Source organism: Saccopteryx bilineata, chromosome 6 (genome assembly GCF_036850765.1).
Source record: "Saccopteryx bilineata isolate mSacBil1 chromosome 6, mSacBil1_pri_phased_curated, whole genome shotgun sequence".
NCBI classification, from domain to species: Eukaryota; Metazoa; Chordata; class Mammalia; order Chiroptera; family Emballonuridae; genus Saccopteryx; species Saccopteryx bilineata.
Window position 1 is genome coordinate 161,829,713 of NC_089495.1, and position 116,734 is coordinate 161,946,446.

General features: G+C 53.5%; 4 protein-coding genes across 12 annotated transcripts; 3 read left to right on the forward strand and 1 right to left on the reverse strand.

Moving 5' to 3' along the window:
- The first annotated feature begins 6,114 nt into the window (after nucleotides 1-6,114).
- Nucleotides 6,115-32,618, forward strand: KIF19 (kinesin family member 19). 2 transcript variants are annotated; one of them, XM_066237120.1, is made up of 20 exons: nucleotides 6,115-6,401; nucleotides 8,593-8,673; nucleotides 18,857-18,967; nucleotides 19,543-19,630; nucleotides 19,955-20,091; nucleotides 21,045-21,170; nucleotides 21,668-21,862; nucleotides 23,139-23,285; nucleotides 24,066-24,188; nucleotides 26,396-26,561; nucleotides 27,203-27,377; nucleotides 27,518-27,716; nucleotides 28,897-29,167; nucleotides 29,253-29,377; nucleotides 29,835-29,968; nucleotides 30,184-30,289; nucleotides 30,482-30,578; nucleotides 31,143-31,540; nucleotides 31,748-31,907; nucleotides 32,145-32,618. In XM_066237120.1, exons 1-20 carry the CDS (start codon nucleotides 6,363-6,365, stop codon nucleotides 32,273-32,275), a joined length of 3,009 nt encoding a protein of 1,002 aa, XP_066093217.1. In that variant the 5' UTR covers nucleotides 6,115-6,362; the 3' UTR covers nucleotides 32,276-32,618. The 2 variants fall into 2 exon arrangements, with proteins under 2 accessions (XP_066093217.1, XP_066093218.1); XM_066237121.1 differs by having other exon boundaries at nucleotides 6,116-6,401; nucleotides 29,256-29,377.
- Nucleotides 32,619-33,509: 891 nt separating this feature from the next.
- On the reverse strand, nucleotides 33,510-92,003 carry BTBD17 (BTB domain containing 17). 7 transcript variants are annotated; one of them, XM_066237123.1, is made up of 4 exons: nucleotides 91,869-92,003; nucleotides 91,000-91,103; nucleotides 36,062-36,338; nucleotides 33,510-34,647 (listed from the first exon to the last, which is right to left on the reverse strand). In XM_066237123.1, exons 3-4 carry the CDS (start codon nucleotides 36,280-36,282, stop codon nucleotides 33,573-33,575), a joined length of 1,296 nt encoding a protein of 431 aa, XP_066093220.1. In that variant the 5' UTR covers nucleotides 36,283-36,338; nucleotides 91,000-91,103; nucleotides 91,869-92,003; the 3' UTR covers nucleotides 33,510-33,572. The 7 variants fall into 7 exon arrangements, 2 of the variants coding, with proteins under 2 accessions (XP_066093220.1, XP_066093219.1); XM_066237122.1 differs by lacking the exons at nucleotides 91,000-91,103; nucleotides 91,869-92,003 and adding an exon at nucleotides 37,834-37,974; XR_010726220.1 differs by lacking the exons at nucleotides 33,510-34,647; nucleotides 36,062-36,338 and adding an exon at nucleotides 48,966-54,762.
- On the forward strand, nucleotides 42,374-48,720 carry GPR142 (G protein-coupled receptor 142). The gene is given in 4 exon segments (XM_066237127.1): nucleotides 42,374-42,415; nucleotides 42,417-42,468; nucleotides 43,905-44,063; nucleotides 44,725-48,720. Coding segments are annotated over 4 exon segments (1,104 nt in total). The 3' UTR covers nucleotides 45,576-48,720.
- Nucleotides 91,543-103,894, forward strand: GPRC5C (G protein-coupled receptor class C group 5 member C). 2 transcript variants are annotated; one of them, XM_066237126.1, is made up of 4 exons: nucleotides 91,543-91,809; nucleotides 98,002-99,090; nucleotides 101,378-101,472; nucleotides 103,279-103,894. In XM_066237126.1, exons 2-4 carry the CDS (start codon nucleotides 98,034-98,036, stop codon nucleotides 103,456-103,458), a joined length of 1,332 nt encoding a protein of 443 aa, XP_066093223.1. In that variant the 5' UTR covers nucleotides 91,543-91,809; nucleotides 98,002-98,033; the 3' UTR covers nucleotides 103,459-103,894. The 2 variants fall into 2 exon arrangements, with proteins under 2 accessions (XP_066093223.1, XP_066093222.1); XM_066237125.1 differs by lacking the exon at nucleotides 91,543-91,809 and adding an exon at nucleotides 91,950-92,193.
- The last annotated feature ends 12,840 nt before the right edge of the window (nucleotides 103,895-116,734 follow it).

The following is a 116,734-nucleotide window of genomic DNA, read 5'->3' on the forward strand; positions in this document are numbered from 1 at the left end:
AGCGCACAGGACAGACCCCACGACAAAGAACGATCTGGCCTGAATGTCAGTAAAGTCAAGGTGTAGAAACCCTGGCTTAGCCAGAAAAATCTATCCAAATGAAACATCCCAGGAGATGGCCCCAGCTCCCTGTTAGCCCAGGCACACCAATGGAGCCTTCCGTGAGCTGCCAGGATGGTGAGCTCCAGGGGAGAACATTCTTTTATTGCAGAACCAGTTTGGCTTTTGCTTGTGTTGCTAAAGGTGGGTCACCTGCTGGGGTCAGAGAACCCTTCACTGTGGATCCAGAGAGCGACACTGTGCCGGAATGGCCTTTGAGAAATGGGTGTGGGGGAGGAGCCAAGGGCCTCACAGACATCACTGAGCAAGGGGCGTGTGAGTTCTGGAAATGCAACACCCATCACTGCTCATCCTCATGACCCTGACCTTCACCTTCTCCTTCACCAGCCTCACCCAGAACCTGCTGCTTAGTTTCTCCCAAGGGCAGTGGAAGAAAACCATGACGCTTTGTTGGAGAACCAGAGGCTGCTGGAGCACCCACCCCTGTGGGCGTGGAATGTGGCTGATGGCCTGGGTGTGGGGACACATCCAAGCAAGGTTGGAAAATGGCAGAAGCAGTGGTCGCACCCAAGAGCCCACAGCCCCATTAGGTCCCTTCTTTCATGTACACCTGGGGAGAGGTGCTCCCCTCCTGGGCCTGTTCCACTCAGCTGACTTGATAAATATGCACATACTGATGGTGCTTCAACTTGCAGTCTTGGCAGCCCAGAGGGCTATGAGGGAATCTCTGTCCCACACTCCCTTCTGGATGACCACTGGGCACTATGAGCCCCAAGGCAAGACCCTGCAGAAGGACCCCCTTGCCCTTGTTAGAAACAAAATAAAATGCCCCCGGGGTCCAGAAGCCCCTGGGATGACATTGACACAGGAGGAGGCAAAGGTGGCAGCTGGTAACCCACAGGGTCAGTTCGACCCCTCCTGGCTTTTCCCTGGCTCCCAGAACCAGAGACCCAGAGTCTAGCACAGGGGTCCCCAAACTTTTTACACAGGGGGCCAGTTCACTGTCCCTCAGACCGTTGGAGGGCCGGACTATAAAAAAAAAACTATGAACAAATCCCTATGCACACTGCACATATCTTATTTTAAAGTAAAAAAAAAAACAGGAACAAATACAATATTTAAAATAAAGAACAAGTAAATTTAAATCAACAAGCTGACCAGTATTTCAATGGGAACTATGGGCCTGCTTTTGGCTAATGAGATGGTCAATATCCGATTCCATATTTGTCACTGCTAGCCATAACAAGTGATGTGTGCTCCTCTCACTGACCACCAATGAAAGAGGTGCCCCTTCCGGAAGTGCAGCGGGGGCCGGGTAAATGGCCTCAGGGGGCCGCATGTGGCCCACAGGCCGTAGTTTGGGGACCCATGGTCTAGCACCTCTGTGTGCCAAGGGCCTTAGAGACAGAAGTGGGAATGGTGGATGCGTGGTGGTTTATGGAGTTTGTAGGCAGGCGGAGTGTCTGGCTTTGAAGGTGCCAGTTGTCTGGGGCATGCGCCCTCACTCAGCACTGTGCCAGGCACCAGGCACAGAGCAGCAATTAATTCACACAGATCTGCTCTCCCAGAGCTTGTACATTAGTGGGAGCGATGAAGACCTAACAAACAGATAAATAAAGAATGGTGGTTGTGCAGTGACCTTTTAAGGGGAAGTGGAGGGTGCTATGGGAGGGATAATAGGAGGGACTAACATCAACTCTGGGGGGAAGGAGCTGTCAGGCCTGTGTGAGAAAGTGACAATGAAGCTGAGACCCAGAACGAGTGTGCAGCAACCAGATGTCGCGTGTGCAGGTGTGTGCACCTGCATGCACACGAGTGATTATGAGAATGCACAGTGGAGGAGTGTTGCAGGCAGAGGAGAGAAGACAGCTGGTGCTGCTGCTCCCTTGGCTGACAGGGAGCAGCCAGTGTGGCCGAAGGGCAGCCACCAAGGGCTGGAATGCGCCTGGAGAACATGCGAGGGCCAGGCGGGCGGCCTGGAAAGTCCGTTAAGGATTTCTGCCTTTCTCCTAAGATCACTGAGAAGCAGAGGACAGGTGTGGTCAGAGTTGCATTTAAAAAATTTTTTTTACAAAATTCCTGGGCTGGTCATGGACGACAGCCTGGACGGAGGCGGCCCCGAGGCCGGTTGTGGACGACAGCCTGGACGGAGGGGCCCCGAGGCCGGTTGTGGAGGGCAGCCTGGACGGAGGGGCCCCGAGGCTGGTTGAGAGGACAGGACATGGGTGTCTGGTGAAAGAAGATGGCGGCTTAGAGAAGACAATGGCTAGAATCACTTACCTGTATGCACCTCTGTTACCTACACTGGGGTTTATTTGGGGGGATAAAATGAAATTACACATGCCAACAGCACCAGAACGAGGTCAAAGTGAAGGCTCAGTCAGCTTCTGTTACCTCCCTCACGGGAAGCTCCTGGTATCCATCAAAAACAGCCTCCCAGGGGCGCCAAGCTCTAGGTTAGCAGGAGCTGATGCTAAGACAGCACGTGTCTGGTTTTTTGGGCCCCCTTCAGCGTCAGAACTTGAACTTGGAGGGTGCTGGCTTCTTAAGACAGAAAATCTCAGTGGATATTCGTTCCTCTTTCACTTCACCTCTCAAACTCTGAGTAGCCACATGCGGCACACAAGCAGGGGGACGTCGGTTCCTTGGGCCTCAGGCCAGTGGTCGGCAAACTCACTAGTCAACAGAGCCAAATATCAATAGTACAACGATTGAAATTTCTTTTGAGAGCCAAAATTTTTAAACTTAAACTATAGGTAGGTACATTGTTATTAACTTAATTAGGGTACTCCTAAGCTGGCCTTTGCTAAAAACTCAAGGGGCCAAAGAGTCGCATGTGACTTGTGAGCCATGGTTTGCTGACCACTGCGAGGGTGTCAGGGCTTTAGGAGGTGCTCAGAGCTCATAGAAACCAGTGAATTTCACCTGCAGGCCTCTTCAGCAGGTGAGGGAGCTTTCATCCCCTGGAAACTTCAGGGACATGAATGAGCTCAGAGAAGCCAGATAACAAGGAGGGGATGTTAAGCCAGACAAATAAATGAAAGATGGACCTCTAAGACCGAGAGGCAGGAGAAAACCCAGGGGTGACTGAAGAGAGCAGCCCACCTGGAACGGATGAGCCCGGCCAGAGCAAGGGCAAGAGGAGGGGACAGACCAAAGTGAGGGGGAGAGACCGGACTCCAGGCTGAGGTCGCAGTCCGTGTGGAAGGCAGTGGGGAGCCGTGGCAGGGTCTCAGCAAGGTAACAACAGTGACCTTTTATAATGATGGGTCTGACCTGTGGTGGCGCAGTGGATAAAGCGTCGACCTTGAAATGCTGAGGTCACCGGTTCAAAATCCTGGGCTTGCCTGGTCAGGGCACATATGGGAGTTGATGCTCCCAGCTCCTCCCCCCTTCTCTCTCTCTGTCTCTCCTCTCTCTCTCTCTCTCTGTTTCTCCTCTCTAAAATGAATAAATAAAAATAAATAAATAAAATCATCACTGGCAGTGTCACTCTGTAGTAACCAAGGAGATTGGAGATTCTCATTATAAAAGAAAAATAGAATAATGATGGGTGGCAGAAGATTGGAATGCAGAGAGACCGTGCAGGCTGCCCTGGCCATCCAGATGGAGCACAGTGAAGTCCCGACCTGTGGGCAGTGGCAGCAGGCCTGCTGACAAGGGACAGAAGCAAAGGGATTGGATGAGTGCCAGATCCCAGGGCAGTTCCTGTATGCGCAGGGTATGTATTGACCATTCACCCAGAGTCTGGGTCCCTGCCCTTGTGGAACTTACCCTAATTGATACTTAAGGGCATAAGTAAGAGTCTGGTGGGAAAAGAGAAGAGGGGTCCTGACGTGGAGAACACAACAATTTTACAGAAGCTGGAAGGGGTATAGCAGGCAGAGGCACCAACATGAGCCAAGCCCAAGAGCAGGGCCCAGCAACAGCGAGTGTGTGGGAACCTGCACGGTCAAGGGGGGATGGACCTAAATCCCTGGAACGGCGGGAAGGAAAGGAGGCTGGGTAGGAGGCTGGAAGTGTGGAGAGCACAGTACCTGCTTTCACGCTTGTGTTACAGCTGCACCTTTTGAAAGTGGGGAAGACCACCAACAGGGAGCACAGCAAGAGCCGGCCATGACATTGCCCAGGTGACAAGAGGTAAAAGCTGGAGCCTGGGGGTATGGCCAGGGATGATGAAGAGAAAACCTGCAGAGGTAGAACCTCCAGAATCTGAATGTAGAGGAAGGAAAGGGGAGATCAAAAATGGCTCAGAAACCTGGGGCTAGAAAGAACAGGGTGTCACTGACCAAGCACAGAGGTCAAATAGAGCAGTGGTCCCCAACCCCCAGGCCGTGGACCGGTACCAGTCGTGGGCCATTTGGTACCAGTCCGCAGAGAAAGAACAAATAACATATTATTTTCGTTTTATTTATATTTAAGTCTGAACGATGTTTTATTTTTTAAAATGACCAGATTCCCTCTGTTACATCCGTCTAAGACTCACTCTTGACACTTGTCTCGGTCACGTAATACATTTACCGTCCCACCCTAAAGGCCGGTCTGTGAAAATATTTTCTGACATTAAACCAGTCAGTGGCCCAAAAAAGGCTGGGGACCACTGAAGTACAGGAAAGAGGACTTTGTGATGAGTTTCCATGTAAGATTGGCTGGGACCTCCTACTCAGAAGCTTGTCTTATTCTTTCCACCCTGGGCCATCCTGGGTAGAGTTTATGCACACGAACAGAAAAGAAAGAGAAAAATAACTCTAATGCATTTGACCAGGGGCCTCTGTGGCTGACTGGACTAGATTAGATTTGGGGCCTGAAGGTGAGTTGGGAGGGTGTTTTCTACCCAAATGACACATCTTCAGACTTGCCTGACGCTCGTTGCAGCATATCCATTTGCACACCAGCCAGCCTCGGTGGGCAGCAGGACAGAACATTGGGACCCCTGCAGGACTGTTTGGTTTCCACTCAGCTGTACTTATTTTATCTATTTACCAAATCCAAGGCCATGGGTGGCTTTCTTTGTTGCTTATTAATAACTATAATACACAAGCTCCTCAGGGCAGCCGGGGAAGCCAGTCCCAGGACACAAGCTGACATCATCTCTGCCTCTGGCTGTGTGCCAGGCCGTCTGAGACAACCCCCAGAGGAGGAGCTCGCCCTCACCCAGCTCCTTCCGTGGGAAGTGAACTCCGCTGACTCCCCTTGCCGACTGTGGGGTGGGGGGCAGGAGAAGACAAGATGGACCATCAGAAGCAAGAGGAGCTCAACCATCACCTCAGAAACTAAGGCCTGGAGGGGGCAGGAAACTGGCTCCAGGTAGTTCAGCAAGTTGAATGCAGAACTGGGACTAGAATGCTGTCTAACCAGCAGCCTCCAGGGGCCAGGAGTCTTTCCACTGTGTTCCCTGACTGTGTAATTGTTGTTATTTTCACCAGAAATGGAGACTGCAGCGTTTGACCTGCGCTTTCTTGCACAGTGCGGCTCTTCCAGCAGGCAGGGAGCCAGAGGGCACAGACCCAACCATTTTGACCTAGATTCTGGGTTTCCCATAGGGTCTCGTTTGCCAGTGGGGTACACTGAGGCAGGCTCTTATGTAGCACATCTCTAGTAATATAGGTGCTCCCCTCCGACACTCAGGTAGGCAGCCTGGGCAAAGGGACAACTGTTTAGCCCCTCTGTCATCGGATACAGAGACTAGACACGCAAGAGACACCTGCTACAGCCACGATGCACACAGTGCCTTTGGAAACACGAGGCAGCCTGTTGCCGTCCTGGAGACGTCAAGAGACAGACAGACAGAGGCAGGCAGGCAGGCAAGGCAGATAGGCAGACAGGCAGGCAGGCAGGCAGCAGGTGCGCGAGGGGCACGGAGCGCGCTGTCCAGCGAGCGGCGTGGCCGCAGGGCGCCCCCTGGAGGGCAGTGGGGAGGGGCCCGCGCCGCGAGCGAGGGGGCTCGGGGAGGAGCCGAGAGCTACCAAACCGACACGGCGGCGCCGGGCAGACGCAGGGCCGGAGGGACACACGGGCGGGCACTCGCCAGGAAAATGGCTCAGGCTCAAGAGCCTCCCGGGCGGAGGCGGCCTCCTCTCGGCCGCAGCGCGGGAGGGGCAGGGGCGCAGGAGGCGGGACGCGCCGTCGAAGCCCTCCCCTCGCCCCGCCTCCCGGTCAGCGCCCTTGGCCGCGGGCGCGTTGTTGGTTTCGGGTTGTCAGGCAGCAGCAGCGCAGGCCAGGCTGCGGGGGACCCGGTGGCGGTGGGGGTGCGGCTCAGTCATGCCCGCTGCCACGGCCTGAGCCTCTCCATCCCTGCAAGCATGAAGGACAGTGGGGACTCCAAGGACCAGCAGCTCATGGTGAGACTCTCATCCACCTCCTCGACTCCACCTGTGGCCCGGGCTCCCTGTCAGCCTCTGACAGAGCCGTCCTTCCCCTCACCTGCCACTAAAAGGACACTTAGGTTCGGGGAATGAGACCGTCCAGAGTAAGTTGCCCCAAGTCCTGGATGTTAGGAAGGAAGACATCATTCATGGTCATGCCGCTGAGGCCTGAAAAGTTCGCCCAGCTTCACCACACTCACCCTTACACCTTCCCCGCAGGGAACCGCATCCCCAAAGCCTGTGCAGATGGGTCTCTGAGGCAAGACTGCTGCCCCATCCAGAAACACCGGGGCAGGCTTGACCAACCAGGAGGAAGGGGGAGATTCCGGGTGAACTCAGGGGTACCCTAACCCAGTGGAGTCAGGGGTTTAAATGGACAGGTGGTCACAGATAGGCAGACGAGAGCCTCCAGGTACCAGAGGAGCTGGTGTGGGGTTGGGAGTGGCTGCTTATTGGGTTGCAGCAAAGGTGTTGTTCAAGTCAGGACTCTAAATATTTCAGCGAAGTGCCGGAAGCGACTGAGATGGCCCCCCAGAGCCCTGGGGCCTGGGGCACGTGAAGAGGTATGTGTGGGAGATGGGGCTCAGGTAAAGACTGAAGACAGATTCCTGATTATCCGTGGTGCCCGGGTCAGACTGATGAGGGGAAGGCTCAGTCACCCCAAGGCCATGACCCCTCCCTAACTTCTGAGATCTGGGAAGGGGCCTTTGTCACCAGCAGGTGGGTGGTGATATGACTGGAGGCTAACGCTGCCCCCAGACACCTCACCACCGTAGGGCGAGCTTGCTGCTCCGAAGACAAGCCTGGGCCCCTGCCCTTAGCAAGCCCCAGGCTCTAACAGGGGTCTCCAAACTTTTTACACAGGGGGCCAGTTCACTGTCCCTCAGGCCATTGGAGGGCTGCCAAATACAGTGGTCCTCTCACTGACCACCAATGAAAGAGGTGCCCCTTCCAGAAGTGGGGGCTGGATAAATGGCCTCAGGGGGCTGCATTGCGCAGGCCGTAGTTTGGGGATTCCTGCAAACATCTTCTCTGGCTGTATGGAATGTGTGCCTTTGAAAACAGCTTGATAGGCATGTGTGGTGTGTCCCCCACAGCAGGGAGGGAGGGTCCTCCCCCCCTACCAGAGCTGTTTGGCTGAGGAGTCCGGTCCAGAGGATCTGACAGACAGTGTCAGTCCTTCTGAGAGTGAAATTATATCCACACGCCCAGCGGGTATTTCGCCTTGTTCAGCAGAAGTACACATGCCCCTATTTTTGTGGAGAGGCCCACGCAGAGGGAAGACCCACCATCTGGCAGTGGGTGGAGAGCAGAGGGAGTTGGGGGCCTATGGAACTGCCCTAGAATGTGGGCACCGGTTTAGGATGTGAGGGAAGCGCCCCGGGTCCCAGTCCCATCCTGATATGGTCAGTGCTGTACGTTCGGTTGCAGTTCCTCATTCATGATGCGCAGGCTCCTCCAAGAGCTGCTCACAGTGCCAAGGGCTCCAAGTTCAAAGCCCAAGGGAGCTGCAGTTGCTTAATTTGGGTCTATGATTGATGCTGCCGAGAGGAACAGGCAGCTCTCTCCTATGGGGATCACCCTGAGCCACAGGCTCCTGGAGAAATTCATAGATTCAGACATAGCCCACAGTCTCTGAACCTCCTGCCCTTGACCCACGTGGTTACCCTGAACCACTGAGTTTTTCTTAAGATGAAGAAGGCCTGGGACCTGACCAGGCAGTGGCGCAGTGGATAGAGCGTCGGACTGGGACGCAGAGGATCCAGGTTCGAAACCCCAAGGTTACTGGCTTGAGCGTGGGCTTATCTGGTTTGAGCAAGGCTCACCAGCTTGAACCCAAGGTTGCTGGCTCAAGCAAGGGGTCACTCGATCTGCTGTAGCCCCCCAGTCAAGGCACAATCAATGAACAACTAAGGTGCCGCATCGAAGAGTTGATGCTTCTCATCTCTCTCCCTTCCTGTCTATCTGTCCCTATCTGTCCCTCTCTCTGTCACACACACACACACACACACACACACACACACACACACACGGAAGGCCTGGGATAGCTGGACAGAGGAGAACCTGGGGGTTGCCCCAGGGGAATCATGAGGTCCTCTCATCCTTTTCTCAGTGGCCCAGCACAGCCCTCTTTGTCTAATCTCAGGGCTCTGCCCTTCCCTCCCAGGTGGCACTCAGGGTTCGGCCCATCAGCGTAGCAGAACTGGAGGAAGGAGCCACCCTCATCGCCCATAAAGTGGATGAACAGGTACGCAGGGCTGTGGCTGGGAGCTGCAGGCCAGGGCAGGGGTCTGCTCACCTGGTAGGGACAGAAGGATCCCCATGGCTTAGGGCACCATCCTTCCCCTACCCACTGAACTCTTGGCTAACACTGAATTGGTGATATTGTCAAGGAAACCACTGTTGTTCTCCCGGGAAGTCTTCCTAAATTAATCCAAGGAGAGCTGAAAACTTCCCTAGCCTGGGTGGGCCCTGATCCCCAGTCCCTAAACATTTCACACACCTTCTATGTGCCCATGACATGATTTTCCCACTTTAACATATCTGCTATACACAGAGCATGCATTTATATGGTCTAACACTCACCTCCAGAGTATTCCTAGTTTTCAAAGTCCTAGGATGTATGTTTGCTCTCTTGACCATTATATCACCCTGATGAGGTGAGCAGGGCAAGTCACACCTCTGTTTACACAGAAAGCAATAAATATTAAGTACCCACAACATGCTGGTGACCGTGCTAGGAGCCAGACACTATTGTGAACAGAAAAGACCGTGTTCTCCCTTCATTACCTTAGAGTCCAGTGTGGGCAGGTGAGGCATCAATCAAAGCGTTGACTCACAAACAGATGTGGGTTTGCAGCCAACAAGTCCCACAAAGGAAGGCGTAGGGCTGTCGTAGCAAGTAAGAGGGGGACGTGACCTAGTCCTGCAGGGCAGGGAGAAATGGTGCTTAAGCTGAAACAGGACTGTGTTGGGAGGGAGAAATTTCAACCAGATGGACTTGCGTGTACAAAGACCCAGTGGTGAGAGGAAGTGGGATGCACTTGGGTAACTAAAAGCAAATTCATGTGGCACAAGCAGGAGAGAGATGCAGAGAATGGGCTAGAGGTGTGAGATGAGCCTGGAGACACGGGCAGGGGCGAGCCCACACCCTGTGGATCATGGGTAGGAGTTGAGGGCTCAGGTGCTGGAGTGGGCATGGGCATGGCGGCAGGTTTGGTGCCCAGGTAGGAGCATCACAGGGGCGTGGCCTATGGGCAGCCCGAGAGTGGTCGCTTGCCTCTTCTCGGTGGCTGTTGCGCGTTCTTCTCCCGAGTGCCAGTGCTCATCAAGGCAGCAGGATGTGCTGGTGGGTCAGGGAAGTGGGGGTGGCACTCTGCCATGCAGAGAAAGGCACAAGTGGACACCTGCTGGCCCTAGGTCTGGCAGGCTGGACTCGGGAAGACTGAGGGCCATGGGAAGCCAAACCAAGGTAGACAGCAGGGCCTGCGGTGCCTGCCTGCCTCTGGGCTCCCTGAGGGGCAGTGCCCACTCCAGCCTGCAGCCTCAGCAGTAGAGCTGTGGGCATGGCCGAGCTGGGGGGTACCAGCCTCCTGACTTCTCCTCCATTCCCTCTTTCAAAGAGTAGCCTTCTGCCTGACCAGGCGGTGGTGCAGTGGATAGAGCATCAGGCTGGAATGCGGAGGACCCAGGTTCGAGACCACGAGGTCGTCAGCTTGAGCGCAGGCTCATCTGGTTTGAGCAAGGCTCACCAGCTTGAGCCCAAGGTTGCTGGTTTGAGCAAGGGGTCACTCAGTCTGCTGTAGCCCCCTGGTCAAGGCACATATGAGAAATCAATCAATGAACAACTAAGGAACTGCAACGAAGAAGTGATGTTTCTCATCTCTCTCCCTTCCTGTCTGTCTGTCCCTCTCTCTGACTCTATCTCTGCCACACACACACACACACACACACACACACACAAGAATAGCCTTCCTCAAAGAAGGCTCTGGGAAAGCAGGGGGTGACTGGGAAGATCCCATCTAAACTGCTTGGGTCAGCAGCAGCAGAAGGAATGCGCGTAGGGTGCAGGAGGAAGTCACGTAGGCTGGCTTCTGCCAGTTGCCAGCTGTCTGGCCTTGGGCAGGCTGCTTTGAAGACCCTCAGTTGCCTCCTCTGCAAGTGGGGGCAGTAATCATGATGCCTCCTCCATAGGGCCTCTGTGGGCTAATGTGTGCTTCCCCAGTGCCTGGTACACAGTTGGAGTCTAATAGATGTGTTTTCATCATCTATTAAAGACTGCGAGTCCCCAGGGCTGCATAGAGGGGCCAGCGGGCAGAGCTGGAGAACACAAGAGGAGAAACTTCCTTCCAAGCAAGGCCACTCCCTCTTTGTCCAACTTGTCCCCAAGGATATCAGGTCCTCAGGGTTGGGACAATGATGGCTCTTTCTCCCAGCTGCTCCTGGCTTCTGGCCAGAATGGGGGCTGATAGATATTAACTGATGCTGATGGAAATGCTCTGGTCTGGGGACAGCCCATTGTGTGCCCACACACGGCAAACACTGGCTCCTTTCTGTCCCTGCCAAGGAAGAGGGGGTCGGGCCTGGTCGGGCCGAGCTGCCCCTCTGAGAAGGCCCTGGGCTGGGCAGTCCCAACAGGGCTGCTCCTTTGTCAGCTGAGGGATGCTGGAGGGTTGTCTGAGCAGCGTGGGCTCAGGGCTCCCAACACAGATGCTGAACCCTGAGGGACAGTGCGAGGCTTCTGGTCCCGAGCTCCTTCTGTCCCCGCTGAATTCAAAGATGCACTTGCCTGGCTTGCAGTTGGATGTTAGCCACAGCGAATGGCAGGCTGGGAGCCTCCAAAACACCCCGCTGTCAGCCAGTAGCTTCATCACTCTGACCAGTAAGACCCTCGCAAACAGGAGGTGAAGACACAGGAGTCCAAGAAGCAAAATGGACAAGTGGACAACTGACTGCCCTTGCCACCACTCTGAATAGTCTCCACCCTGGACCTCTGTTCCTTTCCAGTGATCCCCCAGCTTGTCTGTGGCCCTGGCCCAAGGGAGGCTGAGGTGCAGGTTGGGCAGCCTCAATGATGGGCCAGAGGGCCGGTTGTGGCTCTGCCCCTACCTCCTTAGGTCTTGGGCCTGGCAGGCTGGTGGATGAATTTAGGAGCATTTTCAGGACAGCGTGGTGGTAGAGTCTATTTCCAGTGAAGGTGCAGCTGGGCCCAAGCGCCTACATGGCGCCCCAGTTCCTCTGAAGAGATATTGGTTGAGATGCAGAATTACCCATCTGCGTTCCGTTGTCCCCTTGGTTGTGGCTCTCAGCCATGTGGCCCCGCCCCGCAGAGAGGCTCCTCCACCCAGCTTCTTCTGACCTGGGCCTCTGAGTTCCGCCTCTTGCCCCCACCTCCCTGCTCTGAGGGGAGGGTTCCCTTGCCTCTGCTGGTGCCATCCGGACCTGGAGTTGGAAGCTGCTGGGTGGGCACTATGAAGGGCTCGGCACCTTGGTGGCCAGCAGGGAGGTGGGTGCTGCCAAAGCCCCCTGCACAGGGAAAGGTGAAACAACGACCCTGTCACACACTGGCTTGGGCCACCAGGAGGGGTCCTAGGAAAGCATCCCCTAGAGTTTGGCATTGTTCTCCTGGAGACATGGGAGACTGCAGCGACAAGGCTATGCAGAGGACACTTTCATGGGACAAGTGTCCTTTGGGGACAAGGGGCTGGTATGGCCAGTTTCTGGGAAAGCTAGAGTTAGGGTTTGGGTTTGTAGAAGGGGTCCAGCTGCCTTGGCAAGCCTGTGGTACTAGGGCCTCCATTCAATTCAGGACAGGAATCATCATGCCTTCTTCAGAGATCTGTGGCCTAGTGCGCCGTAGTGCTTACCTCGTGCCGTAGGGCTCTAACAGGTGTTAGTCTATTTTAAGTGCTGAAATGTGCAATGGTTTGGGGCCCCAGAGGTAAGTGAAACCAGGCCCATCTCTCACCATCCTACTGCCTGTGCTAGAGCTCTCAGGCCCGGGGTCCCTAAATGGTCACCTCCATGCATCCTGCTCCTGGACAAGTGCGGTGGGAGCTTGGTCTCCTATCAGCATCAGGGATGGCACTCGACCCTGCCCCCAGACCCCACAAGGATGCTATCGCTGACCACAAAGGGGGACATGCAACCTGGGAGGTCTGGGGGGCCCAGGCTTCCAGGGTGGAGGCAGAAATACCGGATCAGCCTCCTATCCCTCCCTCTCTCCCCCCATGGAGCCTACAGCCTGCTGACCCGCCCCCAGCTTCCCAGACGGTGTTTATCTATAGGATTTGAGCCACCTGACAATACATATAATCCCATAATTAGCCTGTATCTGCTCCAAGCCCACCTGTCACCCCCTGGGCTTCTGGAGTCCTGTTGGAGGAGGCATGTAAAGGCCCTCCAAGTCCTGGCTGGGCCTCCGTTTCCTCATCAGGAGACAGGATATTAACCTGCTCCACCCAGCCCAAGAGCCGTTGAGAGGATTATAGGAGATCCTGTACAAGGGAACTGCAGCCACACAATTGGGAGGCTATTGTGAAAGATAAATAAAGTATAAGGTGACAGATGCCAAGTGTCGGAGACAGTGAGTTCGGGGGTGGGGGCAGCCAGGCATTAGCCCACTTTTCTGCTTGGGTGGGGTGCTCCCTCCACACCACACCCACCATCTGGATGCTTCTTGCTCCTATTACCCCCAAGAGCTGAGCCTGGTGGTGAGTGACTGGAGGAGGACTGGAGGATTCTTCACCTCCTGCCCCCTAGCCATCACTCTGCCGATCTCCCCAGCCCCCTCCCAGCCCAGCCAACTGCTAACCTACTTCCATTTCTATAGATTCACCCTGTTCTGGGCATCTCACATACATGGAAGCATGCAACGTGTTGTTTCTGTATCTGGTGTCTTCACTGAGTGTAATGTCTGTGAGGTTCATCCAGGTTGTAGCGCGTGTCAAGATTTCATTCCTGTTTGTGGCTGTATAGTATTCCACGCTGTGGGTACACCATATTCTGTTTATCTACTCATCAATTGATGGGCATTTGGGTTGTTTCCTACTGTTTGGCTATGGTGAACGGTGCTGCCGGATGCAAAGATTCTGATACTTAGCATCTGTGGCGAAGGAGGCAACAGTGCTGGCTTAAAAGACAGATCTGTGGGCCGGCTTTTCCAGTTGGATTCAGTTTGAACAGTGGCTGGGGATCTGCATCTCACAAGCTCCCTGGGGGTCTCTGGTGAAGGCGTGTGTGGGCCCATGAGAGACACAGCCCTAGACTATCTTGTAGGTCACACGTCTTCTCATCCCGGGCCTCCAGGTCTTCAGGGTCCCACAGGCAGGTGCGGACCTGGCCAGGACGTCGGCATCATGTGGCTTCGTCCGAAGCAGCCAGCGGGGCCTTGATAGTGGGGTGAGCTCAGCAGGCTCCTTTCTGATCTTTTCTGTGTAGCCTCAGGCTGCTGACAGGGCCCAGGGACACCCTCGCAGGATCAGTCTCTTTCCTGAGCACTCACAGGAGGCCACACTATAACTAGAAGTATGACCAGCCACAAATTCTTCTTCATAAAGAAAAAAAAAAACACACTCCAGAAATAGCCTTCCAGGGTGAGGTCCACCTGGAATCAGGCTTTTGTTCGGCTCTGTCTTGCTTTTTCCCTGAGAATTCAGGGGCTGTGAGCCTGGCCCCTTGACCTGCACGTGCTGTCTCCCAGGCCGGGCCTTCCCAGGTTCTGACTCTGCCGGGCCTGGGGCCTAGGGGGCAGGCGTGGGTGTGAGTGTGACTTCCTCAGTGCTCTCTTGGTCCTCCCCGATGTCCAGCCTGGAAGAACTTGATACTCAGAGAGGTCATGTAGTTTTCTCAGGGTCACATAGCAGTGCTGAGCCTGAGCCCCATTGGTGGCATCTCCTCCCTTGGGCATCTTTGCTGCCAGTCTTGGAGACTTGAGGAGGAATAGTCTAAGTCAGAGGTTTTCAAGTGGAGGCACTTTTGCTCTTTAGGGGACAATTAGCAATGTCACAACTGGGGAGGGGGAGGTTTTGCTGCTGACATCTAGTGTGTAGACACAGCTAACCATCCTGGGTGCACAAGACAGCCCTGATCGCAGCGCTCCAGCCCAGAGTGTTGAGTGCCCAGACTGAGAAACCCTAGCCTAGGCTTAGCCATTCACAGGCCAGAGAGAAGCCGGTTCAAACTCGTACAAAGCTGCTCAGAGCACCACAGCTCAGTGGAGTTCAAAAGGCAGGACTCCTGCCGGCTTCGTTCATGGTTCTTCTCGCCTAGGTGATGTTGGGGACCAGTCTGTCCCTAATGGGGACATAGTTTACAGATTAGCCACCTTCCTGTGGGACCTAGCGGATCTTGGGTTTCTGAGCTCTAAGTCTGGTATTGTAGAAAGGTAAAAATCTGCGGCGAACTAAGAGCAGGTCTGGAAGTGAAGGCGGTGGGGGCAGGGAGAGGTCACTCTGGGGCCTCCGCCAAGTGAGGAGGCCTGGGACTGTGGACTAGAGCCTCCCCCCACTGAAGCTGCCCACCTATCCTGCTCCTGGCCCTGCCCCACCCTCTCACCAGCATTGGGAGGCTCCTGTGAGTCCTGTGTGAGTAACGTCCCCACTGAAACCTCCCAGAGACAGGTGCCCAGCGTGCTCGGGCATGAAAATTGGGAAGGAGAATGGCCACCAGCTTAGGGCTGAGGGTGGGGCTGGCTGCGGCCCCCTGGGGCTGTGGCCGCCCACACCCCGTCCCCTGCAGCAGGGGAGCCTGCCTTGGGAGGTGCATGGCTTTACAAAGTTGCCATAACAAATGCACAGACTGGGCGTCTTCAACAACAGAAATCTATTTTTTCATGATTCCGGAGGTCAGAAGTCCAAAGGGCTGGTTCCTCCTCAGGGCTGTGGGAACGAGTCGGCGCTGGGCCCCTCTCCTTGGCTTTCAGGTGGCTGTCTTCCACTGTGTCTCCATACAGTCCTCCCTTGGTGTGTCTCCATGTCTGAACTTTCCACCCTACTCCTACGTGACCACATTCTAACTTAACTACACCTGCAGAGACCCTATTTCCGAAGAAGGTTGCGTTCTGAAGCACCGGAGGTTCGGACTTTGACCTTTGGATTTGGGGGAAAACATACATCAACCTGTAAAAGGGGGGCATTCACCCAGCCAGGTGGTTGTCAGCCCGCATGTTCACTTGAGAGGCAGGGCAGGCCTCTGGTGGTCAGCAGCCTGGGGCCTGGAACCAGACGGCTCCGAGTCAGAATGGCTCTGCACGAGGCAGGGCAGCTCTGGGTGTGTTACCAATCAGACTCCACATCACAACCAGCGCTAATGTGAGTGCCTTCTCTGCATCGTCAGAGAAAATGAATCCACTGCGCCTGACTCACTCCAGACTCCCCCAAAGGAAACTCTATTCAGCGAACACCCTTTTGGCCTATGCTGGGTGCCAGCCAGGGTGACATTTAGGGGGAGCCTTGCAGAAGGTACAGGCACGTCCCAGAGTGGAGGCAAGCATATGCTCACAGGGGCCCAGACATCTCGCCTCTGTGGCCATCTGGGGTCTGCCTATGCGGACAGGAGAGAAAATTCCTCAGCTCTCTTCCCAGCTCTGGGTCTCTCACAAGAACCCCTAGTGATTATGAGCTGAGACCTGCTGCCCACAGCCTGCCTTTTACCTCAAGGCCTTGTAAATGCTTTCCTTGCCTCACATCTCCTGGCCATCTCCTGCTCATCCTTTAAGATGCAGTGCTGGGGCCACCTCTTCCAGGAAGCCTTCCTGTAGTGGTAAGGCTGGATCAGGTGCCTCTCCTCTGTGTTCCCATTGCCTCCTGTAGCCCAGCACTTGTCATTAAAACAATCTGTTCCCACTGGACTGAGTGTCAGAGGCAGGAAACCACCCTCTCTCTCCAGGACCTAGCTTAATGCCTGGCCCATAGGAGGTACCCAGAAAAAGTCTTTACCTGGCCCAACCTCCTGCGCTCTCTGTGGCAGCTCAGCACCACTGCCCAGCCCTCTGTGGCTTGGCTCCAGTTCACCTGGCCACGGGCACAAGGGCTCCATTGTATGCCAGAGTGGACAGGGAAGGGGTTGATGCTCTGGAGGGTGGGGTGCGGGCTGAGACCCAGACAGATGGAGACCCAGACAGACAAAGCCTTCTTTAAGAGGAGATCATGGCAGCCCTGCTGACAATGCACTGATTCAGGAGCCTGGATATCAAAGGAATCAAATGCCCAGGGACCATGAACTTGGCAGTGCCAGGAGGTCGTTTGGAGGTGATCGGTGGGCTATGGGCATCGGTGAATGCCTCTCTGCCATCCCTCCACTGAAGGCCTCCCACCTGAGGGTGCCCCTTAGGCCCTGCCTCTGTCCACACTGGCACTGGAGAGGTGAGAACTGGTACAGCTGGTCAGGTTCCCATTGCGTCCCACAGGGACTTATGCGGGGAATTTAGTTGCTGGGTTTATCTTCAGTTGGGTCTGAAATTTGATCAGAGCTCATGCTGCTGGCTTTAGGGCCTGAGACAGGAACTGGATCCTGGAAAAGGCTTACAGGGAGTAGGGCTGGAGTCCTGAGGCAATGGCTGGGGACAGGTGGCCACCCCAGGTAGCAGGGCAGGCCCAGATGACATGACCCGACCCGTGCTCAGTTTACTTTGTCCACCCAGCTTTGGGCAAGCTGCGAGGGTGCCTAAGTCAGTGACTTCATTCTGTCCCTGCACAAAACCCCAGCCCAGCCTGTCTGGAGCCATCCCCTCTAACTGGCTTATCTGAATACCATCTGATTGGATGAGACTCCTCCTCCCTCCCTCCTCCTCCCTCCTCCCTCCTCCCTCCTTCCTCTTTCCTTTTTCCTCCCACCTCCTCCCTCCCTCCTCCTTTCTCCTTGGAGAATCCCAGAAGACTGTGCTGGGCTCCTGGGGGTGGGGGTCTCAGGCCAGTTTAGATGTAGTGAACCCAAGTGTGTACCTACTGCAGGAGGCCAGGTGGTGAAGGAGTGGGCAATATCAGGGTGTAGGTGGAGTGCTGAGGAGAGCCTGGTGGCAGTCCCAGGGTGTGGCCCTCCCAGGCCCAGGGCTCTTGCTTCCTCACCCTTGTCACCAAGCCACCAGTGGCTCTTTGCCCCACACCTGGGTCTGCCCACTGGCTGAGCAGGGCTTTGGGAGTGAGAGAGAGGTGTAGGGATGAGGCAGGGTGGAGGGGAGGCAGCGGGGCAGGGGTGAAGCAGGGTGGAGGGGAGGCAATGGGGCAGGGGTGAAGTGGGATGGAGGGGGGTCAGCGGGGCAGGGGTGAAGCAGGGTGGAGGGGAGGCAGCGGGGCAGGGGTGAAGCAGGGTGGAGGGGAGGCAGCGGGGTAGGGGTGAAGTGGGGTGGAAGGGAGGCAGCGGGGCAGGGATGAGGCAGGGTGGAGGGGAGGCAGCAGGGCAGGGGTGAAGCAGGGTGGAGGGGAGGCAATGGGGCAGGGGTGAAGTGGGGTGGAGGGGGGTCAGCGGGGCAGGGGTGAAGCAGGGTGGAGGGGAGGCAGGGGCAGGGGTGAAGCAGGGTGGAAGTGAGGCAGTGGGGCAGAGGTGAAGTGGGGTGGAGGGGAGTCAGTGGGGCAGGGGTGAAGCAGGGTGGAAGGAGGCAGGGGTGAAGCAGGGTGGAGGGGAGGCAGGGGCAGGGGTGAAATGAGGTGGAGGGGAGGCACAGGGGCAGGGGTGAAGCAAGGTGGAGGGGAGGTGACGGGGCAGGGGTGAAGCAGGGAGGGTGGAAGTGAGGCAGGGGGGCAGGGGTGAAGCAGGGTGGAGGGGAGGCCACTGGCCGGGGTAAGGCAGCTGGACAGGGGTGAAGCTGGGCAGGCAGTGCAGGGTCCTAGTGCCTCCTGGCTGCAGTGAGGTGAAGGGTCTGCAGACTTTGAACCCAGATTCCGGTTTCAAGTTTTGTTCCTTCACTTGCTAGGCTGTGAGCATGGGCAAGTCACTAGTGTGGGCCCCATCTCCCTCTGTAAAGCGGGGATAGCCATGGGCCTCACCACGTGACCAGTGCAGGGCCTAACAGAGTCTGTATACGTAAAGTGTTCAAAGTAAGTCCTGACACAAAGAAATGCCAAATGAGTGCCAGCCTGTATCACTGTAACTCCTCCTGTGGGAAGGTGCATGGAGCATGGTGTTGCAGTTTAGAAGAGGACCTGAATCATGGTGGCCTAGGGCAACATGCCACTCTCGGCTCCTTTCGGCATCTAGTGCCAAGCACCCAGATGGGGCACACAGGAGCTGATGGGGGCAGGGCTGGGCCCAGGACTCAGGGGCCTTGGGCTACCCAGCTCTGTGACTCCCTGTGGGCCTGGACTGGAGTGCTCTGGCTTCTAGTCCTTCCCACTCCTTGCCTACATCCTGAGTGAGGAGGGGCGAGGTCAGTGTTGATGGTGTGGACCTGGAGCTCCTGGATGACTACTGGGCTGCCTTGGGGACCTTTGCAGATGGTGGTTCTCATGGACCCAATGGAGGACCCCGATGACATCCTGAGGGCACATAGGTCCCGGGAGAGGTCCTACCTGTTTGACGTGGCCTTTGACTTCACTGCCACACAGGTGAGAGAGCTTGGCCCTTGGAACACTCTGCCCCAGCTGTGAAGGAGCCCTCGAGGGACCTGCCACTGTCCCTCAGCCTTCCTTCCACTTGCTCCCCGGTGTCCACCTTACTGTAGCCTCATGAATGCAAGTGTGCCCTTTCCTCTTGCATGGACACACTTGGGTTGGCAGGCAGACACCACCCTGCACGGGCACCCACACGGCACACCCAGCAAGTGGCCCCTGTGGGAGTTGGAGGGTGCTTGAAGCCCATCTGGTATGAAGAAGGAAGTCTCGGGGAAGCTGACACCCTCCCAAGGACCCCCACTGTGCCATCTGTGGGGTGTTCCCTGGAGCAGGTGTAAGGCATGCTCAAGGCTGGGGGCCGGCAGCCAGCTGTGGGGGGAGGCAGCTCAGGTGTCCTGAGCTCCCTTTCAGGCTGGCGTCCCCCCCATGGGGTGAAAGCAGAGACACCCATCCTGCACTCCCACCCCCACTTCTCTGGGGCTGACGACAGAAACCGCTCCTGTTGGGAGCAGTGGGAGTGGTGCCCTGACCATGTCCCCAGCCCCTGACGGGCCTCTTCTTCCCTGCAGGAGATGGTGTATCAGGCCACCACCAAGAGCCTCATCAAAGGTGTCATCTCGGGCTACAATGCCACTGTCTTTGCCTACGGTCCCACTGGTGAGGAGGGGCCCATACAGTGGGGAGGACTGTGTACTTGTTGTTCTCCTTAAAAAGCAAACCCCCTGGGCCACCCTCCTTCAGAGAGCCAGTCTGACCCCAGCTGGGGCAGGAATGGAGGATGTGGCTGACCCAACCCCCCTACCAGTGCTCTTAGTCCCCAGAAGGCCCATCCTCAGACAAGATGCCATCTCCCTGATCTCCACACCCCTGCCGCCGGAGTCCTAGCTTTGAGGACACACCCAAGTTAGCCAGGAAACTTGCCCAGCAAGGTTGCGCTCCTGACCCATCCTGCTCCCCCACCACCTTGCTATGCCCGCCCAGGCTGTGGGAAAACCTACACCATGCTGGGCACAGACCACGAGCCAGGCATCTATGTTCGGACCCTCAACGACCTCTTCCGCGCCATTGAGGAGACCAGCAATGACATGGAGTATGAGGTGTCCATGTCCTATCTGGAGGTGAGCTCTCCTCCCACACCAGCTTAGACAGGGGGCCTAGAAAACGGGGCTGGCCCGCCTCCCTCGGGCCACCACCGGGCTGTTTCCTGGGCTGCTCCTTACGGCTGCTCCCCCCCACACACTGTGGACCCCACTTTAAAAAAATCCGAGGCTCAGAGGAGTTAGGCAACTAGGTCAACATCACACAATCAAGTGAGGAAGCAAAGATTCTAACTCAGGAGCCCTGCTCACTGTCCCACACTCCAGAACAGCCCTGTCACTGAGCACAGGCTCAGATGCCCGCCATCCTCACAGGTCTGTTCTGACCCAGTTCGCTCTGCCAGGCACCTCCAGGTGCTTTGTGTATGTGGGGGCAGGTGAGAACTGCACGTACACGGGCAGGCTTGACCCTGCTGGCCTTTGCTACCTAGTCACAGCCCCCAGCCCCCCCCTGGGGGAGTGCTCCCACCAGGCTACGATGGGGCAGTGCAGGGTGGGAGCCCGCAAGAGGCCAGAAGAGGGGGGAGAGCCGGTAGCTGGGCTCCATCTGGCTCCTAGCGTCCCGGCTCCCTTCAGGAGCTGATAATCTCCTGGGTGACAGCTCAGGAGGAGCAGCAATGTGTTACTGCCCCAGCTGCTTTGACCACACCAGGGTGGTGTTCACTCCACCAGCAAGTGGCGTGAGGGTTACCTAGCAACGAGCCAGGCTGGCCACCAGTCAGGTCCTCGTCCTCTGCCCAGCGCCCAGCCTGCCTGCAAAGGGAGTCCGACTTGGTTTTGACGTCTTCTGTCCTTGGCTCCGGCAGCTTGACGTTTCCCTGTGGGTGCTGAAGCCGCTACCCCCACTTCATAGAAAGGAAGGGCCTGTGAGCTCCTCTTCGCTTCTCACTCGAGAGGGACAGGGAACCTGGCCCCTGCCTGGATCTTCTGCCCTTCGCCTCCCATTACCACCTGTCACCCTCCTGTCCTACCAGATCTACAATGAGATGATCCGGGATCTACTAAACCCTGCCCTGGGGTACCTGGAGCTGAGGGAGGACTCCAAAGGGGTGATCCAGGTGGCTGGGATCACTGAGGTCTCCACCATCAATGCCAAAGAGGCAAGTCTTGTGCAGCCAACCTGGGCAAGGGGCAGGAGGGGGCAGAGGATTGACCAGACAACTGTACTGCTCACAAAAATTGGGGGATGGCCTGACCTGTGGTGGCACAGTGGATAAAGCGTTGACCTGGAAATGCTGAGGTCGCTGGTTCGAAACCCTGGGCTTGCCTGGTCAAGGCACATATGGGAGTTGATGCTTCCTGCTCCTCCCCCCTTCTTTCTCTCTGTTTCTCTCTCTCCCTCTCTCTCTCCTCTCTAAAATGAATAAATAAAAATAAATTTAAAAAAACAAAAATTGGGGGATATTTCAACATGAAGATGAAGCGATAAAATATCCCTAATTATTTGAGCAGTTTTGCTTCCTTGTGTACACACAGCCCCTGCCCTCCCCAAACCCCTCCACACACAGAGGCCGGCCCACCACCACCTGGGCTTTTCCCCAGCCTGTGGGAGCATCCCCACCGGTTCCCAAGAGTGGCCTTCCTCCTGCCCACCCAGATCATGCAACTGCTGATGAAGGGGAACCGGCAGAGGACCCAGGAGCCCACGGCGGCCAACCGGACGTCCTCCCGCTCCCACGCTGTGCTCCAGGTGTCCGTGCGCCAGCGCAGCCGGGTCAAGAACATCCTGCAGGAGGTGCGGCAGGGCCGCCTGTTCATGATTGACCTGGCCGGCTCTGAGCGTGCGTCTCAGGTGAGGCGAACACCACCAGGGGCTGGGGAGAATGGGGTTTTGGGGGGGGGAGCAGAGGGCAAGGATGCCAGCCTCCCAGCTCCTCGGGGAATGGGGGGCCCAAGGAAAAGGACTGAGGGAGCATAGGTGCAGGAAGGGGAGGTGGAGGGGCGCCCTGGGGGGGCAGCCAGGGGCTGTTTGTGGGAAGGGACATGGAGGATGGGGGTTTCTCCAGGGAAGGAGACTGGCTGCCCTGGAGGAGGGGTGACACGCAAGATTATGAATGAGCTTGTATTAGGAACTGGGGTGGGGATGGGGGACCAACGTCCCTGACTGGGGGACCCTGGGCAGAGCCTGGGAGAAGGCCTTGTCAGTCACATCAAAGGAGCAAAGGTCTGTCACCATTTCTCACAGCATTTGTGTATTCGCCCCGCTCCCCATCACCGAGCCCAGCTGGCCTGGCTCTGTGGCCTCAGGCTGGCAGCATCCCCCAGCAGGTGTGGGCCGAGGACCCCATCTGGTGGGCACATGGAGGTTTCCTGGTCACCTACACGATGAGGCTGGGTGACGTCACTGTTAGCACTAAAGCCAATGCAAGGGACAGGACAGTGACCAGGGAGAATTGACAGGGATAATTGAACACGTGGGATTGGGTTTGAACAGGGTGGGTTGGAAAAACACACCCCTCCCTTCTAGGAATGCCCAAGGGCTTCCTGGAGGAGCACAGGGAGAGGGCATGCCCTGCAGCCACTAGAGTAAGTAGGTTCCAACTTTGGAAGGCTGGGCAGAGACTCATCCTGAGTCTCCGTGGGCAGCTGTGGGCAGAGCTTCCTCAGCCTTCGCACCATATTGCAGACCAAAGAAAAGGAGAGAAACCCACCCTCTAACACGCTCGCATGCACGCACGCTTTCCCCTGCCCCCCTGAAGAGCCTGGGGTGCCCTATAGAGCCCTGTGCCTGTGGCCCGGCTGCCTCTGAGCTGCCTAGGAAGCCACCGCCTCACTCCATCTCATTCTCATCGCTGGACACTAAGCCTGGGGGAGACAAAGTGGGGAGCAGAGAAGCAAGCTCTCAGCCCTCCCCAGAGCCCTCAGCCTGTCACTGTCATTCACAGGCCTTCTCCTTCTCATACTTTGGAGAATGCCCATGGGAGGAGCAGGGGACATGTCCCTCAGTCATCTCTCCATTTCAGAGCCCCGAGGGAGGGAGAGGGTTTTATAACCCAGGATCCCCAGGTTGTAGTGACGGCCCTCCCCTGCCCCATATGGCCATAGTTATGCCCCCTGCTCGCCCCCAGACACAGAACCGTGGGCAGCGCATGAAAGAAGGAGCCCACATCAACCGCTCCCTGCTGGCTCTGGGCAACTGCATTAATGCGCTGAGCGACAAGAACGGGAACAAGTACATTAACTATCGCGACAGCAAGCTCACCCGGCTCCTGAAGGTACCTTCTGTACTGTCAGCCACCCTATGAGTTTAGAGCATTAGTATTTCCATTTGCAGATGGGGAAACTGAGGCACAGAGAGGCTCTCACTAGCGAGTGCTGGAGGTAGGATCCCACACGGACCTGGTGGGGCTAACGTCCGAGCGGCAGTGTACCTCAGGCCCGCCATTGGCCTGCCGTCGTTACTGCAACTCTGGTCCAGGAGGGAGGGGCGGTTGCACAATTACTGCCATTTTAAAATGCAAGGAAGTGGAAGAATAAAGCCACAAGGGGCCTGCATGAGGTCACTCAGCTGCATCGCGCTCCAGGGCATGGTCAAACCCAGGGTAAAGGAGGGATGGCCACAGGCCAGACCATTCCTCCCACAGAGGTCTCCATTCCTCCCTCCTGCCAAAACAACAGTGCCATCCGCCATCCATCCATTTCTGGGAGGCCAGAAATGGTGGGAGGGAGGGGGGAAGGGCCCTCTCTGGCTCCTGGCCAGCCAGGGCTTCCCTCATTCCTCTGTGTGAGGGGAGAAGAAGGACAGCCAGGAGACCCTGCCTGGGATGCTCACAATTTCCAGATGAGAACTTTGGAGAAGGAAGTGGAAGTGCGAAGGGGGGGAGGGGAATCTGGACTCAGGTTGTCCTTGTATTGCTCAGCACCAGGAACAGAGAGAGAGAGAGAGAGAGAGAGAGAGAATGTACCACAGGGCAACCTAAACCGCCCGGCTGGTGCAGGGGTGTGGGTGGAGGGCAGTTCCTGCCTGACCACAGGCCCGCCCTCCTCCCATCCAGGATTCCCTGGGGGGGAATAGCCGCACAGTGATGATCGCCCACATCAGCCCAGCGAGCACTGCCTTTGAGGAGTCCCGGAACACCCTGACCTACGCCGGCCGGGCCAAGAACATCAAGACCAGGGTGAGGGCCCCTGGCCTGTCCCCTCAGAGCACGCCTTCCTGGGCCAAGACTGAAGCTCTGGACTGCTTCCAGAACCTGCCCCTCCTGCCTGCTCTCTCTGGACCCAGCCGCATTGCACTGGCCTCATTCCCCTGTCGACCCCATGCGCTCTCCCTGCTTGCCTGCCAGGAAGCCCACACCTTCCAAGGGTCCCCTCCTCCTTGTTCAAGGTCTGTGCTCCCCCAGTCCAGCCCCCTCCACGTCCCCTTTTTCATCTTCAGATGCTCATTCAGTCGGTGACATTTTCTTTTTTATTAAAAGATTTTATTTATTCATTGGGGGGGGGAGAGAGAGAGAAGGGGGGAGGAGCAGGAAATGTCAACTCCCATATGTGCCTTGACCAGGCGAGCCCAGGGTTTCGAACTGGCGACCTCAGCATTCCAGGTCAGTGCTTTATCCACTGCGCCACCACAGGTCAGGCAGTCAGTGACATTTTCAAAGCACCTCATCGTAATAGTCATAGACGCTCAGCCCTTTAACATATCGTCTCATAGGATCCCCAAGTGAGTCGAGAGTTTCCACTCTCACCTTGTACAGTGTAGGAAAATGAGGCTGAAGGAAGTAAAGTGACTTCCCCACTGGGCAGTGATGGTGCTGAGACTGTCCTTGCTGTGTATTAGGGAGTCTCTTTCGATCTGTGTGTGAAGGGGCAGATGGATAAATAAATATAAGATGAGAATGCTGCAAACCAGCACGGCTAGTAATTCCAGGTCCTGAGTAGGAACAGTGTGTAATTTAAAAAATAGGCTTAGAGTAAAAGGATGGGCTCTGCAATGCTGATGGCAAGAACAGAGCACTCTCAACACTGGCTTCCCGCTTTATTTATAAGGCAAAGTGGGCTATTAGCAAATCAAAGAGATCTGTGATCACATTTCCAAGGCAACCCAAGAATTCTACCAAGTGCAGAAAACCCCCACCATAAATAACATCTCAACTTCACTAAACAAAGAATAAAAGAAAGTTGCCTCCAGTTTTTTTTTTTGGGGGGGGGGTTATGGGGGGTAGGATGAGTATAAACAATCCAGCACCATAGCAAAATAGCCTTTAGCAACTTCACAGAACAAGTGAGATAGGGGGTTGGGCAGACTGTCAGCTTACTGCCAGTTCCCCACACCTCTGTCCCCCCAAAATCTAAACTGCAAAGACCCTGTTGGCCTTCAGTCCCCAACATGAGAACATGGTCCCAACACTACAATTTTCTACCCAACCTTCAAGGAACTTAATGGTGAATGAGACATGTCCTTGAAACAGTTGATAGTTCAGAATATTATTAATAGCAGGTAAATAATGCCAACAGTTGATGGGCTAGAGGGCTTCCATGGAGCTCTTTGGAGACTGAGTGGGACTCTGAAGGATGGAAAGAACATTCCAGAGTGGAGGAGCAGCAAGAGTAGAGGTTACAAAAGCAGGAAGGAGTGTCTGGTGGGGGTGGGGAGAGCAGGGGGTTCCTAGGCTATCACAGAATGTTCACAATGGAACAGTGAGTCAAAAGAAAATGCGAACTGAGGCCCTGGCCGGTTGGCTCAGTGGTAGAGCGTCGGCCTGGCGTGTAGGAGTCCCGGGTTCGATTCCCGGCCAGGGCACACGGAGAAGCGTCTGTCTGCTTCTCCACCTCTCCCCCTCTCTTTCCTCTCTGTCTCTCTCTTCCCCTCCCGCAGCCAAGGCTCCATTGGAGCAAAGTTGGCCCGGGCGCTGAGGATGGCTCTAGGGCCTCTGCCTCAGCGATAGAATGGCTCTGGTTGCAACAGAGCATCGCCCCAGATGGGCAGAGCATCGCCCCCTGGTGGGCGTGCCGGGTGGATCCCAGTCGGGCGCATGCGGGAGTCTGTCTGACTGCCTCCCCGTTTTCAACTTCAGAAAGATACCAAAAAAAAAAAAAAATGCGGACTGACTGTGGTGGACCTTCAACACCAGGTCAAGGAATTAGGTCATTCCCTCAAGCAGTAGGGAGCCACTGAAGGTTTAGCAGTGGAAGCAGTGTTTTAGGAGCATGGTGCTATCAGAGGCATGGAATGGGAGAGGTTGTGGGGCTGGAAGCAAGAAAGCCATTAATGTTATCCTGAAAGGCAGGGAGAGGTGGAGGGAGAATGAGGAAAGAAGACCCTGCAGGCAGGCCCTGGCACCTGGGCTGACTGTACCCACTCTGCCCCCTCCCGTGTGCCCTGCAGGTGAAGCAGAACCTGCTGAGCGTCTCCTACCACATCGCCCAGTACACCAGCATCATCGCAGACCTGCGGGGCGAGATCCAGCAGCTCAAGTGCAAGATGGATGAGCAGGCTGGGCGAGGCCTGGCCCAGGGACGGCTGGAGCAGGGGGACATTCGCCACATTCAAGGTGTGTGCGTGGGTCCATGTTAGTGGGAGCCCATCGCCCACAGCCCTTCCAGAAGCCTGTCTCTAATTGTTCTGGGGTCAGGCAGTGCTGGGTTCATATCCAAACTCTGGCTGGGAGGCCTTGACCTAGTCACTCAACTGCTCTGAGCCTTTGATCGTAAAATGGAATCACACTCTCTGGAGATTGGGTGGGACCCCATGAATGAAAGAGACACGAGCTTTAGCTGTGTAGGACTTCACCCCCAGGGCTGCAGTGTAGGGCTGTTGGCCATGCCCCACATCACCCGTAGGGTACCTTCTACATTCTCTTGTAGACTTGTGGATTTGCAATGATGGTTTTCTCACTAATGGCACTACAGTGTCTAAGGGGCATCTTTACAGCTGACACAAAGTGTGGCAAAGGTCAGCAGAAGCCTGGTTCATACAGAGGGGCTGGGGACCACTTTTGGGCCACAGCCTGAAGACTCCATGTGGAAGTGTAGTGTGGGAGGAGGTAGTAATCTAGAAGGTCTATCCAGAGGAGGTGGTTGGACAGAAAGTGATTTGGGAAGAAAGGGAGGGAGGGCCCCAGATGAGCCCAGACTTTCCTGGCCCAAAGCCTCCCTCTTTACTGAGCTCCCCCACACCCCGTCTGCTGGGCAGCTGAGGTCCGACAGCACAGCAGGCAGGACGAGCAGGCCGACATGGGACAGCTGCGGGAGCAGCTCATCGGCGCCTTCCAGGAGCAGATCGCTGTGCGGAGACGCCTGCTGGAGCTGGAGAACCAGGCCATGGAGGTCCAGATCGCCACCTCCCGCCACCTGCTCACCATCGCTGGGTAAGCAGCCCCTGTCCCAGGCCCCTCCTGGCCGCACCCCTAGGCTTGGGACAGAGGGGCTGGGAGCTGTAGCTGCTCATTGCGCCCTGTTCCCCGTGGCCTGGATCCCACATCTCCGCTTGGGGATGGGGCTGCGGCAGCTGGGAGCAAGAGAAGTCACGCAGGGCGCTCAAGTGGAAGGAGGAGCAGCGGAAGGAATCCTACACCAAGGAGGATAGTGAGAAGGACTCGGACACCGGTGATGACCAGCCAGACATCCTCGAGCCACTGGAGGTGGCCTCAGCCCGGGACAGCATTGCCACCCTAGTGAACGAGCAGAAGAAGCTACACAAGCAGAAGGTGCCCGGGGTTTGGGGGAAGGGAGAGTGGGTTTGGGAAGCAGGAGGCAAAAGGGGTGAAGACCTGACCTGAGGTGGTGCAGTGGATAAAGCATCGACCAGGAATGCTGAGGTCGCCAGTTCGAAACCCCTGGCTTGCCTGGTCAAGGCACATATGGGAGTTGATGCTTCCTGCTCCTCCCCCTTCTTTCTCTCCCCCCCCCCCCGCCCTCCCTAAAATGAATTAAAAACATTTTTTTTTAATTTTTATTTTTTTTTTTATTTTTGGCAGAGACAGAGAGAGGGACAGATAGGGACAGACAGACAGGAAGGGAGAGAGATGAGAAACATCAATTCTTCGTTGTGGTTCCTTAGTTGTTCATTGACTGATTTCTCATATGTGCCTTGACCACTGACTGATTTCTCATATGTGCCTTGACCACTTACTGATTTCTCACATGTGCCTTGACCACGGGGGCTACAACAGACCGAGTGACCCCTTGCTCGAGCCAGCGACCTTGGGTCCAAGCTGGTGAGCCTTGCTCAAACCAGATGAGCCCGCGTTCAAGCTGGCGACCTCGGGGTCTCGAACCTGGGTCCTCCACATCCCAGTCCGACGCTCTATCCACTGCGCCACTGCCTGGTCAGGCAAAAAAAAAAATTTTTTTTTTTAAGCGAGGGTTAAGCACAGAGTTAGGGAGGAGTGAGACCTGGGATCTCAGGCCACAAATCCTGTGTGAACTTGTTGTTAGTAACCTCTTTCCACCTCAAGTTCCTCAGCTGTTAAATGAAAAGAGTCATAATATAGCCCTACTGGGGTTGTTGGGGAAGATTAAATAAATGCCTTTCATATATCACGGACTCAATAAATGGTAACCAGTATTATAATCAGGGTTTTCCTGATGTTGGACCTTTGCCATCTGTTTTGGAGCATACCCACACTGGGAGCCCTCAGGGTACCATGAGCCCTGAGGGCATCAGATAGGCTGGGTTGAGAGGTAGGTTGTAGTCAGAGTAGCCAGAGGGTGGGCACAGAGCGTCCATGTGGGAGCAGACCCTGTTTGCAAGGCCATGATGCAGCCTGGAAGGTGGGCCTCGGAAGGGCTCTTCAGCCCAGAGTCTGGGACAGGAGGGACGAGGACAGGCTGGGCGGAAGGGAGCGGCCCCTTGCCCGCTTGGCGCTGACCCCGCGCCGCCCCCAGCTGGCACTGGAACAGCGCTGCCGCGAGCTGAGCACGCGGGGTCGCCGCCTGGAGGAGGCGCTGCCAGGGCGCATCGGCTCGGAGGAGCAGCGCGAGGTGCTCAGCCTGCTGCGCCGCGTGCACGAGCTCGAGGTGGAGAACGCCGAGATGCAGTCGCACGCGCTGCTCCGCGAAGGAGCGCTCCGCCACCGACGTGAGGCGGTGCGCCGCCTGGAGCAGCACCGCACCCTCTGCGATGAGATCATTCAGGGCCAGCGGCAGATCATCGAAGGTAGGTCCCGTGCCTCTGAGCCACCCACAGCCTCCTCCACGTGCAAAGGGCCCGGAGGCACGCCCGAACCCTGCCCCTCCTCCAGCAGACTACAACCTGGCCGTCCCCCAGCATCTGGAGGAGCTTTACGAAGTGTACCTGCGGGAGCTGGAGGAGGGCAGCCTGGAGAGGGCCACCATCATGGACCGGGTGGCCTCCAGGGCCCTGCAGGTGGGCACCTGGGCATGCTTTGCGGGAGGGGCTGATCCCAAGGCAATGCCTACAGGGAGCTGGGAGGGCCATGGGACCAGGCGGGCCGACACCTCAGGAAGCTGCCTCCCTTTCCTTCTCCCCTGCCCAAAGCTTTGCCAAGCTGAGGAAACATGCTCTCTCAGGGCATTTCTCTGGGAATTGTCTCCACCCAGGGTCAGAGGGTCAGGGCTGGCACCTGAGATATCAAGAATGGCCCCAAACGCCCTTCCGGCAGACCAGGCCATCAGGCAGTCAATGCCAATGGGGATACCTAACAGCCACAGCTTACCCCTTGGAACCCAGAACACGGCCCTCTAGGGCCCGCCCCCCGCCCACATCACAGCCTTGGTCTTCCTGTGTGCCTTTGCCACCCTGTGCTGTTATCTGGTCCAGGACCGACTCTTCTGACTGTCCTCCCCTGCCATCCCCTCCTCAGGACAGCGCCTTGCCCAGAATTACCCCGGCAGGAGCCATGCTGACCCCGGAGTCTGACTTGGAGAGCGTGAGGACGCTGAACTCTGAAGCCCAGTGCGTGCACCACAGCGCCCTCCCTCCCCTCAGCACAGAGAGGTGAGGCCAGGGCCTGCCCTCACCAGCCCCGCCCGCCTGAGCCACCCCAGGTTAGGGCTTCCTGGGGAAGATGGAGCAGGAACAAAGGGGAGGTCCAGGACTCCTGGGTTCTCTCTCCCTTCACACAAATAGCTCTCCCCTGGCTTGGGGCTGGGGTGGGACCTCTGTGGGACCTGCTTGGTCACCAGATGCCCATCCTCCTCTGCCAACCTCAGCGAGGCCAACCATGTGTTCAAAGCCAGTCCCCGGGCGTGGCAGGTGAAAAGCTCTTCTGTGCCCACCCCACCCCCCATCCACATTGGCAGCCTGGTGACCCAGGAGGTGAGTGCTGAACACCTGCTGGCCCCAGGGGCTCCTCTGCTGAGGGTGGGAGCACAAGGGTGGACACCCAGCTGTTGAGAAGGAGCCTTTTCAAAGCAGCTACCACCCTCGAGGCTTTCTGTCTGCACTGAGTGGGGCATGGGGGCTCTGCCGCGTTCCCTGCTCTTCCCTCCTGACCACTCCACCCCACAGGCCCCCACTCAGGCCAGCCTGGTCAGCCTGAGCAGCCGAGTCAACTCTTCTCCTGAAAGCTGCGAGAATCTGTCAGCGGTCCCCTTGTCCCACAAAGGTGTGCCCCCTGCCTGCCCTGTCAACCTGAGCCTGGCATCATCTAAACTGCTCAGATCACCCACCTTAAAGCCCTTTCCTGCCCTCTCTGCACAGCTGAACGTATCCGTGCTTCAGGTGCTACCTATTCTATGCAGGAGGTACCAGTGGCCAGAGAGGGTTACCCGTCAAGACCACACAGAGCTGGGGGCACAATCAGAAATCAGAAAGGGGAACATACGGCTCTTAGGGTCATGGTCCCCCTTCCCACTCAGTAGTAACAACTGCAATAGCAAATATAGATTGAATCCATGTCCCTTGCCATAGGCTGAGCCCATTATCTCAGTTAATGCTCACAGTAACCCTGTAGGGCTAGTTTGACTACCCCCAGATTACAGAGGAAAGTGAGGCTCAGAAATTTGACCTAGCTTTCTTAAATGGCAAACAAGTGGTGCTGGAATTGAAACCCAGACGTTCTGGCTCCTACCCATTTCTGCCTTGGTACAGGAGGGGTGTTGAAGGTGCAGGAGGGAGAGGAATACAAAGCCTTGATCCCAGGTTGGGTGCTCCCTCTGTCCCACTGCAGAGAAGAAGGAGATCCTGACCAACACCAAGTGCATCTCCATGAAGGCTGCCCGGAGGCGCTCAAGGGTCCTGGGAACCGAGGGACGCCACCTGCTGGCAACTGCGATGGAGCGCAGCAGCCTGTCCCTTCACTCGCTAAGTGAGGCTGACGATTCTCGGCCACTGGGCCCAGTGGCCTGCAAGCGGCCGCCCAGTCCCACGCTGCAGCATGCTGCCAGCGAGGACAACCTATCCAGCAGCACAGGCGAGGCCCCATCCCAGGTGGTCAGGCATCATGATGACAGTCCTGGGCCCTGGCTGCGTGGCCAGAAGAAAAGTCTGGGCAAGAAACGGGAGGAGTCACTGGAAGCAAAGAGGAGGAAGCGGAGGTCCCGATCTTTCGAGGTCACGGGGCAAGGGGTGAGGCCACTGGTGGGGTGTCTGGGCCCTTACCTCGTGAGTGGGCACCTGAGGGCTGTATTCCTCCAGAGGCTCCGAGGCATCTGCACTAGCCCTGCCCTGCCCCCATGCCTGTGTCCCCTAGTCTGGCCCAGTAGCTAGGGGCAGATCCCTGTCGCACATCCCCATGCAGTTCCTGCCTACCTCACTGTTCTTCAACCGACACAGCTCGTGCGCCCCAAGACACACCTCTTGGGGCCCCGTCCCCTGGAGAACATCTTGGACCATAGGATGCCAGTGTGTGGGCATCCATCCCCTGGTATCCGGCATCTGGGAAAGGTCACGCTGCCTTTGACCAAAGTCAAACTTCCTCCAAGCCAAAACACAGGTCAGTCAATACCAGCAAGAGGGGATAGGGAAGGGGAGCCCTTGGCCTTCCCGGGGAGGAGGTATGTTGAACTGTTTGCCTTTATAGATGCTCCTGGCTAGAAACAGGGTTCTTGCAAAATATCATGAGACCGGCATTTTAAGATTGTGCCCCAAGGGAGTTCAAGACCGCTGGGTGATCGGAGAGGGGAGGCTGAGGCATTCCTAACCTCTGCTTCTGGCCCTTCCCCTATTTCAGGCCCTGGCATTTCCTCCCCCCTTGCTGTTCCCTCCAATCCAGCTGGTGTTTCCCGACGGGCTACCCGTGGGCCCTGCCTGTCCCACGGCACAAGCACCCATGGCAAAGATGGACGCTTCCGGCGTAACTGAGGGGCCCTACCTGCTTCCAAGACTGAATGGGGTATAGCAGGAAATGGGAGATGGATGGTAGGCAGATGAGGGTGACCTGGAAGCAAGAGCTTAGGACCTAAGAAGGCCAGGCTCCTGAGACCCAGGACTTATGAGGGTGCCTGCCCAACCTTTCCATGTGTGCAGTGCCACTGGGGAAGGGAGATACGCCCAGGAGGCACAGCTAGGATGACAGGGCTCCTTGGCCTCCCAGCCCTGGACAGAACCCTGTTGCCAAAACTCTGCACAGACCTGTAGCCAGGCTTGGCCTTGAAAATGGTGAGAGGGAGTTGTTAGTGGGACAAGGCTCCTGGGGCAAGGGCGTCCTGGGCGGTGGAAAAAGGGCCAACAATTCCTTCTCATCATATGGGTGGGATGGGAGAGGGAAGGGATCTGGTTTGCTTACTTGACAGCGGCTTCCTTTTTAACAGTAAAATCCTGTTTGGGTTGTAACAGTGTGTTGGAAACTAGACCTTGTCTGGAACAGGGTGACCATGACTGGTTAAGATTCAACCCAACAGTCTTGCCCCTCTTTCCCCCGCACCCCATCTCACTCTGGCTGGTAGCATAGCCACAACCCGTGAGGAAACATCTGTGGGAAAAGGGTGTTTCTCTAGACCCTGAGGCCCCTCCCCAGGAAGGGTGGGGCTAGGAAGGTCCATTCAAGCCCCATCACACCTGTACAACTCCCTCCCCGGAGAGGTCAGAGATCTGCAGTGGCCAGAACCACATAAAGCCTCACAACCCAAATGAAGTGGTTACCCCCAAGGTCCAGGCTCAGAAATTGTCCCGTCATCTCCAAGGTGAGATAACTCCTGGGACTGGAGTTGTCCAGGCTTCCCAGGCTGGCCCTTAGCCCTGAACATTCATTTCCTGTTATCTGCTCTGGTCCATGTGGGGGTGGGAGCCTGGAGTAAAGCTAATGGGACACAAGGAACCCCTAAATCCCTTAGGCTGATTTCTGCCGGGGTTTGGGTGGTTCAATCACCCACTGGCTTCTCTGAGTATCGGTTTATTCAAACAAAAGCCCTGTTCTCAAGTCAGTTGTGAAATCAGCTTCTGAAATCAGGCATCTGGTCTACCAGCCCTCACCCGGACTCTATCTGACGTCACTAGCCCCGGGCCACTGGGGGCGGGGACAATGTGGGCACCACCACTTGCGGTGCCCCTCCCAGTCCCTCAAGGCCATCTATGATAGGCCTTTATTTCTCAATCCCAAAACGCCTGGGACGCCATGTTCCCAGCCCCCCCCCCCCCCCCCCCCCCCCGCTCTGCTTGACTACTTGGGGGTCCGGATGAGGGTGTGGTAGACAGGCTTGACGATTAGGTGGAGATGTAGGGCGTTCTCCACTAGGTACTCGGAGTTGCGTCGCTGCAGGTCGGCGTGCGCCAGGAAGTCGCCCGCCTCCTCGCTGCTCTGGTGGAAGCTGTAAGCGTGGCGGACCAACAGGCGGCCGTGCTGGCGTGCCCCGACCAACACCGTCTTCTGGAAGCTCACGCCCGCCGTGTCACCGCTGCTGCTGGCCGGCGTGACCACGAGCCGCGGCCGGCCGTCCTCCGGGCGCGCGGCGGGCAACGCGGTGCCTGGGGCGTCGGCGTAGACCGGCCGCAGGCTGACGGGCAGCCAGCGTGGCGAGAAGAGCACGTTCCACGTGACGCGGCGGCCAGAGTCATGGCCGCTCGGGCCCAGTTGCGTCTGGAAGCTGGTGCTGCGGTCGTCGCGGGCTGGGTTGTTGATGACCCACGGGGCGCCCCAGGCGGGCGCGAGGTAGTTTCGAGGCAGGAAGGCGCTACCGTTGACGTCGAAGAACTTGGCGTAGTGCAGCGGCGAGGCAGCGTGGAACTGGTAGGCCTGCAGCAGCAGGTCGGCCACCGCCTGGCCGTGGCGCGCCAGCGCTGCCGAGCGCGTTTGCAGCTGGAACAGCTGCGCGGGCGGGATCATGGGGTAGCGGATGGCGCGCAGCGCACGCTCGGCCACTTCGGATGGTGGCCGCGCGCGGCCCAGCCACGCCTCCAGCGCGTGGAACAGCTCCAGCTCATCCTGCAGCACCAGGTCCGAGCGCGGCAGGAGCTGTGCCAGCAGCTCGGGGCTCACGGCGCCCCACTCGGCGCTCCCCGCCACAGCTGACAGGTTCCAGGCCAGGAACTGCAGGCAACTCTGGCGCAGAGCTTCGTCCCCTGTGCTGACAGCATAGTGGTACCAGCCCACCGCCGGGCCTGCGCCGCCCGCGAGATGCGCGCGCATGTAGTCTGCCACACCTCGCTGCAGAGAGGTCACACCATACTTGGTGGCCAGCCTATGCAGGGGGATGGCCTGGGCCAGCAGCACCGTCAGTTCCCCGCAGTAGAGGTACCTAAGGAAGAGGTGCAGATATGGGGCGGGGTCGGAGCGAGGCCACCTCCGACCCCCGCCTTCTGTGCTTTCTGAGTCCAGAGGGGACCTGACCTTAGGTGGAAAGCTTCGTGATCAGGGGTGCAAACAGAGCTGTGGGACCTAAGGCTTCCTGTCTTTTCCTCTCCTGCCCATTCTACTTCCCGCCCTCCTCTTTCCATTCTCGTGGGGACATATAAATAGCATGTATTTATCGAGCATCTACTAGATGCCGAACTCTGTGCTAGAACAAGACAGACATGGCTTCTACCATTCTGAGTTCAGAGCCAAGTCCTGTCAGCTACTTTGTCATGAGTGGGCAAATCAGTTAACTTGACTCACCACTCAACCTAATTTAACATTAGGTTGTTAAACACCTCTAGGAATGGGGAAATAACATCCACCGCTTGGGGTTATTGTAACAATTGGAAAATGAATCCTACTTGCTACAAAGCAGGTGGTCTCACGATTAATTCTCGTTCCCCTGCCCCCTTTCCTTATAGTCTCAGTTTTCTCAGTCTTCCCCCTCATCTGTTACCACTCTTGCTCACTCATTCTGTCTCCATCTGCTGCGGTCCCTCTGCTCACCCTTCCTGCCAGTCCCCTCTGACGCACACTCAGTGGGGCTGTGGCAGCCAGATACTTGCCCCAACACCCATGTCTCCCATCTCCCTTCATTTCAGCCAGCCATGTTTACTCTGAGAATGAAGGGAGTTTCCCAGGCTTCCTCAGGGTGTGGCCATGTGACTAAATTCTAGCCAGTGAGATGTCAGCAGAGGTGCATCCTAGGACTGAGGGGAAGACAGGTTAAGTAGAACCACCTGGGGTTGGGGGAAGACCCTTTTTGCCCTCTGTGTTATCCCTGTTGCCTAGAACTTGGGCGTGATGGCTGGAACCCTCGCAATCATCTCGTCTAAGCCATTTAAACAGGATTACTTCCTCAGACTACAGTGTGAATGGAACCCCTTGTGCTGTTCACTAGCAGGGAGCAGGATGGGGAGAGAGCTGGCTAACTTTCAGCTTCCTCACCTTGTGGTTTCAAACTTGGCTAGACAGCAAACCATATGGAGGCTTTAAAAATTAAAAACATGACTGTGGAACCCCAGACCTGAAGCCAACGATACAGGGTGGAGTTTGGAAACAGCTCTAAGGGCATTTGTTAACTGACATTAAATCACCTAGCTTACAGGCAAGGACAGGGAGTTACCCTGCATTTGTAAAAAAGAGGGCAGAAGGAGAAGGGACAGAGGAGGTAGTGGCATGCTTATCCTAATGACATCTGGGAGATGGACCTAACCTCTAAGGGGCCAGGGCTTCTGTGACCCTGTGGGTGGAGGAGCCTGGAGCTTGGGAAGGGATCGAGTAACCCCACCCCTCGCTATCTTTCTTCTCCCCACCTGATGAATTTGTCAAAGACAGCGGCACAGTCCCTGGACTCCTGCAGCACCACCTCGCTCTGGTTACTTAGCAGCTCCCGAAACAGGTCACTGTGCAGTCCCAGCAGCAGGCGGTGGAGGTGGAAGACGCGGACCTCATCGGTGCCCGCAGCCTGCACCCGCAGAACCACGTCGCTGGCATTGCCATGCCGCAGAAGCTCCTGCAGGCGCTGGAGCATCATCTGGGAGTGGTTGATGGAGATGCCCACGGCCTCGCCACCAACATCGGCTCTCTGGGCTGCAGCAGAAACAAACACAGCAGTCAAAAGAAAGCACTGGGCCCGAAGCCATGAGTTCGGGGTGCAGATGGATCACCTGGAGATGCGTGTGCCTGGATATGGGCAGAGGGCGGGCGGGGCTGGGGAGGCTGTGCACACACCAGTTTGTGCCCACGAAGTGCATGCATTCCTGTGTGTACACACAGCACATTCTGGTGGGGAAAGTCGTGGACTTGACCCTGGGCAGACCCTGAGAGGATGCTCTTGGAAGGGAGGTGGATTCCTGGCAGAGAAAGAGAGAGGACATAAACCTGTGTAGAACAAAATGCCCAGGACTGGTCTCCATGATGCAAGACCCCCAGGCAAGGGTTGAGGAATCCCTTACTGCTTAAAGAATTGTTCGCCCAATCCCTCAGAGGAGTTACCAGAAGTAATGCATTCACTAACAAATATTTATTGAGCACATACTATGTGCCAGACACTCTCCTAGGAGCTTAGAATAGGGCAGTGATAAAAAACAAGCCAGGTCTTTATGCTCATGAAAGTCCCCAATAAGGACATAGATAAGCATGCTCGTTTTAAAGTGTGATAAACAAGAGAGGTGACAGCAATAGGGTGCGGCTACTTGAGGTCCAGGAACCAGCAGTGGGCTCACTGAGGCGGAGAGAAAGAGCCAGCTGGAGGATGAGCAGCCAGGCTGAGAGCCAGCCCTGCTGAAAAGGACGGGCTCGGAGTCCTGGGAAAGGAGCGGCTGAGGGGGCTGGAGGCTTTGTGGGACGGAAGGGTGGGAGCGTGAGATCAGGCTGCCCTCTCGGGTCCCCCTCTGTGAGGCAGAGTCCACTCTCAGCGGCTGGCCTGTCGGGGACCTGAGAAAGTACAGAGGCAGAGCCAGGGCTGGAGTGGGACGCTCAGGTATCTGTGTGTTGAGGCTGGCATCCCCCTTCCAGGCTGGGCCCTCTGTCATGTTTCCAGGGAAGCCATGAGGATCAGATGGGGACATGCACTCAGTTACAGGAAACTCAGTGACAGAAAATGCTACCAGCAGCTTCCCCAAGCCAAGAGGAGAGTGAGGAGCCTCATAGGGAGGCTTCTGACTCCAGGAGATGGACACCCACCCCTACACACACACAACAACCTATGTGAGCTAGTGGAGAAGAGGCTCACACAAGAGCAGAGTGTCTGTAACAAAAGGGAGACAGGGAGAGGGAGGGAGGGTGAGAGAGGAGCAGGGGTTAATTTCCCAGCCCCGCCTCCCCAAGCTGTCACTTTGAAGAACCTGAATACTGATGGCGTCCCATCGCCTCTGACTGGGGCCAACTGCCTGGGAAAATAGGCAGTGGAAGGGTCTTCTTGTCATGAGCACTCAGGCCCATCTGCCCTCCCCTCCTTCCAAACCGAGTGGGCTCTGTGCTCCTTGGGGCTGGCTGGACACTGCCCCCTCCTGCCAGTGTGCAGCTAGGGCAGGAAGTTCCTGCCCCTTCTCCCTGTCCTCCACCCCATCCACTGCCCACTCACCTGCACGAGTGGCCAGGCCCACCAAAGTCAGGATGGCCCAGAAGCTGCCCCAGTACCCCGGCTTGGTGCAGCCCAGCCTAAACATCTCTGTGCCCCTCCCCCAAATCCACTGGAGGGACAGTGAAGCCCAGACCACTCCTTTCATATCCCTCGTCCTTATATAGGACTGAGTACAAGGGGATGGCACCCCCCTTCCTGTCTGGCCTCCCTCCCCCCACCCAGCCTCTGCCATGGATTGGTGGAAATGGCCCCAGCTGTTACCCAGGCAACCTCTTAAGCCTGAGAGTGGCAGCCCCAGGGGCTATTGTGCTGCTTGCAGGGCCCCTGAGTGGGACAGATCCGGCACCCTCCCCCACATCTCCTACCACCCAGCAGAGCTAGTGGTTCCTCTCCTGGGAAGTTTTAGGCTCTCCAAAGGGCAGGCAAGGGGCTCTAGGCCGACTGGTAGCACTGGCCCAGAAGGTCCCCAGCCCCTCCTCCAAGCTCCAAATGCAGCCTCTGCTCTGGCACCGAGAACGCTTGGCAGCATCTTGGCTGGAGTACCGTGGTGAGCAGACTACAGAGGAAGGGCCTAGGAGAGGACAGGGATAGGCGGCTCAGGTTCCCAGCCTCCCTCTCTCCCATTTTGGGGTGAGCCAGCTCTCCAGCGAGGAGCGCAAGAGTGTGGAATAGGGGTGCATGGGTAATTGGTGTCATTTTCATTTGTTTTGTGGAAGAATGTTCCTGTCACACTCTGGGGAAGGTGATGGGCTGTGATCGTCAGGCCCCCCTACCAAAGGTCAAGATGAGCTGAGATGGCAGGGCTGAACATCAGGCAGATGCACCCTACCCTGTGTGCCACTGTGTGGGGGCACCCCTGCCCAGAGCAAGGCTGGCCACCTTGACAGGCAGTGCAAGCTGGGCATGGGGACTGGAGATGCTGAGGTGCACACCTGTCTGACCAGTCACCCCTTCCTTTAATTCACCTTCCCAAGTGGCCCCTGGTCTCTGAGGTCACCTCCCTGTAAGGTTTCTCTTACTGGCTTCTGTCCAGCTTCCAACTATAATATTTCCCTTTCCAGAGTTCCCAGGAGACACCCGGCAGGCCTGGCACCCCACCTTGGCCGTAGAAGAAACTGAGGCAGAGAGCTAGGACACAGTCTCTGTTGGATTAGTGCAGAAGAGCGTTCTTGTCAAAACAAAGGAAAAAAGGAGAGAGAAGAGAGGTGTCTGGAGCCTGGGAGAGTGTTTGGGTGAGCTAGTATTGTTGAGATGTCACCATTTTAGGGAGTGAGTGGGCTTGGCTCCATCCTGATGAGAGGGACACTTCTTACAAGGTGACAACTGAAGTGAGAGGGCTCCCCAAAGACCCAGTGCAGAGACTCTCAGAGGTCATGTTCTTGACTGGAGATGGTCAGAGTCTGCCCTCCCTTGCTCTCTGGATCCCAGGAACCAGATCAGTGCATTGATTTCTGCCCCTGGCTGGCACCAAGAGACCCAGCAGCTCCACCCCCTCTCTTGTGCCACAGACAGAGCAGGAATTGGATCTGGCACTGCCTCATCCAGGTTGGCAGACGTGGAGCTGTCCAGCCAAGTGAAACTCCTTCCAGCTGCTCTGACCTTCACACCTGGTTCCCCTTATCCAGCTCCACCATCCCTTCCCGTGGACTGCATCACCTCTGCAGCCCAGATCAGACAGACAGAGCCTCAGTGTGACAGGGGTCCGGGCCTCTGAGGACATCCAATTTTTGTGCACAATACTTTTCAAGGGGGATGCTATTGATGAGAAAGAGAGGGTGACAAGAGAAACCACTACTCAGAAAATAGTAGTTTGGTAAGCATGCTTTTAAACTCTGTCTTTCTAGAAGTGTAGCCCTCCTGCACTGGTATTTTTAAAGCATCCTGGATGATTGTCAGGTACACCACAATCTAAGTTCTACCTCCTAGACTTTGATGGATGGCATTTTAAGTGCACAGGAATTGGAGAGGCCCCAGGTTACCAAGAAGACCCAGGAGGGTCCCCTCTGACTCCCATCCTTAAGAGGCCCCGCCTCTTACTATTTCTAACTTCCATTATCCCTGAAACTCTTGTAATGATTTAGAAACTGGCTGTCCAGGAACAGGTATTTTCTGTTCTCATTTTCTTAGTCTGAGGGTTGCTGGAGTGTGCATGCGTGTGTGTGTGTGTGTGTGTGTGTGTGTGTGTGTGTGCATGCCTGTGTGTGTGTGTGTGTGTGTGCATGCATGTGTATACGTGTGCGTCCTGTGCGGGCAGGAGAGAGGAAAAAGAGCATTTATCCAGCACAGTCCTGGAGATAGTAGATTTGAAATACTCTGTTTAACTTTGCCCTGAGGGTCTGGAAGCTCCCTAATTCCTTGAGAGCAAGTCTGATGGGCTCACAAGCTAGAACAATTCCCAGAGAGTACTGTTACTTCCTGCCCGGGACAAGAGTGTTTATAACCTAAATGACTTGGTCTCATAGCCAGGAACAGGCAGAGCCAGGACTCAAATGCCTCTTTTCTTTTCCGCTATTTCCCCCCCACAACCTCATGCTGTCTTTTCTGGGAAACTATTGCATTAACCATGAATGACCCCACTGAGCAAGGACTCCAGCATTGTAAAAGCAATTGAAATGTCTTATGAGCTTGGGGTAGGGGGGAGAGTTTCTGAACCTGCCGAGTGGGGGGTCACCCACCTCAGAGGGGGGCCCAGATGCACCCCTGCCCTGACCACAGCCTCCCTATGCCTGTGACGGCTCCCTTCCTGAGCTAGGGTTTCCTCGGACACTGAGCTGGGGAAACAGAGTCATGCGTTTAGGTTCCAGGCCCCATGTACTCAGGGGACACACTAATAATATACAAGGAGGAATCTCTCCCTGATGTCACTCACACACTATTGAAAGCTTCCCCTGAAGCCAGGCTATCCTGTCAAGGTGGCACATTCACTTGACTGCCTCGCTCTCCCCATCATGCGGTTCCCCCAACTGAAATACCCTTCCCCATAGGAGAGCTGTTCGTCTGATCCACATTCCCTTTCTCCATAAAGTCTGAGCTCACAGTGGCCTCTCCCTGCCTGAACTCCTGTTTTTCCAGGTTCTGTGAGGGAGTGACAAACAAATAACTCTGATGGAGAGACAAACACGAGTTAAATTCCACCTGCCACATAGTAGCTCTGTGGCCTTAACCTAGTTGCTGAGCTTCTCTGAGCCTTGATCTCCTCTTGTGTGAGATGGAGATAACCAGAGTTAGCGTGTGAGGCTGCCAAGAGGGTGACAAGAGTAGGGACAGAGCAGCTGCTCAGGAAATGTTGGCAGAGGCCCTCACACATGGCCAGCTAGCCTTTCTAACTCAACTGTAAGCGGCTCCTTGCTCACCCAGAGCCTTGTGGTACAGGGAGGTGGTGGCCTGGGGAGCCGTCTGTGCTTGCTGGGAATTCACTGCACTCTGGGACTGGGGTCCTGGACACCCTCCCTGGAGATCTGAGTGGGCAGTTTCTACTCTGGTCCCACTAAGCACTCAGGGGACCCCGACAAAGCCAGTGGATTCTCGGAGGCCTGCAGGTCAGGATGTGGCCACCGGGGGCAGTAACACTTCTGTGATTGCTGCTGGGGTGGCCCTGGAGGTCCCAGTGGGAGTTGGGGTCAAAATAGCTTCAACCCCAGATGTGGGAATCTAACTTAGAGAACCTGGAAGCCAGGCTGCTGTGTTCCCAGAGGGCGGGCATGAGAAGCGATTCCAGACTGAGCCTTACCGCTCCTCCAAGTCAAGCTGCGCCTTGTCCTAGGTACCCGCTGTGAGCTGCTCTGGCCACTCCTCCCCGGTGGGGGGAGCAGCCAGGCACAGATTCCGGACTCTCCAGAGTGCTCACACACCGGCTGGTGTTTGTTTGCTCTTGACTGATACTCAGTGAGGGATGGTCCATTGCACCAGTGCCGGGAAAACAACAGCTTGCCGGAGCCACCGGGTCTCAGCTTGCTGACTTCTTTCAGTGGTCACAGCTACAGCTGTGCTTGGCTTTCCAACACCATTTCAGGCCAGCAGTCCCTCAGGTGGCCTCCTCCTGGTCCCATAACCTGCAACAGCGGCAGGACTGACTCCATCAAACCTGGCCCGGGAGGCTTCTCACCAAATCTGGGTCCTGTCATGGTTACCTCACCTTTCCCTCCCCAGCACTGGTTTCCCCCACCCCTCTCTGCAGACCTGCCCTCCTCTCTTTAATGCTGGTAAAGCCAGTTCCCCACATCCTTCTGCCTCTCCCCAAAGTCCTCTGCCCAGGTGTGATGGCCCCAGAGTGTCCTGGAGCCATCATCAGTCCATCCAGAACCCCAACCCTACCCTCTCCCCAAGCATCCCTGCAGCCTGTGCACCCTGCCCTACGTGTGCCCCCTCAGGGACCCTGACTTGCTTCGGGCCATATTGACTGTATAGGCTACTTCCCCTGAGGCTCAGCTCCACCCTTTCCTTCCTCCGCCCCCTCCGCCCCACCGTCCTGCCTCTCGGCACTGGAAGGCTCAGTGCAGCCGGGAAACCGCAGGGCTCACAACTGCCCGCGGAGCTGGCAATGCTGGGAGGCATCTGCAGGGACACTCAGGAAAAGCCACAAGGTGACCCTGAATTCAGGACCCAGGAGCATGAGGCTTGAGGGACAAGAGACAGGTAAAGTATCTAGAACTGGGTGGGAGGGGACAGTCAGGTGGAAGGACAGGTGTGGAATCCAGAGGCTGGGCCAGAGAGCTCCAAGCTGATAACGAGCAGCCGTGGGATGGGAGAAGTGGGTTTACCAGGGGGCTGGGGGTGGGAGGCTTCCGCAGGAAGCTGAATCACAAGTAGAAGATAAAAACTAAAGACCTACAGTGTGGACTGACGGGCACAGGAGATCACCTTACCCCTCTGGACTCAGTTTCCCCATCAGAAAACCAGGCCATTCCAGCTCCAACAGTGCTAAGCTGTGAAGAGGGATGTTCATGTCTTTTTTCTTTTTAATTATTTTTTTTAATTAATTTATTTTTTACAGAGACAGAGAGTGAGTCAGAGAGAGGGATAGACAGGGACAGACAGACAGGAATGGAGAGAGATGAGAAGCATCAATCATTAGTTTTTCATTGCACGTTGCAACACCTTAGTTGTTCATTGCTTTCTCATATGTGCCTTGACCGTGGGCCTTCAGCAGACCGAGTAACCCCTTGCTGGAGCCAGCGACCTTGGGTTCAAGTTGGTGGGCTTTTTCCTCAAACCAGATGAGCCCGCACTCAAGCTGGCGACCTCTGGGTCTCGAACCCGGGTCCTCTGCATCCCAGTCCGATGCTCTATCCGCTGCGCCACCGTCTGGTCAGGCGGATGTTCATTTCTTTATTTTTTTCCATTGATTTGAGAAAGAGGAAGGGGAAAGGGAGAGAGAGAAGCATCAACTCATTGTTCCACTTACTTACTCATTGATTGCTTCTGCCTTGACTGGGGTCCGAACTGGCAAATTTGTGGTCAAGCCGGTGACCCCAGGATTGAACCAACGACCTTGGTACTCCAGGATGATGTCCTATCCACTGTGCCACTGGCCAGGGCAAGAGGGATGTTCTTTAGTGTAGAAAAGAGGGAACCCAGTAACGTCTCTCCTTAAAGAGTGGCGGCTGTTGAGTAGATCGGGCAGCAGCCGTGATCACTGTGGGAGCGCCCAGGATACTCATGAAAAACACAGCTGCCCAAGCCCCTCTGCAGACCCTCTGCTCTGACTGCCGGGAGGGAGGTTCAGGAACATGTATTTCCACAGGTGTATTTTCCCTGCTGCCCCGACTGGGCCATGCGGCCTGTTTCAGGACCCCACTTTCCAGGCTGAAGGCCCACCAGGAGGGAGCATTGCAGTGGAGAAACAGTCTCCGTGGCAGCAAGAAATGCCACCAAGGGCTTCTTCCCATCACTGGGGAAGCCAGGCCACTGAGCGGGTGGGGGAGTGGGCTTGGCAATAGGGATTGTCACTGGGAGGGTCTCCACAAAGCAGGGGTGAATGAAGACCTCAGGGTCAGGTTTGAGGTGGGGCTGCTGCCAGGCCAGGCTGGAAAGAGACCAATGCTCTAACCCCACCCTTCCGCCCTTCCTAGCTGGTCAGCCACAAGCGACCATGCTGCCCACACCCAATGGCAGTGGGCCGAGCCCGGAGTTTGAAGGCCATTGGCCAGAGACCCCAGAGAGGTCCCCATGTGTGGCTGGTGTCATCCCTGTGATCTACTACAGCGTCCTGCTGGGCCTGGGACTGCCTGGTGAGTGCAGAGCTGAGCTCTGGGGTCTTGGGATGGCCAGAAATTGGGTTCTCCACTGATGGGAGCCAATCCTCTATGCTGACCCCTGAGACCCAGGATCATAGACCCCCAGGTTCCTCTTGCCTTTCTAGGGGTGATCGGGGCCACTGAGGAACAAAGCATAGTGGGGAGTAAAAGTAAGGGGCCAGAACTTGGGGTACTTGAGCTAAACCCGAGGTTTAACCGGAGCAGGCAGCCCCCTCCTACTCCAGAAGGGGGCACTCTCCTAGGATATCTACACTCACACAGGACTGCCCTCAGTTCGGTGGAAAGCTCCCTGTCTCATCCACTGCCTTCAGAGAGCCGAGCTGGGGTGAGGGGTGGATGCAGGAAAGAGCAGGTGATCTAGCTCTTCCCTGTCTCTCACCAGGGAAACCTATGTGTCAGGCATAGGCCCCGGTCCAGGGTAAAGTCAGTGGCTGACAGGACAGAGTATGGATGGACAGGGCAGGGCGGATGGGTTAGCCTTCTGACAAAATGAGCTTTAAAGAAGAATCTGGAAAGAAGAGAAGCCAGAACAAGCATGCAGGGAGGCACAATGATAGCACTTTGGAAAACAAAGTCTAAGCAGCCCTTCTAACATCTCTGATCTCCCCCTTTCTGTGCCCTTGCTTGCCATCAGTCAACCTTCTGACCACGGTGGCCTTGGCCCGCCTTGCCGCCAGGACCAGGAAACCCTCTTACTACTACCTTCTGGCACTCACGGCCTCAGATATCGTCACCCAGGTGGTCATCGTGTTCGTGGGCTTCCTCCTGCAGGGAGCTGTGCTGGCCCGAGAGGTGCCCCAGGCTGTGGTGCGCACGGCTAACATCCTGGAGTTTGCTGCCAACCACGCCTCTGTCTGGATCGCTGTCCTGCTCACGGTTGACCGATACAGTGCCTTGTGCCACCCCCTATACCATCGTGCGGCATCATCTCCAGGCCGAACCCGCCGGGACATCACCATTGTCCTTGGTGTTGCCCTGCTGACTGGCATCCCCTTCTACTGGTGGCTGGATGTGTGGAGGGACTCAGCCCCTCCCAGCATACTGGACGAGGTTCTCAAGTGGGCTCACTGCCTCACCGTCTATTTCATCCCTTGTGGCATTTTCCTGGTTACTAACTCGGCCATCATCTGCCGGCTGCGGAGGAGGAGCCAGAGCGGGCTGCCGCCCCGGGTGGGCAAGAGCACAGCCATCCTCCTGGGCCTCACCACGCTCTTCACCTTCCTTTGGGCACCCCGGATCTTTGTCATGCTCTACCACCTGTATGTGGCCCCTGTCCACCGGGACTGGAGGGTCCACCTGGCCTTGGATGTGGCCAACATGGCAGCCATGCTCAACACAGTAGTCAACTTTGGCCTCTACTGCTTTGTCAGCAAGACTTTCCGGGCCACCATCCGAGAGGTCATCCATGATGCCCACCTGCCCTGCATCCTGGGGTCACCACCTGCGCTGAAGCCTCCAGGACTCCCCAAAGGGGAAGAATTATAGAGGAGGGGCCCAGTCAGCGAGCTGGGGGTGGCTCAGGGCCAGGTGCACTGGGCCTTTGTGGTTGTGCCCACAAAACTTTACCAACACTCTACTTTGCAATCTGGAGGGCAGAGGGAGAGGCCTCTTCCTTCGAGGGGTAGCCCCCAAGTAGAGGCAGGACAGTTTATCCAACTCTTGCATTAGCTTCACCAGAAATTCCCGTTTCCTGGGACAAGGAAAGGGCTCTGCCAGGCACAGGCTAATAACGTCCACTGCTGTGGGTATTCCTTTGTGAGGGACATTTCACCTGGCACATTATGAAGGCAAAATTAATGTTGGCTGAATGAGTGAATGAATGAAAAGATTGACGAATGGATAATGGATGGATGAATATGACTTGTTTCCAGCCCACCCCCTTTCAGGGGCCCACCCCTCATTCCCTAAATGGGTCATTCTCTGACTTTCCAGTGGCAATGCCAGGGCGAAAAGAAAGTTATCTCCAGGATTCCTGGGCTGCGGGAACCAAAAGTAACAGACTGGGTAACCAGGAGAGGGTGACTCAGAGAAGGCAGTGATCTTAAAGCAGACACCCCAGCTCGAAGGAGACAAAACCCCTTGGGCTTCAGTCATGCTAGTTTGATTCCACTTAATTCCCTGCCCTGGAGCCAGGACACGTCCAGGGGCCTGCAGTTTTCCTGGGGCTGCGCTTTTATTGTTGCCATGACTATGGAGAGAAGGAAATGCCCTCTCAGCCCAGGCTCTAGGGAAGGGAGAGCAGGAAGGGAGGACTTAGCCCCGCCCTTCAAGCCCACTCCACTTAGAGAAAGGCCCATTTCTCCACTACAGGAAGGAAGGAGACGGTTCAGATGATCCAAGACTGACCTGAGGGGCTCTGCTCGCCCCTTGCCAGCCTCCATAAGGCTCTCTCTTCTGGAGTGGCAGCTGGGAGAGACTAGCAGATGGACCTCCCACCCGCTCCAGGGGTTGAGTAAACACATTAGCCTGCCAGCTTTCCGCTTCCTGGTCAGGCTGAGCTGACCTTTCCCCTAAATGGGGGGGGTGCAGCCAGGGTCCCCACCAGCACCAACATTTAATGGGGTTACGTAAGTGAAAGAGTCAGATGTATGTTGGGCATACAGTCAGTGCACAATAGATGCTCAGCGTTCCCCCCCTTTTCCTCTCTCTTTCTACCCAGAGCAGAGCTATCCAGGAAAGGACCTTCAGCTATGCCCAGGAGGAAAAGGCAGGTCCCCAATCTTTTTTTTTTTTAATTTTTTTATTTATTCACTTTTTTAGAGAGGAGAGGGAGAGACAGAGAGAGAGAGAAGGGGGGAGGAGCTGGAAGCATCAACTCCCATATGTGCCTTGACCAGGCAAGCCCAGGGTTTCAAACCGGCAACCTCAGCATTTCCAGGTTGACGCTTTATCCACTGCGCCACCACAGGTCAGGCCAGGTCCCCAATCTTTTACCCACTATTCTAAACTCCAAAAAACTCTGAAAGCCAAAACAGTTTTCCTGACTTTGCCACAGACACATTTTGCTGACAGTGTGGTTAGCGGCTGCAGCCCCACACCCACGAGAATTGAGACCTAACCCCTAGAATAGCCCACATGTGATCTTTCTCTACTCTGAAAATTTCTAAATGCTGAGACACATCCATTTCTGCCCCCACATGGTCTCCACTGACCCCGAGTGGACTGGGAGCATGAGAGTCCCTCATGGGCTTTATTCCTTGCTTAAGGTGGAGGGGCACAAGTGCAGGCAACCCCAACAGGGATGAGGACACGGGCGGGTGAGATGATGTCCACCCCCAACCTAGCCCCAGGGTCCACATCGGCCCCACAGATGGAGGCTCTGGGAAGAAAGGCGCCTCTTGGATGCAGAACCAAATGGAACACGGCTGGGGAGGGATCTTCCACCCACTCCGTGTAAAATCTGCGGGGCCTGAAGGAGAGACGCCCCCAACCAGGGAAGTCCCTCGTCATGGACGGCGACTGCAGATGGAGCAGTGCCTCAGTATGCCTCTTTCAGCTGGCTGGGGAGCTGTCCAGGAGACAGAGAGCTTCACTCACTTGTCCCTGCCATGGGCAAAACCAAGAAGTTCCCGAAACTGGTGGGGAGGCCCTACTGAGACAGGTCAAGTTTTGTGCAGGTGGGGGCTGTGGCCTCACTTGTATCCTAAGTATTGTAACTATTTTATAGACCGAGGAACAGGGGCACAGGGAGGTTAGATGATACATACACACATGGCCCTGAGCTGATCAAGAGCAACACAGACTCAAACCCAAGTCCGCCGGTTCCTGGTCCGCCCGCGTCCACCACCTCTCAGGTGCCCTCAGGTGCAGAAGCTTTAGAGGAAGGGCAGCTGCACAGACGCTTTGCATCACTTATCACCTTTTAGTCTTGGACTTATCAGATTTGGGAACCAATAACATATTTTCCTAATAAGCCGCATTAGCTAAGAATTCCTCCTTAACATCTCGGTCACCTTTAGTGAAATGAAGAGATTGTTGCTTTGATAAGCATGTCACGGAAATGTAAATGAAAAGTATTATTAACACTGCTCTTGTTTCTTTTTCATATCTTTATCATGAAACTCCCAATGGCTTCTGGAGAAGGAGACTGCAGTGGGTGGCTTCCCCTTTTCTCCTCTACCCATCTGCTGAGACATCTTGGCCAACAGAAGTCCCTTATGAAGTTCTGTTTCTTCCGGGCAGCTCCCCCACCCACCACTGTCCAGTCTACCGGTGGGGCTTCTGTTCTCTCACGACCCCTCTGTTAACATTTGAGGACACTTATTTTTCAAGCATCTTTCATGGCTTCCCAAGTCTACATATGATCTTTGCTGGTGTGAAGGCTGGCTGACAAATGGTTTTCTGGTCTCTATATCTGCGTGTATTGGTTTTCTAGGTGTTTTGTTACGTTCTGCCATAACAAAATACCACAGTCTGGGTGGCTTCACCGAAATGTAAATTCTTATAATTCTGGAGGCTGGAAATCTGAGATCCAAGTGTCAGCAGGTTTGGTTTCTTTCGAGTCCTCCCTCCTTGGCCTGCAGATGGCTGGCTGTCTTCTCCCTGCGTCCTCGCGTGGTCCTTCCTCGGTGTGGGCACATCCCTGGTGTTTCTCCACGTGTCCAAATTCCCTCTTTTTTTTTTTTTTTTCATTTTTCTGAAGCTGGAAACAGGGAGAGACAGTCAGACAGACTCCCGCATGCGCCCGACCGGGATCCACCCGGTACGCCCACCAGGGGCGACGCTCTGCCCACCAGGGGGCGATGCTCTGCCCATCCTGGGCGTCGCCATATTGCGACCAAAGCCACTCTAGCGCCTGGGGCAGAGGCTAAGGAGCCATCCCCAGCACCCAGGCCATCTTTGCTCCAATGGAGCCTCGGCTGTGGGAGGGGAAGAGAGAGACAGAGAGGAAAGTGCGGCGGAGGGGTGGAGAAGCAAATGGGCGCTTCTCCTGTGTGCCCTGGCCGGGAATCGAACCCGGGTCCTCCGCACACTAGGCAAATTCCCTCTTTTTTTAAAGAAACCCAGTCAGATTGGATTAGCACCCATTCATTGTAACTTCCTTGCCTCTTTAAATTCACATTCTGAGGTACAGACAGTTAGGGGCGGACACACTCAGCCCACACCCTGGCTGTTTTAAAGAGAAATGTTACCTTGTCTGGGTACCCAGTTTTTAACACAGTAACTTTTCTCTTAGCTTTAAGTGAAATGTCTCTCACTTATCTCTTCGATGTGGTTGGTTTGGCAAGATATAGATCAGTCTGTGTGTTTAAATGTGACCTCTGCTTGCTTTTTTTGGAAGATGTCAAAACTCAGGCAGCTTCCAGGGCGGGTCCCTCACTCTCCGGACCTGGCCCCAGCCTCTTCCATCCGTGTTTTTCCCCTTGAGGAGCTTCATTGTTTTTTCCCTTTTTGTTTTTGTCCAGAACAAGAGGCAGGCTGGTCGGGTAAAAGGGCCTCCAGCTGTCCACCTGCTCCTGGGGTGAGGAATGGGTCAGGGTGACAGGGTTCTGCAGGATCTGCTGAGGTCACCCGGAGGGCAGGGCCACACTTTCTGAATTAAGCATTGAGCTCTCTCGTCAGCCAGGTTACAGATGTGCTGGAAGAGATAGCGGGACAGTCTTTGACATGGGGGTGTCTTGGTAATCTTGACTCCTCCGCACCCTCCACGTCCTGCCTCCTTTGTCACGGGGAAGCTTGAGATGGTCAGTGAGGCCCAGCTCCACCTTTTGCCTGTTGTTATTGGCTCAGACAGCAGGGGGCGCTGCAGGATGGACAGATGGGACTGAGAGCCGCTGGCTGGCTTTAAGCCAGATTTATAGGAGGATCCAAGTTACTGCAATGACACTGTCTGCCCTGGGGCCCACGGCCAGCCCTGGGAGTAGCTGGGTGAGAGGGCTAAGTTGTTCCTCTTGTCACTCTCCACCCTGAAGCCACGAAGCCACGTCATTCTGCCAGGCTGTGGCTGCATTTTTCTCAGATCATTCTGGTGGTTGGAAAGGTTTCCCATGCGTGGCACTGTTTGAAGGGCCTTTTCATGGCCCTCCTCCCTCCACCCTCCATCTTCAGGGTCCAGCCACCCCTCCGATTGGCCTCAGGTTCGGCTGGCCTGTCTTTCTCACAGCGGGGGCTTGGGCTGTCTGGGCTCAGAACCCGGGAGCCTCGCTCAGTCCTCTGGGGTCCCACTTGCCACATAGCAGTCCAGTTCCACCTGACACCCCTCGCCCCTGGCCAGCAAGTCCCATCCATAGCAGCCACCTGGATATCCTGCCCTCTAAAGGTAAGAACTTTTTCAGCGGCCCCACATGACAGGGATGGAGAGAAAGGGGCCAGGAAGGTGAAAGGGGGGAGATGGCCAAACCCATAGCAAGGCACGAGCAGAGCTGGGACCCAGGTCAGGCTCCATCCACGCCAGCCACTGCCCCTGGAGGTCCCACGGTCACAAAGCAGGAGGGGTAGTCTTCTGCCTGCCCCACCTTTGTCCTTCCCCCATCGCCCCTGCAGCACCCCCCAGTCCTTCCCAGACTCTGCCATCCTTGGGGGGGGTGCTGGGGGGTTACAGGATGGTAAGTCTAGTCCTGAGCCACTTTTGGGGGGAAGAAAAGGCGAGCCTGCCCAGGCGGTGGTGCAGTGGATAGGGCATCAGACTGGGATGCAGAAGATCTGGATTCGAAAACCTGAGGTCCCCAGCTTGAGCGTGGGCTCATCTGGTTTGAGCAAGGGGTCATTCAGTCTGCTATAGCGCCCTGGTAAAGGCACATATGAGAAAGCAATCAATAAACAACTAAGGTGCTGCAACAAAGAATTGATGCTTCTCATCTCTCTCTGTTCCTGTCTGTCTGTCCCTATCTGTCCCTCTCTCTGTCTGTCACAAAAAAAGAGAAGAAAAGGTGAGGGCTAATCCCAGACACCCTGGGACTCTCACCTCCCCCAGTGAAGGCCTCTCCAACCTTCATACCTCTATTCAAGAAACCTGGAAGGGGACTTACTCTAGGGAGCAGGTGAGCCACCTGCCCGGCACTCCTCACCTTCTTGTGAAAGGAGAGCTGAGGCCTTCCTTCAGTTCTTTCTGAAGAAAGTGGGTTAGGGCCTGACTTAGCCTCATGGCTGCCATGAAATCTGAAAAACAGAGCCCACCTGCCTCCATTACCTTGGCTTCTGGGCAGGAGTGGAGGAGGGGTAAGGGGTGATGAGGGCACATTGGTCTCCTCCTCACTGGTCTGCCTGACAGGAACGCCAGGACCCCAACTTCCTGGGCTGGTGTGAGGAGCTGGGTCCTCCCACCCCTCCAGCTGAGCCTGGCCAGGGCTCAGGATTGCCGGCCCCTCCCTTCCAGCCCATCATCTACGGCTGCTGCTGGAGGTGAAAGGGTTAACGAGGTCTGCGGTGTTTCTTCAGGGGCTCCTCCTAGATGTATATTTAGCAGGCAGGGCAAGGCAGAGGGAGAGGAATGCCAAGATGCCCTGGCACCAGAGCCTCTGATTTGCCACACCTCTTGAAGAAGGGTGGGGGTGGTGGTGAAGGGATAGGAGGCAGAGGACGGGTGCCATGAGGGGGTGGGATGCTGGGAGAGGATCTAGTGGAGGGAAGGGGGCAGGAAGGGCATGTGTGCATTGGCTTTAAATGGAAGATTGGGGTCTCAGAGGGGACTTGGAAGCCCTGGAGTGGGGAGGGCATTGCTCTTTCTTGGTGAGAGAAGAACCAAGTGACCCAGTCTCTCAGGGATGTGGATGGACTATGGAACTGGGCACGGGGCTTACTAGTGACAGCAATGAGACAGACCCCTTCTGTCACCTGCTGGAATGGCTACCCTGCTTTCCCTCTGTGCCTCCTCCGGTCCTCGCTGTGGACCTTCCCACCTTGGATCTTCCTACTTTACCTTTCTAGAGCTCTGGGTCCTTAGCCAGCTCCTCCACATTCCCTCGCTCCTTTGACCCCAACGTGGCGATAAACAAAGGCCACCCAAATAAGGACGAGCAAAAGTTCTGGGTGTCGAGCATGCTGCATTGGCCAGGGACTCCACCTGGGCAGGAGTGGAAGACTTTCTAGCAGGACAAAAGGCTGGCCTCGGGGGGCCCTTCCCTTGAGACTCTCTGTGTGGGGAAGACATAGGGGGCCTAACCAGAATTGGGGCATCCTGTGTGATTGGTTAGAGGTGCATATTTGGCTTTCCCTGATTGGCCCTAGTTAGAGGCAGGGCCAAGAATTAGGGAAGCTGTCAGTCATTTTTTTTTTTTTTCACTTTTCCGAAGCTGGAAACGGGGAGGCAGTCAGACAGACTCCCACATGAGCCCAACCGGGATCCACCTGGCATGCCCACCAGGGGGCGATGCTCTGCCCCTCTGCGGCGTAGCTCTGTTGCATCCAGAGCCATTCTATCACCTGAGGCAGAGGCCACAGAGCCATCCTCAGTGCCCGGGCCATCTTTGCTCCAATGGAGCTCTGGCTGCGGGAGGGGAAGAGAGAGACAGAGAGAAAGGAGGGGAGAGGGGTGGAGAAGCAGATGGGCGCTTCTCCTGTGTGCCCTGGCCGGGAATCGAACCCGGGACTCCTGCATGCCAGGCCAACGCTCTACCGCTGAGCCAACCGGCCAGGGCCTCAGGGAAGCTGTCAGTCATTAATCAAGTCCTGGCCACCTGGAGCCAATTGCTACAGGGGTTACCTGGGCCTCCTGGACGAGTTGTTCGAGATAGAGATCTGATTTGCTACTTGTCTGACTTACAGATAACAGGCTGGCTTCCTGGGTTCCGTTCTGCAGATAATGTGTCAAAGTTCTACTTGAGTAGGTGGTCTGGCCATGGTACACCTGTACCTTTAGTCTCTCACCAGAGGTTGATTAAGGCTGGTTGAGGCCCCAGGCGCAGAAGAAAATATTGGGCCCCTTACATTAGAAAAAAGTGTAAAGTTGGGGTTTTGTGGGGCCCTTCAAAAGCCAGGGGGCTCAGGGCGCGCACCCGATACGCCCACCATTAAATCCACCTCTGTCTCTCACCAACAACCTGTGAGTGGCATCCCAGTGTTTTAGGCAAGCACACTAGGGATCAGAGAGGCTGATGACTTAGCTGAGTCACAGAGGAAGTACGGTTCAGAACTTGGACGGGAACCGCCAGGTCTGTGCACACACCTCCCTGTGCTGCGTCCTGAAGATGAAGCTCCCGCTCCCTGGCCCCCAGCTCCTACGCCAGCACTTTGAGCGTGCTGTCAAGAAACATTTATTGAATGCGTGAATACTAACTAGCTTTTATAATGTCCATGAGGGGAACCCGGTAGCAATGTAAAAAGTGAGTGCTGATGGGGCAGCTATAATCAGGATACCAAGCTGCAGGCCCCTCCCCTGCCATCCTGGGACCACCGCAGTGCTCCTTGGTTGGAAGCTGAATGCCAAGCTGCAGGCCCCCTCCCCTGCCATCCTGGGACCACGCAGTGCTCCTTGGTTGGAAGCTGAATGCCAAGCTGCAGGCCCCCTCCCCTGCCATCCTGGGACCACGCAGTGCTCCTTGGTTGGAAGCTGAATGCCAAGCTGCAGGCCCCCTCCCCTGCCATCCTGGGACCACGCAGTGCTCCTTGGTTGGAAGCTGAATGCCAAGCTGCAGGCCCCCTCCCCTGCCATCCTGGGACCACCGCAGTGCTCCTTGGTTGGAAGCTGAAACCACGGGCTGAGCCTGGGCCAGTGGGCAGGGAGGAATCCGGCCTCTCCGGAAGGCAAGAGTAGTCCACCTGAGGGCCTGTGTTTACTCCACTGTTCTAAGTGGCACGCCGGGGTTCTGGTCTAGCCTCACTGAGCGAGGGGTCAGCCAAAGGCAAAGGACACGTCCTCTGCGAAGTTGGCCTGGAGTGCAACCAAGTGGGAGATCAGGAGTTTCAGGCCCTAAGGGAGACAGACTCCTATGGTGGCCCCATGATCTCTGTGCCTGTCCTCACAAGTTACTCCACGGTATATTACATTACACAGTAAAAGGGATTTTCAGTGTAGGGAGAACCGCACTGCAGGAAGGGGTCAGGTGACCTGGCTGGCGGTCTGTGTCCTGTACTGGCCCCATGGCCCTGGGTTTCTGCAAGCCCCAGTTTCTACAGTGAGGCCCCGGCCTGAGTAATCTAACACTCCCTATTGTGGGCTGCATTCTTTTGTGCCCAAGAGAGGCCAGGATTAAGGCCAGCTCCCTGGGTTACACTGGTCAGGTGGGTGGAGGTGTCTCCTTGGTCCCATGGAAAGAAACAGAAGAATCATCTCAGAATGTGGGTGCTGTGTCAGTGGGCCCCACCCCCTCTAGCCTCAGTTCCCTTCTGTTCTCAGGTTGGAAGGGTGGCAACTATGAAGGAAAAAAAGATTTTGGGTGAGTAACAGGTGTGATTGTTGATTTTCCCAAGGGCTTGGTTCTGCTTCCTGATGAATGACATCTCCTGGGGTCATAAAGGACAGGTGTGGTCACAACCTGATAAACTTCTCCAATCCCAGAGCCTGGAACCATCTCTCACTGCATACGAGGTGGTGCCTTGGGAACCTGGACCCAGCAGGGAGGTGGCAGCCGTCTCTGTTCCCAGGCACAAACCTTCTGGCTGAGACTTGCTGCAGGAAAAGGGGGGAGGGATGGGCAGGGCCTGCAAGCAGCCTTTAGACATTTCAGTGGGTCTCCATCCTTCAGCCTCCTCTCTTCCTTGTCTTCAGACAGGTGTCCAGCAGAAGGCTTGGTCACTGCAAGCATTCAGAGAAAACAGAAGCGTCATGTGGGCTGGGCAGACAGAGAAGGAGAAAGAAAAGGCAGAGGTTTGGAGATGCTCAGAGGAAGGGGTCCCAGGAAGAAAGGGAGCAGTACCTGTTTGGAAGACAGAGGGGCCAACAGGAGCCAGGATGAGAACATGCAAACAAGAAAGAGGTCTTGTAAAACCAACTGCTCCTTCGGCAGAGCTGCTGGGTGCCAGGCCAGGTTTGGCAAAGGGCACCCTTCATTTTCATTATAGACTCAATGGTGGATGATCGGTGCTTGTGGGGAGGAGGGAGCTTGGCGCACAGTCCTGTGTCACCTCTCCAGGGTTCCAGCAAGGGGTCCTGTCCCTTCCCACCCCGTTGCTTCTCCCTCCAGGCTTTTGGATTCAGCCCTGACCCTGTCACTGCATAAAGCCATTAAGGGCTGCCCCGCTGCCCCAGGATGAAGTCCTAACTCCTCCACGGGGCAGCCCTTGGCCACGTGGCACCAGGCCTCTCGGCCCTGGCTTTCCCTACGTCACCTCCCAGCCATGCTCCAGCCAAGCTGCTTGGTTGACCATCAGATTTCCAGCACTTTGTCAGTGCCTGACAAACGGACATTTTTATCCCCGCCCTCGGCAAAGACAGTCTGGGTGCACACGTGCAAACGAGCAGTCTGGCCAATGAATGAAACACTTCCCTTTCAGCTTTTGAAACTCCGAGTGGGCTCGATATCACATTCATGCCCACCACCCAGGCCCTTGCTGTGCTGGTCCTGTCCAGTGGCTCTGCAGTTGCATCTGGGCCCCAAGGAACCAGAGGACCGCCTGGACCCTTACCACCCACGGGGTTCTCCACTTGTTGCCCTCCACAGGGCCCCCGGGGAAAGGGAAGCCCACAGGGCCCTGCAGATGGCTTCACAAGGGAGCTTCGAATGAAGCTGTTTGAGTACCCAGAGACGTGCCCTCCTCAAGTCCCCCAGGTCCTGAAACTCACCAGCAAGAGGGGACACCAAGGTCAAGGCTAAGGTGGGGCCACTCAGTGGGCAGGGAGTGCACAAAGGGTAGATGTGCTCCGAGGGGCCCAGGGCAGAGACCTGCAGCTAAGAAAATATTTTTAGTGGTTTTTACTGCAGGCACCTACATTCCTGAGTCACTGGAGGGGAGAATGCCCTGAGTGAGGGGAGGAGGCTCCCCATGCAGTGTTGCCACGAGGAACAGGCTGTGAAAGGAGTTACACATGTGAGGGGAAGTGTGGGCGCATGGTAAGGGCAGACCTTCAAGGGAGCCGGGAGCCCAGAGCCAGGCCGAGGCAGGGATGAGGAGGTGCAGTGGCGAGGCCGGGCCCGGGGTGGCTGCGGGAGGCCCGGTGGGCAGGGCCCCCCACTTCTCTCTCTCCTGCCCTCCCCAGTGGTGGGCCATCTGTGGGGGATGAACCAGGAGCTACCTCTCTGGGCCGGCACCATCTGGGTGGCCAGGAGGTGAGCCAGGGAATGCCAGGGCAGCTGCCAAGTCCTGAAATCACTGTGCCCAGGCCTGCCCTTCCCTCAGAGGGGGCGAGTCGGAGAGGGGAGGCATGTAGTTGAGGAGGCTGGAGAGCTCTAGGGCTCCCTTCAGGGTGGGAGGCCTGAGTGCGAGGGTGGAGGATGTGGGGGAGTCAGTGGGTGAGTCCCTGGCTTCAGTTCTCTCGGGGGCAGAGTGCTCTGCAGTGCTGAGCGGCTCCTGGAAGGGAGGATGGCCAGCCAGTCTCCATGAGACTCTCAGCAAAAGCCTCTCTGTTCCTAGATCTCCCATGTATATTGTAAGATCTGGGGCTAGGCTAGTCGGTTACCCCACCATGGCTGGGTGGAACCAGTGGAGCAACTCTTTGGCCAGAAGGCAAAAATCTCTTTATTGCCAAGGTCCCTGCTTCTGCGTTCCAGATGCCAAGCCTCGGGCCCTGCGGAAAGCAGAATTCGAAGATGCTCCATGATCTCCGCCCCTGGGTGTCACTCTTGTGGTTGTTTTATATTATAGGGCAGAAGGAATGTGCAGAGGAATTAAAGTTACTAATCAGCTGACCTTCAAATAGAGTGGTTATCTGGGTGGAACTGACTTAATCACAGGAACCCTTTAAAAGCAGAGGCGTTCTCCGACGGCAGAAGGAAGATCAGTGACTCCAAGCATGAGAAGGATTTGATGTGCCATCACTATCTTTAAAAAAGGGGGTGTTGCATGGAAAGGACTCGAGAGCAGCCTCTAGGAACTGAGACAGATCCCCCAGCCAACATCCAGCAGAAAACGGGACCTCAGTCCGACAGCCACAGGGATCTGGTTCTGCTAACAATCTACATCAACTTGGGAGCACATTCTGTCTGAGCCTTCAGTGAGAGCTCAGCCTGAGCAAAACATTGATCTTGGCCTGAGACCCTAAGACCAGTCAAACCCACCCCAAACTTCTGACCTATGAAACTGTGAGCTAACACATGGGTGTTGAGCCTCTAAGCCTGTGGTAATTTGTTCCTCAGCAATAGACAACTAATAGAGGTCTCTGAACGATGAAGGTTCCAGGTCGTGGATGTTGACCCCAGGTGAGAAGAAAAAGAAGCATTCTGATTTCAGCTGTAACCTGGGAGTTTCAACCTCATCCGGCCCTCCGGCTCCTCCTCCTCCTCCTCATACAAGCATTCGAGTCTTTGTCCCTGTAACTCTTGCCAGAGGCTCCAGCTCCAATCACTGCTCTGGGAAATTTGTCTCTCTCTTTTTTTTTTTTTCATTTTTCCAAAGCTGGAAATGGGGAGGCAGTCAGACAGACTCCCGCATGCGCCCGATCGGGATCCACCCAGCACGCCCAGCAGGGGGCGACGCTCTGCCCACCAGGGGGCGATGCTCTACCCCTCCGGGGCGTCGCTCTGTTGCATCCAGAGCCATTCTAGCACCTGAGGCAGAGGCCACAGAGCCATCCCCAGCGCCCAGGCCATCTTTGCTCCAATGGAGCCTCGGCTGCGGGAGGGGAAGAGAGAGACAGAGAGGAAAAAGAGGGGGAGAGGTGGAGAAGCAGATGGGCGCTTCTCCTGTGTGCCCTGGCCAGGAATCGAACCCGGGACTCCTGCACGCCAGGCCGACGCTCTACCGCTGAGCAAACCGGCCAGGCCCTCTGGGAAATTTGGACACAAGCTATTTATAGACAGACCAATGGAAGGTGAAGAGCATAGCTTCTTAGGCCTAATTATCCAGGTTTCTTATATGTTTGCTTCTCTGCTAACTTCCCTCTGTATTTCTGTCTAGTTCTGATGCTGTTGGATCTTTGAGTCCTTGGCAAAAGCAAAATCCTTGCTAGCAACTTATGTAAGGGGGACTTCCTAGTTTAAGACCCAATTTATTCTTCCAGATAGTCCCCTAAAACTTGGAATGAATTGTTCTCTCTTGATCTCGTGGCTTAAATACCTTGATTTTATCCTTTAGTGGTCAGCTGTCCACCAAAATCCCTTCTTCCTTTTCATAGTATAGGATTGTCACTAAAGAGCAGTGGCTACATTTCCCAGCTGCCATTGCAATTAGGGGAAGTCGTGTGACTAGTTCCCACCAATAGGATGTAAGCAGAACACACACACACACACACACACACACACTTCTGAGCCAAAGCAATAAGTGTGTGCGCCTCCTGTATTTCCCTTCCTCTTGTGCCACCTGGATGTAGATTACAATGAGACCCTGTGAAATGGTAAAGCCTTGAGATAAAAAGCGCCTGAGTCCCTGAATCACCATGTGGAAGAAAGCCACTGACCGATCAAGTGTTTTATGAGTAAGAAATAAACTCTAAGGCATTTGAACCATTCTACATGCTGGGGTCTATTTGCTACAGTTTTTTAGCCTATCCTTTATATAATACACATCCTTCTACTTGGCCCTCAACCTGAATCAGTTGCACAAGGTGCTGACTAAACTCCTGCGATGAAAGCTTCCAAATCTCCCTGTATTTCACTTTCCCTGCTGGCTGCCATCCCTGTCTTGGTTCGCACTGTCTGCTTGCTCCAAAGTCTGGCTGACTCAGCTGGCCTGGGCCACCATCCATCTGCTGTCAGTGAGTGCCTGGCTCACAGAAAAATGCACATTTATTCCCCCCAAACATAGGGTTCTTTTTTTCAGCTAAGGTGGTGCAGCAATATATTTGGAGAACTGAGCTGCTATTCAGCGCATGGCTCCTGGTTACTTTGGGAGGCGGCCAGGGAGCACACCTTTAGCCCTAACTCCCTCAGCAAGAGCCTCCAGGGGCTGGGGAAGGGGTGCAGCAGGGGGTAACAGAGAGGGGGAGGAAACCAGAAGGAGCTGACAATTCTCTCAGAAAGCAATTAAGCATTTCTTAGTGGTCTCAGGGACAACCTCAACTTTTTACACTTTTCCCCAGGGAAGCTGCCTTGGGGAGGAGAGACCATGTAACTGCATTGAGCTCACAGCAGAAAGGCAGCCCCATCCGGCACCAGCAGCAGCATGGGGGGCCTTGGAATGGACCATAGCAGGCTCCAAGATACCAAGAAGCCCCTCCCCACTGTCCATTGCTGAAGCTCAGGACCTCAGCTCAGCAGAGAGGAGAGGCTGGAGTGGAGAACAGGTCTGGGGTTCTACTATAGCTCAGCTCACAGACGCCACGGCCCAGCTCCCCATGGGGTCAGATGCCCCGGAGGTCATAAAATTACACAGCATCCGTGCTGCAAAGGGCTCCAGGATGCCTCTGCCTCAGCAGTTTCCAATGCAACTTTGCTTTTTGTTTGAGCCTGGAAATGACCGTGGCTGACTCCCCAGGGCCCAGGAATCCAGCCACTGGCTCCTCCTGGCTTCCGTCCGGGAGCAAGACACAGCCAGATGCCCAGGGCAGCACTGACGTTAAATATAGCAGCCTGACCTGATGCTGATCACTGGGTCTCTCCATACCTCTCACTGAGCAAGCAAGTGGCCTGAATCCTCCGTGGGCAGCTGAGAGTGCGTCTCTGAGGGGGTGCATCTCGTGCAAGATGGATTTAGAAATTTCCACTGAGAATCTTCTCCCAACTTCCCCAATCCCTTTACTGTGGCTCACTACTCAAAGTTCTTTCCAACAACCTAAATTCTTCTTCCTCTATGTTAGGTCCGGTTCCTCTCATTATCACTTATAAATGACTTTGCTCGTTAGTTATTTGCAAGGGTTCCCTCTCCAAATCTAGCTGAGTCCCTTCCCCGCCTAGTTGGCAAACATATATGACTGGGTCCCTAGCTGCAAGCCCCCATTTTCCCCAGGGGGTCAGGGAGCCAGATTTGACAGGTGCAGTGACCCAGTGCACATGGTGTTGGGCACCCACAGGGAATGCCAGAGACCAAGGTCTCCCCAGGACTGGCAGCTTGGATGACTCCGGGGGCAGAAATAACCTGAGCCTGCTGCCCTTTCCTTCCTGAGAGTGACTCAGCAAGAAGCTGGCAGATAGAAACAAATCTAGACCTGGACCTTGCAGAAGGGACAGTGAGCAAGATTATAGTCCAGAGACAGGCTAGCCATAGGGCTGGGCACTGAGAAGATGCTCAACCTCACTTAGAATAAGAGAAGTCCAATGAAAACTACACCCGGACCCCATTTCCCACCAAAGAGATTGGCAAAGATCAAAGGTTTGACAACTACCCAAGTTGGCAAGGGTTGGGGAAGGCACTGTCATGCTTCACGAGCAGGATTGTAAACTTACACGGGCTCCGTGAATGGCAGCTTGGCATTACCGACTAAATACACAAATTCTTCAACCCAGCAATCCCACTTCTAGAAAGGTGATGTCTAGCTATGCACACACATTTGTGAAATGACCTAGATGGCACTATTTATAAGAATGATAAGGCATTGGAGGTGCCCTCCATCAGGGACTGATTCCACACTGACGATATGTCCAGTGGCAGGAACAAAGAATTAGAACCAGAGAGGTACAGCTATGGAAACATGTCCCAGAGACACTGCAAAGCGGAAAACAAAAGGAAAAGCAAAGCAGGAGCAGAACAGCTGTGCATGCAGCTGGCTGGTTTCAGTCGCCATGAGTGAATGAACAGACTGGCGTGCTACTATCTGGGTAAAAAGGGGTAAAAACCAAAACAAAACAGTACATATGCTGGTCTGGTTGTGCACACTGCAGACTGTCTCTGGGTGGAGACCCATGAAACTGGTTTCATGGGTTACAGAGGAGCAAGACTTTTCACTAGATACCTTTTTGCAATTTTACAATTTTGAACTGTGTGAATATATCACTTATGGAAGAAGAGAACACTGTTAAAAACATGTGCACTTGGCCTTCATAATGGAACGAAATGACCCCAAAAAAGTTCCAGGAGAGAATGAGGTGGTGGAAGGGAGAGATGGTTCCATCTTACGTTCACACGGCATGTCACCTTCCACAAAGAGCTTCATTTGTGTTACCACATTCAATCCTCAGGACAGACCCATTTTTTCAGGTGAGGAGGTGGAGGCTCAGAGAGGTGGCGTGATTTCTCGGAAGTCACACAGTGCATGTTGAGCCAGGATTTGCATTCAGGTTTTCTGGCTCTCCCTCACATCCTTTTGCTATCTCACTCTGTGGCCAGAGAGTCCCGGCGGGCTGGGTCACTGACGTCCTCCTTCCCATCTAGAACATGATCCAGGCCATTGAACATTGGTTCCGGCACCAGCTGTGATGTTGGAGGATGGGATCAAATTCTGGGTCAGCTACATCCTACCTGGGTGACTTTGGCAAAGTCGCTTATTGAGCCGACTCAGTCACTTCCCCTGTGAAACAACAATGATGCGACCCAATTCGAAGGGTTGTTGTGAGGATTCAATGAGCTAAGTAGCAGTAAGAAAACAGGTGCCTGGAAGAACCAGGCCTGGCTTCCTACAGCCCAGAGTTGTCCTCTGACGGATGCCTACTTCCTAGGAATTGTGCAGAAATCAGAAAGAAACACATCGTGCATTCACTTGTGTTGATTCTGCACCGCAGGCCTGCCAGGCGTTCATTCTCTGTTCCATTCCCCTCCTCTTCCCTCATTCCTGCTCTGTTTTTCCTTCCTGCTCCTGCACTGGCTCTCTGCAGCCTGAGGAGAGGAGGCCTGAGGGTCGGCATGGAGATCCAGGCCAACCCAGCCTGCACAGGAAGGAGACGTATGTGCCCAGCCCAGCAGGAGCCCAGTTCTGCCCCTCCTCCCCTCTCCCACAACTCCCCTTAAAATATCCAAGATTGGTTTTCCTTGGAAATTACAACGAACCAGAAATAGACAATGGAGGGGAAGAGGCAACTACATGGCAGTTCTTTCTCTTTCTCTTCCCACTAAATAGGTTTGAACACTAGGTCTTTACCTAGGTATCATCCTTTTTTCTTTTTTCTTTTTTTGGTAAATAAGATAAGAGTTTGCTTTTCTCTCAAACAGTGCTCTGGAGGTGGGAGGGTCATGTCCTCCATCAGGGTTTGTTCACGCCACAGAGTCAGAGAGCCAGGCCCGGTGCAGTGTGCTATACGGCCGCTCCCTCCAGCTGTGGAGCTGGCTGTCTCCGTGCCTTTACAGCCATTACAAGTTTCACAGCCCAGAGTGCCTTTTTGCAAGTATTAAAGGGGGTCTCCTTCAGGCAAGTGCAAGTCTTAGTCAAATGGAAGGTAGCTTTGCAGAGGAAAAAGAGGCACCCTCTCTACACAGACAAATTCAAAATGACACCTTGATGCAGGAGGCAGCTCCAGGGCAGAGTGGCTAGGGGGACATGCTGTGTGTGTGAAGAAAATGCTATCCTTTTTTTTTATGGGTGGACACAGCCCATGGCTTGGAGGCTGGAGAGAGGAATTCACCACAATGTGTGGATTCCTGCAACTCGGTGGAGGCTGTGAAGTCCAAGATCAAGGTGCCAGCATGGTCCCCGCTGGTGAAAGTCCTTCCTGGTTCAAAGCAGGTTCTTCCCACCTGTGTCCTCATGGAAGGGAAGGAGGATGTCATCCTTTACAGAAAGAAAATATTGACAAGAAGAACCCATTTCCTTCTTAGGTCGGTCTCCCTTCCTTGTTCTTACCTTTTTGAAATGAACATGTAAAAGTGACTTTTACCTTTTTTTTTTTTGCATTTAGATTTGTGTAGCCACTACCACAGTCAGGATACAGAACAGTTCCACTGCTCCTCCAAACCATCCTTTAAGCTGTCCTTTGAGGAGCCTCTCCCTTGCCCCAACCTGGACCCCTGAAAACCACTGATGTGTCCTCACTGTAGTTTGTCTTCTTGAGAATGTCACAGAAATGGAACTGTACAGTATACACCCTTTGACTGGCATTTCTCACTTGGGATAACGCCTTTGAGATTTATCTCAATGTCTGCATGTATCAACAGTTTGCTCCTTTTATTACTGGGTAGTGTTCTATTGCATGGGTGTGCCATACTTTCTCCATTTGGGAGTACATTTGAGCTGTTACCAGTCGGGGGCTATTATGAATAGAGCTGGTTGTAAGCATTTGTGCCTAGGCTTTTGAATGAACAAAATATTTTATTTCTATTGGAGGGTGGTTCTCAATTGGAAGCAATGTTGTCCTTTAGGGGGACATCTGTCAATGGAGATATTTTTGTCACAAGCAGGGATTGCTGTCAGCATCTAGCGGGTACAGGTCCCCATGACTCTGTCCCCAGTTTTGATTAATTTGCAGCTCACAGAACTCAGGAAAATTGTTTGCTTACTAGAATGCTGGTTTATTACAAAGGATATCATAAAGGACACAGATGGACAGACAGAGGTACATAGGGCGGCACCAGACCTCTGCTCAGCAACCTCGGTACTTGTGTTCTGCTGAGAAAGAATTCAGAGCCAAGACTCAAACTACAACATAAAGTTTATTTAGAAAGCAACAGAGGTAGAAGTGGGCTGTAGAAGAAATGGGTTCAGTAAAAAAGTTAGAGAGGCAAAAGAAGGGCCCTTGGAGCTCAGAAGAGAGAGAGGGGGGCAAGGGAAATGCCGGGGGAGGGGGGAAGGCTTCAGTCCCTGTGGAACTAGGAGCTTCATCCTCCTGGCACATGGAGGCACCGGCCCAGAAGCTCATAAATCTTGTTGTTCAACTATTTTTATATAGTTTAACGGCCAGCATTGCCCCCAGCACTGTCCCCATCGCAGCCTTCCAGGTGACCAACCTCGCCTAGAGGCCGGGCAGGGATCCTACACAGGTCACCTCAAACTCAAGGCTTGTTAGGAATATCAGAAGACACTCCTACCCCTTAGAAAATTATCAGTATTTTAGGAGCACTGTGCCTGAAGCGGGGTAAAGCAAGTATATATAGTAGTTCTCACACCACAAAGTATATGCTTATGATGCCCCAACTCGCCTTTTCTAGGTAAGACTTTGACACTCAGATCAGACTTTGGGAGCTTGTAAGACAGGAGAAATGCTGATTTTATAGAAAACTCAAAACAGGCAGAGAGAGAGAGAGCTTGTATTTTTTTTCTTAGGGAATGTGGAGAATGCAAATTTGCTTTCTTTTACTCACACAGAGTTGATAAGTGTTTGTAAAAAGATGCATAGTCTAAGGCAGGGGTAGTCAACCTTTTTATACCTACCGCCCACTTTTGTATCTCTGTTAGTAGTAAAATTTTCTAACCGCCCACCGGTTCCACAGTAATGGTGATTTATAAAGTAGGGAAGTAACTTTACTTTATAAAATTTATAAAGCAGAGTTACAGCAAGTTAAAGCATATAATAATAATTACTTACCAAGTACTTTATGTCGGATTTTCACTAAGTTTGGCAGAATAAATCTTTATAAAACAACTTACTATAGTTAAATCTATCTTTTTATTGATACTTTGGTTGCTCCACTACCGCCCACCATGAAAGCTAGAATGCCCACTAGTGGGCAGCAGGGACCAGGTCGACTAGCACTGGTCTAAGGAATGCCTTCCACCGGCTTACAAGGACAAATTGCATTCAATTCTTTGACAGCAAAATGATCACACACTTCTGACTTACCCTAATGGAATGTGATAACACTTGTCTTTCATCAGGTTGAATCTCTTGCCAGAAACTTCACATATAATTTTTTTCTAAAGGTAGAGTGGGAATACATCTTGTCTTGCTCTGTGATTGTCGGGTCTGAATACATCGCCCTCCAATTCTCCGGTTTCCAGAACAGAAAAGGCAATGGCTCAACACCAAAGCTGACAGCAGGATAGATGTGGAGTGGGTTATGCCGATCCTGCTGGTCCCACCAGCGCGCTCTCCCCACTGGCCTCCTCCCTGGAACTGGAGGGCTCGCTGACCTTCCACCTTCCACGCCTCGGCCCTCTATCCTAGCTGCTAGACTTGGGGCAAAGAATTTGACTTCCTTAGTCCCCACATGGCAACTATGTCCTCATGAAATGGTTGCAGGACTTGAATGATCATACACAGAAATGTCTGGGCACGCTGTCAGGGGTGGCTTCTTTAGGGAAGGGACTGGGGTAAGCAGGGAAGAGGGGGCATGAGGACATCTTATCTTCAAACAGCTCTTATTTGTTTAAAAATGTTTAATAAGTACGAATTACTTTCGTGATTTTAAAAGAAACTTGTGGCCCTGGCTGGTTGGCTCAGTGGTAGAGCATCGGCCTGGCGTGCGGGAGTCCTGGGTTCAATTCCCGGCCAGGGCACACAGGAGAAGTGCCCATCTGCTTCTCCATCCCTCCCCCTCTCTTTCCTCCTGCAGCCAAGGCTCCATTGGAGCAGAGTTGGCCCAGGCACTGAGGATGGCTCTGTGGCCTCTGCCTCAGGCGCTAGAATGGCTCTGGTTGCAACAGAGCAATGCCCCAGATGGGCAGAGTATCGCCCCCTGGTGGGCGTGCCGGGTGGATCCCGGTCAGGTGCATGTGGGAGTCTGTCTGACTGCCTCCCTGTTTCCAACTTCAGAAAAATACAAAAAATAAAAAAGAAAAACAAACAAACAAAAAACTTGTAAATGCCTGACCTGTGGTGGCACAGTGGATAGAGCATCAACCTAGAATGCTGAGGTCACCAGTTTGAGGCCCTGGACTTACTTGGTCAACACGAAAAGCATCTGCACCAGATTGATGCTTCCCACTCTCCCCCCACTCTCCTCTCTTTAAAATTAATAAATAAAATCTTTTAAAAAAATTTGTAAATGTCCACAGTGACTAAATATATTAACGTAATAATGTATTTTGTAGTCTTCAAGAAGTTTCCAGCTCTGCTAAGCTGCAGGCGACTCTTCTACCCCTGTGTGTGGGCCATTTGGTCCTGCGTGGAAACTTTTAGTCTGAGGGTGTCAACGAGGTCAGGTAGGACAGGGGCCTGGGTTCCAGGGGCCACGGGAGAAAGAGGAGGCAGGCTCCACATTGGCTGTGAATCTCGCTGCTCCTTCTTTCCCCCAAGCCCCGGGTAAGCGACATATGCTTCTCCCTGGCTATCTGGCCAGACCAGCCAGCAGGCAGGGGTCATGGTGCCAGAGGGACTCCACAGAATAGAATGGAGTCAGCACAGAACACATTTTAAAAAATCAATCGTTGAGCAGCAACCGAGTGGAGTGAGGGGGCTGGGCACCGAGGCCACCCTCGCAAAGAGCCAGCGTGCAGCTGGGGGTTCTGGGTGTGCTGATGGCTCAGCGGGCACCCAGGCCAGCCGGGGCCAACTGTATTCAGTGCCCAAGGGCACAGCAGGGAGCTGGCACACCTTCGCCAGGCAGAGGGCCACGAGGAGGAATGGGGCCGTGTGCATTTGTGCTTGTTTATTTGCTGTTTGAACTCCTCGCACACGGATGTAGGCTGATTTCCCCGGGTGGCTGGAGTCTACACAGGACAAGCCCTCACCACCCCTCCCAGGTCGAGGAAAGAGGCTGGGGACGGCAGCTACGGAGAGCCCAGGACACCTCTGTTGTTCCTGATGGGGATGTCCCCACTGACTGGGGCAGAGACAGGAGGCAGGTCCCAGGATGTCTCCCTGAAAGGGGAAGAGAGGAGGGGTGGCAGGGAGCCCAGGCCCCTCAGTTGGCTGCATGGACGAAGCCACATTAACAGCTAAGCTCAGGTTACAGAGCTCTCAGCCCCTCAGGAATGCACCTCCTGCCCCCCGGGGACTCTGCCATCACTTTTAGGTGTGGGGGGGAAATTCCTTGAGTACTGGGAACAAGTTTTATCCTGTCCTTCTGATCAGCCAGGGACCTAGGGGACCAAGAAGACTGAGGGAGACAGTGTTCTCTGCAGCTGCTCAGGACCAATGACACTCGGGGAGGGAGTGAAGGACACCCAGGCCCTAAGTTAGCACCACTTCCGACCTCAACCCTTTCTCATCGTGGACAAGTCCAGCCCGCTAGGTTGGGAGAGACATCAACCCATCCCCTCCAAAAGGCTATCCCTTACTCAATACGCAGATCTCTGCCCCTCTCCATTGGGGAATCATCTGGCGCAGAGAACAGCCTGGGCAGTTCCCCTAATTCAGGAGTCAGCAGTTTCTGTGAAAGGCCAGATAGCAGAGACTTTCAACTTTGTGACCAGCGGTCTCCATCACAGCTATTCAATTCTGCCCTTGTAGCATGAAAGCAAACAGACAGCATGTCAACAAATGTCTGTGTTCTAATAAAACTTTATTTATAAAAACAAGTTACAGACCGAGTTTGGCCTGTGAAGTGTAGTTTGCTGGCCCTGTTAGGGCAGGTCTGAGCATCCCTCAGGATTGGTCCTTCTTGCTAAACTCCTATGGACCTGCAGTAGCCATCCCAGGTTCCCCAAGAGCCTCGTCCACCACTGCAGAGGAGGAGAGCTTGTATGGGGGGAGATGAAGCAGTTGTTCGCTGAGCTGAGCACCCTCACCCCACCCCTGTAACTCATTCCACCCTTGGCCAAATGCTCGCGCCCACTTAGACACCATCTCTCAGAGGGTATGTGTGTCTAGAAAACAGGCTAGAGGCCTGGGGAGGAGCCATGGGGCTTTCATCAGCGCCCAGGAGCAGAGATATTTTTATTCCTATTCATGACATTTTGGGTTTAGGATTGGGCTACAGTGGGAAAAACTAGGTTCGAGTCCCAGAGCTGTTGCCATTTACTAACCGAATGACCTTGAGCAAGTTATATAATCTCTCCCAGGTTTAGTTTCCTTGTTTTACAAAATGGAAATAAAAATAGTGCTTGGTTCCTGGAGCCCTAAGGTTTAGATCAGATAACCCATGGAAAGCATTTAACACAAGACCTAATATAAATGGGTAAGACCAGACCTGTGACTAAGACTGTTGGCTCACTCTCTGGGCACCGTTCACGTGCCAGACCTGAGCTAGCAACTGCTAAGTCAGATCTCACCTAAAATTCATAAGAACCTATGATGTTCCCCATGTTCCCAGTGGGGAAACTAAGGCTCAGAGAAGCAGAACTTGCCCCCAGGCACACAGATTTGCTTTGGTCAGAAAGGAGCAATAAGAATAAATATACAAGATATACAAGAAGAAAAAAAATGGATGTGGGTGAGGAAGCTTGGGAACCCCCGCAGACAGGTGACAGGGCAGAGTCGGTCTCCTGAAATAACTGGGTTTTCACTTTCAGAGTTCAGTTGCCTCTGAGCCACTATGAGCTCAGCTGGAGGCCTGTCTCTTGCATACCTCCCAGACTTTACCTGGAACACTGACTGTCCTGAGTGGAAAGAGTCTTTGGGGGTTATTGGGTGAATATCCCATGCCCCCATGTGCTGGGGGGAAATGGTATCTCTCAAAAATTCATGTCTACCTGGAACCTGAGTTTGACCTTATTTGGAAATAGGGTCTTTACAGAAATAATTAAGGTCAAGATTGAGATAAAATCACACTGGATTAAAATAGGCCCTAAATCAAATGAGATCATCTTTATAAGAACAAGAAAAGGACACAGAGCAACGTAGAGAGGAAGCCCCGTCTGTGAAGATGGGCACAGACCGGAGCGAGGCATCCACAAGCTAAGGGTTGCTGGGAGCCACCAGGAGCTGGGAGATAGGACACAACGGATTCACCCTCAGGCTCCTCAGAACGATCAAACCCTGCTGGCACTTTCATTTTGGACTTCCGGCCTCCAGACCAGAGAGAGAATAAATTTCTGTTCTTTGAAGCCACCCAGTTTGTGGTCATTTGAACACAGCCACAGGAAACAAATACACCACATGGGAACTTTCGAGGGTGGCTCCTGGTGTCTCTGGTATTCGGCACACTCTGAGGACCCTGATGGCACTATAGGATGACACAGTGAACAAGGAAAGGACACAGGAAGGGAGAAATCAGCCTGTGGGACATGGTTGTCTTGGAAAGCCAGGGAGGATAGTGCAAGTTTATTTATTTATTTATTTATTTATTTTTGTGGCAGAGACAGAGAGAGTCAGAGAGAGGGACAGATGAGGACAGACAGGAAGGGAGAGAGATGAGAAACGTCAATTTTTCATTGCAGCTCCTTAGTTGTTCATTGATTGATTTCTCATACGTGCCTTGACGGAGGGCTACAGCAGACCGAGTGATCCCTTGCTCGAGCCAGTGACCTTGGGTCCAAGCTGGTGAGCCTTGCTCAAACCAGATGAGCCTGCGCTCAAGCTGGCGACCTCAGGGTTTTGAACCTGGGTCCTCCACATCCCAGTCCTACACTCTATCCACTCACTGTGCCACTGCCTGGTCAGGCCATGGTGCAAGTTTAAGGAAGGTCACCACTAGGAGCCGGGAAGAGGGGGCAAGTCAGGAAATAAATGGGAGCGGTGAGGCTGGCGAGCGAGGCTCAGTCTCCTCTACACATGAGAACTGCAAATAAACGGGCTGGTGACAAGTTCTTTATTAAAGAGAGATAGCCAAGTCAATGGAAGGATTGTTCTGTTAGCATCCCTCTCCCACTCCAGCTGCCCTCCCACCCCCACATGGGGGCTGTGCCTACACAGCTGTCCAGCAGACGGTCGGACACCACTCCCACAAAGCCATCCAACAGCTTGGTCCGAATGTGAGAGTGTGGCCAGGCTGGGTGGTGGCCATGGAGAGGTCTCCATATCGCAGTCCCTGACCTTGGTGCCCCAGGGCTTGTGCTTACCCATCACTCAGGGAAAGCCAGCAACACCTGGGTGATGGGGGTGGGGACTAAGGCTGCCCAGGGGCTTTTCTGTTGAGGGTTTCTTCTTGTCCCCACACTTCTGCTGAAGCCAGGCCCCCCACATTGTCATAGCAATAGCTTTTCTAGCTGGACAGCTCAGGAGCCTGAGGGGTGAGGACTATCTCTTGTTGTGCGTCATAGCTTGCCTCCAAAGGTGGTGGCCATTGATTCCTGCCCTCCTAATATGTACATGTCACCGCCCTGTTCAGAGGGAGAGTCCATTCTTCCACCACCTTGCATCCGGGCTGCCTGTGGCTCTTTGGCCAACAGAATACTGTGAAGTGATGCTAAACCATACCCACACCCAGCCCTGGAGAGACCGGCCATTTCTACCTGCTTTTCGAGTCATGAGCTGCCACTTAAGAAGCCAAAGCCACACTGCTGGAGAGAGAGGCCACATGGACGAGCCTTGAGCTACCATCTCTGACATCCGGCCCAGCCAGGCCTTCGGATGACCACAGCCCCAGCTGCACTCTGACTGTGACTGTAGAGACCCACCCTCATCGCTGACCAACTGAGCCCTGTCCACCTGTAGAACCAGGAGTGATACAAATGAATTACTGTGTTCAGCACTAAAGTTTGGGGTATTTATTTACACAGACCTCAATGACAGTAGTCCCCGGAAAGATTCATCCCTCCCCTAGTCTTAGTCACAGGCTATTCTGGGGCAACAGGACCTCCAAGCTCCAAAGTCCACGGTTCCTCATTGACAACTTGACCCCATAGTCTCCCAGGGAACCAGCCTTGGTTGCGGGGCAGAGTTGCTGGGAGGTGCCGCTCCCTCTGGGGATGGTAAGAAACCTTTAAATTAAAATCAACAAATATCTGGAAAGCAGCTAGGATGTTCATGGCTCTCTGAGCAACTCAAAGAGACACTATGCCTTTTATTTGAATAGCACTAAACAGCTTAGCAAGCACTCTAACATATTGAACTGCATTTCACCCGTGACAACCATAAAAGGTAGCGGGGCAGGCATGGTTACTTCTGTTGTAGAACAGGAAGCTACATAAGACCATAAGACCATACCAATAGGTGTGGCAGAGCCAGAGCTGAGGGCCTGGTCACCTGAATACTCATCCACAGGCCTCCTTCACACTCACACTATATCCCTATTGTCCCCAAATCATCCTGGATAGCAGTTTGGGGCTTGGTCAGGCCCATTTTCTCAGGTTGAAGGAACAAAGAATTAGGGAAAAGAAACCACCCATGGGCACTAAATGTTCTAAATGTCGTAGTTATGGGCACTCTGAAGTCACTTTCCTGGGTTTAGGTGTGGCTCTGCCTTATAGTTCCAGTTCACAGTTACTTTCCTTGCTGAACCTCAGTGTCTGCATCTGTAAAGGGAGAGGCACTATTTCAGAGAGCCATGGTGAACCTCTGCATCTGTAAAGGGAGACGCACTATTTCAGAGAGCCATGGTGAACCTAGGGGGAGGGAGGTTCCTTAAACGATAGAGCACAGTGGAGGTGACCCTCGGTGATTCTGGAAGCTACATCACAAAATGCAAGCTCTTTGCCTAGCTCTCCAGGAAGTAGTCTGTCCTCCCCCGGGCTGCCACGCTGTGAGGAAGCCCAACTAGCCCCCATGGGGAGGCCCCAAGACCACAGGAAGAGAGAAAGAGGTTTGCCCAGCCCCCGGCTGTTCCAGAACCATCCACTGATTGCAACTGTATGAAAGACTGGAGGCCAGAACCACCCAGCCAAGCCAAGCCCTTCCTGAACTCCTCACTCAAAGAAACCTTGAGAGATAAGAAAACAGTGCCTGCTGTCTGAAGCCACTATGCCTTGTGGTTATTTGTTGCACAGCAATAGATAACTGGAACAAAGATATGTTCTCTTGGAAGCCCAGAATGTGACCTTATTAGAAATAAGCATCTTTGCAGATGAAATTAAGATAAGGATTTTGAGATGAGTTCTCCTTGGATTAAGGTGGGCCTTACATCCAATGACAAGTGTTCTTATGAGACAGAAAAGAAGACACAGAGAAAAAGGTCCAGCGAAGTCAAAGGCAGAGATGGAGTGACATAAGACCACAAGCCAAGGGATGCCGGGAGCTACAGAAGCTGTAAAAAGCAAGGAAGGATTCTCCCCTTTGAACCTTCAGAGGGAGCATGACCCTGCTGACACCTTGACTTTGGACGCCTAGACTCCTGAACAGTGAGGGAACACATTTCCGGTAATTTAAGCCACCAAGTTTGTGGTAGTTTGTTATGGCAGCCAGAGGGAATTACCACCAGGGGCCAGAGGCAGTGCAGGATCTGCTGCTATATCATGACAGAAGTGCTCCTCAGGGGAACAGGAGGACAGGTGTTTCTGATCAGGACTTTGGACGATGACCAGTGCCTGTTTGCCATAGCTGGAGTAAGGCCTAGAGCAGACAGGGGGATCGGGTCAGGAGGCAGAGCGGAGCGGCTTGCCACCCAGCTGTCTGTCTCTGGTAGTTCCTTATGTGAACAGAAAAGTTCGCATAAAGCAAAAATAAGCAACAGTTTTAATGACCGGTCAGGAGCCCCAGTTTCTTGATCCTGGAGTTCATTCATTCCTCTTCATTCCACTTTTTGGGAGAATGTGCCCAAAATTCCACTTCTTAAAAATCTTGTGTGGATTTGGGATTAAATCACCATCCAGTTGGAGTTTGTGTAACCAAAACAGGATGCTTCACAGAAGCATGGACACCTGCTTGCAGTAAGTTTTTTTAAAAGGAGCTGCAAAACTCCAGTGCTGACAGGGACCAGGCTGGCACCCTAAATGAGAAAGCTGGGGGTGACAGCACAGGGAGTGGTGGGGAGCAGGGCAAACTGAAGCTCTCTAGGTGAGGAGTGCTACATGCGAACGTGGACCCAGAGCTGCCACATCTCCCAGTTTCCCGAGAGTAGCTGGAAATCCAGACTTTTATGAAACACCTGATGTAAAAAGCAGAACAGTGAAACATTGGATGGATAAAACAAAACATGTTTGCAGGTTGAAGCGGGCCTGAGAGCAACAGCTTGTGACATCTGCATCTGTGACCACCTCAGTTAGCCTGGCACTGTAGATGCCCTGCACATGCCTCCTCACATTGTTCAGTGGGTCAGCCACCAATTCTAGAGTTTCTGACTCCGCCTGGAACAGGACTTGCATCTGATCTCTCTACACCTTCATTGCCTTCAGCTCCCCAACAGAGGCGGCACGCCTAGTAGTTAAGAGTGCGTGTTCTGGGGTAAACCATTACTTACTAGCTAATGGCCTTGAACAAGTCACTTCAGCCTCTCTGTTTCTTCCTTTACCCTTATTTCTTTAAGAATCATATATCCACCTTATAGACCATTGGGAAGAGCAAAGAAATTAACACATAACATATATAGTCCCTGGCACATGGTGAACATTAGTTGCTGTTATTATATAGGAGAGAAAACAGACCAAGAAAACAGAGGTGATGGGAGATTTCCATGGCCACACAGCCAGCTACCCAGCAGTCAGCTGAGGGTTGAATCCAGGTCTCCTGACTCCCTGTCCAGTGCTCCTGGCCTAACTGAACAACTTCACCTCCATCATCCCACCCCAGGACGTTTAGCTGTGAAGCACTGTCAGCTGACTGTTCACACTGTGCTGGGGGTCAGGGTAGGGAGACAGCCAGTTGGGTCAGACTGTGGCCTTGGCCCTGAAGGAGAACACTTCAGCCCCTGCAGGACAGGTGTTGGACAGGCGAGGCACCCCCTGAGGGGACTTTCTAGATCACATTTCATTGCCAGAGTGGGTCCAAGGACAGGAAATGACCGTTCCAGCCCTGGTTAGGAATGGCCGGGATAGCAGGACAACTGTTTTGAAATGCAATATGGTTTAGGGCAAAAGGGATGTTAGGAGTTCACCTCTACTGTGTGGGCTGTTTTCGTTTAAGCAGATCAAAATGATCTTGGACAAGCAGAGGCCCAGGAGCCGGAAGCAGATTAAGGTCAGTTGAGGCTCCAGGCACAGAAGTAAATACTGGGCCCCTTGTCATTAGAAAAATGTGTAGAGTTGGGGTTTTGCGGGGCCCTTCCGAAGTCGGGGCCTAGGGTGCGCACCAGGTTAAATCCGCCTCTGCCAGGAGCCACGGGTCCCCTAGAAGTGCCCATTCCCCTTTTTCCTCTGGGTGCAGGACCCACGTCTGACAGCAGGAAGCAGCAAATGGTTGCAGTGAATGTGGCAATGGGAAAAAAGGCACAGAAATAAACGCAGTGGCATTTAAACTCTACCTTTGAATGAGCAGTATCACCTACGAAAATTGGATGCAAAGAACCTCCAGCTGCACTTGTCGTCTTCCAATGCTGCTTCAGGGCTAGGAGGAGCCCTGGCAAAATGTCAAGGAAGGTGACTGGGTGTGGCTTTTCCAAAACTGTCACCAAACAGTGGCAGAATACCCATCCCAAAATATGCCTCTTTAGCATAAAGATGATACTGTACTGAGCTGATTCTTTTGAAAAACAGCCTACTCTGGAGGTGCTCTGAAAAGTCAGTTACCCTTTTGTAAAGGAAATTTACATTTATAAAGAAAAAGATGGCTCTAAAACCCAGGAGAATCTTATCAAGAGAAAACATCTACCTAAATCTGTATAACAAGATTCACTCTTATTTATCATACTTTTCCTGGACACCCTCCCTATACTGACCCCCCCCCAAAAAAAACACCCTCTTTCTGTTGTCTTTAGCTGAAGATGTTTTTTAAGTCTGAATTCTAAGCTACCTCTTTAAGTTAACTCATTTTCCCTCGGGTATCTCTTATGTATGTATGCATCAAGTATACATGTTAATAAATGTCTGTTTTTCTCTTGTTAATATACCTTTTGTTATAGAATTCCCAGCAGAGCACTTAAAAAGGTAGAGGAAACATTATTCTCCCGCCCCCTGGCCCCCACTACATTGACCAAAAATGCCCCACATAGTAATGGCACCCAAGGCCATTACATCATAGTCCACTGACGAGACTGTTCTCTGGAGCCTTACTGTGTCTAGAAAGTGGAGTTGGCATGTAATGGGGGAAGGACAGCACAGCAATGAGAAATAATTCAGGCCCTAATCAGGGAGCTCAGCTGGTCAAGGGTGTGGTCCTGATATGCCACGCTTGTGGGTTTGCTCCCGGTCAGGACACATACAAGAATCAACCAGTGAATATGTAAATAAGTAGAACAACAAATCAATGTCTCGTTCTCTCTCTCTCTCCCCCCTTCATCTCTCTGTAAAAATCAATCAATAATAATAATAAAAAAAAGACATAATAAATAATTCAGTAACTTCCTCTGACCTCCCGGAAGAGAAACCTACAAAGGGTCTGCCTCAGAAAAATGTTTCTGGGCACTTGTCTTTGGGATTTATTCACACTTTCTTCCTGAGCTCTGGCCCTTCCCTCTTCCTGAGATCCAACAGGCAAGAATTTAGGGTCTTCAAACCCTGTGAGTCCAGCCACCGCTTCTCACTGCAGTGCGCCCACCCGCGGGGGCTCGCGATGTAATTTACTCTCCTGCTTGTCTGGGGGCAAAACCGTCCCCAGGAGGGCAGGCGGCTCTCTGACCACACACCCTCTGATTGGCTGCAAACCCCTGAGCCCACAGTTCAGCCCATCACACTTCCCTCCTATGAAGTGTCTGCTTCTCTTCAAAACAGATTTTTATTTCAACTTTATTTGATACAGCCATCACCTGAAGCACTTGTTCAAGTACAGAGTCTGGATGGGTAAGCTCCTGGCAATTGTGAGGGTGGTCAGCCTTGAACTGCGTGGAACCATGCCCTGACTGGGATGATTTCAGACAGGGCAGGAAAGACTTGGGAAAGGGGCAGGAGGGCAAGACAAAGGAGGAGACACCTTTGTGATCCTATTTTTGCAGTAGTGAGAACAAAAATGGCATCAGTTGTTAGACCAGTGGAGTCAGACCAGGCTGCAGATCAGCTAAGAAAGAATTCAGAGCCAAGACTCAAACTAAAAGAGGAACTTTAGAAAGTCACATAGGTAGGCTCAGGAAATGAGTTACGGAGCCAAAAGAAGGGCCCTTGAAGCTTAGGAGATAAAGGTAAAGGTAATATGCCTAGGGGAAGAAGAGAGGGAAGGGAAAGGCAAGGATGTATGAGAGAAAGAGAGGGAGAAAGAAAGCGAGGTCCTCGTCCTAAGGGCTTTTAAGGATGGGTGTTTTAGGGAAGTATCTCAATAGGATACTCATCAGGTCTCCAGGTGTGTTTTTTCAAGGTTGTGGTCTTCCTGGATTGGTGGGCACCAGGGCAGGTGGTCATTAGTCATGCAGCTGGTCCTGAGGTCAGCCATGGCAACACTTGTCCGGTTTCGTTGCTTTTCAGGGCCTGGAACTAAAACCCAACTAAAGCCCAGATGTATTTGATGCAGATCAGAACCTTATTTTCCCAGAGGCTTAATGCTTAAGGGCTATTCTCTATCCCCTTGTTCATTCCCCTCTAAGGGGGTCTAGCCACATGACTAGCAACATGCCAGGGAAGGAAAAGCCAGGGGAGGGCCCAAACCGCATGACAAGTGATATGATAGGGGAGGAAAGGTTTTCCTGGGGGGGAGGAAAGGTTTTCCCTGGGGGTGGAAGGGAAGATTTCCGTGAGGGTGGGAGGAGGCATTTTTGTTTTCCCAGTTTTGCCCGTTGCTAGACACTGGCGGCTTTCTGCCCTGGTGACATTCGGTACCTGGCCCCTAGTCCTTGCTCTGCTCCTGTCTGTCTAATCGCCTACCATACTATCATCCCTTCAACACAGAGGGGAGGGGTGGGAGTGGGGAGGAACAGAGAAAGCTGCAAGGCTCTCAGTTCCTGCAACAGTTCTCTTGTGGATGGTTGGCTGTGCCTCCTCACCCTGGCCCCACCCTTAAGGCTATTCCCAAAGTCCTTCATTCCCCAAGAAGTGGGGAACCTGCCCACCAGCTGTGATGACAGAATCCTTCACGGGCATCCCCACCATCTATGCGTTGCCTCCGTCTCTCCTTCCTTTCCTCATAGCTGACCTGAACCTTGCTTCACTGGTTCTCAAGGTCAGCATGTATCCGTACGCCATTCATCCTGTGGGGAGGGATGGATTTTGTAAAACAGGCTCTTAGGCTTCTTGGCTAGAGACTTGGGTTCAATCGTCCACAATGGGATTCAGAAATCTGCTTTTTAAACAAAATGACTCAACCGATTCCAAAGCTGGGTGTCGAAGTCTGAGAAAGCCAAAAGACCTGCTTCTCCACCCTTTGTGTGAGCTGTGTCATCCCTACACAGACCAGGCAGTGGAAGGGCGGTGAGTCTGGAGACAGACAATCCCGAATCACTGGGCACTCTGGCCAGGGGTTCTGAGCTGTGGTTTCAGGTAATCTCGACAGCAATCGCATGTGACCCGGACCACGCCTCTCGTTGTACAGAGAAGCATGCTCTATGCTCTTCAGACAACTCTGGTGCTCCTTCCAGCTCGGAGACTATAGTTCCATGACAGGAGTTAGGACACCAGGCTTAACGTTCATGTGCATCACCCTGTGACCTTTGGTAGGCTCTCTTCCCATCCTGGCCTCCAGTTCCCACATGGGGGTAATAAAGCTGACCCCATCATCTCGGGGGTTTCTCTGAGGGATGTCCAAAGACAGGTTAATCATGGGGCTTACCTTTGTCATAAGGTGGGTTTCATTATGGCTCTCATCTTTTGCCACCTAAAGTCAGTCCTGACACATCATTCCTTACGTTGCAGAATCAAATCACAGTTTTGATTTAAAAAGAAAAAGAAGGCCCTCATTGAGAAACCCGTCATTGGGTTAAACTGGAGGGGACTGTGCCAGAACGCCTGCACACGGGTTCATGTAGCAGGGTGGGTATGAGGATGAATCTAAAACTAAAGAAAAATGACCACATGAGTGACAGCAAGAATGAAGGCTGTTGCATCAGAGGGCTCAAGTACAGACTGTTTGTGGCCAGGTCCCACTTTAGCATAACCACAGCTGCTATTAAGACCCTCAAAGGCACCATCTGTGGTTCTAAGCTTGGCCTAGTGACTGAACTCTCTGCCTTATCATCAGAGGGGAGCACAGCGTGGAAACCAAAGGGGCTAAAATTTCAGCGGCTGCCAGACAGCCCAGAGCTGCAGCTCCCAGAATAGCGCAGCCAGGTTCCCGGCAGCCTCGGGCAGCTCTGCAGCTGGGCTTCCGGAGAGGGAGTGGGTCGAGCCCCAAGCAGGACAGGGAACAGCTGGGCCTGGACACCGCCCAGAAGCCAGCTGGCTGGCCTTGCCCTGTGGGAGGCACCATCTCTGATGAGTGTGAGCATGGCTAGCTCCCCATGCCACCCTGGCTCTCCCTCATCACCTCGAGGTCTTGGCTGAGAGTCAGGGGCACCCTCAGGTCTCAGGCGAGGGGGTAGGTCTTCTGAACGCCAGAGTTAACTTTGTTGGTGTCTGGCCAGGTGGGTGAAGAGGTGAGTGGTCCTGAGGGCAGGGTAGGCTGAAAGATGTGACCATAAGGGGCCAGCGGGCACCAGGAGGACAGGGCTGGAGGAGGAAGGGGCAGGGTGGCACACAGCCCTGCCTCAGTCCAGGCAGCTGCCCAGAGCAGCGCTGCTTTGGGGCTGGCTTTTGAAGGTGAAGGGCTTGCTGGGAGAAGGGATGAGAAGGGAGGCTGCCTGCTTGGCACCTGGTTGGATCTGTTACCAGTGTCCTCCCATGTAGACCCTTCATCTATTTACTCCCTCGCAGATATTTATTGAGGGCCTACCGTGGGCACGGCACCCAGGAAACACAAAGATGAATTAGGTACATGTCTTTCCCTTGCAGAGCTTGTGGGGACATAAGACATGTACCTACACGAACATTAATAAGGCAGGAAATGTAAGAGCTCTGTCAGAGATGAGCAAGGGCTGTGGGGCATAGCAGAGGTGTGCAAATCCAGCGGAGCTCAAACCAATGGGCTCTAACTGTGGCAAGTCGCTCAGCCTTTATGAACCTCAGTTTTAAAACCCAGAATGGTTCAAAATGAAGACTATCTGCCTTATTGAATGCATAGGGTTGTAAAGATCAAATATACATAAAAGACACTTTGAACATTGTACAGTGCTATATACAGAGGTAAGCTATTATGAGTATTGCATTATCAGACTGGCCAGTGTTGCCCTGAACTTCTTGGCCTGAAATTCTGGGAGCCAGAGGGAGCCAGGGGTTCAGGACAGCAGCAAGGCTAAGCCTAGACCCTTTCCCTTACAGTAGGCTGATAGTCTCTCTCAGTTCTTGGCCAATCAGCCTAGATACAAACTGCACACTTTTATTGTATAAGGCACTATCATAAAGGCTGCCAGGAAGGATAGGTGTAAAATATCGAGTCCATTCTCCACTGAGCCTATCAGAGTTAGGGAGGCCAGGTATCTATTCACAAGGTGTAATTAATAGTGCAAAGCAGAGAGGGAAAATGGCGACGGAGTAGGCGGATGTTACAACTCCCACCTCCCAGAACCAAAGTGGATTACAACTTACCTTAGGAACAATCATCTTGAAAAACCAACTTTGGACTAAACTAAGAGGAATCTATAACCAAGCATCACTGAAGGAACCACACTGAGCTGGTAGGAAAGGCGGAGATACAGAAAGGGCTGCCTCACTCCCAGGAGTGAGTGGCGGTCCAGAGGGTCTCTTCTGGCGGGGTGGGTTGCCTGGAGAGTTGTGGGTCCTCAGCCACAGGACCAGAACCACAGCTTGGAGCCCCAGAGACTAGAGGAGGTGTACGGACAGTATTTAGCTAAAAGAAGAGCCTGGTTACTGTTTGCAAGAGGGAGACAGAACTCTCAGACCCAGGCTCTGTCTTAAAGGGCCCATGCAGAAAACCTCATTCACAACCACTTACCCGGGGCTCTGGGAGTGGGGAGCACCGAGAGAAGACTGGAGTTGTGAGAGGAGAGTGTAGTCTCAGGGGCACAGAGAGAGACTGTGGGGGACAGCCACCCTGACCCCTGTACTGGGTCACTCCCCAAACCTAAAGTGGACATTCTTCCTGGGAGAACCAAGCCAGCAAAGGGAAACAATTACCCCACCCACCAGAGGCTCTCCTACTCCATTCAGTGCAGAGAGACACTTAGAAGCAGGGGATGCAACAGGGACACTGAGTACTGAGATCTGGGCCCCTCGACAACCTGCTGAGTACCCTCCGAAGGGTGGGAGGGCCTGGCTGTGGAAGCAGCCGCAGTGCTTGGCCCACACTGCAGACTGAGGTGGAGCCCAGCGAGGCAGCCGGCGTGACAGCAGTTGGGGGCAGAGCCCGGAGAGGACTCCTGCGTGCCTGAGGGGGTGGCTCCCTGCAGGGCAAGGCATCCCCTGTGCCAGTGCGGGAAGGACCCCAGCAGGGGGAAGGCGTTCCTCATACCCATGGGGGGCGGAGCCCAGCAAGGCGAGGAGTCTCCCTTGCTGGTGGAGCAGCCCAAGTTGTGGCCCATGAGCCCACACCAGTGCCCGAGTGCCTGAGGAGGTGGAGGCAGTGGGGGACCAGTGGAAAGACCACACTTCAGGAATAGAGAGGCCACAAACACTGGCCAAGAGTAGATAAAAGCCAGTCTAGGAGTGCAGCTGATATTTACAACAGCATCAGGGCCCAGCAGGAGCGGGCACAAATTCTGGATCACCTGTAGCTCCAAGAAGTTTGCTAAGGGCCAGTCAGAAGCAGTAACCCCCACTGGTCTGTGCCAGGTTCTAGCCAGGGAGGTCCAAGGCTGGTACATCCAGTGGCCAGATACGAACAGCATCAGCTCAGGACCTAACAACCCTAGTTAGGGTGGTATCTTAAGGAAAGGCTCCTCACACCTGACCCAGCTAAGACATAGAAAATGCTGACACAAATAGCAAAAAGAGCAGTAGCAGCATACAAGTAGCCCACAGCGGAATACAAACAGCTAAAGCCAACCCAAGAAGATCTAGAAACAACACAACTGAAAGCTGGAGGCAGACAACACCAACCCTATACCCAGCTAGCTACACAAACAACACCATCTAAAGGAGCAGTCTATACAGAGACAAAATGGGAAGACAGAGAAATGCAATTCAAATGAATCAACAAGAGAAATCCCCAGAAAAAGATCTGAATGAGATGGAACTAAGCAAGATAACCAGATGCAGAGTTTAGGATAATGATTGTTAGGATGCTCAAGGATCTTAGAGCAACAATAGATGGACAAAATGAGCACCTAAACAAAGAGATAGCAGGTATCAAAAAGGCCACTGAAATCATAAAAAAGAATCAGACAGAAATGACAACACAATATCAGAAATGAAGACTACACTAGAAGGAATTAAAAGCAGGTTGGATGAAGCAGAGGATCAAATCAGCGATTTAGAGGACAAGATAAGCGAAAGCATGGAAGCAGAACAGCAAAAAGAAAAGAGGATCAAAAAGTCTGAGGAAACTCTAAGAGAGAGCTCTGTGACAACAGGAAGAGAAACAACATCTACATAATAGGGGTTCCTGAAGGAGAAGAGAAAGAACAAGGGATAGAGAACCTGACTGAAGAAATCGTCACTGAAAACTTCCCTAAATTGATGCAGGAAAAAGTCACACAAGTTCAAGAAGCACAGAGAATCCCATTAAAGAGGAACCCAAAGAGACCTACACCAAGACACAGCATAATGAAAATACCAAAGCTAAGAGATAAAGAAAGAATACTAAAAGCTGCAAAAGCAAAGCAATCATCTACAAAGGAGCCCCCATAAGGACCTCTGACTTTTCAACAGAAACACTTGAGGCCAGAAGGAAATAGCAAGAAATATTCAAAGTAATGCAGAACAAGAGCCTACAACCAAGACTTCTTCTTTTTTTTTTTTTTAACAGAGACAGAGAGAGAGAGTCAGAAAGAGGGATACATAGGGACAGACAGGAATGGAGAGAGATGAGAAGCATCAATCATTAGTTTTTTGTTAAGACATCTTAGTTGTTCATTGATTGCTTCCTCATATGTGCCTTGACCTTGGAGCTGCAGCAGACCGAGTAACCCCTTGCTCATGCCAGCAACCTTGGGTCCAAGCTGGTGAGCTTTGCTCAAATCAGATGAGCCCGTGCTCAAGCTGGCAACCTCGGGGTCTTGAACCTGGGTCCTTCACATCCCAGTTTGATGCTCTATCCACTGTGCCACCAGCTGGTCAGGCCAACCAAGACTTCTTTATCCAGCAAGGCTATCATTTAAAATTTGAGGGATAGCCCTGGCCGGTAGGCTCAGCGGTAGAGCGTCGGCCTAGTGTGCGGAGGACCCGGGTTCGATTCCTGGCCAGGGCACACAGGAGAAGTGCCCATTTGCTTCTCCACCCCTTCGCCGCGCTTTCCTCTCTGTCTCTCTCTTCCTCTCCCGCAGCCAAGGCTCCATTGGAGCAAAGATGGCCCGGGCGCTGGGGATGGCTCTGTGGCCTCTGCCTCAGGCGCTAGAGTGGCTCTAGTCGCAACATGGTGACGCCCAGGATGGGCAGAGCATCGCCCCCTGGTGGGCAGAGTGTCGCCCCATGGTGGGCGTGCCGGGTGGATCCCAGTTGGGCGCATGCGGGAGTCTGTCTGTCTGTCTCTCCCTGTTTCCAGCTTCAGAAAAAAAAAAAAAAAAAGAATTTTAAAATTTGAGGGATAAATAAAAAGCTTCCCGGACAAAAACAAACAAACAAACAAACAAACAAAAAACTCAAGGAATTCATTACAACCAAACCAATGCTGCAAGAAATTTTAAGGGACCTGTTGTAAACAGAACAAATGGGGAAAAAATCTAGTAAAAGAGGAATGTAGATTTAAAGAATAAAATGGCAATAAACAACTATATATCAATAATAACCTTAAATCTAAATGGATTAGATGCTCAAATCAAAAGATATAGGGTAGCTGAATGGATAAGAAAACAGGACCCGTACATATGATCTCTACAAGAGACCCACCTCAATACAAAAGATACAAAGATACAATACAAAAAATAAAATGTGATACATGAAAATAAAAGTATAGAAAAAAATATTTCATGCAAATAGAAATGGAAAAAAAAAGCTGGGGTAGCAATACTTATATCTGACAAATAGACTTTAAAACAAAGACTATAGTAAGGAATAAAAAGGTCACTACATAATGATAAAGGGAGCAATCCAACAGGAAGATATAGCCATTATAAATATCTATGCACCTAATATAGGAGCACCTAAATATATAAAGTAGATTTTGATGGACATAAAGGGCGAGATCAACAGCAATACTATAATAGTAGGGGATTTCACCACCCCACTAACATCACTGGATAGATCCTCAAGAAAAAAAAATTAACAAAGAAACAACAGCCTTAAAGAATACACTAGATCAACTGGTTTTAATAGATATCTTCAGAACCTTTCACCCTACAGCAGCAGAATATACATTCTTTTCAAGTGCTCATGATATATTCTCTAGGATACACCACATGATAGGACACAAAATGAATCTCAATAAATTTAAGAATATTGAAATCATATCAAGCATCTTCTCTGATCACAATGGCATGAAATTAGAAATCAACTACAATAGAAAAACTGAAAACACTCCAACATTTGGAAACTAAATAGCTTGTTATTAAATAACGAATGGGTTAACAATTAGATCAAGGAAGAAATAAAAAATTTTCTTGAAACAAATGAAAATGAACATACAACAACTCAAAATTTATGGTACACAGCAAAAGCAGTATTGAGAGGGAAGTTACAGGCATACCTTAAGAAGCAAGAAAAAGCTCAAATAAATAACTTAACCCTGCATCTAAAAGAACTAGAAAATGAACAGCAAGTAAAGCCCAGCAGAAGTAGAAGGAAGAAAATATCAATAATAAAGCTCAGAGCAGAAGTAAATGACACAGAGGCTAAAAAAAAACCATACAGAGGATCCTGAAACCAAGAGCTGGTTCTTTGAAAAGATAAACAAGATCGATGAACCTCTAACCAGACTCTCCAAGAAAAAAAGAGAGGGAGGACTCCAATAAATAAAATTAGAAATGAGAGTGGAGAAATAACAACTGACACAGCAGAAATACAAAGGATTTTAAGAAAATACTATTAAGAACTGTACGCCAAAAAATTAGACAACCTAGGTGAAATGGACAAACTCCTTGAAACATATAATCTTTCAAAAATCAATCTGGAAGAATCAGAAAATCTAAACAGACTGATTACAACAAATGAGATCAAAACAGTTATCAAAAAACTACCAACAAAGAAAAGCCCTGGGCCAGATGGCTTCACAAGTGAATTCTACCAAATATTCAAAGAAGAACTAACTCCTATCCTTCTCAAGCTATTTCAAAAAACTCAAGAGGAAGGAAGACTTCCAAGTTCCTTTTATGAGGCAAGCATAATTCTGATTCCAAAACCAGGCAATGACAATATAAAAAAAAACTATAGGCCAATATCCCTGATGAATTTAGATGCTAAAATTCTCAACAAAATATTAGCAAACCAGATCCAGCAATACATGAAAAAAATCATACATCATGATCAAGTGGGATTTATTCTGGGGAGGCAAGGCTGGTACAATATTTACAAATCAATCAATGTGATTTATCACACAAACAAAAGGAAGGAGAAAAATTACATGATAATATCAATAGATGCAGAAAAAGCATTTGATAAAATCCAGCACCCATTTATGATAAAAAAAAATCTCAGCAAAGTGGGAATACAGGGAACATACCTCAACATGATAAAAGCAATCCATGACAAACCCACAGCCAACATCATACCCAACGGGCAAAAATTAAAAGCAATGCCATTAAGATCAGAAACAAGGCAGGGGTGCCCCCTTTCACCACTCTTATTCAACATAGTTTTGGAAGTCCTAGACACTGCAATCAGACAACAAGAAGAAATAAAAGGCATCCAAATTGGAAAATAAGAAGTAAAACTATCATTATTTGCAGATGATATAATATTGTATATAGAAAACCCTATTGGGCGTGCCGGGTGGATCCCGGTCGGGCGCATGCGGGAGTCTGACTGTCTCTCCCCGTTTCCAGCTTAAAAAAAAAAAAAAAAAAAAAAAAAAAAAGAAAACCCTAGTCTCAGTCAAAAAACTACTGGACCTGATAAATGAATTCAGCAAGGTGGCAGGATATAAAATTAATATTCCTAAATCAGAGGCATTTTTATAAACCAACAATGAACTGTCTGAAAGAGAAATTAAAAAAACAATCCCCTTCACTATTGCAACAAAAAAAATAAAGTACCTCGGAGCAAATTTAACCAAGGAGGTTAAAGACTTGTATTTAGAAAATTATAAAACATTCATAAAAGAAATCAAGGAAGATACAAACAAGTGGAAGCATATACCCTGTTCATGGATAGGAAGAATAAACATCATTAAAATGTCTATATTACCCAAAGCAATTTATAAATTCAATGCAATTCCTATTAAAATACCAATGACATACTTCAAAGATCTAGAACAAATATTCCAAAAATTTATATGGAACCAAAAAAGAACATGAATAGCCTCAGCAATCTTGAAAAAGAAAAATAAAGTAGGTGGTATCACACTTCCTGATATCAAGTTATACTACAAGGTCATTGTACTCAAAACAGCCTGGTACTGGCATAAGAACAGGCATACAGATCAATGGAACAGAACAGAGAACCCAGAAATAAACTCACACCTTTATGGACAACTGATATTTGACAAAGGAGGTAAGAGCATACAATGGAGTAAAGACAGCCTCTTCAACAAATGGTGTTGGGAAATTGAACAGTTACCTGCAAAAAAATGAAACTAGACCACCAACTGACACCATTCACAAAAATAAACTCAAAATAGATAACAGACTTAAATGTAAGTCGTGAAACCATAAGAATCTTAGAAGAAAACAGGCAGTAAGCTCTCCGACATCTCTCGCAGCAATACATTTGCGGATCTATCTCCAGGGCAAGTGAAATAAAGGACAGGATAAACAAGTGGGACTACATCAAAGTAAAGAGCTTTTGCACAGCTAAAGACAATATGAACAGAATAAAAAGACAAACCACACAATGGGAGAACATATTCGACAATGCGCCTGATAAGGGGTTAATCAAAATTTATAAAGAACTTATAAAACTCAACACCAGAAAGATAAACAATCCAATCAAAAAATGGGCAAAAGAAATGAATGGACACTTCTCTAAAGAGGACATACAGATGGCCAATAGGCAGATGAAAAAATGTCCAACATCACTAATCATTAGAGAAATGCAAATTAAAACCACAATGAGATATCACCTCACACCAGTCAGAATGGCGCTCAATAAGTGCTGACGAGGATGTGGAGAAGAGGGAACCCTCCTGCACTGCTGGTGGGAATGCAGATTGGTGCAGCCACTGTGAAAAACAGTATGGAGATTCCTCAAAATATTAAAAATGGAACTGCTTTTTGACCCAGCCATTCCACTTTTAGGAATATATCCTAAGAACACCAAATTACTGATTCAAAAGAAGAAATGCACCCCCATGCTTATGGTAGCATTGTTTATTATACAATAGCCAAGATCTGGAAGTAGCCCAAGTGACCATCAGTGGACGAGTGGATTAACAAGCTGTGGTACATATACATACACAGTGGAAAACTATGGGGCTATGAAAAAGAAGGAAATTACCTTTTGCGACAGCATGGATGGACCTGGAAACTATTATGTTAAGTGAAATAAACCAGGCAGAGAAAGAAAAATATCATATGACCTCACTCATTTGAGGAATCCAATGAACAATGTGAATTGAGGAACGGAATAGAGACAGAGGCGGGATCAAAGGAACCGGAGGGAAAGCAGACAGAGGGACAGGGGATGAGAGGATGGGATCAGAGAAAGAGATTGATGAAATTATATATACATAACAGTTATAGAGAGCAGAAAGGCAAGGGGAAGAGGGGAGGGCTTTGGGGAGAGGGGGGCAAGGGGGATGTTGAGGGGAACACGGGGGTGGGGGGTGATATATTCAGTGGGACACTTGAATCTATGTAAACACAATAAATTAAAATCAATAAAAAAAATAGTGCAAAGCAGTGCTGGTGGGGACTCTGGGAGAGCAGAGGGCTATGGGGTGGGGTCATCAGCAAAAGCTGCTGGGAGGCGTAGAGGGTTGAAAGGCAGACTGATTCAGAGAGGCTGAAATGAGGGGCGTCCTGGATTGAGAGAAGGACATGAGCAAAGCCACAGGAAGGCAGTGCGGTGGCCTGACTAGGAGCTGACCTCTCAGGCCAGAGTGGCCACTTCCTGTGGGGAAGAGATGAGGCTAGAGCCCAGGGTGAGAGCCGGTTGCAGAGGCTTTGAATGCCAGGCCAGGGAGCCTGGTCTTTTTACTTAAAGGTAATGGGAGCCAGCCAAGGTGTTGTGAGCAGAGTGCTGGGTCAAGTCAGAAATGTCCCACAGTGCATGGCGGTTTGCAGGGTGACTGGGGTTATGCCCACCTTGACATGTTCTCAAATCAGGGATAAGACTATGGGAAAGTAAGGTAAATGCAGCACTGTCTACATATTTTTTCCCGGGGCGGGGGAAGGACGGACAGGTTGAGAGGCCTAAATCCTGAACCCTCAGCTTTGACCCTGGTTTCTAGAGTCACTCAGTCTGTTGGTGGAGGTTTGTCCAGACCTGGGCAGCTCAGAATATCCAGTCTTCTTCTTCCACAGGGAGTTGGTCAGTGGCCACTGAGCCATGGATGGGGGGGAGGGGTGTGGATGGGCTCATCGTCAGGTGACATTCCAGCAGGCTCTGCCAAAAAGGCCCACTTCCGGGTACAGTTCCAGAGGGATCATCCATGGGCGGCCGGTTGTGGTGAATGAGTGTTTAACACACCTCACTCTACCCCCTGGCTTTCCGCCTCTTAAGGGGCCACCTTGGTATCTGGATCCTCTCAAAAAGCCAGATGGCACCTGCTATTCCAAGCAGGCAGTCTCGTGAGCCCAAGAGAAAAGGACACATAGCCAGACCCTGTAGGCTGGGCAGTAACCAGTTAATCGGGGTCCAGGGCAAGCAAAGGGCAAATACAAACTGTTTACCAGCACAAGACTCCAGACACCTACCTGTCAGGGAGCCAGAGCCCCACCCTCAGCTTTGCAGGAAGCTATTTTCACTCCATTGGGCCCCATCGGCAAGACCAGGGGCATTCCACCCCCTGGGAAGTGGGCCTCCTGCTCCCCAGAGGAAGTGGCTCCTGCAAGCTGAAACTGCTCTCCAGGACTCCTGCTACCCAGGCAAAAGGGAAGTCCCTGCACTCCAGGGAGGTCCAGGCCCCCAAGCAAAGCCCCTACCCTGGACTGTGAATGCAGCGTTCTTCTGGTGCAGGAAGGCAGTTTCTCCAGCAGGCACTGAGGCTGGCCTGCTTCCCAAGAAGGCCAGGTACTGGTGGGCAGGGCAGGTTCCAGCAGGTACAGCGCTGCTTTCAAGGCCCCTGGTGTGAGGGGGAAAGTCAGCAGTGGGCTATCCTCCAGGGGCTGTATCTCAACTTTTGCTGCCATTGTTTGGATCACAGAATAATGGGTCTGCCACGTGCCAGGCTCTGGGCCAGATGCCAGGCACAACAAGAAGTGAGACATGTCTCTGCTCTTGAGAAGGGCCCGATCTAATTGGGGAGACAATATAAAAGGGTGATTAAGATACACTTGGATCAATGACATGTAAACAAACGCATAACAGGCCAGGGGGCAGCAGGGCAGCTCACACGATTCTTTCTGGGGAGGGGGAGGACAGCTCCGCAGAGGAGGGCCACTGGAACTGAGCTTGGAGGCTCCATTTAAAATTTTGGTCCAAAAAAATTGGGGGAGATGGGAGGGAAAGGATGTTGGAGGTAGAAGGAACAGCACAGGTGAAGGCCCAGAGCAGGCATGGCAAGGCTATGCTGATAATAGTAAAGTGGAATCAAAAGAATGCTGGAGAAGCAGCTTTTTTATAAGTTTGGGTTAACAACTGTTAAGACTTCCTAACTGACAGGACTAAGGCTCAGAGGGGACGAACTAGGAACAAAGAGGCTGACTGTTCGAGGAACATTCTAGACACAGCTTAATGAAGACTTTACAACAAGATGTGGGGGTAGCGCCATACCAATTTTACAGTAGAGAAAAGTGGGGCTCAAAGAGATGAGGTGACTTGCCCAGGTCCCACAGCTGTCAGATGGCAGAGCTGCTCTTGATCCCTGGGCCTTTTCGGTACCTTAGACAGCTTCAGGTCCAAGAAGGGAGTCTTCCAATGAATAAACATAGTTTCAATGGGCCAGCAGGAACTCTAGCACCATATTAGAGGAGGGAGGGAGACTGACACTTCTCTACAGTTCATTAATCCAGGATCCCTCTAAACCCCAAGCGGGCAGTATCCACATGGGACCACTTCTCGGTTTTTTAAAATAAATTATTTTTATTTATTCATTTTAGTGAAGAGAGAGAGAGAGAGAGAGAAGGGGGGAAGAGCAGGAAGCATCAACTCCCATATGTGCCTTGACTGGGCAAGCCCAAGGTTTTGAACCAGTGACCTCAGTGTTCTAAGTTGATGCTTTATCCACTGCAGCACCACAGGTCAGGCTGGGACCACTTCTCAAAGTGTTATTTTTTAGTGAAAATGGGAGTTTATCAGGCTTAGATGCCCATGGGTTATCATAATGGGTGAAGGGCATTCAGAGGCACAGGTGACTCTATAGTCTTGGAAAGCAATAGCATCTCCCACAGAACTTCCCTTTCAGCATTTCCAGGCCCTGTGACCCACCAGCACCCACTGCCTGACACACAGGTGCCGGGTGGGGGTGAGGCTCTCAGCACTCCCATCTCCAGTCTCCCCACCTCAGATCACAGGCCCCAGGAAACTAAAGCAGAGGGCTCTAGGATCCCTGGTCATCTGCTCAGAGGGCCTTGCTTTGTTCTGAAGGCAGATCATGTTTCGGAGTGAGATGGGGAGAAAAGGGAACAAGCAAACAGTTCTCAGAAAACTGCCCTACATTTCCGCTGCTATCTACCGCGCAGGGATAGCTGAGGCCAGCGCCCAGCTGCTGTGGGGTCCCTGCCTCTAGCCAAAGGGGATACTCCAACCTTCTCCCTGCCTGGCCCTATAGAGCAGGGGAAGACTTGCTTCTTGGGGGAGGTGTCTGTAGGGTGAAGGGGTTCCCAAAGCTTGAAAGCAAACTGAGAGGGATCCAAATTCCTCTGTCTTCCAGACCACTCTCTGAATTGGCTTGTCACACATGCTAATAAGTGACCCCTCCCAGCAAACTGATGTCCACATCAGTAGCCTTCTTAAAGCAACTACAGCACAAGGACAGAGGGTCTTATCCATCTCAGGCTGCTCCTCCTTTAATGATGGGCACCCAGCTGGCTGGACCTTATCAGCTCCGCACACCCTCGCATGCGGGTTCCCTGAGTCGTGGGGTGGAGGGGGGTGGAGTTAAGGCAGAGATACCAAAGGCACAACTCTGCAGCAGAATGGCACTCTTTCGCTTCATATTTAAAAGTACTGAAACAATTCAATCTTCGTGTCCCAGCCCAGCCGGCAAGGGCAAAGCAAGAAAGCGAGACAGGGTTCTAGAAAACCTGGGCCCCACCGCCAGCTCCAGCCGCTAAGCAAACATTCCCTCCAGAACGAAAAGCCGGTGTGCGAGAGGGGAGGAGCCGGCCTGAGGTTTATCGCTCCTGCTGCTCGAAGTGATTCACCGAGTTAGGCTCCTGGTTGTCGTAGATTGAGGCACGCAAACAAACAGCCCAGGAGGTACACCTCCCCCCACCTGGTCCCCGCTCCAGCCCGAGACCAGCTGCCCCTCTCCTCCCCCTCTGCGCCCGTTTCCTCCCCCCTCACCACCCCCTCCCCCGGCGCTCCAGGTTGAGCAAACACGCCCAGCCACCGACTGGCTCCGGCCGCGCGCTTCTGGCGATCCCCCAGGCAACTCGGAGTCACGAGACCAGCACCCCAGAGACCCGGCGCCCTGCCCTCCCTCCGCGTCCCTTAGGCCCCGGCCAGGCCCAACAACCTCTACCTTCCCGGTGCGCTGCGGCCCCACCGGGCCTCCCGCGCTTGCTAACTAGGCCCCGCAAGGCTCCGGGGACAGCGCAGCCCACTTCGCGCAGAGCCTGCAGCCCTGGGGGAAGTCAGGCTGCCTCTTGTTTACTGGGCCGGGGAGGTCCGAGCCTGGATTCGCTTCCTTAATTTTGCGGTTCCCTTTCTGCGGATTCCTGTGGCGGGAGGGGAAAAGGTGGCAACCACTGATCCACCCCGGGGCAGGGACTGGAGGTGGGGCGTGGAGAGGGCCCAGGTTACCCGAACTCGTGGAAAAGTCCCTGGGCGGTGGGAGGGGCCGGACCCGGAATTAGGGCCGACGCGTTGCTGCGCAGAGTCCTCCAGGGCCGGGTTAAACACTGTACCTAGGGGAACAGAAGGCTAATTAGGACAAGTCCGAACAGGGAACGGGGGCGCGGGGAGAGGAGCGCGCGCTCAGAGTTGGCTCGAGTCTGGGCTGGTCCTTGGAAACACAAGCACGGATTAGTCAGGTTCAAGGCGACGTTTGCTCACAGTCCCGAGTGGTTTTGAGCTCGGTCCACCGTATTAGGGGTGCGCACAGTGGTGTTACCACGCACACTTCATGGCCCGGGTGTTGGGTAAAGACGCGCATGCAAAAGGCGAACACTCGGTGTGTGGTGTCCACATGTGCAAGCTCAGGGAAGGGAGGGGGCACAGAAAGCGTGACAAAGGTGGACTTTGTGTCTGAATATGCTTCTCGCTTCAACCCGGAGAAGCGAGCTGTGTCCAGCGTGTGTCTCACGGGAAAGCCAAGACAAAAGTGACAAAGGCTATGTGTCCACCACGGAGAGACGCACTAAGGTGGCCCCTGCGCGTGTCTGAGCGCGCGCTGATACATTGGGGAGAAAGAGCCCGCCCTCGAGGTGCTCTGGGATGCACCCATACGGCTTTTGGGAGAGAAAGCCGAGTCCAGAAACTGAGTGCGCGTGAGTATGCGCGCGCCCGCGTGCGGGGGCGTGGCGGTAAATAGCAACAACCCCACTGGCAAGCTCCGCCAGAAACTCCAATCTCTCAACCCGGCCTGAAAGTGCGACTCGCCGGAGCCTGGAGGTGAGTTGGAGGGGGAGGGCTGGGCAGGCTTTGTTACAGTGTAAACCGATTGCACATACCTGGAGCTGCGGTTGCCCGATAAGCGCCTGAATGGATGTGATGTCACGGTGATGCAGGCGCCGGCCCACTCTCGCCGAGAGAAAGGAGCCGAGCGCGGGGAGAGGCCAGCGTGAGAGCGAGCGACCTAGCTCGGCTAGCTCAGTAGCGGTCCGGGGAGAGGCAGGTCCTGCGCCCGAACCCCCGCCCGGGTCTAGCCACCTTAGGCCAGGGCTGGGCCTGGCCCCGCGCCCTGCGCGGAGTCCCTCCCACCTCCGCCTGCGCCTCGCCCGGGGCTGGAGTTGGCCCCAAACCCCGCGCCGGAGCCGGGCCGGCTGCGTGTCCCAGGTAAGGGCTGCTGCCTTCCCTCTCAGTGTCCTTCCCTTGGCCGCCCGGAAGAGTCGGCTTGTGGTAGCCGGGAGTGGACGAAGGCAGAGAACCGGGGGCAGAGGACGCCGCTCCAACTCCGCTTGGTCTCAGAAACTTTTCAAACAGGACCTTACTAGGGACTGGGGGTGGGGGAATCTTAGCGCGGCAGCTCCGAGTGAAGGGGGGGGGGGGCGGGGCGGCGGAGAGAACTTCACAGTTGGGGGCTCCAAGGTGTACCCCTCCAACCCCACTACCTCTCTGTTCGAGTCTTCCTCAATACGACTTGTGAGCAGTTGTCCTTTCTGCTGCTGCTCGCTGTGGTGCATGGGGAGGGCTGGTTTCTGTGGCCGGAGGAAACGGGGGAGAGGCTGGCTGCTCTAGCTCCTGTTCCGATGTCCAGGGTAGCGTCGGTGTAGACCCAGTGGGGGCGTTGAGGGGGGGAGCACTCCATCTTCCCGCCTGAAGTTTGGGATTTCAGACGGTCAAAGAGCCTCTACTTGTGGCAGCGTGGCTTCTAGGTCCCTTCCCTCCTCCCCTCACCCTCAAGGCTTTTCCAGGGCCCTTTCTAGCCTTAGAGATGGAGTAGGGCCCCCTCCACCCCCAGGCTGGCGGTTTTACACTCAGGAAAATCCAGTCACTTAAGAACTCTACAGTCTTGATCCTAAAGCATAGGGACCAGAATATGTGGAAATAGGGTTTTGTGCTCTTGGAGTCTGCGTTGTTTCCTGCCCCTGTCCCACCTTAAGCCTTAATGGGTGGCTGGGGACAGAGAATGCTATTGACGGGTGGGGCACATTCCAGAGTGATGTTTCCAGAGCAGACCCTTGGACTGGGGACTTCCAAGTTTCTGAATGCTTTTGGCCCGAAGGCACACCCTTGGTGTGGAGGTCTAGGCTGAGGTCCCAGGACTTCTGCCCTCCCCCCTTCAAACCCCCAGCCTGGGCACTGAGGTAGCTCCTTACAGGCACTGAGGGGTCCGAGAGGAAGAAGGAGATGGATGGGAGAAGGGGCAGAGGTAGGAAGGCTGGCAGTGGTACATCCATCTCTCCTGACAGGCTGCCGAGTGGTGGCAGATGGGGAGGAAGGAGGATGCTCTGGCATTCCTGGTGAGCACAGGTGCCTCCAGGAGGGAGCTCTCAGGGGTCACAGCACCCTCAAAGGGAACCTGGCTGTGGTCTGTATCTCTCTACTCCGGAGCCTGGGAGACAGATCCGGTTGGGAATGTGAAGCCCAGGTGTTCTTTTCAGGATGGTTCCCAGGCCTTTGTGTGGTTAGGGGTGGGGGGAGTTGGTTACTCTGGAAAAGTGAGAGGGCCGGGCTGCCTCAGCCTTACTGGGTGAGGCCAGTCTAGGCTGGCTGGGCCTTGAACCCGCTGGCACGCCTGAGGCCTCTCTGCTCCCGCAAGAGGAAAAGAGGGCAGAAGGAGATCTGGAACTGGATTGGGCTGAGTAGCTAGACCTGGGGAAAGGCTGGTTTCAGAGGTGATTAAAAATATTTGTATGACTGATTCCAGGGAGGTGAAGCAAAAGGGCCCTTTTGTCCAGAAAATAACCTGAGGCAGGGGCTGGGTTGCAGCCATGGTGTGCAGGAAACGCGTGGGTTGGGAAGGGAGGGTCCCCCTCGTTGGACCCACTGAGAACCTTAAAGCAGAAGATGTGACTCCAAAATGAAGGAGGCAGGGCTGGGATGGGAAGAGGTGTGCAGAGTCCCCAGGGGACAATTCAAATGCCTGCTCCATTCAAGGCACGGCGTTCAACTCTACAGAGGATGCACCTTGTTCGCTACCCTGCCTCAGACCGTAGAGCCTGGTAGGGGAACGTGAGCATACAGGATCCTAACAGTCAGCTCTCAGAAGACAGCCTGGAAGCGCTGGGTCCATTTCGTCCAAGTTCTTTCCCCCTCCACCATTTTAAAAGGTGGCATCAGCTGACTGGCTGATTTTGGACTCCTGGAGGTGAAACTCTTCTGAGTTTTCCTTTATTAAGTCTCTTGCTGGCTTCCAAGGGGTGGCTGTCCTAGACAGTGGACAAGAGCCAGGTCCAGCCAGCCCAATTTTCCCACCCCAGTCAGTGTATTCTTGTCCCCCCACTAGCCTTTCCATTTACCAGTGAATCAGAGAAATGAGACGTATCAGAGTGGTTTGTTTCATCTGAGGCTGGGACAGTGCAGGGCAGCAGGGCAGCATGTTACCTGGATGGGGAAGGCAGGGCAGGTTCCCGCTTCATTCCTTGGAAGTTCCCATGTTGTTAGAGCCAGCAGAGGCGAGACGTGGAGGGTATGGTTCAGGACCAGCAGCAAAGTTAGGAGGAAACTGGGGTGAGAGCTGGAAGCCTCTCTGTGAGGTGTGCTGGGTTCCAGCAGGGCAGGGGGGGCTCTAAGTGCAAGATGGATAAAAAAGAGTGGCATAGAAGGGTCCCAGGACTAAACGAGACCTGGCTTGGTGTTTTTTATCAACGTGGCTGTTATGAGGCTTGAACTTGTAGCACAGGCTTAGAATCCCTCCCCTCACACACACATGCATCCTAGCTTTAGATTTTATTTTGGAAAGGCTTTCTCAGGTCTGCCCATATATGGCTTACCTTTGGTCTCAGTCTTTAAATCAGAGGAATGTGACTCAACAAATTGGTTGCCTGTGCTTTGTGCCAGACTCAAATCTTAAAGCACAAACCTGGTTGTGTGCCCCTATTGGGCAAAAAAACGGCCTTTGGTGGCTCCCTATTGCCTATAGAGTAATGCTCCAAACTTCTTCCCTGTAGCATTCCTAATCTGACTTCAGCTGGCAATTTAGTTCATACTTGGTGAACTTGATTAAAGTTCTTCTCTGTTCTGTCTTTCCTGACCGGCTTAGCTGGAAGAACTTCCTCTTGTGTTTCTGTAGCACCTTTCTCTCCAAAATCTGTTCTGTGGCACTTACCTTATTCTTCCTTGTGTAATTTTTTGTAGGCCTATGTTGTCTTTCCTGTTAGATTAAAAAAAAATTTTTTATAACAGTTTACTTGAGCCAAATTGGTGACATGCTGAGTAGCAAGATCTCAAATGCTCCTTCTCCTATTAGATTTTTAAATACCTATAGGTCAGGGACTGTGTTTGTTCCTCTCTGTGTTTTCCAAAGCTCTGAGAACAACTGAACCTTGTCCCATAAAATACCTGGAAATATTTACAGATTGAAATAATTGCCTGTTCTAAATTGGGACTGGACAAGGCAGGTGGCTTGAGAAGCACCTGAAGATGTGTAGGTGCCGAGAGGCTCAGTCTGGGTGGCCGTTCTCAGGGTTTAGCTCCAGATCTCCCAACTGTACCCCAAGTTCTGGCTGCTTTGCTGTGAGCCAAATATTCTCTAAAATGGGATGGAGTGTTTAGGATCCCAGAGCATGTTATCTGTAAATTACATCCTGGAGTGGTTCAGTATTTCTCCTTACCCATTAACCCTCCTGATTCTCTTCTTGTCCAACACTTGTAAATACAGTGTGTGCTTTATTGAGCTACGATTACACACAGTCCCCTGCAAAAGTTTATTTACCTCATAAAGTAAGGGAAACATGCCTTTACATTGGAAGTCAGAAGAGCCTAGCTCTGGTACAGTGCCCGTTATTTAGAAAAACAATAGTAAAATTCAAATAAGAATGCATTTATTGAGTTGATGGGTGATCACTTCCTGAGGTGTATGAATGTCTAATCACTATGTTGTACGCCTGAAACTAATATAATATTCTGTGCCAACTGTAACTGAAAAAAATAGTATAATAATAAAAAAGAGTTAATGGGAAAAGCAAGCTTAATTAAAGATGGGGAGGTAGCTGAGAAGGCTGGGATACCTGAAATATTGTCAAGGGGCATGTAGGACATCCTAAGGGATGTTGAAACTTGATGACCTTTGTTAAGTCCGTTTCACTCGCAACTAGGAGTTGTCTTATTCCTGACTTAGTAGCAGTGGAGAGACAATCTGTATGGACTGAGAGTTGGGGTTTTTGTTTGCCTATTAGAAATTAAGTAACCAGAAATGGCGAGAACCTAAGGAGGTAAACGGTGCACACCACCCTCACCTCAACCCCCCACCAAAAAAACAGGTGGTGGGGAGGATGGATCATGCCATTCCCCGGCGGGCTTCTAGTGGCCACTGTTAGACCAGGAAAGCTTGGCTGTTGTCTTTCTGGAGAGTTCCTGGGCCCAAGAGGTGTTAGTGAACGTATGGAGTGGTTTAAATGTGGAGTACCTGCATTTCATGGAGTTTGGAATTTATAACATATTTTAGAGCATTTAAATTTTTCTGTTCTCCAAGTAAATGCAAAGCCTTTGACTGGAAAACTCACTGATTGGTCTTTAATTTCTCTTAACCCACCGTATTCTTGTGTGTGTGTGTGTGTGTGTGTGTGTGTGTTTCTGAAGTTGGAAACGGGGAGGCAGTCAGACAGACTCCCGCATGCGCCCAACCGGGATCCACCTGGCATGCCCACCAGGGGGTGATGCTCTGCCCATCTGAGGCGTCGCTCTGCTGCAACCAGAGCCGTTCTAGCGCCTGAGGCAGAGGCCACAGAGCCATCCCCAGCGCCTGGGCAAACTTTGCTCCAATGAAGCCTTGGCTGCAGGAGGGGAAGAGAGAGACAGAGAGGAAGGAGAGGGGGAGGGCTGGAGAAGCAGATGGACGCTTCTCCTGTGTGCCCTGGTCGGGAATCAAACCCGGGACTCCTGCACGTCAGGCCAATGCTTTACCACTGAGCCAACCGGCCAGGGCCAACCCACCATATTCTTTACCTTCACTCCATACAGGAAAAATCCAGCTGGTACTAAGAGCAGGGGTTTGGTTTCCTTTGGTAAAGCTGCTGTCCGGGACTGGTCGCATGAGTAGCTAGAGTAATAAGTTAGTGTCCTGGTGTGAATAAAATACATTTTTCTTGCTTTTAGCTATAATGCTTTAAAGTCTTTCATTATAGATTAATTCCTTTGGGTTTTGCATTGCCCTTGCCTGGTTCTTGCTTTTAAAATGTTATTGCTTCATAGGAGAATTTTTGTATTAAGTCATTAACTCCCTAGCTGGGAACTGATTTTACCCTGAGACTTCAGCAGTTGAGCTAGATAAAGAACTCTGGATTCTGAAGTGAAGCCTGGGCACGCACAGGAGGAGATGGAAGCCTGTTACCTGGACGGGGAAGGCAGAAGAGGGAAGTGGTAGAGAGAAGTCAAGGGGAAGTGCTGATAAATACAACTTTTCGACTCTCTTCGTTTTTTGTTTTTTTTTTTTTTCTGGCTGCAAGTTATGCCTGTCACAGCAGCTTGTTAAATTCTCATGGAATGAATGAATGAAGGAATGAATGGATTTAGGGTCGATTCACCAAGGACATAGGCATCACATGGACAGAGTTCAGGGGCGTGGTACGTGGCCTGTTGAACTCTGAAAGTCCCAGATCAAGAGAGGAAGTGCCGAGTGGGCGGCATGCTCGGTTTTGACTTGCTCATAAACCCACTCACCCCCCACACTAGCTGCAAGAGCTCAGGGAACATGTGGACCCAGGTTATGGTTGTGGAGGAGAGGAACCTGAACACCCAATGACGGTTTCTCCCTCTTCCATGGCTAGGAATAGGGACGGCAGAAGGGCTTGATCTCATTTGCCTCTCTGCTCAGTTGATGTGCCTCCCAGGAGTTCTGTTTTCAGGAGGATTCTGACTCCCAGAGGGACAGTCTCGTGATCAGCTTGCACTGTCTGCCCCTGTGCAGGCTCAGGGAAGCTGCTCCAGTGGCAGAGTCGGACTCTGGAAGACTGATTTGGCCTTCTCTCCCTCTGCCTTTAGAGACCCAGTGGGAGCCTGGCCCGGGCGCCAGGATGGCCATCCACAGAGCTTTGCTGACCGACCTGGGACTGCTTCTCTTCCTCTTCCCCTTCCCAGAGGCGCAGGCCCAGAACCATGTCCCGCCTGGCTGCAGCCCGGACCTCAACCCCCTCTACTATAACTTGTGTGACCGGTCTGGGGCTTGGGGCATCATCTTGGAGGCAGTGGCTGGGGCGGGCGTCGTCACCACTTTTGTCCTCACCATCATCCTTGTGGCCAGCCTCCCTTTTGTGCAGGATACCAAGAAGCGGAGCCTTTTGGGGACCCAGGTGTTCTTCCTGCTGGGGACCCTGGGCCTCTTCTGCCTCGTGTTTGCCTGTGTGGTGAAGCCTGACTTCTCCACCTGTGCCTCTCGGCGGTTCCTCTTCGGGGTCCTGTTTGCCATCTGTTTCTCCTGCCTGGTGGCTCACGTCTTTGCCCTCAACTTCCTGTCCCGAAAGAACCATGGGCCCCGGGGCTGGGTGATCTTCACCGTGGCTCTGCTGCTGACCCTTGTGGAGGTGATCATCAACACAGAGTGGCTGATCATTACGCTGGTGCGGGGAGGAGGCGAGGACGGCCCTCTGGGCAATGGCAGTGCTGGAGGGGCCGCAGCCTCCCCGTGCGACATTGCCAACATGGACTTCGTCATGGCGCTCATCTATGTCATGCTGCTACTGCTCTGTGCCTTCACGGGGGCCTGGCCTGCCCTGTGTGGCCGCTTCAAGCGCTGGCGTAAGCACGGTGTCTTCATGCTGCTCACCACAGCCACCTCCATCGCCATCTGGGTGGTGTGGATTGTCATGTACACCTACGGCAATCAGCAGCGGAACAGACCCACCTGGGACGACCCCACACTGGCCATTGCCCTCGCCGCCAATGCCTGGGCCTTTGTCCTCTTCTATGTCATCCCTGAGGTGTCCCAGGTAACCAAGGCCAGCCCGGAGCAAAGCTACCAGGGAGACCTATACCCCACCCGGGGTGTGGGCTACGAGACCATCCTGAAAGAGCAGAAGGGCCAGAGTATGTTCGTGGAGAACAAGGCATTCTCCATGGACGAGCCGGCCTCAGGTAGGTCACAGAGCCCCTCCCACGGCCCCTTGTCTTCCACACCCTTTTCCTGCCAGACAGGCTGGTCTCGAGCAAGGTTCTCTACAGTGTTCTGCCTTAAAGCCCCTACATTCCGTTCTCTTTCTTTTTTTACTTTAGTCATGTAACTCATGAGTATATTTTTCACCATAAAATTTCACATGAAAAACATTACACATGAAACAAAGTTTCTCCCAACTGTTTCCCCAGTTCCACCCCATTCCTTCCTGTCGCATCCCCAGAACTGACCGCTGTGGATTGCTCTTTTATCTCCTCGTGCCTCGGTTTCCTCTTTTGTAAAATGACCCTGCTTCAGAGGATGCTGGTGAGGACGAGTTAATGCAGGCACCAGCACCCGGAAGGTGCTCTGGAGGTATAAGCTGTAGGCCGTGCTGTGTGCGTGTTGCTATTTTATTATTATTATCGGTACCCTTCCAGAACTTGTTTTTCCATTGTGTATATATCTCTAGTCATCTTAGTTTCCCTTAAAAGTCTTTTCAGTTAATTTTATTCTTTTTAATCAAAACACTCAATGCCATATGCCAGTTTAATAAGCAGCACCCACCATCCAGCCGGCTTGTCCCTAAGTTCCTGTCCAGGCTCTTGGTTCATGGGACAGGCTTTCGTGGCAGAGTCCAGCGCTCAGTGGTCAGGCTGGGGGTGCCCCAACAGTAGAAGAGGCAGGAGGGCAGTAAAGCCTTCACAGCTGTGCCAGCACCACCGCCCTGACGGGGAGCAGCTGGGGAAGCAGGAGTGTAGATGGCTGTTCTCTGGGAGACGTGGCCAGGTGAGCCAAGTCTTTCTCTGGCATTTGTTATCTCTGAATCTCACCGGCATTTACTGAGCACCTGCTGTGTGCCTGGTGCTGTGTCTTTCCTGATGTGTCCCTATGCGTGCGTCTCGCATGCTTTCTTAGCTGGCTGGGTACAATCCCTAAAGCCAGAGGCGTGGTCTCGGAGCCCTGCCCTCACCCCCAGACCGTTCTGATCAAGATGTTTGGGGACTTAAGTATTTACCTGCCTGATTGTCAAGTACTCTTCTCTGGTGCCTCTGCTGTAGGTCAGAGTCACAGGGAAAGTTCCAGAATCAGAGAACCAACTCCCTGCCTCTTCCTTGCAAACCAAGATCCCCATAATCTCTGCTTTGGAAAAAGAAGTGACCTTTGTCCTGCCAGGCACCAATCTTTGATCTGCCCCCTGGCGTGGCTCCTGGCATGCACAGATTGGGACCAGTGGAGTGTGCGTGGGCTGGGGTGGGGGGCGATTGAAGAGGTGGCAGGAGACAGGGGCTTGTGGGTAAGTGTTGGGAGGAGTTTCAGCGCCCCCATCCCTGCTTTTACCTCCTGTGTGTTTGTCATTGTCAAATAGCTCCCAGCCGTTGTCCTCTCAAGGCAAACACTTCTGGAGCTGTGAGGGTTTTTTTTTCTTTTAATTTTTTTTTCAAAGTGGAAAAATCAATCGCATATGCCCAGCACTTAGAAGCCCTATGTAGCTGTGGTCGCTTAGCGCTGCGAGACCCTCAGCCTGCAGCAGACATCCACCATGCCTGCCCTGCCGCCCAGCCCACTCTGGGCCTGGGTCGGTCAGCAGGTTTCCTTAGACGCCCTGGGAGCGGCCAGTGGCCTGTGGCGTGGAAGAGGTCGGGAAATCAACACACCAAGCGAGGCTTGGGGAAGTATCCCTGGAGCTGTAAATAGTACTGGACACTTGCCCAGGGGCCTCAGGACAGGATGTGCATTCGGTTCCTGGGGGGGGGGGGGGGCTCTAGGTTGTAGGTCATGGGGAGTCAGCATCCAGTTCTGCCCTAGAGTCTGGGGCTGTGGGGTCTCTGCTGTGTTGACCCCAGCCCCTGGCAGCTGGCTCGTAGTGGTAGAGGCCAGAGCTGGAGGCTGGCCATCTTGGAAGACGGCCTGAAACCCATGTGCCCCCATGACCTCTGGCCCTGGAGGGCGGATGGGGATGTGAAGGCTGCCGACAGGAACATTTTTCTGAAGGGACAGTTGAAGGGGGTTCCCGCACTGCAGGAGAGCCCTGGGCGAAGGCAGGCCGCTACTCGGCTCCCCGTGCATCCGAACAAAGGGGCGCTGGGTTCTGGAGAGGTCCCCACTCCCACAGCCTCACCCCCAAGCCGGCCACCTCTGGCCAGGCTCCCTCCTGGGTTAGATGTTACCGTGCAGCCTCGCCTCCTTTCTCTAGCCCTGGACAGCCTTGCTCTCAGCTGTAAAGGGAGTTGACAGCCCAGCCTGCAAACCTCTCCTGTTTCCTTGCAGCCAAAAGACCAGTGTCACCATACAGTGGGTACAATGGGCAGCTGCTGACCAGTGTGTACCAGCCCACCGAGATGGCCCTGATGCACAAAGGCCCGGTGAGTGGGGTCCCCGAGTCCCCACGACCTTGCGGAAAGCCATGGCTCCCAGCCTCAGTGAGCGGGTGGTGGGGTGCAGGTGGTAGGCAGGAGAAGGCAGGTGTCTCTGTTGGTGCATATCAGCCTCAGGGAACCCAGAGCTCTGGTTCCTGGTGCCCCTTTCCTCGAGTTAATGGAGCCACTGCCTTCAGTCACATTGCAGTGGGACCTGCCCACTCCGTGTCGTTGGAGTGTCACACACACTGCGTGCTGTGGAGGACGCTGAACAGGCTCTTTGAGCTGGCGAGAGCTGCCAGCTTCCCCCTCAGAGCTTAGGGAGGGACAGAGGAGGGCTTCAGCCAGCTGAGTGTCATTCTTGGTGGCTCCAAAGGGACAGAGGACCACATAGCAGGTCTGGGAGGTATTTACACTTCAACCACAGCTGCCTCAGGAGAGGCCCCCTCCCCCTACCAGCAGGCAGCAGTTCTCAACCTCACACCTCCCCTGGGTTCTGGAAACCAGATGCTCCATTAGCCAAGGGAGGGGGTTAGGAACAGGAAGATGGTGGGTTAGATTTACTCATTCCATATATGTTCCTTCTCCCCGGCTGGCAGACACTGTGGAGAGAGGTCAGTGACCTGCCTTGGCAGAATGCTGGGAACAGGAAAGAGGGAGGTCAGCGGGTGGTGTTCTCAGCCCCCTCCTGGTGGGAGCCCTGGAGCAGGGTGAAACGTCCAACCCCAGCCCTATAGGCAGCCAAGATTGCCAAAGAAGCCTCCCAAACATAGGCAGAGTCTGCTGGGCCCCAGCCATCCAGGGGTGGGGAATCCGGAGTAACACAGTGATTCTCAAACTGCAGTCCCCAGACCTGCAGCATTACCATCACCTGGGCTCTTGCTAAAAATGCAAATTGGGCAGTGCCAGTGGTGTGATGAAGCATCTCTTCAGTGACATCACCGTGATAACAGGCTGCCGTAATGGGAATAACCACCTGCAGAAATCTGCAAACATTACTGACAGGCCTTCCGCCCTTCTCTGTTAAACTTTGCCAGCCCCATCCCCGCCCACTAGGTGTGGGAGTAGTTTAAACAGTCCAGGTGATTGTGCTGCACACCCAGGTTTGAGTCAGAGATCACCAGGTGGGTGGCCTCAGGCCCTGGAGCTGCAGGGGTTTGGCGCGGCTCTGTCCCCTGGGATAAGGCAGGTGGGGCCAGGAGTTCACCTTCCCTCCAAGCTGGGAGCTGGGACAGGTGCCTCGGGACCATCTGATCCCCTCAGCTCCATCTCACCCACACAAGAACAGGACCGCCGCAGCTTAAACCAGGTTCCAGGCAGTGAATTTGAGTTTTAAATCTCAAACCCAAAAGCATTCAAGTTTTAAGCCAGCTCAGACTTCTAGATAAGTAATATGTGGGCGTGTCCAGGGCCTGACACAAGCATGTCCTCTGCCAGGCACACTAACAACTAGGATGCTGTTGAGGGTCAAAGGGCCAACGGGGGGATTCGGGTAAGAGTCTCGGAAAAACGGAGGCCAGGGGCTCCAGGCAGATGACAGCTGCTCCATATGGTTCATTGTCCATTGGCCTCAGGGTTTGAGGAATAGGAAGGGACTTGAGAAGAGGCTCCTTCTGAATGGGCCAGCCCAAATGAAGCCCCAGAAGCATCCTCGGGGCCTCATGCACAAGGTCAGAGGTCAGCCCCTCAGTTTCCAGAGGTTCAGTCATCATCCCAGCTGACTGGGGTACGGCTGGGGGGGTAGGGGGAGGAGCGGGGTGTTTGCGCATCTGTGCTGGTGGGACCTGGCTGTGACACCGCCTGCTTTTCCAGCCCGAAGGAGCTTATGACGTCATCCTTCCACGAGCCACAGCCAACAGCCAGCTGATGGGCAGTGCCAACTCAACCCTGCGGGCTGAAGACATGTATGCCGCTCAGAGCCACCAGACGGCTACACCACCAAAAGATGACAAGAACTCTCAGGTCTTTAGAAACCCCTACGTGTGGGACTGAGTCATCACCAGGAGGCAGCGGGCAGATGTGGGGAGAGCCCTCGGGGTCCTGGCCTGGGCCAGGGACTGCCCAGGACCCCCAGGCTCTCTAGTTCCCTGTCCCCCTCAATGGCTCAGGGCTGCTTATGCCTCAGTGGTGAGACCCTCCCTGTTGGCCAGGTTTCGGGTGGGTGTCCCAGGTGCCCCTACCCACTCCTCAGTGTTTGTGGAGTTGAGGATCCAACCCTGGCTTCCTGCCAGGGTCACCTCCAGTGGTCACGCTCCAGCCAAATAGTATTCTTCTTGGGGTGGTGGCCTGCAAGCACCTACATTTTCTGGAGTCTTTGGAGAGATTCCTACAACCTTGAGAGAGTTCACAGGTTCTTTCCGTCCTGGGTACTGCTCCTCTGTGAGGAACAAGGTGCCTAATAAATTAGTTTCTGATTTATTAACCCTTCCTCTGGCAATATCATTTCTGACCCAGCTCTTGGCTTCCAGTGAACCGTTCCTCCGTGGCCTGTGGGTGGCTTCTCCTTCCTTCTCCCTCCCAGTCCAGCTCGTGGGAAAGCTGTGAGTTCTCCTATGCAGCTGACGCCTCCACCCAGGGAAGGATCCAGAAGTCGAGCCTCTGGGCCCCAGTTGCATGTGATCGGAATGAATTTCTGGGTCAGCTCCTGTTTAGGGGGTAGTCCAACATTTGAGCTTGTCTGAAATCAGGTAGCTTTCCTCTGGAACCCCCTCCACTGGCCAGACCAGGGGAACCGAGCAGGGTGGACGGACCCACCAGCAGGCATTTCTGCGGGCGGCACGTGTAAGGGAAGCTGGGCTGACGTCAGCCTCTCTCAGTGGGGCCGGTGGTTCACATCCTAGGCGGGGGACCTCCCTGCTCCGTGCTCTTAGGTCGCTTTACAAAGTGGGTTTACTAAAGTGGGAATGGGTTGGGCCACATTCTGGTTGGTTTCACTCCTGGGCAGGAAAATGCCAGTTTGCTCAGCCTTTGACGGTAAAGCTTTTCCATGTCAGCTTATTGTCATACATGTGGCTGACCCCCAAAGGTGGAGGGACAGTATTCTGCTTCCCAGAGTCAGAATCCCAGAACTGCACCACTTTAGGGTCAGATGAACCTTAGGGGTGAGTTAGGGATGTGGCTGGTGCTCCTGCCCCGTTTCAGGTCAGCAAACTGACCCAGAAAGTCTACACAGCCTTTAGAAGTGGCCACACCAAAACCAGCCGGGGTTTCTGGAGACTCTTGACTTCCAGTGGCCCTGGGACAGCCAGCAGGCCCCAGTGGCCTGGGCACCGACCAGCAGCTGTGCCCTGACCCTTGGCCACTGGCTCAAGGCTTAGTGAAGAGGCTGCCAAGCCTGTCCCTCCCAGGCTTGGGAATATTTCTCCCCAACTAGCCAGAAGTTATTTTCTGATACGGGTTGTCAGGGAAAACGTGTTTCTGCTGGAAGAGAGGGAAAGGTTGCTGGAAGAAAAAAATGCCACTTTGCCCGAGGTTTTCCTTCTGTGTCAGATTGCACCAGCCCCCCACCCGGGCTCCGATGCTTTTTTTAGTATAAACCAGCACTTGGACCCTGAGCGGTGGGATCCCCTTTGACTGTTGTTCTTTCTGGTTACTTTAGGCTCAGTCCCCACAAAATAAAACAAGATGGTAAATGTCCTGTTCCCTGGACTACATGTCGCCCTGATGTCCTCATTCCTCTGTGTCCTGGCTGGGCAGGGCCCAGCACCTTTCCTGTCCTTGTCATTGAGCTGGGAGGGCCTGGAGGCCACCGATCTGAAGCAATGGATCAAGTGGGGGACCCTGTGAAGCTCTGAGGCTTATGGCTAGAGCTCTAGGGCCACCCCTTTACCTGCCCTGCCCAGCTTCTCCTGGTCCCCAAGTGACCAAGGCCATAAAGAGCTATCTGCAGACCAGCCTGCCTCCTCCCCAACATCACAGCCCCTGTGTCCTCGTGCTATGGCTTTCTAGGTGGCCACCCTCAAATGCTCCTGTCTTCGCACCATGGGTTTTTCCGGCCATCTTCTTGGGGTCCAGCATCAGCTTGTCCCACTGCGCCTAGGCGAATCAAGGGGAATCTCTGTGGGGCTTCGGAGCCATGCTCTGGCCAAAGTTGGCCCTTGCCTTTTTCACCTGAGTCTTCTGCCACATCCTGAATGAGCTGGGCCAGAGCTCATTCAAGGCCTGGAAGGGTGCTGCTCCTCTTCGCCCTGTGGGCTCCAGACCTGAGCCCCTGTGGTGGGTCACTGTCTGTTTGCACCATGACCCCGTGCCTTCCTCACCCTCGATGAACTGGGTCCCATCAGTACTCATGATGGGGCATGGGGCTTCATTCTCAGGGACCAGCTGAGAGTCCTGGGCCACATGAACTGGGCTGAGGCCTCTTCCAGGACAGACCTACGGGACTCGAGGCCCCTGAGACTGGACATTGTGCCATTTCCTGATGGGTGGAGGAAAGGTTTCTACCTCACCTTGGGTACCTCAGTGTGCTGGTGCTGCTCTCCTCATCCAGGACATACTCCAAGGGTCCTGACACCACCCAGGGAAGTGGGAGATGTCTGCAGGCCCTGCAGGACGCTGGCACCGAGGACAGAGATATGCACAGTTCCAGACTTGTGGGGACATCTCTGCAGCATCGTCTTCCTGGCTTAGTACTGCCCTCTGGTACCAGACAGAGCTGGCTTGCCCAAGTGGGGGCCTCCCAAAGTGTGCCCCTGAGGCTGAGTTCGTAGCCCAGTGACACTCTGGGTGGCATGTTGAGGGTACGGATGAAAGCAGTGGAGGTGAGCTGGCTGGTGCCCGACCTCACCCTGGAGTAGTCTCACAAGCTCCAGTGTCACGCTCTGCCCCCACCAGCCTGTGCCTTTGTCACTGGAGTATTTCTCCAGGGCTAAATCGGGTGAACAGGCCCTTGAGGTGAGAGTGGGGTTGTACATGGAGGCGAGACATCCCCCCACCCCACCAGTTGTGGTCCTTTATACTCGGTTACTCAGTTCTGAGAATTGAGTATAACTTTCCCTGATGGAAGGGAAGCTCTGTGGACCTCAGACTTCTCTTGATCTAGGTTAGTGGCCCCAAGATCCCTTACAGTGAACAAAAGGACTATCCTGCTTTTCAAGGTGATAGTATCACGGGAGTCTCTTTGCAGCGCCAAGTAGCCAGAGGTCGCAGCCTGTAGTGAATGTGGGTTTGTTCGTATGTAGTTCGAGTCCCCTGGCGACCTGCTGTGAGACTCCGAGAAGGATGGACTCTGCAAAGATGCAGGTCTGCTGGGCTCAGGTGCCGCGCTCGCCCGCCCGGCTCCCTCTGGTCCTTGGCCAAGTGCAGAGATAAGAAAAGTGGTCCAGTGGCATCACAAATACGTCTTGAAGGAAAGCAAACCAGAATAGGCCAGAACCTGTTGCGGTGAGGTCAGGCCAGCACCATACCCACTCTGTCAAACTCGAGCTCCAAGCAGGGTGGTTTGGACTTCATACCCACTTGGAATTAAAGGACCTTACTCGCCTGACCTGTGGTGGCGCAGTGGATAAAGCGTCGGCCTGGAAATGCTGAGGTCGCCAGTTCGAAACCCTGGGCTTGCCTGGTCAAGGCACATATGGGAGTTGATGCTTCCAGCTTCTGTCTCTCCTCTCTCTCTCCCTCTGTCTCTCCCTCTCCTCTCTAAAATGAATAAATTTAAAAAAAAAATTAAAAAAAATAAATAAATAAAGGACCTTACTCTCCGTTTGTGAGGAGGATAAGGAATGACTACCACTGAATCCCTGTGTGTTCATTAAGAAATTTCGGGGCTTTATTAATAACATATTTTTAGATTCTCTCCTTGCCTTCTAGACCAAGAAAGGCTGTTTAATTCCCAGGAATTTAGTTGGGAATTTATTTTAGAGGAGAAACCAGGTCTCCCAGCCCAGCCCAGCCCCAAACCAGTGCCCGCTCACCCACTCAGAACTTGGGAATGTAGGGACTGGGTGGCAGAGCCAGACATCCTTTATCCCAGTCCTGCCGATGCCGGGACGCCAGTGGAAGGGCACTGCTGAGGGAGATGCTGGGCTTCTGGGAAGGTGTTCTGGGGCCAAGGGATGGTCAATGCTCCTTTGGGTCCGGAGGACCTGCCCAGGGCCACTTGCAATATTTGGTTTGCAAATATGGACCCCACACTTGTTCAGGGCTCCTCAAAACTCACATGAGAGCAAGAAACAGGTTGGGTGAGTTGCCTATGGTCACATAGCTAGTAAGGGTTCATCAGCTCTCAGACCCAATTTCAATCCAGCCCCAGGGGGATGTGCTGGGTCAGGCACAGGTGCTGGTGACCAGACTGTTTCCTGTCTGCTGTCTGCACTCTGAGCCCTCCAGGAAGCTGCAGCCCTTGCTCACAATAGTCTATGAATAATTTAGCATCTGCACCAACCCGGTAATGGTCTGACCTCATCCTCGGGCTCAGGGCTTTGTGTGTGGGGCGAGGCTCTGACCTCCGTTACCTTGAAAGGATGCTGATGGGTGGTTGGGCTGAGGGTCCCCGGTGAGGGGTGCAAGTGACTGAGGGAGGGAGGAGGTGGGGCCAGAGACCAACTGCCTTTGTAACCTGAGGCAGCTCTGCAGAGGAGAGAACAGGACCCAGAAATCAAGCCTACAGGTGCAGATCTCAGCTCTGGCTTACTAGCTTCATGACCTTGGGCAGCGCTCTTGATGCCTCGGTTTCCTCATCTGCAAAATGGAAGTATTAACACTGAGTTCATGTTTAGTGTTCTAACCCCCTGCAGTCACTTCTGAAAGTCATGGCCAAGACAGATCATTCAGGAGCTGGCTGCCCTGTTTCCTGCCCAGACCGGCTGGTCTCCAGGTCGGGTGTCACCAGTTTTCTGCCCTCTGGAGGTGCCGCATCTTCCTTTCCCTCTGCTGTCCCTCACAGACCAGGTCCTGAGTGGGTAGGATGGCAGGGTGCTGGGATCAGAGGAGAGTTCATCAGGCAGGCAGAGCCTGCTCCTGCCGAGTGAGACCTGGTTCTTACTAGCCCTGACCTTGGGCAGCTCCCTCACCCAGCCTCAGTTTCCTCATCTGTGAAATGAACCTTGACCTTCTAGCTCTGCCTAAGCCCTGGTGTTGGGGTCCCGAGCAGTTGGGAGGGACCCCAAGTGACAGAGCTGTGTTAACGGTGTGCTCCAGCAGCCTGACTCAAGGTCTGGAGCCGAGCCGAGCCGGGCGGTGCAGGGCCACCACCTGGCTGTGCCGGGGACAGAGGCGATGGGTCCCAGTAGGCAGGAGGGCTGAGTTACAGCCGGCCCTCCCCTTTCTCTCCAAACGGTGGCGGGGCAGCGTGGGCTCCCGAGTCTCTGGCTGCACCTCCAGACACACATGCAACCCCACGCACCTGGGGTGGTGGCAGGAGTAGGGGTTGGGGGACCCAGCCTCTGGCTCTCTGACGTCATCCTCCAGTGAAGGCCCACCCCCTGCTCCCAGCCAACCTGAGGCCGCCTCCTGCTCCCCACTCCAAGCCCGGCGGACACCCCTGCAACCTGATCCAAGTCCCGGGCGGGGGAGGCAAGCCAGTCCAGATGGCAGTCTCCGCTCCTGCCACAAGCTGGGGGCTCCGCCTGTCCTCTCCCGCCTGGAGAAGGCGGGTCACAGTGACCCCTTCCCATCCCCAAAACTCGAGCCCTGGCCGGTTGGCTCAGCGGTAGAGCGTCGGCCTAGCGTGCGGAGGACCCGGGTTCGATTCCCGGCCAGGGCACACAGGAGAAGCGCCCATTTGCTTCTCCACCCCTCCGCCGCGCTTTCCTCTCTGTCTCTCTCTTCCCCTCCCGCAGCCAAGGCTCCATTGGAGCAGAGATGGCCCGGGCGCTGGGGATGGCTCTGTGGCCTCTGCCTCAGGCGCTAGAGTGGCTCTGGTCGCAATATGGCGACGCCCAGGATGGGCAGAGCATCGCCCCCTGGTGGGCAGAGCGTCGCCCCTGGTGGGCGTGCCGGGTGGATCCCGGTCGGGCGCATGCGGGAGTCTGTCTGACTGTCTCTCCCCGTTTCCAGCTTCAGAAAAATGAAAAAAAAAAAAAAAAAAGAAAACTCGGCCCTTTCACTCAGCCTCCCCTCCCAGATTTGAGTCGTGAGCTTTTCCATGTCCCCTTCCTGGCCATGAGCCCTGGCCCTGCGGCACTACAATGTTCATCCCTGTATCTCAGGGCCCAGCACTTAGCAGGTCCCAGTTGCCCAGAGGAAGGCGCTTCTGGGAGGCCCTCTGTGGTCATTACATTCTATGGGTGGAGTAAGGAACCCTGGGCCCAGGGTGCCCCCCTACTGCCCTGGGTCAGGCTCCGGGGCGGGGCTCCTAGCCTCCCCTGCTGAGATCTGGGACCTGCCCCCTGGAGAGGCCTGCCTGTGCATTGTAGGGTGCTGAGCAGCATCCTGGATGCCAGCACCTTTGCCCTCCTAGTGGTGACAACCAAAAATGTCTCCAGACATTGCCAGTGTTCTTGGGGGCAAACTCTCCTGGTTGAGGACCAGTCCTCTGTGTTAGAGTGGGCACCAAGCAAGCCGCACTCAGGACCCCTGCGCCTGCAGCCAGAGGTCCCCACCAGCCCAGGAGCTGGTGGGGGTACTCCTGGGCCCCCTCCTTCGGGCTAGCCTGGGGACTATAACCCTTAGCCTGACAGCATTCGGGCAGCATGTGACCAACCAGCTCCTCTTACTGGGCACACACCTTTTCAGCTCCCGCCCTGACAAGGGTGCTGAGCGGGCCCTGGGACAGGGGATGCAGGACACTGACTGATGATTTCCTGTCACTAAAAGTCAAAGTGGTTGGGCCACCAGAAGCAGACTCACAGGGTGTGTCTATCAGGTGGCCTCGGGGTCATGGAGAGGAGCTGGGGGGGCATGGTGGGCTGAGGCAGCCGACTGAGGCTGTTGGGACTGAGGGTCAAGGGCCCGTCCTGGACAGCAGGGGCTCCACTGTGGACCCCAATCCTTGGAGCTGTCCAGACGTGGCACGCGTGCACGCACACACAAGCACACATGCGTGCACATGCACACACGGAGGTGAGATAGAGGGGAGTGGAGTTTTGGAGAAAGACAAAAAATGAGTCAGTCCCAGCTGGGGGAGATTCCAGCCAATCCCTTAATGGGGTCCATGTGGGAGTGGTCGTCATAGCCAGGTGGGGGGCACAGACAGGGTGGGGATGGGATACGGCTGACACAGACTCCTCATCCCACCCCCACCCCACCCCACACTCAAAGTAGAATTTTCAAAAGGATTCACTTCCATACTTAAGGGCAAAGTTTTAATATTGCCCCTGCCCCCACAGTGATATTTACCTGTATTTGCATAAAATGTCAAAGACACCATAACAGAGGTTTAAGTGGAGGGGAGGGTCACTGGGACCCAGCAGATGGGGCACAGGAAGGGTTTCATTTTACTGTTTTCTCCCTCTCTCCGTTTCTATCATTCTTTTCCGTGAAGAGCACCCTCCATCAGCCTGTGCTGTCACTGCCCCACCCTTCACAAGGGCAGCCGCCTGGCAGCCCCTCACCCTCCTCCTCCGGGAAAGACAGGCAGCTCGCACCTGCCTAGTTTTCCAGGACATTCTCCCCTTGGGCCTTGGGAGGGCTTTAGAGGATGGGAGCGCCTGGGGAAGGCAGAGTGTGTTCATTACATGCAGGTGTGTGGGCCCCCCACCCCCACCCCAGTCTCCCTAAATAATCGCCTTTCTGCGAAGGCCGAATTAGCTCCACGTTTGTGGAGCAGATTGGCATGCGGACGCCATTTGTAGTTTCTATGTACAGCTCATTATAAAGCATACTGTGTCCCAAAGGGCAGACAACACAGACATGGGAATAACATTTGGCTCATTAATTCATTCATTCATCAGTTCTTCATCAATATTTATTAAAGGCTGTTCCCTGCCATCATTCTAATTGACATCAATGCCCACGCTGAACTCTCTCCTAGCACCCAAGTCTGTCTGGCACACAACTCTGCCTCCTCAGACCCCTGAGCTCCGTCTGCCCTCATCAATCCAGCTGCCTGCCAGACGCCCCTGGGAGGGGCCCCCTACCCTACCATCTGCATGAATCCTACAGCTACGTTACCATTTCAATAAGGTGGTGGGCCGCAGGACGCAGCCACCCCCTATGTGTGCATGTGTGCATGTGTCCATGGACTTGTGTCGTGGCCTGAGGGATTACTTGGGAGAGGCTGTGTCAGATTGGAAAGGAGCTGAAGGGGACGGCCTGAGTTGGAGTAAGAGTGTGTGCCCTTGGTCAAAAAGAGAGTTTCTGAGTCATTACAAGGTCCATTCTTTACAGGGACCAGTAAGTAGGGAACGGGTATATTAGTTTGCTAGGGCTGCCTGACAAAGGGCCACAGACCGAGTGGCTAAACAACAGAAATGTATCATCTCATAATTCTGAAGGCTGGAGTCCCAAATGAAGGTGTCAGCAGGGTCGGTTCCCCCTGAGGCTGTGACCTGTCCCCAGGCCTCTCTCCTTGGCTTGTAGGTGGCTGCCTTCCCCCTGTGACTCTTCACATCTCCTTCCCTCTGTGCGTGTCTCTGTCCAAATTTCCCTTTTTTATGACACCGGTCGTAATGCATTAGGGATTATGAACTCATTTTAAATTGATTTCCCTGTAAAGACCCCATCTTCCAATCATGTCACATTCTGAGGTACTAGGACTTCACCATATGAACTTGTGTGTGTGACATTCAAGTCATAACACCTGGGCTAGTCTTGGACAAGGCTGAAGGAAACGAGGGGACAAGGTTGTCCCCATTGGTGAAGGAAGTAACCTGAGGCCACTTGAGGAAGAGGATGCATTCATTGTACATCCTTTGGAAGTGCGATCTTGCAAATGTGTCTGTTATTTATGTACCCGTGTGTGTATTTCCTTTGTGATGGACCCCCCCCCCCATGGGGGCTGAGACATCCTGGTACCCTTTCCTCCTCCAGGAAAGCAGATGGCATTAACAACAGAGACACCTATTGTCCGTAAACCAAGAACATTGAGTTCTGTGTGCCCTTTCCAGATACCAGCCACAGATCTGGTCAAGGGAGGGCAGGCAGTGGCCAAGCATGACAAATAAAGCCCCTGTGTTTGGAAAGTGGGCTTCCTTGCTATTCACATGGCAATGCAAGACCAGGACAGAAACTGCTTCCTCAGCATCACAGCCCAAATGAGGTCAGAGACTGGGGTTGGATATCAGGGGGCCCAGAGTTGTCCCTTGGAAGTGGCCGTCTCCCTACCTCGAATCTCCCTACTGTGGGCCACAGACACACTGCTGTTTAAGTGTGTTGGTCACCCCTAGGGGTGAGCAGCTCTGAGCCCCAGACCACTGGGGTGGGTGGACGGTTGAAGGATCCCATCTTCACAGGAGGCAGGAGCCTGCCGGTGATTGACACCTGAATGCAGTGTTGTGTTCCAGCTGGAGGGCAAAAGGGCCAGCCAGCCAGACCTGCCAATCAGTTATAAAAGAAGTTCAGCCTTGCTGGGCGTGAGGGATGCCCCCCACCCTGCCACCTGGGTGCAAGGTACTGAGAAAATACCATTTCAGACGATGACCAGGGGAAGGTTTCTGACCACCCTCCGAGCAGGGCCCAAGCAGGGAGGGAGGACAGGGCAGAGTCAGGACTTCCTGGAGAAATCTCACTTTCATTTGAAACTGACCTTGGAAGTTTCAAGATTCCTCTCCCTAAGGGTCATGAGTTTCTTTGTGAACTCTCTCCTCACCCCCACCCCTGACCTCATGGCTCTGCCGGGCTGCTTGGGGAAGTTGGAGAAGCTGTGACTGGTGGACAGGGGACACTTTCAAAAGATCACCTCACCATTTTTGAGATGGTTGGGGGGAAGGGCAGGGTATGTGGGGTAGAAGAGGAAAGAGACAAACAGCCTCAGGCTGGTCCCCCAACACTGCCCATGACTGAGGCTCCATTTGGGGTCAGGACGAACATCCTTCCAGAATTTTCTCTCAAGGAGAGCCGAGACCAAGTGGGACTGAGATAGGGGAAGGGCACGGGGTTGGGGGCCAGGACTCTGGGGCCACTTGTCTGTACCATTTCCTGTGTCTGACAAAGGGGGGGGGGTGGCCTCTCTCCCACGCTGCTGGGATGTTTGCCTTGACCTGAGTACCGCTACTACCTTTCAAGAGAATGCTTTGTTTTTACATGTTTCCCACTAAACCACAAACATCTGGAGAGGAGACTTGTTTTATTTTTAACCTTCATGTCTCCATTTCTGGGCCCAGTGCTTGGCACCACCTAGGTAGCCATTAAACAGTTGTCAAATAAACAAATAAATGGTGCCTGGGTGTGGAGTGCCCCCTGGTGGAGTCATAGAGTATGGCAGTGTGTTCGCTCTTGGACGGAACAGTCCACTGGTCTTAACTTAGGTTTTGATCTTCTGGTCCTGGGCAGCCTGTCCCAGTGTGAGGTCGCTGGGGCAGGGGTAGGCACAAGGATCCATAGACAAAGTCTTGTGGGGAGGTTCAGACTGAGTCTTTGAAAGATGTGGCTATTGTAGGATAATGAGAAGCAGGTGGGAAAGAGACACCCAAGGCTTGGGAGAAAGGAGGGTAGAGGTGGAAAGTCTGTACTCACATCAGATGAGTGAGGGCTGGGCTTCAAAGCTGGGCAGTGAGACCCGGACTCCACGCTCTTCATCACTGTCAGCATCCACCACCCCCCCCTTCATTTCCAAAGCCAACTGTATGGATCCAACCCTGCAGACATGTTGGGGTGGGGACACCGGTCCCATAGCCACTGGCTTTGTTGTCATGTTGGATCCCGCTGGAAAAACCCTGTCATTTTCTGCAGAGAGTATCAGTTGTCCAGGGGTTGAGACTAAAATAAATTCCCCTGCTGACTTCTGTGTTTCCTCCACCTGCTCCCGGGTGTGTCCAGGGTCTGTCTGAAGCCTTGTTTCTGCCCCCTGCGGCACCCTCTACCCTCCCTCTTCCTTGGGGTTGGGCTCCACCCAGATAGGCTGAGTCAGAACCTCAGGGCACAGTTGGGTAGGAGAAGGGGAAGGAGATTGCGGAGGTGGCTCGGGCATGGGCATTTTTAACCCAGTTCCCCCAAGAGAGTCTAAGATGCATGCAGGGTTGGGATGCCTGGCGGCTTCTGTGGAGACAGGCGGTCAGCGGGATGGGGAGGCTATCAGACCATGCCTCTTCTGCCTGCTCCACCCCACCGGCCCTGCACTCCTCACCCAGCATGCACCTGACCCCTGAAACTGCCCATGACCAACTTGAGCCTCCTACCCTCTAGTGCTGGAAACCTCTGCAGGGCTTTAAGTTCTCATTCTTGGGCCCCTTCCCCTGTGCCAAAACACACGCATGGCCTTGGGGTGGTGCAGCTGCCAACCCGGAGCCTTGTGGTGGAGAACTTAACCAGGAGGGAGGGCAGGGCGGTGTGAGACCTGTCTCCCTGTCACTGCCTCCTCAGTCCCCAGGCTGAGGCTCTGCCCTTTCACCCCCACCTGCAGCTGCGGCCCCACCTCTCTTCTGGGACAGTCCAATGGAGACAGGAAGTGCAGCAATAGGCTGTTCACCCTAATAGGCAGCTAGGCAGCCCTAGGTTGGCCTCAGAGCTGGTGGTCCAGTTGGGCATCAGAGCACCCACTGGGTCTCATTGGCTGCAAGCCAGGAACCCAAGACACCCCAAAGCCTGAGATCTAGTGTCCTGCATCCCTCCTGGGTGGCGTGGTCTGAAGACCGGGCACTGTTCTGTTTCCTTCTTCACCATTTCTACCCCTCCACAGAGGGCCGGCCTGCTTCTCTGAGGCCCCCCGATCCTCTTTCCAAGGGAATGGAGCCTTATCTGGAAGGATCAGTGCCACACACCTGGATGTACTGAAGCCTCTCTTCTTCCTGACCTGCACGTGAGAACAATTTAGCTGCCCAAGGGAGCTGGCAGTTCTAGCAACTACCAACAGATGGCAGTGGAGCCACTCGTGTCTTGGCCAAGTCAGACTACCTCGGTTCCAAGAGGAGCAGCTTCTCTGTAAGGTGCAGATTCCACTGCTTCTTGGCTGCTGGGTGCCACAGCCTGACTTTGTAGTCCCTGGTTCTGGCCACCTCAGGAACTAAGACCAGGAACTCTTGGATCTCCCAGCACTGCCCCAAAACCTGACTGCTGCAGGGCCGGGTTGCACCTAGTCCACCCCAGCTCCACAGTCCAGTCCCTGGTCACTCCTCTCCCCAACACCCTGCATCTCTAGGCCTCCTATGTGTCCCCTTGGGGCCAACCAGAGATGGGACAGACAAGCAGGGCTGGGCTGGGACGGAGCCAGACATCAGGAGCCAGGCAATCAGGAGCTAGAACAGGGAAGGTGCTGGAATTCAGAGTGCAATGGAACCAAATAGGAATGAGTCAGGAACACCGGCATCCAGGCCTGGGAGGTAAGCAGATCCTGCCGTCAATTCTGCTGCAGGAAGCACCTACCCCCTGCTCTGATTCATCGCTCCCGCAGGCCCCCAGCTCCTCAGCTGGAATGTCTTAACTACAATACAAACTTGGGTTCTTGGTTTGTTGATGGTCTCCCCTGTTTCCTGTCACTTTGCAGGAAAAGTGAATCAGCTCTTTAACATACTAACATTGGATCATGCCGGGAGGGGTCTGAGGGAGGATGGGGCAGCAGAGGGGATAAAACCCACGGAGAAGGCAGGTGAAGTCAAGATGATGGAAGGGGTGGGGGAGGGGTGGACAGAGGTGTCTTTTGACTCATTCACAATGGGCTCCACATCTGCTTCTTTAAATGGTAAATATACTTTACACAGCATCGTTTATTCATTTTAAATGTGTAATTCAACAATTTTTTAGTAAATTTCCAGAATTGTACAACCATTACCAGAACCCAAATTTTAGAACATTTCTTCAAACTTAGTTTTAACATTATTTTAAGTGAAATTTTCCTTAATGTCCCAGAGTTTATGGGAAAGAGAGAAGGTAACGTTCCCATAACCTCACACCTGGATTCTATTAGCCACCCACACCATGAAGTCATGTTTTTATAGATCTTGTCACTGGCTAGAGAATAGTCCAATTTTCTAGTTTTCCTGTCCTGTGTGTGCATTGCATGTCAAAAAGCTTGACTTGTTCATGCTCTAATTTTCATTAATCCTCTTTTGGAATCTCTTCATTGTACAATGTACCAAGAGACTCAGGATGGAAGTGGGCCAGACATCTCTGCGTGTCAGAGGGGAGCAGGAGACCAGAGAGAAGTGACCAGAATGCACCAGACTCAGCAAGCCAAGCCATGTGTCTGGGTTCGCATTCACTAATGGACAACACGTACAATACTCAACTCTGCCTC

Coding starts and splice junctions, on each gene's coding strand:
- KIF19 (XM_066237120.1), top strand. CDS start 6,363: ATGAAGGACAGTGGGGACTCCAAGGACCAGCAGCTCATG. Junction 26,562..27,202: donor GGACATTCGCCACATTCAAG/GTGTGTGCGTGG, acceptor TCTGCTGGGCAG/CTGAGGTCCGACAGCACAGC. Junction 31,908..32,144: donor TCCTCCAAGCCAAAACACAG/GTCAGTCAATAC, acceptor CCCCTATTTCAG/GCCCTGGCATTTCCTCCCCC.
- BTBD17 (XM_066237122.1), bottom strand. CDS start 37,918: ATGTTTAGGCTGGGCTGCACCAAGCCGGGGTACTGGGGCAGCTTCTGG. Junction 36,339..37,833: donor GGGCCTGGCCACTCGTGCAG/GTGAGTGGGCAG, acceptor TTTCTGCTGCAG/CCCAGAGAGCCGATGTTGGT. Junction 34,648..36,061: donor GTCTTTGACAAATTCATCAG/GTGGGGAGAAGA, acceptor CCTCTTCCTTAG/GTACCTCTACTGCGGGGAAC.
- GPRC5C (XM_066237126.1), top strand. CDS start 98,034: ATGGCCATCCACAGAGCTTTGCTGACCGACCTGGGACTGCTTCTCTTC. Junction 99,091..101,377: donor CATGGACGAGCCGGCCTCAG/GTAGGTCACAGA, acceptor GTTTCCTTGCAG/CCAAAAGACCAGTGTCACCA. Junction 101,473..103,278: donor CCCTGATGCACAAAGGCCCG/GTGAGTGGGGTC, acceptor CTGCTTTTCCAG/CCCGAAGGAGCTTATGACGT.